The sequence below is a fragment of the Athene noctua genome, chromosome 1, assembly GCF_965140245.1.
Source record: "Athene noctua chromosome 1, bAthNoc1.hap1.1, whole genome shotgun sequence".
Lineage (NCBI taxonomy): Eukaryota > Metazoa > Chordata > Aves > Strigiformes > Strigidae > Athene > Athene noctua.
This window is the reverse complement of record NC_134037.1, coordinates 51,920,477-52,064,274: the sequence shown is the minus strand read 5'-3', so window position 1 is coordinate 52,064,274 and position 143,798 is coordinate 51,920,477. Positions and strand designations below refer to the sequence as shown.

The following is a 143,798-nucleotide window of genomic DNA, read 5'->3' as shown; positions in this document are numbered from 1 at the left end:
TTTGGTTTATTATGCATGCAAATATTGGTATAAAAGGTGTTTCAATTATTTTCTAAGGCAGGGACCTATGCATTCTCTGCAGTCACAAAGAGTTTAAATGGAGTTATTTTTCCCTGCCTGTAATCGTTCTCCCTTTTAAGTACCCAGGCAGAAAAAGTAAGTTTACTGCTCCTAGCACAATGGCTCTCTTCACTTTTAGGTTTGGGAGACCTGGGTGACCTACGAAAGTTAATTAGAAGGTTAACAAAGACTAAGGCAGAGTAGAATACAGCGCCTCTCCTCCAGCCAAAGATGTCATCCATTAATTAGGGAAATCGTTAAGGTGGCCTTTATTGAATCCATAGAAAATCGGCAGTTGGCGGTCGACAGTTTTGATCAGATTTTCCTCTCCCCAGTAATACTACCCTTAATCGTAGGAGATGCAGAGGGTTCGGGGTGGGATGGGAGGGGTAAGGGGGAAAGTGTGTGTGCGTGTAGGGGGAGTATGTGTTTCAGCGACATTACAGTTAAACAGCCGCCAATTGTGACGGCTTTGATTCTCAGGCTTACATGGCATACTTCTTCCATGATGTAATCTTTATTGAACCTGGAAGCTTGGGGGTGGGGGGCAGGGGGCAAGTGAAACTTGCTGCTGCTGCTGCCGCTGCTGCCTCTCAGCCGCAGGAAGCCCTGGGAGTTAATATTGCAGTCATCATAGGCAGAGCTTGCTGCTTTTGCATGGTAATACGCTATCTGACTCCCCTTCCCTCCTAACCGAAGACTGTCTGCTTCTAGCAATGAGAGCAAACAGCCATCTGCACAACAGTCCCTTCATTTCTCCACAAATACATTCACTTTAAAGTTGAAGGGCCTTTTTGAAGACTTAGATGGGTTTTTTTATACTCTTTTTTTTCCCACTACAGTACCAAAGTGGTGTTGCTATGGAGAATTTCAAGTGAAACGTTAGACAGTCCTGGCATTTTAACATGTATATTTTTTAACCTAATGTGAGAATTGGCTGTGTGGAGGTCTTTACTGGTTTAGTTTTGACATTTTTCTCTGCACGTTGAATACACCGTGTCAAGGACAGTGATTACAGCAAGTCCAGCCTGTTCAGTGTTGTAACGAAGAAAGTGACCTAGCATTGAAGAAGTGTTTTGTTTGAACATGGGAAGCCATCACCTTCCAGGGGAGACACGCAAAGACAAGGGTGACTGCAGTCTAGAATGTTTATGTTAAAGCAATTCTGTCCCAGGTCTGACATCCTGGAACCTATTGCCTAGAGCCATTGGTTTGAGGGTTTCAAAAAATGTGGAATCAAGAGCTGTTCGGCTATCCAGAGGACTATATCACACGCAACACATGGTACAAAATGTCTTAGAATGACTAAAAAAATAAAACAACTCGATGAATAATACTTTGATTGACTGGTATTCTTCAGGATAAATTATACACGGTTCCAGGCCATTAAAGACTGACAAGCTACTAAAAAATTTTGTACTTATTCTTGCACCTCATATTCTAGTAAAAAGCTTCTTCACATTAGCGTGAATTTCTCTACCAAAAAGAATTCAAATGTGAAATACCAGGAAAAAATTACTACATTTTAGAGATAAGTTTTAATAAGTGCAGGGCATACATCTGCCTTATTGCCTATATCTCTCTGTACACTGCAGTAGATAGTACTTTATTAAGTATATAGTTTATAATTGAAGCTCTCCCATAAGATAATTTTACTTAGTATTTTTAACATGCAAAATATGTCATATTAAAAGCAAATATCAGCACAGAAACAGTAGCAAAGAAATGCCAAGCTGCTTCTAACATGTTCCATGCGATCCTCAGCTTTTCTGCATTCTTCTTCTTGTGTCAAAAGGGAGATGGAGCAAAGTATACTCCATGAGTAAGGCTTTCTCCATGCTTTGAAGAGCTCCTAGAGAATTGTGATTTGACCTGGAGAGGCGTTGTGTTCCCACAGCTCTGTTTTGGACCTTTTTCTCTTTTAGGCTAAGAGACAAACTAACTCACCCATTGTGTAGCCACTGAGATCCCCAGATAAAGTGCTATAAGAGGGCCACACACTATTATTCTTTTATTATGGAGCAGTAGTGGCTGTTCAAGAGTTACTGTGGATTTTTATATGTTTTCCTACTGCCTTTTGTCTTCTAGTAGCAGTCCTGTGGCTTTGAGAGCTTTGGTCTCCGACTAGAGGAGGGTTCCTAAATTTAAGGTGGCATCTTTGGGAAGTTTAGGAAATCATTCCGGGAAGGTGAACACAGGGTCTCTGTTGCTTAGACATGTTTTTGTAACACTGCAGCTTCCATATTAAAATGCTTGTGAGGGTGCAGAGCTGGTGTCAGTGTTAACTTCAGCACTCCTGCAATGAATTTCCTGTCAGTATTGAACAGCATTTGTACAAAGCCACTGGTAAGCAGTACATTATTAATTGAGATGTTGTTGAGAGTATGGACAGGATGAAATCTCAAGGGTGGTAGAAGATTCTTGTAGCTGTATCTATAAGAAGCATATGAAGGATGAGAAGGGGACTTACAGATGCTTTTTCCTCAGCTGATGCTCCTGGAGTTGCAGCCCAAATTTGTATCCTTATTATGGCACTTTACTGGATTTGTCATGTGATTTTTTTTTTCCCCTTGGTGGCTGTGACTGGGAGCAAAGCAAACAAATCATTGCAAACACATTTTTACAGGGATTTCACAGTTAATGCAGCTTTGAGAAGTCTGGCAAAAGGTGCACTACTACTATAACTTTTTAACCATGTTCAATGTAACAGCACTCATAAGTGACTTTGAAGGGGGAAAAATTCCTAAAATGGCACAGGAAGGAATCAGTACAGGAGACAAGTCAAAAGAATCCAGTCAAAACTGCAGGAAGTTCTCTGAATGTCCACAAACCTGTTTTTGGCTGTTTGTGCAGTTTCTCTCCCTGCCATTTTCTCTAAAAGCATCATGGAAGGAATTTCTGGGAAAGTCCAGGTATCTAGAGAGTAGATAATTCCACCTAACTTTAGGCATCTGCTCCTGTTCTGTGTCACAAGTGTCTTTTACTACTTAAGCAGGGCAAAGGAACACTTGTAAAGCTTATGCTTTTGACCTGTTTCAGACTCCTGTGTCAAGACAAGATGAACTGTGCCCTCCACATGCCTACTCCCCTCCTTGGAGTTAAAGGTGGTCTGGACAACAGTGTCATCTGAATTAAGCTCAACCTTGAAACTGAGTGCTGGAGCTAAATCAGAAGCATTTTCTAGTGAAGAGACTCCAACATGTAACACCTGTGGGTGGAATGAAGAGTCACTGGAGAGCTATGAGGTGGAAAAGAAGCTGTTTAGAGAAGAGGAGACAGTTGACTACACTGAAACAGGAGCTATGAGATGACAGAAAATCACTCCTGGAGTTTCTCAAGAAGGTTTATATTTTTAAGATATATCTGGGTGTAAAACAGCAGCATCAAGTATACAGAGAAAGACAGGAATATCCAACAGGAAGAGCTGATGACCTATACAAATAGGATCAAAATGATTTGAATTATGTAAAATGCCCTTAAGGATGAATTGGAAGGATTTCTGCTTGAAGCCAGAAGTTCATTACGTAGAAAAGCAAAAGGGAAAAAAAAAAAAGACCCCCTTCTATTGCTGACCACACTCTGACCATGAAACACTAAAGTTATAGGGTTGCCAAGTAGGCAAATGCAATTCTAGGTTATATCAAATGAGCTGTTTCCAGTAGAGAAAGGAAAAGAGGAATGCTGTGCTCTGCCATGCACTGAGACTTCCTGTGGAATTCTGTGAACAAAACCTGCAGAAATGGAGGCTATCACAAGTGACTAAAATGAGGTCTAAAGACCCAAGAAAAGAGCATGAGACCTTGCAGAAGGGATTAAAGCAACATCTGAAGGCTTTGCTGAAAGGCTTGGGAGATGGCCTGAGACTGGAGGTAAAATTTTTTGGGGGCAGCAGAAGCTGGAACAAGTTCAAAATAGATGAATAAGGAACCAGTAACCAGATGGCTGAGGACCAGCAGCTTTTCCGGGGACAGAGGAGGCCAAGGAATCTTTGGCAAGCTTGGAGGTTACTAACTGAGCAGGACAGCAGTGAGGATTAAAAAAGCTAAAAATACCAACAGCACAAGGAAATCAGAAAGTTGCAAAAGTCAGAAACCTGATGTGGAATTAAGGTTGTCAAAGGACTTCTATTGCCTACCCTTACCTAACACTGTCACAACTGCAGAAACCAAAAGGGAAGAAGTCAAACAACCTGTCCCAATATATAAGAAGTTGCCAAAAAAAGAATTGCAATGAATGATCTGAGGAGGTATGCCCAGAACCTTTACGTCAGAGAAGATAGACAGCAACAGTGTTTCCCAGGAAATAAATGGGTCTGAAACATTACCTGCAACAAAAAAAGACTCAGTTGTCCACTCCATTTCCAAACCAGGGCACAGTACAAAGCCAGAAACCAGCCTCGTAGGCTGAGGCTCAGCAAGGATCTTGGAGAAGAGATGGGGAGAATCTACCTAAGATGAGGGGGAACCTGAGGATCCTACCCTCCTGGCACTCCTCCAGCAAGGGCTGCCAAGATGCTTTGGCAATGGACCAGTTTAGAGGGACTCAGCTGGACTTGGCCTGGCCTGCAAAGATCAGCGAAAGGAGGCCAGAGCCATTCTGAGAGGTGCTGGAATTTGCCGTGGGGCTTGGGTGCAGCTGTATGCTGAAAGGCGACATCGCTGTGGGAGAGAGACAGGACCTCAGCACTGCAGACATGGTGAGTGTGGGCAAGAGGCTGATAACACAGGATGGGAATCCTCCTGATGGCACTTCTGAGTGGTTAGAAGGAATGATACAATCGATTTGTGTGATGAGGAAAATGGTTGCTAAGGTAAGCAGCCCTGTTAATTAGTCATTTAAGGGAGGCAGGTAGGGAAATACCACATTAAGGATAGGCTGGAGTGTGGCCAAAATGAAGTAACTGGTGGTGCCCAGTGAAAGCTCTTGCCCAGCTTTGAAGGGAAAAGGTGAGCTAACTGACCTGAAAGTTGAAGTATGGAAGTACAAGGATCAGAGCTGCTGACCTAGGCATCTTAGGCAGGTGGATTGGCTGTGGCCAAGTATGTGAGGCATTACCAGCTCTGTGGACAGTGAGCACTAGCTAAGCATACAGGTCACTGGGTGGGCATGGGTTGAAGTGAAAAGAGACCATGGCGGGGACCATGCAGCCTGCTCCACGGCTTGTTGTGAAAGGCCATTTCTCCAAACAGTGGGATCTAGACTGCCACCCTTGCAGATGTTGCATGGATGAAGTAGATGAGCTGAAAGTATCTAATCTGTAGGGCATGAGTGACCTTGCTTATAGGAGAAGAAGGTGTCATAACAAAGTCTGTGCTCTGCTAGTAAAAGAAACCTGAGGAGGATCCAAGATGTGCCTTGAGATCTGGGAAACCTTGGCAGTGAATGCTGCTGTGCATCAGGGGCGGCACCTGAGTAAGCAGGTTGCTTTGGAGCAGCAGTGCAGCTTTGAAGCTAATCCCGTGATGACCCGCACTGGCTGGAAGGTTGGCTCAGTGACAGAGCGGCTGTAGTGTGTATGAGCTCATCTCCTCTCACAGAACACTACTTGGGAAGCTCAGATGCTCTCTGAACATGCTTTAAGCATCCCATACGCTTGTGTGATGGGGTGTTTGGTCCAGAGAAGCTGACTAAATGTTATATGAAAGAAACTACCCTGGCTGCATACAGTGTAGATTTGGAGGCCAATAATTGTTTCATTTCTCTGTTGAGCCAAAGTTCTTGCTAATACGGACATGGCCAGAGGATATGGTAACTGTGCAGTTGTGAGTTATGGGTAGCAGACAGGGAAAAGGTGAGTGCTGGGTCAGGACATCTTTTAATGGCTCTAGTTAATGCAAAAGACTATGAAGCTGTGTCTCTGGTAAAGGTTCAAGGATGGTTCTGAGTCCTGAAGTCACTGGTTTTACTTCATAATGAAGACTCAAGGTTCATCTTTAGAGGCACTGACACATTAAACTGCCCCATACTGTCTGGAGAGAAGGCATTGTACAGACCACTGAAGACCTAAAGGCGTCTTCAGCAGTAACTTGGATGTCATCCACAGGTCTGGTTAAGGGAGATGACAGTGCATGCCTCAGTACAAAGTAGAACATGATGAAAGAAATAATGCCATAGTAGGTGAGGTCGCTGTTGTGAAGGGATAGCACCTTGGATATTGCAGTGTTTCAGTCTGGTTTCCACACTTGGTTTTAAGAAGAATTGGCAAGTGGCAGTGGAAGCAAAGAGCAGGGGTGAAGGGCAGGAGACAGCATTTCTACTGTGTCAGTAAGCAGCACTTGAAAGTGCCGGCTTCTGGCTGACACTGAGTGATCTTGGAAGCAGTCACTGCAAAATAGGTCCCTCTCAGCCTGTCTGCTGTGCCGAGATGGCTCTGGGCACACTCAGAGACTGCTGGTAAGAAAGACTGCATTTACAACCAGCCTGGGATCAGATTAAGGCTGCCACTGAACTTGAGCTTCCTGAAATGAGAGTTGATCTGAAAAGAGGCACCTTCTCTCATGGACACAGAACCCAATGAGAGAGAGTTTTCTCTAACAAAAAGAAAAATATGGCTGTGCACAGGACTGGGCAATTTCCCAGGCAGTCACAGATGTGCAGAGTTTGGTGGGGCTCTGAATTTACTACGAAGGACTTATCTGTGAATATGCCAATATTGCAGAGCCACTACATAAACTGGGTGAGAAAGAGACACCAACAGCAGTGGCATGTGAGACAACCACTTTCAGAATTATGGTTGCTTTTGTCTTAAAACCCTTTAGGGAGTTTATAGCTCCTATAGGCCCAGATGCTAGTCCCTGCAAACAGGAGGTTGCTCTGAAACAAACCCACAAAGGATATGTAAATTTGAACATTTAATATTTCATTTATTAAGTTGAAGATCTAATATCAATAATGGTCTAAGTAATACAGAGATTTTGTAAACAGGAGTTCAGAGAGGCAGTTTGCCTGGAAATGGGAGAAGTTCTGATGTTTTGTAGTCACACCCACAACTTGGAATAAGAAAGGCACTACAGACACCTTACCTTGTCCCAGCTGCCTGGTGGAAGTCAGTTGCAAATGTTGCCCTGAGCCAGACTGCTCGAGAGAGGTACTCTAGAAGAGAAGATTATCCCTCCACTTCCATAACACGTTCAGGTTCAAAGGTTTCTGGTGCATGTCCTAAATACTACTAGACACAGAATCAGATAAGGTGGACTAATGTAGATCCTTCCCAAAGACTCCACCTTGGATGTAACATGTCAGGTAACTAAAAAATCCATTGACAAATGTACTCATCCATGAGTACTGGAGAACTGTCATTGTGACAGAGATTAAAGAAAAAAATATGTAGAATGTGGGAAAACTTATCCAGTGATGGTTCTGGTACAAGCTGATGATCCTAAATACCTCATAGCTCAATCCTGAGCTATACAAGACTTTTGAAACTGCCAGATATGTGGAGAATGCAAAAAATCTTAGGCAAGCCATTAGAGGATTTGTGCTGAGTAAAGCACCAGAAAAAAAGCGTAGGAAATTTGGCAAGAGGTAAGATCTCTGCAGTAATAAAGCTGTTGGGATAGAATAGACAGGGAGTAAAGAAGCAGCTGGTTAAGGATTTATTAGACAAAGGATGTAGAAAGGAAGCCCAAGACTTTCTTTCAGTCCTCTGAACTCCTCCTGAAAGCAGGAACATACCTGATGAGGGAGTCTACTGCATGGTTGTACATGGCACAGATATACTTGTATTACACAGCTAAGGACTGTAGGTCACATCATGAGCTGGGAGAAAGCGGCACAGCTTCATTTACTTTAATGGAACATCACCCTTTCCCCCCAGCTGCAGATTTGACTCCTCTATGCTCTTCTGCTCTGCTAAGTGAGCATTTTTCCTGGCACCGTGGTTTTTCTGGGTGTTACTTTTTGCTGTAGGGGTTAGGAGAAGAGCAAGACACATTCTCCAAGAGCAGACCTTAGAAATGGGAAGACAGCTCCTTACACAGCCACCCTTTCCCACCTTCTCCTGCACCTGAGGTCAATCCAGCATGTGGTGGTTAGGGCAGTTCTCTTATATTCTGATGCAGAGAAGAAGCTGCCTTCCTGACTCCTGCCAGGTCTGTGGTGTGTGTAAGACCTTAAACTCAGTTTCAGGAAGAAAAATTTTGTTTAATTTTCCAGAAAGGGAGAAAAAAATGCTGATATGGATTCTCAGAGATTACCTTGTTCTGATCAACATAAGTCCCCATCTACCTCCCCAGAACACACAGCCGAAAGTTATAGTTATGTTAGAGTGAATAAAAGTAATCCCCCCCTGCTGCAGTGAGAATGGATGAGGGGAAAGACTGGGAGGGGATAGAATAAACTAAGGGCATGACCTAGGAGACAATGTAGGGCAGAGACCAGTTTTCCCCCTCCATCCTGTACAGCTCCTCACCCAGTAACTCTGACTGCCAAGAGACTGTGAGGCTTTTCTATTGCATCCAGAACTGAGGAGAGGGGTTTTGGTAGGATCAAAAATGTGTCCCATGAACTGGGGGATCTGGGAGGGGCAGAGGCACCCACAGGGGAGGGAACAGAGTTTGGCAGGTACAGACTGAGGCAGGGTGGGAGGTATGAAGGAGATGGGGGTATGTCAGGTTTGCAGCTCTGAGAGACCATGCTGGGGACAGCAGGGGCCCAGCAGGTGTGGAAATGAGAAATCTCTGCATGGAAGGAACATCTGAAAGTCAGTGTGTCTCCACTCTGTGTCTGTTCAGCAATGCCTTCTGGCACATCAGGATGAGGGGGGAGGTGTCCCTGGGGTACCTCCTCCTTACCTAGCCCTCTAGGAGTCACTGCCTCAGTTCCTAGTCCTTGCACCGGCAGTGCCTGAAGGTCCCAGGGTTGCTGAGAGGCCTTCTGGGTTTAGCACCCTCACATGCAGCGGGAAAGAGGGGAGAGTGCTGTGTGCCTGGGCGGGGGCTCTCCTGTTCCAGGCAGACCCAACAGAGATACAAGCCAGCAATGAGAACATGCTGCTTCTTAATCAACAGACCTTACTCTAACAGTCCATGGAACAAATGTCGCTTCCTACCATGCCATGTTGCTCACAAAATCGCCACAAAGCAAACAAACTGAAAAACCAAACTCCGCAGGTTGTGAACTCCAGGCTGTCACAGGCTGTGCCAGCTCACACCAAAGCCATCCCTCCTCCCAGCGCCAGCGATCACACCCCAGCCCACTGCCCTGCCGAGAGCCCGCAGCCTGCAAAGGCAGCTCAGTGCTCCCTCCGCCGGGGCCGTTATCCAGGGAAACTGGGGAGGATCTGTTCTTTAACTCCGGTGGGCTTGGGATCAGGTTTATATTCCTTTTGAAACCCATGCCACATGTGCAAACAAGTTGCGCTGGTTGGTGTAATTTGAGAGCGAAGTTAAATGAAGAGGTGACACGCCAACGGCGTACACAAAACAAGGGAAGCATTTCCAGATCACAAGCTGCCACAAAGTGTGAAGTTTTTACATAGCAGCAAACTTAGGGTTTGGATGACTGGTATTTTTCAACAGACTTCTCAGAAATATTTGCTGGAGCAAACCCAAAGAGAGAATCCTCATTTACCCTATTCCTTTCAGAAGTAATTGAATTCACTTGTTTAGGGTTTCTGCCTCCTCCACCTTTCATTCAACAGTGATGTGAATTCTGCTAATCTCTCTACAAAACAGTCAATCTCCTCTAGTCTCACTAACCATCATTCAGCCACCCAGTAATGAAAAATTGCTTTGATCCCCTCCATTTACTTCATCTCCAAAAAATACCTCCATTAAAAGCAAAAATAAAAATTAAAAATCTTTAATAAGCTCTGCCACGAAAAGGAATGTGTATGATTAGTTCAGTAGAACTTTTTTTCCCCTGCAGTGGGTTGTCTGAGAAATCCTGGGAGTTAAGAAGACTGCAAAAGTGGCTCATAGCTTTGGGAATGGGTATACATGTTAACACGAGTGTCCAAATGGTTATGCAAGCTGTGGAAAATTACATAGAGGACAAGAGGGAAAATGCAAGGAGCGGATTAGTAGGTAATCTTTTTGGATACTGCATTTATGACTAAATCTCAGTTACAGATTTTTTCAGACTACAGCTGTCCTGCTACATGCAGCTACCCAGCACTGTATTCATACCCTGTTAACCTGGGTGAGCAGGACTGTGCTTTTGACATCTATTCGAGAGGAGATCTGAAAACCATCTCCCCGGGAGATTACATTACTTGCCAATCACCTACCTACTAGCCAGAACACTCTCCCCACCTTTTTGGGGGGCAGATTACTGCAGCCCGTCCGCCTTCATTGAGTGTATACTTTTTTGCTGGTCCATTTTCAAAGATGAATTTTCACAGCAATCAGGAAAAATTAGAACCTGTTCTGAGAAAGCAAACCCACACTCCTCTGTTCTCCTTAAGAAAAGTTCAGAATTGCAGGAAGTGTAAAAAATTCTGTACTCATATCTGAGAGGGGATACATAAAAATGAATCCTTCCGGGTCCTAATTTTCTCCAGTTCTGTGGATGCCACAAACACAGTAATTTCTTCACCGGTAAAAGTGGATGCCTTTTCTCATTCCTCTACATCCCTTGCAAGAGAGTACGGCCAGTCTGATACGGCGCAAATCTCCACTAATTTCTGTGATGAATTTACAGGCTAATTTCCTCCTGCCTACTATTCCGAGTTGTCAGATCGTGGAGATCAGCTGCTGTAAAATATCCTGTAACACCTGGAAAAAAGTTACCGTGCTTTGAAGTCATGTAGCACTCTTCAGGCAAGAATCGCAAGGCGCACTGCAAACACTTGGAGCCAGATCAAGGGAATGCTGTGAGTGAGTCATTTTACTTGAATGAAACACACTTCCATTCCCCACACAAATATGTGTCTATATGTGTGCTTTTATTTTCCTAGACACATTAGTTTTAGTTATTTACCCATTTGTGCTCCAGATAATTACATGCTGTGGATTCAATTGGATGCAGATTTATTCTTCACTTCCTGTCCTAAATTCTCTGCAATTAAACAGCTGCTGTGTGCTTGGTGTAATAAATTTACACAAAATCTGGGATGGTTTGGCATAGCAGAAAGGTTGTTTGGCACAGGCTTAGGACGGCTACATTACGTACAACTGGCAACCCCTGTGTGGGTTATTGCTTTCTCTCCCAAATGAGAATCGCCCTACCGCTATGCAACCAGAACAGGCTGTTTGCATGGCAGAAATGTTTACAAATTTATAACTTGTTTTACTTGGCTGTTTTGAATATTCTCTCCCAAGCGGAAAAAGAGGATTTCCTTAGCTTTCCCAGGCTAAGTATTTTGGGAAGTTCTAGTTGGAAAGGAACAGCAAGAAATTCTTCAGGAAGCCTCTGTCTGTGGAAATATTAATACCTCAAACTCATTTTACCAGGTGGAGCTTTCTCCCCCCTGCTGCTGAGAAGGGTAGGAAATAGAGGAGAGGGCTCTTTTATATATTTCTGTGTGTAGTACCATAGTATTTGGCAGCATTTTGCATTGTTACAAATCAAATGCAGGTCAGACGGTGATCTTATCCCTTGCAAAGGGCGCGCAGTGTGTGGCATCTCTTGGTCCACGCTGATCTGCCTCCCTCGCGAGCAGGTTTCACATCCCTGAGTCAGCCAGCTCCCCTTTGGAATCTGCCTGTCATCCATGCAGCATCCCCATCTCCCGTGGCATTTGCGGCCTCAAATGACTGCGGTCTGTGTGCCAGCATGAGCGGCACACAGTCCTTTTGGGGGAGCAGATGTAAAGTCTGCTCTAGTGGGGCCTGCAGACTGGAATTAGTGATGTACTTCTGTTTATGAGTTAGCACACGTGTCTTTTTGTTTCCTGATACCTTCTGCATAATGAAGTCAATGAGAGTTAAACTCCTCAGCTGTGATTCACATATTCATTAATCTCCTGCAGTAACAAGTACAAATTTTACAGCGCATACAGTACGCTTATTACCAGTGTAAATAACTTGCTGCATCCAAAAAAAGTGTTGCAGGAATTAGGTCCCATTGTATTGAACTGAAGCGAAGAAGAGTTAGAGAAATTTGCTATGCGCTGCTGCCTAGGCCCAGACGGCTGCGATCTGCTTATTGCACGGCAGTAATTCTGGATCTTTGAGAGAGAGCTAGCCCCATCGTTTCTGCAAGTGCCATCAGGGTTTGCTGAGACCCTGAGGAATTAACAGGGATTTAGCAAACCCTGGGAGTCGCTAAAAAATCCCTAGAGAAACAGTGCATCTGAAAGCAAGACAGATTATTTATTTAATTTATCAATTCAGGGGTGAAATGATGCTCAGGCAAAAGTGGAGAGCAGATCACACTGGGTTTCTTCAGCAGGAGCTCCAGAGGTATCTCCCTTCACAGAGATCGCCCCACAGGCTGGCTTTTTGGGTCGCGTGCTAAGGCATACCCCTCTCCCAAAGGGCTCTGAAGGCATTTTGGTGTCGTATCTGCTCCCACCCTGTCATGACAGAGTTGCACTATTGTGGTTCCCTTCAGAAACCTGCACGTGATACTCGTGCAGCTGCAGGACCGCAGATGCCTCTGGGATTAAAGAGAATGTGACGTGCCCAGGATAATCTTCATAGGAAAGGCTGAAGGAACTCACTTCTTTCTGAGAAGAAATGTCCCTCTCTTCCTGCTCTTGCCACAGCCCGTAACCACCTGCCCCTTCCCTGGGAATATCCAGGTTGCTTTGACTTAAAGAACAAGCTCAGCACCCCTTTGGCCCTTGGGCATTTGGAGAAGGATCATTTTTCATTCCCAAATCCCTCTGACTCAGTTCCTCTTCAGGTTATAGAGGATTTACCTCTTTTTTTTTTTTCCCTCCACTGAGCTGAAGAGGAACAGGCCCATGATACTACGTTTTTTCTTGTGCTTTCTGCTCCTCAAAGGTTCAACACTAATCCACGTTTTCTTCCTCCTGTGAAACGAAGTCAGAATTATCAAGGCTTCTGGATCAGCTGTGAGGAAGCGCTGGGTCAGATAAAAATACTGCATGGATGGGAGCAGTTAGCAGGTTATCAGCTGAAGGCTGCCTATAAAGATGTACGGAGAGGAGCATCTCTGCAAAGGAGGCTGACATGTTTAGTGACATAAAGTGGCTTGACTGTTAGCTTCTTTTTTTTTTTTTTTTCTTTCTAAATGACAAGACAAAGCCACCTCTGCTCTCCTCCAACTCCCCTCACCCTCCCAGCCCTCCCCTTCCCCCTAGATGCTCAGTGTTTCTTCTTTTTAGAGGGGGGAAAAAAAAAAAAAAAAGAAAGGGAGAGAGACATTTTCTTTCACACAAGCCCTCAGAATTACAGTTCATGAACTATTCAGTAAACTGACCGGCATGAACCTCCCTTCAACGGCCTAATCTAAGGGGTGGATCTATGTGTTTTGTTGCTTGTCAAAAACAATCACTGCTCGGCCCATTACATTTACAGCACGTCGTCCTTTAATTGGTGTAACACACTGAGGGCTGAAAGGAAGAAAGTCCTACAAAAGCCCCCGAGTGAATGAACCCTGACTCACACAAAAATACTCTTCAGAAGTTCAGAGCTGGGCACTAACAAGGGAGGTAGGGAGTTAGTTTGAAAAGGGGTTAAGTTCAGAAATGTGCCACCTTGAAGACCCTCCCATCAAAGCCATGATAGCATTGACAAGATGCAGGGGGAAAAAAGTTAATATTCTGGCCTTGCGGGTTTGAAGGGAAGGCGGGGAAGGGCTGGAGATTCCTCCCGGCTCCCCTTCCCGGTCTAACCCTTTTCACTTCGGGGCTGTTCTCATTGTGTCCTTCGACCGCTTCAGAAAAATACGAGAGGAGAAAAAAAAAAAAAAAGAAAAAAAAGAAAAAAAAAAGGAAAAAGAAAGAAAAAAAGCCCCAGGAAAGGCGAAGTGCGGCCCAGCCCAGGCCGGCGGAGCGCTCACCCAGGCCGGACAAAGCCTTCCCTCCCCGCCGAAAGCCGCCTCCCGCCCGGCCCCCGCCCCGGGCCGCTCTCCCCGGCCCTTAATGATTAGACTAATTAACAAAATCGATGTTTAAACGCCCGAAGACACACTTCGGGGGGAGGGCGCGGCGAAGGTGCCGGACCCCGCGCCCCGCCACCGCTGCCCAGCGCCCCGCGGCGGGACCGGCCCCGCGCCCCGCCCGCCCCGGGACTGCGGCGGCGGCAGCAGCGGGGGCCGCGGCGCTCGGCGGGGCCGGGATGGGGCCGCCGCGCCCCTGCCCCTTCCCGCCGGCCCTGCACCGCCGCTGACACCTCCTCCTCATTCTCCTCTCTTCTTCCTCTCCTCCTTCCTCTCCTCCTCCCTTCGTCTTTTCTCTTTTCTTTTCCTTTCTTTTCTTTTCTTTTCTTTTCTTTTCTTTTCTTTTCTTTTCTTTTCTTTTCTTTTCTTTTCTTTTCTTTTCTTTTCTTCTCTTTTCTTTTCTTTTCTTCTCTTTTCTTTTCTTTTCTTTTCTTTTCCTTTTTTCTGTTTGTTTCTTTTCCTCTTTCACCTCTTTTTCTTTTCCTCGTTTTCTTTTCCTTTTCCTCTTTTCCCTTTCCTCGTTTTCTTTTCCTTTTCCTCTTTTCCCTTTCCTCGTTTTTTCTTTTTCTTTTTCTTTTTCTTTTTCTTTTTCTTTTTCTTTTTCTTTTTCTTTTTCTTTTTCTTTTTCTTTTTCTTTTTCTTTTTCTTTTTCTTTTTTTCCTTTCCTTTTTCTTTTTCCTTTTTCTTTTTCCTTTTCTTTTTCCTTTTCTTTTTTCTTTTTCTTTTTCTTTTCCTTTTCCTTTTTTCTCTCTCCTGTCCTCCACCTCTTAAACGGACTGTTGCTGCTGCGGGATTTTTTTTTTTTTCTCTCTCTCTCGATACAATAACTATTTTGATGTAAATGGCGAGCCTTGGGTGGGTCCCTGGGGTAGAGAGTTAATGATTCTTCTTACACCGGGCTGTTTTTTCACTTTTCCTGCGCGCACCATGTTAATAAATTAATGCACCTTTCATTACTCCTACACGCATCAAACCTCAGCTTTGTATTTTGCGGCCTGACCCTCGTTCCTACACTTTTGTGAGCAAGTTGCCCCCATGCTAAGGCTGGGGCACTTTTAAATGCAGCCCCATAGTCCTACCCAGGTTTGTAATCCGTCAAAAAGCCGTTGATTGCTGCAAGCGTTACTTTTCATTAAGAAAACTTAGAAGCAATTTGGAAGAACCCTTCTCAATGAATACATTTACCCCCAAATGCTTTTTATTCTTTGCCTATACTTGATGAGTTTCTCTGGCACAAATCAGTTCTTACAGGCACAGAATGGGCAATCCCCTGATCCCCATCAATTGTCATCCAGAGTTTGGGCCACTTTGACCGCCAATAGTGGGGAAGTCAGAGCTAATCCTCAGAAGGAATCACGGGAAAAGAAAAGCAACAATAACCAAGTCAAGCGTAAAAAATGAAAGAGAAATCTCTATTATCACTCACTACATTTCCCAGCGATGTACTGAAAAAATCAGCTCGTTTGTCATTCGAGTCAGACACCCAGAGAAGAATATGGGGTCGTGGTGGGTTGGTAGACTCACACGACGTAAGGAACAATATTTTAGAGCAAAAGGCCTCTTCATTTGCCAAATCCTCCTCACATCCGCCATAACCATTAAATACAGACTGACTTTATTCTCTATGGGAAGAACAAGGGGAAAGGAGCCTTCAGCCACATAGCCAGACAAAAGTCCAAAGAGCCAGGGACGGGGCGGCGAGGCAGGAGGAGACCCACCACCCTCCTCCGCACCCGGCCTGGGCCCTGGCTCCGGGGGTGTGCGGGGGGATGAGGGGTGTCAGGGTGTGGGTGGGGTGGTGGGTTTGTGAAGCGGGGTGTCTGTCTGTCTGTCTGTCTGAGGGCATGTGAGAAGGTGAGCTTGTAGGGACGGTGTGAATGCGCTGGGGCGTGCAAAGGGGTGTACGCCTGCAAGAAGGGGCACGCGAGGGGCTTTGCGGGCGTGAGGAATCTGTGCCACGCGTGTGTGTGCGTGCACTGGTGAGTGTGCAAGAAACGGAGGGGAGAGGGGTGTCTGCCGCAAACCCGTGAGCGTGGGTCGTGCGCGTGGGCAGGAGATGGGCACACCGCGGGCAGTGGGTGGGAGAGGACACGTGTGGCGGGAGAAAGGCGGGAACAACACGGGAGTGAGAGGTGGCAGTGAGGGTGCGTGTAAGCCAGGGGCACCCGGTCCTACATGTGCGTGCAGGGCAGTGTGTGGCAGGGCTGACCGCGGAGCTGCTGGGGGCGAGGGAGACAGTGAGACTTTTGAGAGGCGGCGAACACTGCCGCTTTCCACGCTGACACCTACGATTAGGCAAAAGAAGGCCGTGAATCCTTTACTCCCCGGCCAAGCGAGGGGCAAAGTTAGCCCTAATAGCCAGCTGCCAAGCCTCCTGCGGCTGGTGCCTTTCGGGCAAGTAAACAACTTTATAGCTACCAGCCTGCTGCTGTGCTCCCCCTCCCCGCCTCCCCCCGACTTTCGCGGGGAGCTTCCCCAAAGCCCCACGGGTGCCCTCCCGCCCCGGAGGGCTGCCAGAAGCTGAGGGGCTTTGCTCGGGTTTGGGCCTCTCTGTGCGGGTAGAGAGGGGGCAAGACCAGAGGGGGGACAAGGGGGCAGACGGTAGCCACGGTGAAAGAAGGGGCGCTGGCCCCACTCGTGCTCCGTGGGGAAGGAGGGGTCCGTGTGCCCGCAGGCGGCGGGAGGGAGAGGCGGGTCTCAAGCCCGTCCCGCCACGGCGAGGCCCCCCCAGGCTCCCGCGGCTGTCCCGGGCGGCGGGGGCTCCCGGCTGCCCGCGGAGGTGCGGGCTCAGCTCGCAGGCTGTAGGGAAGCGCTTTCCCTAGTTTTTAGCACCTCGTACCTGCCCGCAGGCTCACGGGTACCTTAGTGCAGGCTTTTTTTTTTTTCATTGGTACGAGGCTTCTTTTTCACTCTATTTTTTTTTTTTTTCTTTAACCCGACGAATAAACCTTTGAGCAAAGCTGCGGGGTTGTTTTTTTCTCCTCTTTTTTGCTTCTTCTCGTGTGTGCCAACCCCCCCGCCCCAGATTTCGGGACAAGCCCGGCACTTGCTGCTGCGGCCGCGTTCCCCCGGGGTGCCCGGGCTGCTCGGGACAGCCGGTGCCCCGCGGGCTCGGGGCGGCGGCGGCCCCGCACACCGAGGCCCGGTCCGGCCCGGCCGCCAGCCCCGGAGCCGGCCCGGCCCCTCTCGACAATCCTTGCCGGGGAGCAGCACCCCGGTCGCGGTGTCCTGCCCTGGATTTACATAAAAGTGCGGTCTCTTTGCATCATCCCTCATCTCGAAAGGGTGCTTGAAGAACTCGAGACACTCTGCAGTCCTAATTAGTGATTTTTGTCCTCTTGTTACGGGGCTCAGCATCTCATGCAAATGAACTCTTCATCGCCGGCACCATTACCCCTGCGCCAGAATTAACTGACTCTTATCTTTAATGATATGCCGCTGAACTTCTCGGAGCCCGGCTAGCTTTTTATCTTGATTACTCTAATCAATAAGAAATGATAGAGTAGAATTATAAACTCTATTGGCTTTTGAATGTTGCCGACAAGCCCTCTAGATGCGCTCCCCTTTCATTGTTATTTATTAAAATGATCTTCAGCTAGCAGCGGATGCAAATAGGGAAATGAACCAGCGAGGGGGCCCGGCACGGAGGGATCCCCCCGCCTCCCCTCCTTTGGGGAGCCCTGCCGGGGGTGGGCTCAGATGGAGGCAGTGGGACTCTGTAAACAAATGTCTGTTTTTTTACGAGAAGCGCGAGTTAAAAAACCCCCAAACAGCCCAGCAACAACAAACCAAACCACGAACCCACAAGCACTTCACAACAAATTAGGACATAACCTTCTCCCTCCTCCCCGAGGTCCGACGCCCCCGGGCCGTGCCCCGGGGCGGGGAGGGCAGAAACGGGGGTGCTGCCCCTGGCTCGCTTCCCGTGGGGGAAGCACCCAAAGGCGCCCATCCTGGCCGGGCTCCCCACACCCCAAAGGAGCCAGGGGTACGGGATCCGGCCCGACCTTCCCCCCCAACCCCCCGCAAGGCAAGCAAACACCCGCTCCCCGCCGGCGGCAATAGGGGATCAATATTAAACCAGCGGCAGCCCAAGTCGCCGTGGCGGAGACTTTTCCCCAGCCGAAATCTGTGCAGGGCGAGCCGGGAATGCGCCCCGCACTCCGCCGCCCCGCTCCAGCCCCCCTCGGTCCGCACGAAAACGTCTTTTCTTATCTGTCAGCAGTAATTAGATATCCTTGCGGTGACAGAGAGATGCACAGCACCAGCACTTTGTCTCGGGGGGAAGGAGTACGTGGCTATGTGCGCACACACACGCACAAACAGCGCCAGTTTGGCCGCTGCCTTTCCCCCCCCCTTTTTTTTTTTTTTTTTTTTTTTTCCTTTTTAACCTAGAAGAGTGGCCCTGAAGGGGCCGGCCGGGTGCCCGTCGGTGCCGGGGCAGCTCCGGCGAGGGACAGGGGGCAGGTCCTGGGCTGGCAGCGCGGGCCGCTGCCCGCAGCCTCTCCCCGGGGCCGCCCCGCTCCTTCCCTTCCAGGCAGGAGCCCGTTTGCTGGCAGCGCTCGAGATTTTAGCTAAATTGATAGGTGGGTGCGAGGAGCCGTTTTTAGATGCAAATTTTCAAGGCTGTCGAAGAGAAAAGGATATATTTGGTTATCTGCATGAAAATGAAACCTTTCTTAAACGAATTTCTAGGGAAGAAGCACGCTGGCTAACATAGCAGTGGTCTGGGGGCCATCATTTCGTCCCTCTGTAAGAGGGGAATTTCACAACGTTTCCGAACCGCGGGGCTGAAGTTTTTTTCAAATCCCCGGCTCTTTGCGATCACTCATCGGAGAAACTCTCCATATTTATTTCCCACCCGTAGTCTTTAAGCCTGTCCGCAGCATCCCAACTTCTGTTCCATATATTTTCATTTCCCCCTCCCCCCTAACAGTTTAATTACTTTTAATACTTTCAGTATAAACCTGTGCTTATCTCTTAGGGAGGTAATTAATCAGAGCAGAGAAACAGCCGCAAGATTCAAGATGAATTGGAGGGGAAAAATAAAATTAGAAATCCGTGAGGGACAAAATTGTTTTTCTATCCTTGTATCGGGCACGCAGTTTTTTATATTCAGACGACACACAGACACATAAAATATGTAATTGGCGTATAATGGAGCAGTATACAGGCTAAGACTAACAAAGTAGTCGTAGGCATGAAAATTGAAGTTGTGTGCCACAAAGGCAGACCCTTTCATGGGGGAAGGGCTGAATGTGGCAAAATCATGTAAAATCTCCGTTCTCAGTAACATCTCGTTATTAGGAATGATGACTAAACCTCCAGGATTATTCTGGACTGTAAGTTATCAAGAGCCCACTAATTTCACATTAAAACCCATTGACTGCAACAGCGTGATTGAAGGGTTTTTAACAATTAACATAATCAGAAAATGAGCGGAGATAATTTTTATTCAACTCATTACTTTTTAATCATGTATTTCTTTTAATTAATATCTGCTCGGTGAAAATAACAAAAAGCCGAGTCCCAGCGCGGCCCCGGGCAGGGGAAGCGACCCCGGCGGCGGGGCGGGCTGGGCCGGGGGCGGCGGGGCCGGGGGGGCCGGGGAGGGTCGGGGGGGGAGAGGTCGGCATCGCTCCCAAAGCTACCGCCGGGGCTGCAAGCACGGCCGCTCCTAAAAAAAAGTCCCCCCCCCCCATGCCAAAAAGCCCCCCACCCTCCCCCGGGGGCTGACCGGGTGGGACACGACTTGTGCCCGTCTCTCAGCCCCCCGGCCCCCCCCAGCCCCGCTCCCCGAGGGGCGCAGGACAGCCTGAGCACATCCAGGACCCCTGGACGGCACCGAGCGAGCCCTCCCCAGCCCCTGACTGCGGCCCTGCCCTCCCCAGGAGAAAGGGGGGGTAAGTTATTTGGGGGGGGGGAGTGGGAAGCCCCCCCCAGCCCCGGGAAGGCTGCCTGGGCAGCTGCCGGCGCCAGCAGGTTGCTGCTGCCTCGATTTTTTGGCTGCCGGTGACTGAATCCCTCTCTCCTCGGCGCCAGCCTCACCTGTGACTCGGGCAGTTGTGCCCGGCTCCCGTGTGCGGAACGCTCTGAGCTCCCCACCCGTGTGCGTGGGGGCGCGTGGGAGTGCGAGTGTACCCTTGGGGGTGCTGGCTTTCATCGGCTCTTGTCCTGTCCTCTTCTGAGTTGTCTAAGCCTCCCCTGGGACAAGTTCAGAGCTTGCGGCGAGGAGAGGAATACCTGGCTTGGAAAAACCCCAAAACTGCCCCAGATCTGGTCTCCAGATTTCCGCGCTCCGAGGCAAAAAAAAAAAAAAAAAAAAAATCACCGCAGCTCTCCAGAGGTCTGCGGGGGAGTGAGCCCCAGGACTGTCCTCGTCGAGACAGAGCCGTGAGTGAGAGGAAGGGCACACCTGAAGTCTGTCCATCCATCTGGCTGGCCGGCCGGGCACTCACCCACCCTCACCATCCCGCCTGTTCCCCCCCCGCCCCGGCTCCATGTCCCCCAGGTGCACGGGAGGGCTGCGGGAGGAGAGCTCGCACGGGTGGGGGCCCCCACGCATGACCCTGGGCTTGGCACTTCACAACCTGGCACTGGAGGGGGAGGTTTCTTACAGCTCGTGTGCGTTGTCCACGGGGACTGGCTCCAGTCAGTGCTGGGTACTCGCCAGGTCTCCATCCCTTTCCCCCCCCAGCTTTCAACCAGAGCGAAGATGTTGAAAACCCCGTGGGAAATTCCCGGGATCACCCGTTCCTTATTCTTTTTTATCACTTGTGGACAAAGATACACAGGCTCTGAATAGCTGGAAGATGGTGGGACATCAGTTCACGTCAGACAGTCGAAGACAATCACAAACCCGTTACTTTGGTGCTGAGAAAAGCTTACCCGAGCTGCTAAAGAATTCACAGGTTCGTGTTGAATGAGTAACTCCCCTCTCTCAAACACTTCAATTAATACAGTCTAGGAAGAGTAGGAAAATTAAATTTTATTCTTTTCCAGACTCCCACAGCCTGACCTCTCCTCTGCCACTGAAACTTCCCTTCTTGAGAGGATGATTTGCCTGTGGGAAGCAGTATGGCTGTCCCCCTGAATATGGAATAGGGCTAAATCCTGACAGCCAGAGATTTCAGGGCCGTGCTGTGGCCAGGACGGCCAGGCTGCCTGTGCTGGCGCTGCAGGTAGACCTGTACAGTTCCTCCCAGCAGAGAAAGATCCAGTACACAGTATTAGATCAGTTTTAAGACTGGGAGTGGGTTATGTGTTTGGTTTTTGGTTTGTTGTGGTGGTGGTCGTGTTTGTTTTGGTTTTTTGTTTTCGTGGGTTTTTTTTTTGCTTCTACCTTTTGGTTTTTTGTGTGTGGGGAAACTAACATGTTTTTTGTAAATGAAGATACTTGTGATGGGAAAAAGAATTTTAAAAAGAAGCTATCAAGAAAACATCTGTAGATATCATCCCAGCAGAGTAAGATGCATTCACTACCTGTGATATTTACATCAGAGATACTATTTGTAGGGTTTTTTTAATAAATTCCATGTGAACTCTTGGAAGAGGGGAAGTGACTTTCAGGTCACAGCAGCAGGCCGGGACTGAAACACAGCAATGAATACTGAGAGGTGTGATGGCAACTTCTTACAAAATTTCATCAGTCTTCAGCTGCCTGTAGCCTTTGGCTGTTGGCTCTTGCTAGCATAAGGAAAGCCATCTGGTATTCAATATTGTGTTTATAGCCTCTTGACCAGAGCGTGCTCCCTTTCTTGCACGTATGCAACCTCAGTGAACTCTGCGGAGTAGACTTGCAAATTCACAGCTGAGAAAGTTTGGCCCTTTGTGGAAGCCGCAATGGACTACTGCTGGTGACATACCCTGAGCAGTCACAGCCCTTGGCTCTTCCCAAGTCCCTCACAGCTCCCAACAGCCCCAGCCTGGCCAGCCCACAGCTTTCCTGTGGCATGGGGCTCAGAGCCCCTGGCCCATTTTGGGGCATTGGCTATGGCTGGCTGAAGACGGGTGAGAAGCAGCTGTGGAGAACTTCACCCACCGCACCTCAGGCTGTGTCCCCCCGCCCCTGGTGGTGTCTCTGCTAACTCCTCACCATAATAACCTGAAATTGTGCCAGAGACTCTTTTTTTGCCTTTTTCCCCCCAGAATCAACATAGATAGGGAGTACTGCAGGTAAGATTGAAACTCTGTAGGATAATCAGTCTTTAAATTTTGATACCTTTACTGAAATAACCTGTCATGTTTATCTTATCATCTGTTATGGCTCATCTTGCTGTGATCCTCTACCCAGAGGGGAAAGGAAAAACTTTTACTAGGGAATTATATTTGTAAATAGATCATTTTATACTACTTGGGGTCAAAGGAAGTATCTAGGTACAATGCAAAGAAGAGACATAAAGCAAAGAACTCACCAGGACAGATGTATTTGAAGTGAAGACACCTGTCAGAACGTTCTCCCTTAGCTCAGGTAGTTAGTTCAGATGTTCACATCAGCTCCTGCACCATCATTCCATCATCATGTGTGTGCAGGAGGGAAGGACTCCTGCTTCTGTGGGATTGCTGGGGGGTGTCCTCCACTGATCCGTCTGGGGGGGGGCTGCAATACAAGGAGTGAAACTTGATAGGTGGTACACAAGCAGATCCAATGTCTGCTGAAGCCTGGCCATTCTCTTCCCTTATGAGCAGTGTTTTAGGCCGTGCTTTGGGAACTCGATAAAATTCCGTGGCAAGACAAGTAGCAAGAAACAATCTGTACAAAAGAGAACAGGTTTGGGTTGCTTCATTCTGAAGAGGAGACCAGGACAATACCACACTGACACGAGGGTAACTAAAAGCAGAATTTGGCTCACTGGGTACTTCTGAGCATGGACAGTCATCCACACTCCAGAGAGCTAGAATGTACCTTTCAAACTATTTGTGTTGACCAAGAAGTTATTTGTGGTAATCTCACTATTATTCTGCTTTTAATGTTTCTGCTGTGTTTTAAACATCATTATCTTCAAAAGTCCTTTTTTCTCCACTGCATACTTTTGTTCTTTTTCTATACATTAACTATTTCAATCAGTCTCATCCTGTTTTACTGTCATGAAAGATACCCAGTCTAACAGCTCTTCTTTCATTTCATAACGAATGGCACAATTAAGACTTAATTAGATGCATATGAGTAAGGAAATGGCATGCCACCCAGGACCTTAAATGTGGTATCATTCAATTGCTCAAGTGCAGCATTCTGAAAAAAAAAAACCCCAAACAGAAAAAATCCCCTAAACTTATCTCAAGCTGGATCTTTTCAGACTGGCATGATTGCCTGCTGTCAATTAATTGTTTTCTAGTCATGATTCTAAAAAGATAATGTACCTTTTTTTTTTTTTTCCTTTCCACAGCAAAAATTCTGACAGGTGCACTGAATAAACATTTCTCTGTGCATTGGATGCATAGAGAGTATTATATGCAAACATTCAATATCTAAGCAAAGATCATATGGCATTATCTATGATTTCTCAGGCTATTACACTGTTATACGCTTCCAGAAAATAAAAACCCGTGTATGAAGATGCGAGGTTGTTTTCCATTTTCACAAATGAAATGGTGCTAAACAGAGAAGAGCGCTAGCTGATGGATGGCCTGTCTCGGTGTTCTCTTTATATCTGTTTGGAAACAGGAAAATGATTGCTGGCTTTCTGGCTCACCATCACAGGTCACTTTAGTTCCTTCTGATACCTTAGCCCCAGGGACAGGGCAGTATCCAGGACTCCTCCACCCAGCTCCTTCCGGCTGAAGGTGTCCTGAGTATCCACCAAAGGCTGCAACAACTGTTGGAGTGGGTGGCTATGGAAAAATGCAGATGAGTCCTCGCCAGGTCTCTGGGGACAGTGGTGGTCAGAAAAGTAACCTTTGATCCCTTGAGGATGTTGGGTGGAGGTTCAGCCCCCACTCCAGTGAACCAGCTAGCCATAAGGAGGAGCTGGATGTAGTAGATGGCATCTAACTCTGATTAAACCTTACCGTGACACGGAGGATGTTCACGAATCTCCAAAATGAGAACGTGACTGTTTGGATTGGATGAGCAAATCATCTGCTTCACAATTTGACACATAACTGACCAAGATGAACACATTGCAGATCCTGGTCGAGTTGGCCAGTCAGGCACAGTAAATTCAGTCAACAGCTTTTTGGAAAACTTTGATGCTATTAGTCCTTCCTTGTTGAATAAACCCTGAACTAGCAGAGTGTTTCTGAAAAGGCATTCTGTATGAGGCACTGACAGCCATTTTCTGTAAGTCTAAAATTCCTGAAGTTTTAGTTATTGATAGCAAGTTTCTTGTGCTTATCCAGAGAATGATGTTCCTGAGTTTATCTTCACATTTCAAGTGTCTGACCTTCCTTGATTCCCAAGTAGCCAGTGCAGCATTATTGCTCCCAAGGGCTTGAGGCTGAAGAATGGGATTTGGCATCTGATTGCAAAGCCGCTGATAAATCTTGGGGTTCTTCTGAATTAAAGACTGAAATGATTGTAAATCAACTGCGCTTTTTTTTTTTTTTTTTTTTTCCCCTGACTTGCTATTTTTGCTATTTTGCTCATTCTTTTTGGTTTAGAGCAGATGTAATTCTGTCTTCTTGACCTGAGTGAAAAGGTTTTCATATTCTTTACTATGCACATAGAAAAACAGTGCTGCAATGGGACAGTGCTAAAAGGCACAGTGTCTCAGGCTGGTCAGAAATAGTGCAGCTAGACAAGTGTTTTTCAATCATTTTTAAACAAAGCTCACATAATCTTCTGAAAATAAGAATTGGCTCAGACTGTTGTACAGGATGATTTTCACTTGCAACTAACCAAAAGTGCGTCAACATGTTGATAACTTATTTAACATATTTATTTCCTCACAAGTTCATTTTCTTGGGTGTGATGGGGATGTGTGCATGCCCTTAATTAATTATTGGTGTGCAACTGTCTTCTGGACTGCTTTCTGATGATCTGTGGAGTCTGGAAAACAGTCATTGAATTGGGTAACCCACTGTTAGGCTTTGACATCAGCCATGACCAGCACAGTAAGGAGCCAGTACTGGCCCTTTGAATTAATAGGGACACACAGGACTGTGATGGAGATGGGGAAGAAAAGCTTTCCATAGGCAGGGGATGGTTGTGCAAGGAAGACATAATATGCTGATCCTTTGCTCATGTTGAGCTTTTGCCATCTTTGCAATGAAATTAGTCAAGATTAAAAAATGATTGCCATTTCCACAACCCTAGAGACACCTCTCCGTGGACAACCTTCACATCTCCCTGCTCCTGCTGGCCCCTATTGCAGATGATGAGCAGTCTGTCTCTTGGGCAGCAGTTTCGGCTTGGGAGGAAGAGCCCCTTCTCCTCTTTCCTCCTGCCCTCTGAGGTGCTGTCTGCCTCAGAGTCCCTTCCTGAGGCCATCCCACTCCCCAAGCATCCAGCCTTCCAGACATCCCTGACTCCTTTTCTTCTTTATTCCTCACATTCAGGTTATCACTTCATTTTCTGGCACTGCCTTGACATTTACAGTCTGTCTCTCCTTTTCCAGCCCTTTGGTTGGGCTCCTGAATGGATGACATTATCCAAGACATCATCCTTGGAAGATAACAAGCAAACTTGAGAAAAAGGGTTCAGTTCTTAGCTCACAGTGGTATGAATCAGGAGAAAGAGCACTAAAGGCAACAGGGAGACAAACAGAGGGGAGAATCAGCTTTAAACTGCTCATTTTCCCTGGTTTGTACTGCCATCTCCACAAATCCAATGAGATGGCAGAGGAAATCAATATTCATTTGCTGTGTTCTGTTTCTACACTGTTAAGGTAAAACTCTTCCTTCTGCTGAGTGATACACATTTTTTCCTGTAGTCAGGGCAGGCATTGAAATTCTTGAATGTGTTTTCAGGAATAATTAGGACTATATAACCACACAAGACTTCTGCTATTCTAAGACTTATTTCTAAGATTTGCTGGTCAAGGCCAAATTGTGCTTGCTTTAGTCGTGAGTACAACCCCTTTGATGAGGTTGAGCAAAGAAGGTAATGGCACCACTCATATAAAGAAAACTAACCAAGTTTGCCTGACGGCTGAGTTGTCAGTTAGGGTAAATGCTGTTTTCTGCCTGGTAACAAAATTCATCTGTTATCAGAGAAGAGGCCCATGCCTTCTTCAGGCCCTGTTTCTGAACTACAGCTGAAAAAGTTAGTGACTTTCTAATTTTGCTTTGATTATTGTTTATTATTGATAAAAAGAAGTACTTCATGACATCTTCCTTAGACGTCTGCAGCAATGTGTTTATTAATGCCAGAAATGTTTATATTCCAGTTATGCCTCAGAGATTTTTCTGAAACTCTTAAGCTTTTTAATTTTAACTTTATTTTTTTAACTTTTTATTTTTATATTTATTTTCATTTTTCTTATATTTTTATCTTCCCCCTCTTTTTAAAATTTTCCTTTTTCCTCCCCCCCCCCCCCCCCCCCCCTTCTTTTTCCTTCCCTCCCTTTCCCCAAAACTCGTTTTCCAGACGCAGGAAAAACACATTCTCTCTCAGGAGCATATTTAACTCTCTCAGGACGTGGGAAAATGCGTCCCCCTTGACCCTCGAAGATGAAGACGCAGCTCTGCCCCCGCAGCCGGTCCCTCCCGGTGCCCGTGCAGGCCCACGGGAGGGAGAGCCCCGATGGGGAGGGCTAGCGACTGCTCTGGGACGTCTATTCCACCGCTCCCCGGGGATGCAGATGCTGTCGGGGCGGTGTGGGACACGCCGAGGGCCCTTTCCAGCCCCCCGCGCATCGCCCCTCGGCGGGGCTGTACGCGGGAGCGCTGCTGCCCTCTCCTGGGGGGATGCGGCCAGGCTGTGCCGCCCCTGCCCGCCCGCCGTCCAGCCCCGGGCCGGTGGTGCTGCAGTGCGGGGCCCGCCCCGTGCTCTTGCGCCGGGCAAACGAGGAGGTATGGCCTTGTTCGAGGGTCGCTTCGGGGCGGAAAGTGGCCCCCGTCCCCGTCTCGGGGCCGCGGCTGACGGCGTGGTGCTGCCCAAAAGTTTCTCGGTGTTTAGGCTGCACCCCCGCTAGTGAACTAAACGAGGGGGGGGCATCCTCTGGCCCTGGAGTCACCTGGCCACACGGGTCCAGCTAAGCAGCTTCAGGCGTCCAAGGGTGGTGGCCTTGCCAGATGCGGTCCCCGAACCAGCAGGCGCTGTGTGTGGGGTGTGTGTGTGGATATTGCCGGGCCTCGGCCAAAATCTCTATGAGACCTGCTTGGAGATAAGGCAGCGGGGCTCAGGGAAGGTCTGGCACCCAAACCAGGGCCCTCACTCCTATCATCTTGCAAGTACAAGCGATCTGGTACATTTTTGACCACACTCCATCATTTCTCTGTGTCATACCTGTGACACGGTTTTCATTTGTTTTCATCCATTGTTCTGAAAGCCATTCCTTCAGAGCTGAGGTGTTCAGCCCACTCAGAGCAGTCAGACACTCTCTGTTGGGCGCGCTTTGCCTGCCTGATGGCATCTTTATCATCACCTTTGCTGTCGTGTTTTCACCTGAGAGCACAAATCCATCCCGGACATTGCCATGCTGTGGCATTTACTGCACGAGTGGCACCAGCTAATGCCAGGTGGGCCAGGTGACACGGAGCTGGTGGGCTGGGTACAGCTGGGTGCATGGGGAGCTGCTTCAGGCAGCACTGAACTCCCAGCAGCTGCCACAACCGTCACGCCACTGTCAGCCAGCACTGCCTCCTGCCACCGGTGCCACATACACGTACTGAATCAGCCACAAGAAGCGGATGGGGCCATTCCTGCTTGGCTCTGTTATTCCCAAAGGCACCATGGCAGGGAGTTGCAGGGCTCTGCTCTGCTTCTCTGATGCATGTCTGACCAGAGCACTAAGACACTCAGACTGGGTCAAAAGCCCATTGAAATGGCTGGAAAGGGCCTTAGACGAACAGGACAGGCACGGGGTCAAGGTCCTGCCAGACAGAGGAGGTGTTAGACAGCCTGGCACTGCAGCCCCCCCTGAGGGGGTTACCTGCTGCTGTACTCACTCCTCCTGCTCCAGGAAGAGTTTTCCTTTGGTGACTGGGCCCTTATGCAGAAGCGGCCATGGGAAAGTTTGGGGCCAGGCACCAATAAAGGGCTCCAGCTTGAGATGAAATATGGGGAATACTTTGTCTGCAGAAAGATGTGGTTTGTTCCTCCCTCATCAACTTTTTCCTCTGGTTTGGGGATTTTTTTTCCAATTGTTGCTGTATTTTCAGCATATTTCAAAGTCACAGATACTTTCAAGTCCTCTTTTCGGATGAAGAGAGTGTTACCCGGCTGAAATACACGGCACAGAAACCGCGCTCCCCGAGGAGCGGAGCGGGATGTGTTCCGACTTAGGTACACCCCCCGGGCAGTACAGCCCCCCTGCCCACACCAGGACCCGGGAAGATGTCACGCCACCCCCGCCGCCATCGCTGCCCCCCCGCCGCCGCCGACCCCCCCCCACAGCGCCCCCCGCTTAGGCCACGCCTCCCGCGCCAAGGCCACGCCCCTTTCCCCTCCCCTCCCCGGCCAATGGGCGGCGGTTCCCCGCGGCGGAGGCGGGCCGGTTCCTCGGCGCGGCGCTTCCGGTTCCTCGGCGCGGCCGCCATGGCGCCGCTGGGCTGCCTCCTGCCGCTGCTGCCCGCCCTGGCGCTCGCCCTCCGCCCCGCCGCCGGCGAGATGCGCCGGCCCCTGGCGCTGGAGGCGCTGGGCGAGGCGGAGGAGCTGGCGGAGGAGCTGTGGGGCGCGGGGCTGCCCGGCGACCTGCCCGAGCTGGAGCCCGAGTGCCGCCGCCTCCTGGCCGCCTTCGCGGAGGGCAGCGCGGCGCTGACGGGCTGCCTGGGCCGCCGCGCCCGCCCGGTGCGGCTCTGCCAGGCCTGCCACCGCCACTACCGCCACCTCCTCGCACAGTACGGCAACATCGCCCGCGCCGTCGGGGTGCGTCCGCGGGGCCGGGCGGGCGGGAGAGCGAGGGGGGCTGCGAGGCTGCCCGGGGCGGGGGCCAGCCTGCGGCCCTGCCCGCACCGGTGCCGTGTTGGGGGAACCTGGGCTTTTTCCTTGAGGCTTCCAGTCACATAAGTTCTGTATCAGAACGTAGCTGGGCTGTACGCGGGTGGGTGTGGGGTCCTCGGGAAGGCAGGCGGGTCCCACCTGCTTCGCCCTTCCCTGTGGCGTGACGGCCGGTGTCTCGCCCGGCTCCGCACCTCGGTCCTGCGTGGAGGGTGAGGAGAGGCGGCGTGTGTTAGGCTGGGCCTGGGTGTGGCTGGTGCTGTGACCTGTGACACTAACGTGTTCAGCGGGGCACAGTGTTTTGGGTAAGCGGATCTCGCCTGCGAAGGTCAGTTCCCAGGCAGTAAGCCCCACCAGGCGTGTAAGGTGGTTTAGCAGAGGTTGAGAGTGTTTGTTGGCTGCCTGCTTCTGCCTGGTGTTGTGGCGTGGTCCGTGCAGCCAGCTCCTGGCATGGTTTGGGGCAAGTAGCTCCACCTGCAGAAAAAAGCTTTGCTCCTCGGTGCAGGTGGAAAAACTTGAGTTGTTCTTGCTGATGTAGCAATGGTTAAAGTAGCATTCTGGCTCGCAGGTTGTTGTATAGCACTAATGAGGAACATGGCCAGAGCTTAGTCACGTGGCCCTTCTTGGAAAATTGGTGGTCTCTGAAGCAGTGTCAAGTGATGTATGTCATCTGCAGGGAGTCCTGTCACAGTGTTTGTGGCTCTAAAACTGATGGGAGTGTGTGGCAGCCAACTAAAGTCCTGAGTGTTGGCTGGAGTCTCTGGACCCCACCAGTGGGAAACCTTGACTGAAGCTGGGTCTTCTGTTTACATCCTCCAGACTCTTGATCGTCTTTTTTTTTCATTTTGTAGCGTTAGAGGTGGTTTGTGACTAGTTTTGCATGTCTCATCCAGTTCATCTGTTTGTAATTAGTCCCTGGGATGATATGAGGATGGCAATAGCAGATCTGACCAGAGGACCTTTGTTCTCTGATGATGGCTAGAAGTGGGTGCCCTGGTAAGAGTACAAGCACAGAGCAAATTTTTGGCAGTGTGTCCCCTGGATTGCGCTTCAGTTTTGGGATTTCTGAATCTATTTAGAATTGCCATTGACAAGAAAAATCTGTTGCTCTTGAAGCCCAGGTAAACTTCTGGTGCCACAGTGTCCTGCTGCCAGCCACTTCATAGCTTAGCTATCTGTCATGTGAAGAAGTATTTCTGATTTTGTTTTGTTGTCTGCCTGTTTCCCCTCACCACCCCAGGACTTGTATTGCAAAAACACATGGGTTCTCATTTGATATTTGTCCTCACCAGGGCCATTGGTATTGTGTTTTAGTTTGCAAACCTGTGGTCTGTTTCTCATAGGGAAGCTGTTTCACACCAGTGACTAGGTAATGTGGAAGTGAGAAATTGTGTATGTAATTCTCTTGGGTGTTTTCAGCATGTTGTTTTGGCTAGGATTAGGTTGCCAAACATATCCCAGTACCTAGAATATGTATGAATTCATTGCAGCTGCTGTGCTTATGTACTGGCAGCCTGGGAGGACTGGTCCACTGTGTGGTCTGGAAGAAACATCTGCATTAGTGTTTGGTTTTCCTTCTGTGCATGGATTAACTAGCCAAATAAATAAAGGAGGTGACCTCTTGCAACCTCAGTCAGTGATCACAAGTAATCAGATATTTGATGTTTTTATCTTCGCCATCCTACAATAGTATAGTGCCATGTGAAAGAAGCAGCCAAGTTAAGTTTTGGACATCTCTGAAATGTAAAATCCTCCTCACTAGGCTAATTAAAGAATAAATTAGTCAAACATATTTAAGGGAAAGATAAAGGTTTACTTGATTCAGTTTTAGATTGAAAGTGCTTTTTTGCACTCTTAAGTCCAGCTAGTAAGGAGGTTTCACAGTTAAAGGCTGTCATGAAGCAACCAGAGAGTTTCCTGCATAAAAAACTTTCTTGCGTATCTGTTTGTAAGTTAGTAGAAATGAACGTGGGTGAATATAGGAGTTACCAGATGTGGCAATATTCAACTTCTGCAGTTGAATCTCCAAGGGAAACTTCTTATTTAAAAAATAAACCTGTTTTAACAAAGAGAGGCGGAAGCTGAATCTCTCATAAAGCTCTAAGGAACATGTTTCTCATTAAAGAGATTATTTTCTCGTCTGTCCCACGTCACTTATCAAAGAGGCTTTTGGCAGCTTTGGCAATTTTGAGAAGTGCTTAAGTCAATTTAGCAGCCAGAAACCAGGAGCTAGAGCACAGGAGTCAGCTGACTGGAGGTCATGGTTTTGTATCAGTGATTTTAGGGAGAAAATAAAGCTTTGAAGGAGAAAAACATTCTGAATTCTGATAGGGATACTTCCTGTTTATTCTGTAACTGCTTTCGTAGTTGCTCTGTATTTTTTTTTATGAGCATGGTCCACAGAATAAGCTGCTGTAAGAGTTGGGCCAGTGCCTGCTTTGAGGATGGGGTGTGTTGGGTGGCTTGCTGAGATAGATGAGCTTAGTACCTGTGGCTTGGGGGGACGAGAGCCCAGCCTGGTCGTAGGCTTGGGAGAGTGGCTGCAGGCACTGCTTTGCAGAGGACTGTGTTCCTGGTATTGCTGCAACCGGGGGGCAAGTTTGCTGCTGATAGAGTAGGCTGGTACAGTGTGTTTGGAGGTTTTCTCCTGTTTGTGTTTGTTTTGAGGCCAGTCCACTGGTTCATCTTCAAATATTCCTTCAGTCTAATGAGAATGACCCTGTCTGCCTCTCTGGCTGCAGATGCCTTGGGCTGGCTCCTGGGGCAGCGGCCCAGAAATGGATGACTATGAGCTACCTGGCAGAGAGGGCCCTGTGTCTCTGCCTTTTTTTTTTTTTTTTTTTCATTGGCAGTCATGTATTTTTGACTGCCTTGCATGCAGTCCTAGTAGGTCTTCAGAGGTCATGTGCTCATAGTATGATTTGGAAGATCAAAAGATTTTTATTGTTCTGTCAGTTCTGCTCTGCCTATTCTAGAAATATCGACGTGATGTGTTGTGATTGTTTAGCTGTGCTTGTTTAAAATAGGTTTCAGAATTTTCCCTTTGTATTTTTAACACTTGATTGGGTCTTTTTGTTGTTTCCTCTTTCTTCTAGAATTCTTCTGAGAGCCACAATTGTGCCAAAAGCATCTTGACCTCAGACAGGCTGCAGATAGTTGTGACCCTTTCGGAGTTCTTTAATGAAACCTGGGAGGCAGCCAATTGTGCAAGTATGTGACTTGTTCTGCAGCTTTCATGCTACTACTATGACTTAGCCCCTAAAATTTGCACAGATCAGAACTGTATGTATGTGTTTAAATACAGTCAGTAGATAACACACAAATCCTAAATTAGAGCCACTCCACTGAAGGATACAAGAGCTTTTTGTTCTGTAAGGGATACTGCCAAAATCCGAGGGCACTAGTCTGTCAGAAAACTTAGTTGTTATATAAGTATTTCTTTTAGACTGTTCTTTCAAACTATAGTCTTGCTAGTTTTCTTTGGGTTCTACAGACCTTGCTGGAGAATTTCCTTAGCTTCATTGCGGTTTCTTCTGTTTTTCTCCATCTTCCCATTTTAAAATAAAACTTAGATAAGAAACTTTTCCTTGTTAATGAAGTTGCTAACTCTGGGATGCTTACATGTTGAACAGTATCTGCCTCCACAGCCATGCTTTTGATTTCACTTGATGGGTGGAGGGTGTCCAAGTCTCTGTATCTCACTGACCCCATGCTGATGCTGCTGTGACACGCTTACAGCTCAACTGTGGCTTTTTGCCGTTGCCCTGGTGTGGGAAGTGGGACCCTACACTAATAGGTGTACTACAGCGCAGTGGGAATAGCACCATGGAGTTGAGTGTTAAAGATGCTGGGTTTGCTGCAGAGCCCCTTGAGGGCCCGAAAGAGTTTGTTTTCATTTGTGAGGGATGGAAAGGCAGTACAGGAGGAGCTCTGTGGACTGTGCTTTCCTGCCGTGCTTAGCGTGTGACCTGTGTGCTGCCTGCCCGGTGTCCATCTGAATGCTTGCCCTCAACACTGACAGTGCTTGCTTCTTTCAGGAGATTTTTCTGGGATGTTGACTTGCTCTCACTGTGCTGTTGCTGAAAATCTGAAGTCCCAAACCGCTGTTGTTTTCCAGGGTCTGTCTGGTTAGAGCACCTGAAGTGGGGTGGAATGGATGGAAGCTATAACATGGTAGGGTTAAGCCTATGACAGGGAAGAAAGCCCCACATCTCCCCTCAAAGCTGGTGAAATGGTCAGCTCTTTTCTTAAACAGTGATAACCTACATTCTGATTCTGCTGTTGTGTTCGTGGTCTAGCTGTTTCCTGGATGCTCTCTGTTTCATCTCCACTGCTAGTGCTTCTGCTTTCCCATAATGGCTGTTACTGTTGCTGGGCAAAGCCAGATTTGCAGGGTAGGAAATAAAAGTAATGTCTTGTTTTATCTTAAAGTCCAAAGGTAATTCAGACCCCCTCTTCAGAAAGCTCTTGATGATAGTCTTCATCTTTCACTTAATCAAGGCAAATTAATTCTGAAATATGTTCTCGATGAAGAGTTAGGTCAGCAGGTCTAAGACATCAGTGGCAGGCAGATAAGGAAACCACAGTGTTGACTAGACCTGTCTTTTATAGTCGAGAGCTCTTTTTGCAGGAGTGGAGTGTCTGGGTGGCTTGTCGGCTATGGAAATATTAGAAATTACAATATCCTGATACTTTTCTTTCTTTTTGACAGATTGTTTAAAGAACAGCAGTGAGGGATTATCAAATTCTACTGTAGAGTTCCTGGATTTATTCAATAAATCTCTGACATGTTTTGAACATAACCTTCAGGTATTTATGCTGTGTGTTTAAGAGAAGCACTAAATCCTCTAATTGCTAGCAAAATCTTATTTATGCTGTATAAACCTCAGATACCTGTTAGGCAAATAAACTGCTGGTGAATTTGTGAATTTTAGGCAGATAACGCAATGATCTGTAAAATGCAGATATTTACAGATTGAGAGCTTAAAATTAATTCCAATTGATAGTCACCTTGACTTCATTTTGTATATAATTGCAGTGATACTTCACATCAAAATTTCTGAGTTCACAATAATTGATAATTATATAGTAAGAAACAGCATGTCTGCATGCTGCAGGTCTCTTTTTCTGCCTCTTTGGAGAACTGTTGTCTTTTGACTTAACAATTCAATCTTTAAACACCCTTGTGATAATATAGACTAGTTCAGAAGAACCTGTACCTTAAATCATTGTAACAGTTGTTTTGACTAGTAAAATTATGGATAGACACAGTTTGTCCATATTGAAAAGGCAATGAAATTCACATAGTGAAATAAATGTGGTAATTGTCCTCAAAGAAAGTGCCCTAAATAATCTAAGAAACTGCATGTATTCCATTTTAATCAGAAACTGACCAAGTTCTGGGTTCAATCAGTGGTAAAAATAGAAATGTTGGGTATGAGACAATATCTGAAGAAACTGCCTGCTTTTTAAAATTATTATTAATGATTTATAGGAAATGTGCCTTTATAGGCCTTGGCCAGGAGCAGTGTGGACTGGCCTATTGATCAGTTCAAGTGTCTGAGCTAGAACTTAACCCCGTGGTCGGTGGGTAGCTGATACAGCCATTACTGGGTGGGAATATAGAGAATTTAGAGATTGTACTTTTACTTTCAAGTGTGTTGTCCTGCATTCAGGGGTGGTGAAGGCCACAAATGAAAATGATTACTTACTGTGGCAAAGTCTGTCCCCGTCAGTACAGCTCAGCAGTTACAAAGTTATGTGTTAGGTACAGGCAAATGAACACCAAAACACAGCGTTAAGGAACTTGATCTCTGGCTCCAGAATAACAGTTAATTACTAGTAATTTTTTTTTCTCCTTCTGGCAACTTGTACTTTAAAAATAAGTGTGTTTTTTTTTTTAAAAAAAAGCTGCTAGTTCAGGAAGCAGTTTGAGGTACATAATCTGTGGGAAATTAATCCTGTCCTTAGTGAATTAGAGTTGGTCCCTTTTCCTTCTGCATTCTCATGTGAGTTGTGTGTCTGGGCCTTTACTCAATCTAGGATGCTAGAAATCTGGGTTTTGGCTCAAACTTGAGTCTAGTTTTCAAGGTTTTTTTATAATGCCCTAAAACTCTATGTGAATGCTGTTTTATAACCCTAGGGACAAACCATCTATTTATCACCAAATAACTACACAGAAGTATGTAAAAACTGCAACGAAACCTACAAAAAGTTGAGTGACCTGTATAACAACTTGCAAAGGATGAACAGGCAAGGTGGTGAGTCTGGGCACTCCGCCCACTTGTGTATCGATGTGGAAGATGCAGTAAGTATTTATTAATACTCAACAGGGAAGTCTTTATTAATCTGAGCTATTTGCACTTGCCTTGCTAGGGATTGCCTTTTCCCTTTGTGTGGGGCAGTACAAGTGGCAATGCCTCTGGCAGGCTGATGTCCCGTGGGGGGAAGTTAGCTTGGTGGGGCTGTCCTCTCCTCAGTCAGTGCAGTAGGAGCGTGACTGAAGCTCCCGGTCACCTGAGTGCATTCCAGTTTGAGTAGCTGCACTTTAATTTCTTGTTCTTGTGAAGGGGATGGATTTTTAAAAAAAACTCCACCAACTCTTAATCTTTTGGCTTTTAATGCGAAGCTTTACTGCTATTGTTCTAGCCAGTGTAATAATTGATTCCTTATTACAGCAGCTGTTTCTAGGAGTCCTCAGCATTGGCGACATATGTTTGGAAAAAGCTTTGTTATATTGTGGGTTTTTAAGTGGTTGGGCAAAAGGAGTGCTGTTGAAAGTATGGGATTAGCCCTGTCCCCACAGGCTGTCAGTGAGTTTTCTGGGAAATAGGCATGTGGCAATGTCTACAGTGTATCTGAGTGTGTTTTTGAAACTTGTGAAAATTTTGATGTGAAATCTTGGCTCTGTTTCAATTGTCTGTTTGTATATTTCCAGGGATTTGCTGGCTTTTGGGGGGAGATCTGTTAAAGTGTTGTTTTCTGAGGTCATGTTTGAACACTTGAATGTCTTGAGGCCTGAGTGTGCCATGCTGCACAGCAGAAATGGATGTGCTCACTTTCACGGCTTGCTTATGTTTCTCTTTTAGATGAACATCACTCGGAAGCTTTGGAGCAGGACTTTCAACTGCTCAGTTCCCTGCAGTGATACAGTCCCGGTGATTGCAGTTTCATCCTTTATTCTCTTCCTACCTATTGTTTTTTATCTTAGTAGCTTCCTTCACTCAAAGCAGAAGAAACGGATACTCATTTTGCGTAAGTGATGGTGCTGGCATTTCACTGTTAGAGTTGGGTGGTGCCAGGGACTCGCTTGGCTCTTGTGGGAGAAGGGGCCCAGCCAGATCTGCCTGCAGCTGTGCTGACGGCGCTAATAGCGACTATTAGTCTGCTGCTGTCCCCTCAAGAAGGGTAGTAAAGAGCTTCAGCCATATCTTTTCATTAAAGTTTCTGGACGTGAACAGAAAGCTGTTTGCAAGTCTGTGTCGGATAAATAGAGGGAGTGGAGAGACTAGTTTTGTGGAATTCTTTGTGTTTAATTTTCATATAATTTTTCCCTTTCTAGCCAAGCGCATCCAGTCAAATGCCAGTCTTGTGAACATCCAAGAAAAATACAGCTGAGCTACAAAACAAAACCTGAGAACTGCTGCTGGTATACAGTGGGTACAATTGTGTTGGAATGAGGCCGGCACAAAAGAGGAGTTAATTATGGTTTAGTGTAATGATACAGAGAAACACAAGTTAAACAAAATGCTGTCTGACTTCTAAGCAAGGATATTAACAAACATGACAAGGCAGGGCTGTGTGACACTGTATGGACTCTGGTTTTGAAAAATCTGTGGTGTTTTGTTTTTTTTTTATAATCTCGAGCTAAAGCTGGTGTTTTTCTGTTTCTAAGCTTTTGTACTTTTCATCAATAGAATAACTGCGCTTTCCTTGCATGGTATTTTTTCATATTTATCGTATTTGTTTCACAGAAACCTGAGATTCTGAATCTTTTTGAGGTGGTTTTCATAGACAAAACTTGAAATAGTATTAGATGTTCCTTCTTGAAATGTTATGTTTAATTCCACATAATACTCAGTGTTGCCATACTTGAGATGGACAGGAAACCTTTAAAAAAGAAAAAGTTCTCATCTTTCCTATGCTACTCCAAAGTCAGGATATCTGTTGGGGAAAAAAAAAAAGAATAAGGCAAAGAGCATGAAATATTCAGAGAAAGTGCTAATATATAATGTCCAAAGCCAGCAACAAATGCAACAGAACTGCCAGTACTAGACTTAAACAGTAATCATTGATGACTACAGTATTCAGTTCTCAGAAACAGGCAATGTATTTAGTCATTTGCACACTCTAACCACTAAAATAATTGCTTTTCAAATGTTACATTTTCAGAGGCTTATTTTAGAAGTCTACTTGGGTAATTGGATGCTTCACTGTTTGTCTACTGTGTTATTTCCTTTCTGTTTTAATTATAAAGATGGCTGTTTTTTTGGTTTTTTTGTGGGTAAGTGGGGTAAAGTCAAGTCACTGGAGGTGCTGAATTTCCTGGTCTAGAGCTTGCTATGGCTTAATATGCAGGAACTTTGTTGGGGAAAAGTTACCTTTACCAGATAATGTGTTTTACTGGTAAATGAACCAGAGGGGTCTCTAACTTAAGAACTGTCCTGAAGGACAGTGAAGATACTGTGTTTGGGATTGATGACTTTCAAGAAATAGTATTAAAAAATTGGGCCTGTAAAATAGATGTATAGAAACAAATTCAAGCTTGCAGGATTCCAAAGCTGATGGAGAAGTTAATACAATAACTGTGGGACTGGATAGCGCTACTTCAGGTTGTGGGCACAATTCAACGGCTGCGGCGGTACCGGCAGTTCAGTTTGGTTATGCTAGTCCTGATTCGGGAGAGTGGTGGGGTTGAAATGATTTATAGCTGTACTTGAGGTTAATGAATGCCAGAGTCTTTGCTCCCATTTTAAAATTTCTTTTCTAACCTTGAGGTGAAAATGAATGACCATTACAGCTGAAAAATGAAATTTCTCTTGCAGTTTGTGTGTCTGATGTCTGTCAAAAAACTCCATGAAGCAGTTTTATGTATTCGACTTGCTTTGGAGCCTACAATGTTAAATTTTCCCTCTGCACTAAGGCTCAAATAAATATATCACAGTGTCACAAAACAGTCTTAAAGCTCTTCAAGTCATTGGTTTTTCTTGTTTTTTTTTGTGGGTATTTTTGAGTTAGGACATACTGTTGGTTCTAAAGTCAAGGTGACAGTATGTTTAATAGTAAGTAAAATATGTTAGCAGTTGGTCCCACCCATATGATTGCCTCTTTGTGTTTTATCAGTAAGAAGTATTTATCTCCCTCTGTTAAACATGTGAATTACTAGGTCAACAGTTTGTTCTAGATAGTTTACAACCATAACGTAAAACTCTGTTTTTCTTGCTTATTACATAAAGTTACCTTTTTTGCGGCTGGGAAAGGCGTGCTGCCTTTAAAAAAAAAAAAATTATTTTTTTATATCTATTATTCTTAAACTTCAACTTTCTGGGACTTATTTAGCTGCCTGCTCTAATAGCATTACATTGATTTGGGACATCATATGATTGAGAGCTGTTCAAAGCAATCTTTCATTTGTGCAGATAAAGCCAGTTTGTATGCGCAGCATTTCAGAATGACAGCTTTTATACTGTAAGCAGTGGCTTTTTGAGCACATTCATGTTAAGTAGGTCTGAAAGTCATTACTTTTGGATATGGTGGTTAAGCACTTTAAAAAAAAAAAAAAAAAAATCAGCTTTTCTTATTTTCCTGGCTGCTAAGCCAAACGGAAATACTCATGTGACTTTTGTTGGGTTTTATTTTAAAGCAGCAGTAAAGTTTACACTTGAGATTTTTAATATTGCATCTACTATTTTCTCCTTTTTTTTCCCACCAAAATTTGTACTACTAACTTTCTTTACACAGTGTTATATTTTTGGTAGGATATTTCATGTATAAATTGATGGAATTCTCTTTATACTCTGTTTCCTAGAGAAATGTGGAAGCACATAGATTGTGTTGAAGGAGAACTAGAATTCTTTTTGCTGCTAGTCTTTCATTTTGGTTTATTTTTTGCCTTTTTGGTATTATATGTACTAAATAGGATGAACTTTGAAATACTAGTTGTTTGTATCTTTTTGTGCAAATAAAGATTTCTTACTGTGGGGTAGCACTTTGATTTGTGTTTATACTTCCTAGGAAACCTCTAAACACGGAAAGTCAGCTCTAATAAAGATTGTCAATAAACAAGGAACAGTGTGGTTACTTAATTGCTTCATTTGTAGTAGTTTTATACTCCTGCTGTTCTGGGTTTATGTTCAGAAGCACCTGCTTATTATTCCTCATTATGCCATTTGCAGGAAAACAGCATTGGAAGGATGTTTCCAGAGCAGTGCTGTACTGAATTACAGAACAAATGAACTGCAACTGCTGAGAGAAGGTGGAGTTTCAGCTCACTCAGAGCCTACTGAAGTATAGGCAGAGGCTCCTGTTTAGTTGCAATGGAGTTTCCTGGATGGGTGTGTGTGAGTAAGGCTAGTGAGGAATAACTTGCAGTCTTTGTGGAGAGGCTTTTAGTTGCCTGCACTGGCCACTCTTTCAGCTTCAGCAGGCACTGTGTTGGATTGCTGTTGAGCTGGATGATTTCTTTAAAAATGGCAGTGCGGTGCCTCACCATGGAGAGAGCTGGGTGTCTGACCTGATGGTAGTAGCCTTGTACGCTAGTGGTTGGATGTGGATATCTCAATGGTGAGTTTAAATCTCAGGGCATCACTTGCAAGGGGCTTCCGGGAAGGCTGGGAGAGTTATAATGCCAGTGTGTGAGGTGCGGCTTCAGCTGGGAAACTGGGAATGGTTCTGCTTGCCTGATTGTGCTGGAGAGGGACTTGAATGGGAGTAAGCACAGGAGAAAGGCAAGTGAGGAGAGCAGGGGATTTACCCAGTGAGTGGAGTAGAGGCTAAGAGAGTAATTGAGGGTGGAAATGGGGGTCTGTAAGCACACTGGGAACAAAGTGTTTTGGAGGGAGAGGCTGCTAAAGTTCACAGGTGATTGAAAGGCTGTGAGTAAAGAGGGTACAAACGGGGCCTTGATTGCAGCTGAACTGGGAAGGGGAGGCTCTGGCTTCTTGGTGGAGGTGAGGTTGGGGACTGGTAGCAGGGAGACGGAGCAGCTGAGCCCAGGTCCCCTTCTGGTGTGTGATGGGACTCACGTGGGCTGACTGCGCAGGTTGGGAATGAGAGCAGGTAGTGGGGTGGCAACAGGGACTTGCTTCCGAGTTACTTAAAAGCAACAGTTTTCTTCTGGGAGGACACCTGAATTGGGTGGTGCTGTGGGTGGTGTTGAAGTAATCCTGGGTCAAAGGCTCTTTACAAAACTCCCAAGTTGAGTGAGGACTCCCGTTTAGCACTAAACAAGGTACTTTTTCTTGAAAACAAACCAAAAATAGTAGGGGTTTTTGTGCAATGGCTACTTTTTTCCATCTTTATTAAATGCCTGCTACAATCACAAAATGGCTTCAGTTTCCTACTGTTTTGTTTCTGGTGCTTACTGTCCAGTTAATCAAGTACCATCAAATCTTCTTGCAGTTCTGCTAATTTATATGTTAGTTTTCATGCCCTGAATGTAGAGTTTCTCTGGAATGAGAAGCTGTGTGATTAGCAAAGTCACTGCACTCCTAATCAGAATGTATGGGTAACTTACCAATTTTTGTTCATGTTTTATTGTGAATTTTCCTTCTGGGACTGGTGTAAGCATTTTTAGCTTGATCTTGATGCCCTTTCTATTATTTTTTCTAGTGTAAAAAGTTATACATTGGAAGAGTGGAGCCAATAAATTCTGCAGCTGGGAGCTTGCTTCCCCTCGCATTGTGATCAGTGTCTCTTGCTACCTGTGCAACTAGTAGCCTTGTGTTTCGCTGAGAGTTGAAATGTGGTTGCTGTCTTCGAGACCCTGGTTTAATCTAAGGCAAAAATAACATGTAGAGGATGAAAACAGGAGGTGATGTGGTTAATGACCAGAGTTGGTTGTGTGATAAGCTTTTCCAAGCGCAGGTGTTGAATACAGAGATACCAGCATCTCTGCTGGCCATAAGGAGGGTTTCTGCAATGATTTGTGCCTGGGATTGGCTGTGAGTTTAGGGAGCTGTCAGACCAGTGTCTTCTGCTATGGCACACAGCTTCAGCTCTTCGCATCTTCTCTGCTTGAAAGATGGTGCTGGTCCAAACTGGTTGTCCCCAGCATCTGCTCTGGGGCCAGAGGAGCTGCCTGGGGCGCTTCTGACTTGTGGTGGCTAACGTGAGCTTGTGGGAGCGCTCACGCACACACACACTTCTCCAGAGGCGCAGTGGGTGCAGACGGACCTTCATACCTTGCATAGATTAGAGGTGAGGGAAGAGGGAGGTTTTTGTTACTTTCAGCCTTATACACAGAAGAAACAGCTGCATTTCCCCCCCCAAATAAAACAAGTTAGCCACCCCTGTTGCCTGCTGAATCCTTGCTTCGATGTGGTGTATGGCGTGCAGGATGGGAGCTTGCTTACTGCAAATGTCATCAGTGGACATGGACAAGTTGCTTAGGGGAGGCCATTTGACATGGGGGAGCACTTTGCTCTTTCACCTAAGCTTTAACTGTGTTTCTTCCATCACTCCTACATTGAGAACTTTGGAGGTCATCTAGTCTAAGTCTCTGCTCAAGCAGGGCCACCTCTAAAGTTGGATCAAGTCACTCCTACTCCTTTCTTTGAGCTGTGGCAAGGATAGTGCCAGGGAACTAGTGCTATGGGGAAGGAATATGGGAATACTCTATAGGATAGTAATAGTATAGGTTTGAAAGGAGCCTGCTGCTTGAAGTGTGAACTGGGTTTGGGCTTTTTCACTCCTGTGCATCTTCCTTGCAAACGGGACTAGGTAGAATAGGGCCAACTGGGTGGCAGGATGGCAGGGACACTATTGCAATGTTTTGTGGTGTCAGAGACACAATGTGTCAAGTAAACTGCTAATTCTTTTTTAAAAATAATGTGTTAAATAGTGAAATGAATTCTGAAATCTTCCCCTTGTCCCATCTGAGGTGAAAAAGTTGGAAAGATCTTTCAAATATTTAATAAAAGAGAGATACTCGCTAGTAGCTTGGTTGAAGTTTTAACTTTTAATACTGAAAATTCCCCTCTGGTGCCAACACAGCAAGTATCATGGATTGCTGCAATTAAACCAGTGCCTTAAGTTATTCATAATACTCTTTCTGGGCAGCATTCCCACCTGCTTAATCTGTGCTGTACAAGTGTTTATTAGAACTGACTGTTGAAAAACGCCAAGCTAAATTGGACACTAAAAAAAAAAAAAAAAAATCAATATGATGCCCTAAACTGGTTTAATATGTCTTTCCTCTTCAATAATCCTACATGTTACTGATTTATTTGCTGTAATGAACATGCCATTCAACCGAAACAAGATTAGCTGCTTAAACCGCAGCATTAAGCACGGAGCAACTTTAATGCTGCTTTATGTTTCATTGTAATGCTCAGCACTTACAGTGGTGTCTCTTTCTCTCCTCTGCAATAAAGAGTTTGTGTGAGGATCACAAAGGGCTCCAGAGTGGTGTTTTGTTAAAGCATTCGAAGCAGTAAATTTGAGTCGGGTTTGCAATGCGGCACCTCCTTCATCCAAACCTAAGTGGAACCAAACTGGTGAGCAGGATTAATGCATGAATTTATATTCCCTGCAGGATTTTTCCGGGGTTAACCATGAAGTAAATGGCTTATGTCAAACTGATCTAGGTTAAGACAGAGAGAACAGCCACTGGCAATCAGAATATTCCTTTGGACTTAAATCAAAACTTTTTTCCAAGCATTTGAAACAGTAGCAGCTTACTGTGCTGCAAGAGAAACAGACTGCAAGGAGCAGGTGTCTTGGTTTTGCAAGGAAGAGTCCTAAGATAGATGTGGCAAAGACTGAAGATTTTTCAAAGGAATCTCTAGGAGGAGGCAGGAAAATAAGACTGATGCCGGTATTTTATACCTGTCTGGTATTGTATAATGTATAATAGAAAGTCCGTTCTATTGTATAATACTGAACAGGTCTGAAAAGTTTAAGCTCTTCAGTCTCCAGGTAAAACTGTGTGTTGTTCTCTTCCTACTACAGGAGCAAGCCTCAACTGGGAGTCTCTAAAGTCAGTGGGTTTTGGTTACTGTTTTGTTCTTTCCCTCTGTCATGAAAAGACTGCCTTAGATAATTACCTTCCCTTCTTGTTCATTAAGAAGCAAGTTGTAAGGGCATCCATATATATTCTCCATAGTTGTAAAAACTGCAGAGGATTTTCTGTTTGCAGTGCAGTGCTGTATTTCTTTATCTTTGGAAAACTATGACGAGTTGCCAGTATATATTTCAGCAGTTTTTTAGGGTCTTGTAGTCAAACTTAGACTAGTAAAACAAGAGAGATGAGCTTCATAGTATTACAGAAGTGGTCTAAATTGAGAGCAATTACTCAAAGCTGGAGAAATGAGAAAAAATGTCAAAAGTAGTGTTTGTACTGTCCTGGAGTAGATTTTCCAATGGAGGTTGTGGTTCTGACTCAAAAGTGCATGTTTCTTCTGATGAATGCTGCTTTTCTCCAGGTGATCAGAACAGAGAATCAGAAGTGATCTGGTAAAGGGAAAGCTGAAGGATTGAAGGCAGCTATTTCTGGAGGAGGAAATGCACTCTGGAAGTCTGTTAGAAGGAGCAGCCTTACTTTACATTGCTGCACTGGGGAAAAAAAAAAAAAAAAAAGCCTGAAGATGTTTTCATCTGCCTGAAGGGTGAAGGCTGGGATGCAAAGAGAGGGCTGGTCAGTGTTGGCAAAGATATTAGTTCACCACTGATATGACACTTCTTCATGGAAAAGCAGAATCTCAAGGTGAATGGGATGGACTGCCCTGAGAGGTGCATGCATGCTTCAAGAGGCAAAGTGTCCTCAACAGCTGGTTTAGAGTTGATCAGAGGACGAATAGTAACAGTCATGCTATTTCTATGAAACTGTACATGAGGTGCACTTTTTCTCAATTATCAGGAGTCCACTCAGCTCTGTTTGCTGTTGTTGTCCAGACTGTACAGGTCTAAGCGATGCTTGCATCCAGCCCCTGGGTCTGATGGCTCTGCATTGTAGCAGGCTCTGTCCCTAGTGCCTAATACGGGGTTTTTGTTAGTTACCCAGATAAGCAGCATGACTTTTGCAGTCACTCATATGAGTTACTTTAGGTCCACTCATAAGCTCCCACACTCGTATTTTATTTAAAGACCGAAGGATTTGCGTAGTCTCCTAAATGGAGATGGCAGCACTTGGACTGACCTGTTTGATGTCCAACCAAGCATCAGGAGAAGGGACAGTGTGAAGGAAGGAATGAGGGAGCAACAGTAAAACTGAGTAAGAGAAAGCAGGATTGAATAGTCCTGGGAAAGGCTCCTGCCCTGCCTTGGCTTGTATAACGGGGGCTTATACAACACGTAACCCAATCTGACCCTGACCCTGCCAGTGCTCAGGGACTATATTTTTACTAAGATTAAGCTTTTATTTTCTTTCTTTTTCCTGGAGCAATTTCCTTGGCTTTTAGCTTGCCTGTTGGCTGGCATAGCCAAGGCAACCTCGCCTGTTTATTATATTTAGCCAGCTGCACTCTTCAAAAGGCATGCATCCAGCTTCCCCTGTGTAGTCCCACAGCAGCATCTTACCAGAGGAGGACATTGGCAGGATAAATGATGTCTGTTACCTGCTGGTAACATTGCTGTTAGGAGAAGGAATAAAAAATGTAGTAAATATAACAATACCCTTCAGTTTAGCAAAGCAACTGTAAGCTCTCTAAACAAAATCGGTCTACAGGACCTGCCAGAGCTTAGTTTCTCTGGGTGGCATGGGGCTTCCTGCCTTTTGGATTTTTATTCATGGTAATGTGAGGGACTGAAGCCTCTGATTTCAGCCTGCTGTCAGCAGTGCTTCTGCATCTTTGCACACTGGGCAGCTGCTGGAGTCTGTCTTGCTGACGGGCCATGCCAAAGCCCAGCAGCCTGGTTTTACACTTGCAACTTCAAAGCATCTTACCCTGTGACAGCTCTCCCCATATCTATTGCATCCGTGAGGCAACAGCTAGGAAGTCTGAGTCCCCATTAGTGACTTGGGAGTCCAAATCCAGCCTTCAGAAGTGTGGTCAAACCCACTGGCCCACAGTAGAGTGTAGTATCCCAATAGCCAAGCTACTTTGAATGCAGGACTTGGGCTCCTGTGAGACTTACTATTTCTGAATAATGTTCCTTCTTTTTCAACTGTAAGGTATTTTTGAAAATACTTGGTCAAGTTCAGCATCCAGGTGGTCTTTAGTTCATGTTTGTCAACCTTATTTCAATTGATAGTCTCCTTTTTTTCACTAGTGGGTCTTTGAACTTGCTTTATTTGAGGTGTGCTGTACAGGGTATGTGAACTTGCTTTTCCTGGTCACCTCTCATGGACCCCTTGATGCAATGTGTGGCACTCCTGAGGTTGAAAACCACAGCTGCAACGCAACCACAGGCTGTTAGGGTCAACGCAAGGGTGAGCATCCTGACATCCCTGACCGGTGCTCTGCACCAGACCATCCTCAGCTTCTCTGACTGTTTCTTTGGGCTCTAAAATTTACAGTCAACACCTTTCAGGTTCTCCTGTTCTCCCAGGCCTTGGTGTCATGTCCCCCAGCTCTAAAGCCTGTGATGTTTACTGGTGCTTCTAGATCTGTACTACTGCAATGTGATGGAGTAACATTTGCCATCTCGGAAATGGTTTCTATACCCTGTAGTTGCTGCTTTATCTTTAACGCTCACAATCGTGATTCAAGCAGGGTGGGTGCAGCCTTCTGCAGTTTCACCAGATGAGAGAGCTGCATTCTCACGATAATGCAAATGACTATGGCAGCTTTCCCTGAGGAAGTGTTATTCAGCTGACTGTGAGGAACAGCAGAGATTCATGATCACTAGTGTCAGAAAGCAGAGAAGTCCATAGCCTTAGAGAACAAAAGAGACTGTTGGAGATGAAAGCAAGTTTGCTCAGCGCTTTGGGAGACAGTCTATGTAAAGCCAATCTTGCAGCAGAATCACTTTAACACTTGCTATTTTGCAGCACAAGCAGATTGCAGCTTTTTATTAGGAAGCATTGTTTATCTCTCACTGGTACTCAGATGCTCCAAAAAGAGCTTTATACCTAAACACTGAGATTTTCTTCCCAGTAACATTCATCCTTGAGCTTCGCAGAGAGCTGCAGGGTACTGGAGCCATTAGCGAGCAGAGGCTGGTCCTACACACCTGTGGGGCACAGGGCTGAAACAAAAGCTGCCCACAAAGCTAGTAAGCAAACTTCAACATTTCCCACCTGGTGTCAGTTTAGAGGTTGAAGAAGTACTGACAGGTTTGATTTGCTCTGCAGAAGCACCTGGCCTCCCTTTGCAGTTTGCTCGGCCATAGGCTCCTTTCCCCATATGGCTGCTCTCAGGGACCCGCAGCCTCGCTGCTCTTGGGGCTGCTAGAAACACTCCTGCTGCCTGTCCGGGAGGGAGGGTCACAGGCACCAGGTGTTTGTCATGGGTTGTGCAGTACATAGCATAATGAGGTTCTGGTCTGTAAGTAGACATCCAGGGCACTAATGATAACAGTAATCATTGGCTTTACATCTCTGAGTAGAGGCTTAGAGAGTCCTGAGGAGCAATGCCATCAGCATGCAGAGAGAGCTGTGTAGCAGGGACTGCTTTGACCCAGTGCCCTGCATGTGCCAGACTTGCTGGGGAGCACACAGCTGTCTCATACAACAGCTGGATAGTGAGGAACCGCTCCAAAAATGAAGCCAGTGCAGGGGCTTTCCATGCCCAGTTCCTTTACAACAGCTTCTCTATTGCTTTCTGTGGCAGATTGTGTATGAAAGTTGGCCCCCAGTGACTGGTAACAGGAGTAAATTTCTGCTTCTTGTGCACACACATGTTGACTTACTTTAGTTCAAGTGAAAACAGCCTCCATAATAAGAGGTAAGAAGTAAAAACACAAGTTCTTCACGATGATGCAGAGGGACTACAGCTCTGGGACAGGGACCAGGCTTCTCCCTTGGACTCGGGGTTTATCCCTAGGCAGGGTGACCTCTCCACAGAACCTTGCTGTACAGCAGCCAGCTGTTTTGCGTATAGGTAGGTAACCTCGAGAAAAAAAGCAAAGCGTATACAGATGTGCCCTGCCTCTGCCTGATCTCTTGCCTTCTCAAGGTTTTTGCTGTTACCTAGAAGTCTGTAAGTAAAATGGCCATGTCACGGGGATTCAAATGCATGGTCATCCTGCATGAGGATGCCAGGATGTGACCCACGTGCTCTGCATTTGAACTAACTATTCTGAATCAGTATAAGATCTTGAAGGTACTTACACTGGAAAAAACATGTTTTCTTCTCTGCTATGGTCTATATTTATGAACATTTCAATTCAAGATCTGCATGGTTTTTTTCCCAAAAATTTGTTGACTGAGCTGCAAGTGCTGAGTAAAGGAACAGCACTATCCTTTATGTGACTGGGGCAGAAATTAAGCTGCATGTTATCTTAATGGTCTGATACTACAAAAGTCTCATCTTTTACACTGGAAACTCATTCCAAAGGGACAATAAGCATAAGACAACATGCACAGATATAGAAGTGACAGATAAAAGTGCCTAAAATAGATTTTTTAATATATATATATATGCATTTCTTTTTCTGCTAAGTGCATCTTCTTGATTTCAGAGCACATTATGTCTTAGGTCCTGTATGCTTTAGTCAGATAATCTGTGAAATGGGGGTGCACAGACTGTCTACTGTACTCGTTTCTAGCATCTGAGGGGGAAGATGAGGGAAAAGGGATAAAAAAAAGTAGAGATTGTTAGACCTAAGATTAAGAGACTCCATCTTACTCACTGGTAGAAAAAAAAAATGTGTATGCTGCTAAAAGGGGATAAAAAGAGCATAAATTCCAGTCAGATGTGCCTCTTGTGAAAAATGACTAATTAAATGACATTGGTAGCTTAAAAATAGACCTTGCTTTAATGGGAAAATATTTCAGAGGTCATTTAAAAAGAAATCAAAAACCTAGGAAAGATGAAGAGAGTATGATTGCCTGCCTGGGTTTTATTATTTCTTAGAAGTAAATCTCATTTTGGGGGCAGCTTTCAAGAGCAGCAGTAAAGCCTGGCACACGTACAATAGCCGTGCTTGTACAAACAAGTGCCATCCAAGGCTCACAAAGGGGCTGCAGAGGTCTGAAAACAAGTGCTGAGTGGTAGGTAAGTGAATTCAGCCTCTCCTGACCTTGGGGCAAACTCTCCTGCGCCCACCAGTTTCAGAGAGACCCACCCAAGATTCGCCCCCGTGGAAGCAGAGGCCTTTCTGCCCTCGTCCCCTCTGGGAGGGATGCTCGGGGGGAGGAAAGCTGCCAGCTCCCTGTGCACAAGGGCAAACCCACGCCTGCCCGCGCCCAGGAGCAGGCAGGCTGAGTCCCAGGCGGGCAGAGCAGCCTGGCACTGCTTGTACACTAGTGAAATGGGGCTGCTTTGATACATGTCTTGTGTCATTGATGCACGTACCCTGGGCATTTGTAGCTTTGGGTAACTTGCATAAGAGCAATGCTGACTGAGGAGAATAAGAGCTGCCCCGTGGGTCATCTCTAGTCCAGGAGTCTGTCTCCCCCGTGCCTGCCAGTTCTGGCACGATGGATAGGACTCAACATTTTTGGTTCACATTCATCTTGATTTCCTAAACTTTTGCTCTTTCTCCTCTGCAGTTGCCCCAGTAGCACATATGCCCCAAATAACTATTTCTCAAAGCATGTTCCTGAACACCTGCAGGATGAGGTTTTTTTTAAAATTAGTTTATATACTGAAAACATGAAAAGGATTAATGCAAAGGGGAAACGTTTGATCTCTTTCACCAAATAACCATATCAAAAGCTCTTTTCAATGCCCTTTGTCAAAACATATAAAAGTCATGAACTCCTCGGCTTCTAGCCAAATACATCAGAGCATATGGGCCAGAGTGTGGCCCAGTGTAAGCTAATGTCTCTCTTCTGATTTCCAGGGAAGTGAACTGACTTTTGCCATCCTTGGATTCAGCCTCTAGGGATTAACAAGATGTTTATATGACTGGTAATGTTGTACATTCTGCAAGGAAATAGGATAAATGTGTTTGAAAACCTGTGAATGTCTTTGAGAAGAAAAGCTAGCTCCTGAAATACAACAGATACCATCTCCAAGAGAAAGAGACCGACAGATGATCTTTGAGATGATTAATAGGACACCCCCACCCCATATCTTTTCTAAAAATTTGGGAATTTTTATTCAAAACCTCACTTTGCTCCGAACACTCCAATTTTCACTTCCTGGTGTTTGCCAGGGAAGACTGCTCCCCAATAAAGGAGAAGTTCCCTTCAGGTCTTCTTATAATAAAATCAAAGCTTGATTCTATGAAATTCTCCCTCTCCTTGCCTGAGCCAATGGTACAAAGAGAAAGGAAGAGGTTTCCTACTTGAATTTTTCACCCCATATTTTACTTCAGAGCTTTTCTAGCTGATTTGGAGGGGTATTGAAAGTGTCAAAGTTAAAATTATGAGGGTGCTTTGCAGTGGCTGTGAAGTTTATTACCAGTAGCAGAGCCAGCATGAATGCTTGGTGAACACCAAGCAAGCCAAGGAAGCTCTGGGATGCATCCAGGAGGAGCTGGTGGGAGAGGTTAATGTTGGTGGTTTTATAGGTCCTGGAACAACCACAGCCACTTACCATGGCCATGTGCCACCAGCCTGGGGGCTTACTGACCAGGAACCAGGAGAGCCCAGGGAACTTTGATGCTGAGGAAATCTCTGCCGAAACAGGCAGGCACGTGGAGGGAGAGCAGAAGCTCAGAACAGTGCATGGGTTGCTCAGGGTTGGGTGTCCCAGCAGTGGTCCACCTCTTCACAGATGTGTGCCCATGGCAGGACAGCTGGCACATCTCCTGGAGTCCGCACGGTGGAAGAAAGTCCTCACTGTGTGCTGTGAGCGACTGCTTCTGCCTGCTTTTCATCCAAGTCCTTGGCTCTTCCCTCAAGTGCTTTCTTGCAGCATTTCAGCCATTCAGCCCTCCATTTGCTGCTGCTATGTGAGCCCACAGGATGGCTTTGAAGATTCATCCATCATCGCTCCAATGGTAGTTTGATTCCAGAATTATGGCATTTACTTCATGCAAGCTACGAAATGAATTCACATGTCAGTGTTGTTATATACATCAAATATGTGCTGGTCCTCCTCACAGTACCACAGAATTGTTGAGGGCAGAAGGGACCTCTGGGGGTCATCTGGTCCAACCCCCCCTGCTCAAGCAGGGCCATCTAGAGACAGTTGCCTCAAGGTGAGTCTATGCTTCTCAGTTACCTGGTTTTGCAGGGCCACCCCTGAAAGTGAACCCTGCACCTCCAGGAAGGTGCTGAGAAGGGACTGCTGAGTGTCAGATCCTGTGCCCAGCTCCTTGCTGGGGCAGGATGGTGTCCAACATCATCCTACAAAAATATCTTTTTGGCCACCCTGTGTCCTCCAGGGGCTGTGGCTCCTCCTGATGCTGTGTCTGTCCTGTGCTGTATTTCTAGTGGCACCTGGCTCCAGAAGGGACATTGTGTGGGTTTGGTGTTGAAGCTCCTGCTGTGATCCTTGGAGGTCTGGGCAGTCCACTGCGCAGCAGCTGGGAGCCCTGTGTCTGCTTCAGGGAGAGCTAAAATGCTCCTTAAATGCTTGCTGACCCCAATCCAGGGTGAGCATGGAGGTACCTGCATGGCAACACTCCTCCGTTTTGGGGCCAGCCCTAACACAGGTCCCTTTTCTTAACCATGAGAGAAACTGATGCTATTGCTGCTGCTGCTATGGTTGCTGCTGCTGCTGCTGCATGACACCCAGTGTAAACATGGAATGGTTAAAAGTGTGTTCTCAACATGGTATTTCAACAAAGTAAGTCCTCAGTGAATAACAGGGCAAGCACATTTCTGAGCTTGGCTTACTGGGTAAAGCAAGCTTGTGTGCTTACGGGGTATGATTGCAGATTATGCCCTCCTAGCTTTTGAGTCTCTTGGCAAACTTAATCAAACTGGACTCAGAGGAGAAGATGAAGAGAGAAATGAGTTTCAAGTTTCATGATAAGGGCAGCTGAGAAGAGGAAAGAAATTACCTGTCAGAAAAGTTGCAGCCTGACCTCACTGTTACACATGACAAAATCCCACACGACAGAGCCTGTACAAGACCCAGCTGCAGGAAAAGATTTGGTCAGACTTTGCATCTTCTAGGGCACCACAATCAGTTGATCAAACTGTGGTTTTGTTAGTTCCAGTCCTCGGGGGCTACCTAGGCCAGCCTGTTGGTTCTGGTTTACCCTTCTGGTCTTTCTGTGCCACACTGGCAGCGTTGGGGCCCTCCTGGCCCTGGTGCAGCTGTCAGACTGGTGCAGGTGTGAAACAACCATCCTAAGGCAGTGGGGGAACCACCATCTTCAGTCAGATCTTGGAAAAGTGTAGTCTGTCAGAAATGTATGTGCCCACAGTGCTGACTACTGTTGGGTTTTTCGAATACAAGAGGATTTTCTTTCCCCTTGGTACCAAGGAGTTTTATGCTGAGTTGACTGAATAAGACTTACCAGCAGAATCATTTCCCTGAAAGATTAGGAAAGTCAAATATTTCTTAGGATCTCTATCATGTCTGAAATCTCTTTATCCTGCATATGAATTACTTTTTTCCTTTTAAACCAACACACACACTAAAGCTGAAACCATTGCTTTTCCTCTCAGCTGTTGCTGTTTAACTGCTCCCCTCTCTGCTTAAAAATTTTTCTTTTTTTTTTTTTTTTTTTTTTAAAGGCAAGAGCCTGAGAGAGGTCAGCTGGAGCATAAGTGCTTTGCTTTTCCCTTTCATTAGCACAAGTGATGGCTACCCACGGATTTCAGATTTGTTTCAGCTCTTACTGGGAGTTCTTTGCAACCTGAAGCAGGGATTGATTGTCGGTGAAGAGGCTCTGCGATAACAAAGGCAGAAGTCAGGCAGGGAAGGTCTGACATGTGAGCTGTCAGAGGTGGTGTCACCGCCAGCTGACCCATCATAAGACCGCTGGGGAAAGCCAACGGGCGCCCTGCTCGGGAGGTTCTAGTGCCCTGCTCCCTGCTAGCTTGTGCTTGGAAACAGATTGACTAACATAATAGAGTGATTTTGTAATCTGTCATAATACCATAAGCTACAGATCCACAGACTTTGACCCCTCACAGGTATAATGAGCTCCTTTATTCAGCTGCACATGCTCTCTCGATGGGGGAGAGAGAGGGGGGCTTTTTCTAATTATATATCCAAAGCATATGTTTTGCCCAGAAACAAAGCATTATATTCATTAGTAAAATCCTATAAGCTAGGCTCTTTTTATTAGCCAGTTAACTAATTGACAGTTAAGAACGTGTATTAATATCATGGTGTAACCACGTAGTCACTTAATCTGACAGCTTTATTAAAATCATAGCATTGCTCCTCTAAGTTGCTACAGTGAAAGGCTGTAGCATTTGCATTAGAAACCCTGGTGTTTGGAAATATATAGCTCAGCTGTGAAAAAAATCAATATAACGTCATACAAAGTCTCAGCCTAGTGGCGGTCTGTCTCTGCTAATCCTTTGACAGAGTTGGAGAAGAGTGCTAAAGGTCCTTGCATTTGTCTTTAAACGTCTGCTCAATCAATTTTAAGTAGGTTTTAGGAGCACACAAAAACATATGTTGGTACATTTTCCTTTTCCCTTACTAATTCAGAAAATGATCTCATTGTAGCAAAATGCAGAGCATTACACATCTGAAAGAATAATGTGAAACACTTGGTGGAGTTCAGGCAGGGGGTGTATGCTCTGTTGGGGAGAAGGGGGAGCCCAAATACAGCTGTGGATGTGGCACTGAACACAGCCCTTCCATTTGTTATGGTAGTTTAAAAAGGTAAATGACCTGTATATGGAAAAGCTTAGCAAATAAATACTGGTAATGGAATCAATGTCATCACAGTATGATGACATTGTACAAATCAATCTTACACACTCACCTCACCTAAGTAATAACTCTATAGTAGCCCATGTTTGAAAAGGTGGTCGCAGATTTATGTCATGAAGTACAGTGCTTTCATGCGAAATGATAATAAAAGCTCTACAGAATTACATTATTCCCTTCATTATGCTTGCACAGCCTCTGTATTTGGTGTACAGATCTTTATCACCTGGTGCCTGACATATAAGATGGAGAACACAATACAGCTTTGGGTTTGTCAGCCTGATAGGTAGAGGAAAAAAAAAAAGGCAAACTGGAAATCAGTGAAGGAAAAATAAATATGAAAACACATTATAGTATTCTTACAGATCTTTACTTCATCTAGATTGGCAGACATCAAGGTTAAAAAAAAAAAAAAGCAGCTTTAAAATACACCTCCACTGAGCAGCTGCCTGTTGTCATGGGCATGCCATCTCCACTGTAGCTGTGACAGTTGTGTTTAGCTGGGCTGAAGCTATTGTGTATTCGCTGGCCTGATGTGAATCACTAGGTGGTTAGGACCTCCTGGAGTGGTGGCCTGGCCCTATCCATAGCAAAGATGTGCATGTCCCCATGCCCCCTAGGTTAGGCTAAATTCCTCTGACTCAAACGTTTACCTGCACGCCCTTTCTTCTGTGCCTGAATCTCCCATGATCATTATTTTAGCTCACCAAGCAGAAGATGAGAGTCTGGCACCAAAGGCCATCTTACTCCTGACACCCTGGGCACACAATTCAGGCAGGCACTCAGTGTACCCAGAGGTGTGCAGCTATAAGTTGCTGATGTTCTGTTCTGTCATGAGCTGTCCCAGCTCCTCGCCAGTAAATCTCACTGCTGCAGCTGCCCCATCCTGAGAGTGTCACGGGCTGGGCTGCTGCTGTGATGTACCAGGACAGTTTCAGAGCACTCCCTGGCTCCACCTCTTACAAAAGAGACTTCAGCCCTGTCTTCGTTTATTGCAGACTTCCCATATCTCACTTTGGGCAGCATTGAAATACATGTCACGGAGTTGTGTGGCCAGACTGATCCCACAGCCAGTGCTTGTTGCATGAAAGATCTCATGTGGGATGGTTGGGAAATCACCTTGGCTGAGGAAGATGAATTTGGGCTGGACATTTCTGATGCAGAAGCAGAAAAGTCAGTGTCTTCAAGGGATGGTTGATTACACTGTAGACAAGAAGGCTGTTCATGAAAAAAAAAAGTTTTTTTGAAGCAAAGAAACCTCTATCAGAAGAAGTGGGCTGAAGTCAGTGGGTATGCATGAACACATGTTGCAGCTTTGACTGGGCAGAGGAAACAGGAGAGGCTAATAAGAGAGCAGATGAGCCTAGCCACCTCCTGTAGCCTATTGCCCCCTTTCTCTGCTGTATCTAGCACTGCTGTGCTGGGGATGTTCAGGGGTGTGTCCTGGCCTAGTCCTTCTAGTATTCACTCATGGACCTATTGTCCCTCTAACCCCTTTTCAACCTGCTGATACTGTCTGACTCCCCCAGCCTTGTGTAGTTGTCAGCAACAGAAGTTCATGACTGTCTGTATAAAGAATGTATCTTTTAAACCTACCAGTTTCCTCCAGTTTCTCCCATGCCGATATTGCAATACTTGCGAACAGCTCTTCTGCTTGGATGATGTTGCCGCAGCTTTGTAAATCTCCAACACGTCCTTTCTTGGCCACCTCCTCTGCAGAGTCCCAGCCTCCCTCCTTTTTTCCTGTAAGATGACCTTAAGATGATCACCTTGATCATTTCAGTTACCCTTCCCTGTGCTTCCTCTAGCTCTGCTCTCCATATCAAGGGTATATACCAACAAGCGTCTGCTTTAGCCTCAAATGTGAGGTGTAGATCAGTTAAGCCAGTAGGTACTGGTTTTAGAGTCCCTTTTATTTTTGTCATGACTTCTCTTTGATATTTGCTTTTTAATCTTAATGAAAAACAATCTTTATCCTTTGCCTTCCGACACTTTAATCTAAACACAGATGTTCTCACCCCTGAAAAATAAGCAGAGGGCAGAGTAAAACAGGGAACTGTAATTAATTATCAATTGTTCATGAAAGCTCATAAAAAGGCTCTGGAAGCCAGCACAAGCCCTTGTGCCTAACATTGCATTCATGGTTTTGCAACTATTTCTTGGGCGAATCTTGCATCGGTAGCAGCCAGGCAATGGTGTCAATGAGAATTTCACCCGATCACTAGCAGCATGGTTGAGACTATTGAGGAATAAATAAAATGTCAGGGAAAGCCCTTCTTAAACATTCAAACAACATTCGTTAACAAAGCCCAGCCGTGGTGAACAGATGGCAATGTTATGCTGTGCTAAGCTGCTGTATCTTGGAGCTTGTGGGGTGGACCATAATATCACACTTCCTGAGCATTTTCTGAGCAGCAGAGGAGTAAACAACACCTCTAATGCGAAATCAGAGGTAAAACGAATTATGTGGTGATAACCCTTCAAAAAGAAAAGCTATTTTGTGAGTTTCTGTGTAAAGACCATTTGAGCTCTAAGCTTCATAATCAGCTTGGAAAATAGTTTAACCCACAGGAATCTTTGTGACTTACTTCTATCTTCCCCAGTTTGCAAGGTCAACTATCAAAACAGGTATTGTTTGAAGAGCTCTGAATGCCAAGTAGTGAGCATAATTTACAAATTATTTCCTGTTTCTAAAGGCAGTGCTATTGCATCATTTTTAGGTCATGTTTAAAAATATGGCATAAAATAGTTAATTTAAACAAAAATGGGAAACTCAGAGGAAAAAGTGGGGGTGAGGACTTTTCAGATAATCCACTTACTGCATCTTTGTTGTGCCTATCCTCATAATACCCCTGAGTCCCAGTTGCTGGATTTAACGGCAACACTTACTAATTTCTAGAGAAGCAACAGCCGCGCTCCAGCTTCCATTATTAATATTCCCAACCTTAGTGTCCTGTTCTGATGGCTGTGAAGCCTGAGGCAAAGCTTCCACCTCCTCAAGGGCAAAACCCCCACGGCTGCTCCCTGTGTGAGGCTGGGGAAAAGGTAGAAAAAAGGAGAGAGAGAAAGAAGAGAAAGAGAGAAAGAAAGAGAGGAAGGTGAGAAAAGACAAAGAAGAAAGAAGATAAGGGTCAGCATTTTGTACCTAGGTCAGTGGAAACCCTCAATCCCTAAATCACTGCTCAGCTTCAGTACTGCAGTCCCACAATTACTCCCTCACACCCAACAGGAAAGAAGAAAGTAGGCCAAAATGCCAACCAGTTTGATTCCTGATGTAACTCAATCATTGGATTTTCAGCTAAGCATAAGACTCCAGGGAATCACAGCCCAAAGGTCACAGGTAAGCTTACGAGGTGCATAAATTCTCACCTTCCCACACTCCTGGCTCTTCTGGCACCACACTGTGTTCAGGAGCAGTGTGGGGTTTGGGGCTGCCATTAACCTCTACACAACTGAGATACAAGCTGCCAGCAACTTGCTCTAGTATCATACCTTTTTCCTGAATTTGTCATGTCTCAGCAGGAAACCCCCTAGTTGCTGTCATCTGTAACTACCTACCCCATGAAGTTCTGCAGCACTTAGTGCACTGCCCAGGAAAGCTCCATTTCCCCATCCTACAGGTTTCCACACCACTACCCTTCAGCATTTCTCCCCCACCTCCCCCATCCCATTGCTATTGGTCTGGCCCAATCCTTGTGCCTAGTCAGGAGTGGATCTGGGGACGTTTTAGTGGAAATCACACCAAAATGTTAGGAAGCATGCCAAGGAAAATATGATACATATCTTTTCTCACCCCTGTTTGGAAACAAATAGGACATTGGGGGATGCAACAACGTGGTAATCCCAGCCAGAGGGAGATACACTCTTGTGGGCATCCCAAGAAGAGGTTAAAACATGGGACCTTTCTGCCTTATATAGTCATGTTAGATGTGTTGTACAGCTCAACTCCTCTACAGTCTTGGGCAAATGTTAATTTTATTTCCATCAAAGCCAACATGAAAATCTGACAAAGACAGATCCACTGTGGTGCCAGGGTAGATCACTGAGCCATCAGTTTGAATTTGGCTTCTCTGCCAGAAAGAAATAAAAGAGCAGAAATAAAAAGTGCCAGTGAGAAGGGCAGTGGTGTTTGCAGGGAAGTGGGTGCAGGTGTCCTAGTGGAACTAGGCGCAGGCACCTTCCCTCCCATAGTGTATTTCTCTTCGTGAGAATCATTTTTTGGTTCATGGTTCTTCAGGTTGATCACACGCAACTTTTGCTGACTAGAACTAATTGAATGGACCATCTTGTGTCACAAGACAGACACAAAGGAAGAACATTTCTAAAACAGCTGGGTCAAACACAAAGGCTCCTGTGTGACCCTGCCTGCAGAATGGACCAGGAGCAGAACCAAGGCAGGGACCTGCCTGGCCACCCAACACCACTGGGCAGCCTGAAGTGGGTCCCAGCTACACATCCAGTGCAGACCCTGCTGCCTTGCTCATGCCTGTAGCTTTTCCATGGCTACAGGTGCTTCTGAAGCTCTTACAAAGAGCTACTTTTTTTAGTAATGCCCATTTCAATAAAATATGCCATGCAAACCTGTTATCTTCCCTCTTTCTCACCTAGACACACTAAGAGCCTTCTTCCTTTGTTGGTTTAATGACCCAGATATGGAAGACTTACATAATGCCACACTGTATTTTCCTGGAAACTAAGGTACCTATAAAACAGGCAAATCTTTGGAAATCCATCACCTTCTTATAAGACTTGTTTGGCAATGGTGTGAGCTGGAGAACTTCCCAGTGCTGTGTTGGATTGCCGTTGTTGTAGAAGAAGTTAGTCAAAACTTAGCACTAGCAGCTTAAACACTAATAGCTAGAGTAGACGAAGCCTACAGATTGTGGTATACAGACTGTAACAACTGTATTAGAACATGTCGAATAGCTAACTACAGAATCAGGCAAATTTGAACTAAAAGGATGTGAAAAAACATATAGAACCACTGTACAGTGTATAAGAAGATGACCACTTAGCAACCACTTAGTAACAAAACAGCAAGTAAGCCAAACCAATAAAAAGTAAGAAGACCCCAGACCTTACTATTACTATTGGTCTGAACTGTCACATAAGGGGTGGCGAACTTAGACTGTAAGGGTATAATTGCTCAGGGATTTCTTTCTTTGGAGGCACCCAGCTCAAGCTGTAGCGCTATTAATAAGAAGGAATTTATAGAAAAATCTCTTTTTGACTTATTGATTCAGTGGAAACCTAGAGTCAGACCCTGCTATAGTGGCTGGCATGCATAATTTCCATAACAGTTTAGTGACCCAGATGGATTCTTGGCAACCACTGTTGGACACCGGACCCTCTTGTCTCCAAATGTCCACCTGCTGACACTAGGTGAGTTCACCTGGGAACTCTGGGGATGCAAGGCACTGCCTAGTGAGTATTAAAGTTCTGAATATTCTGGGTTTGAGTGGGTTCAAGTCCCAGCTCAGAAGTGTGCTAGGAGAGGTGTGTGCAGCTTGATCAGCATAAAGCACATGAATCTGGTGTAGAGATATGGGGAACATGCCCAGCATAGAGAAGGGGACACCCTTAGTCGAGGTACTAGAATACTGGAGGAAAATAGATGGCATTGCAAGCCTATAAAAGAACCTGAGCAATAGCATTGTGCCATGAGGAATGACCAGTGATGACTGGACTGAGGCGCGGGGGCTGGCCCTGTGAAGGATCCTTTGACCAAAGGAAATGAACTTTACTACAATATATTCTGGAAGATGAAAATCCTTATCAAATAGTTTTTTGATATGTATGAGACAACTGGGTATATGGCCACCATAAAGAAGGTGGTCAGAAAAGTTCACAGAGAACTCAGGTTATGATGATAGCTGCAGCAGTAGTAAGTGATCTGACAGATATGCTTGTGGAATCTGTTCCATCCTATGCACCCCTCTCTCCGCTTTCTTCTAACCCATCTTTTGCTACTGCTTCTGCCACTTCTCCGGCTACTGCTTCTGCTAATGTTCTTCCAAATCCAGCTGTGATGCAGCCTGCAGCAGGGAGAGATAATGCTCCTCCTCCAGTATTGCATGTATTTACTAATCAGCCCTGGAATCCAGAAGATTTAGTGGTGTGGGGGAGTAAAGTGCCTGGATGGAGGGAAGATGCAGATCGTTGTGCCCAATTATTTTCAAACATTTGTACTGTATGTAACCCATCATGAGGGGATACTCAAATACTGTTGAAGGAATTATTTTGATATGATGAAAGGGATAAAATAATTGAAAAGGATGAAGAATTGACATGATGGGCTGGGCCAAATAGGTATCCTTGGCCAGCAAATGATCCAAATTGGGATTATAATAATGCAGGAGACAGAGCCAACTGTCAGACAGCGATTTGGGATTTAGTGAAAGCTATTAGAGCTTGTGGAGAATTGGGAGTGAACTGGATGAAAGTACAGGAATGTAGGCAGAGGGCAGATGAACAACCTAGTGTGACTACTGGGGATGATTATGGTGAGCTTTAGTAAAATATAGAGGAAACGACTATGCAGAACTTTAATAAGCTAGCAGCAAGTATATTTGTTGATCAAGCTGTCCCAGATAGATGGAAATATTTTAAAGAACATATGCCTGGGTGGCAAGGGGAGACATGTGTGTCAAGTGTGGCAGTGTTTATGTTTGATGGGTGGAAGGAAAAACGTAGAACTGAACTTGCAAAGGAAAAAGAACAGGAAAAGCAACAAGAAGCTAGTCTTTTAGTGGCAGCACTGGCACAGGGTTTACCACTAAGGTGGTGAGGCAGCGGATTTCCCCCTTAAATAAACAAAACAGGGAAGAGGTAGATCAGACCAGAGATTTGAAAGAGGAATGAGAAAACTTGGAAATAACTGGGAGGAAAAGTGTTATTACTGTGGGAAACTTGGTTGCTGGCAAAGAGAATGCCTGCTTCATCCGAGGGATCCTCAAAGGGAACTGGACATGGGAGGTGTAAAACAGAAATCACAAAGTAATCCACAATGACTGGAGGCAGGGGACTCAGAAAATTCTGTGGAAATTGGAGTCTGTGGGATGTGGAAAGCTTGTCTGAATCATAAGAGACATATAACGGGGAAAACAGAAGGAAAGGAATTTGAATTTTTAGTTGATACAGGAGCAACACTTAAATTTTGTACTGAAGGGATCTGTATCACAGGACAACGTATTAATTCATGCGGTAACAGGAAAAGAAGAACCTGTTTTAAGTAAACTGTGTCTATTAACAATAGGAAATAAAGGTGTGTGTGGAAGATTTATCAGAGCACAAGAATCCCCAGACTGTTTATTAGGAAAAGATCTCCTCCAAACCCTGGATGTACAATTACATCTATCACCCAGGGGTACTGATTTGACAATCACAGAGGTATGCGTAATATCTGAACTCCAGGATCCCCACCTAGAGATACCAAAAACCCTGGAAGCAGTGCCCAGGGAATGGTGGAATAAATCGGGAGCTGACATGGGACTGCTGAAATCGGCATAACCGATACCCGCAAAAACCAAGGGAGGCGCGCCCTCTGCTGTAAAGCAGTATCCTATCCCCGGGAAGCAGAGGAAAATGTTCAAATACCTTGAGTATCAGTACCTTGCTCGAGGAATCTTGAAAGTGTGTGAATCCCCATATAATACCCCAATGTTACCAGTAAAAAAACCCAGATTGGATAAACATGGGGATCCTGAGTTTCGATTTGTTCAAGCTTCAAGAGCAATTAACCAGTATGTTATTGTCCCACACCCCATAGCGCCAGATCCCTCTACTGTACACTTGCAAATACTGCATTGGGCTATGTGTTCTACTGTGACTGATTTGACCGGAGCATTCTTCAATATTCCTGCAGCTGAAGAAAGCCAACCCTGCTTGCGTTCACTTGGAAGGGACAACGGTTGACATGGACTCGCCTTCTACAGTGATTTACTGGGTCACTCACCATATTTTTGTGGATGTTTAAGAAGATTGAAAGGATATCGAGTTACCTGATGGATCAGTTTTAGTGCAATATGTAGATGATTTAGATGATAGCTAGTAGAAATTGAAATGTCTAAAAGATACTATACACTTACATACTGCATTAGCAACCAAGGGACATTGCACATCTCCATTCAAGCTCAAACTCAAGGAAGTAAAATATCTGGGATACATTATAAAGGAAGGACAGCGGGTAACAGATCCAGAAAGAGTAAAAGCTGTAATTGAAATTCCTCTGCCAGTTACGAAAAAATAGCTATGAGGGTTTTTAGGTGCAGTTGGATTTTGCCAACTGTGGATATCAGGATTAGGAAAACTAAACAAACCTCTGACAAAGGCCACAGAAAATGAAGAAAGAGCACCCATTACAAGGGGAGCAGAATTGGAAAATGCCTTTAGAGCTGTAAAAGGGGCCTAGGCTTCGGCTCTAGCTTTAGGACTTCCAGACTACTCAAAACCTTTTGATCTATATATACATGAATGAAAAGGGGTGGCTAGTGGAGTGTTAATGCTGAAATCAGGACTTTATCAAAGACTTATGGCATATATTCTGTTCAACTGGATCCAGTGGCAGCTGGAGCTCCAACATGCATTAGACCAGTGGCAGCTGCAGCTACAATGGTGGAAAAGAGTCAATCTTTAGTATTAGGGCACCTATTACAATCTCTGTGCCACAGGAAGTTGAATTACTTCTCAAGCAATACACAACACAAGCATTGTCTCCTCAACATGTACAAATAAATACGAACTAACTCTTTTAAATGCAGATAATGTGACTCTAAAGAGCTGTAATACATTGAACCCGGCAACACTACTAACAATACCTGGAGAAGGGAAAGAGCATCACCGATGTGATGTGGTAATCCAGACTATTAGTAGGCCATGAGCAGATCTCATAGATCTCCCCTTATAAAACCCAGATCTTGTTTTATTCACAGATGAATTGTCCTACTATTTACATGGGCAATGAAAGACTGTCTAGGCAACTACCAAGGAGAGAATAGCTAAAATATTCACACATATGGGTTAAAATGGCCAGAAGCATTAAATTGAGCCTTACGGGACATTTGGAATGCCCCAAGGCAACCCTTAGGAAGATCACCAGCCAAAGTTCTTTTTGGGAGACATTCAGCTATACCAGGAACTTACATCCCAACCAAAACCAGCCTTTTGAATGGAGATGAGATTTTAACACATTATGTTTGAAATTTACAAGAAAGCTTCAAAATTAAAGGGGAGAATGCTCAGGGGAACCAACTCACCCCTCCAGAGATACAGGTACATGATTTGCAGCCTGGGGGTACATTTTTAATAAAAGTATTTTCCCATAAGTCTAAACTGGAACCCAGTTCGGGGGTGGGAGGGTGGGGGCACCACATACTGTCTTATTAAGTTCTTACTTTGCTGTAAAGGTTCCAGGGAAGGAAGCCTGGATCCACCACTCACATGTTAAACTGCTACCTGAGGATCATTTAGTAAATGAACAATGACCAGCAACAGAGGAATCTATCACGATTGCTACTTTGGAGACTGAAAACATTTGAATTTCCAAAGGATGAAGGAGTTCAGAATTCATGTTATTTTTGTTTCTTTTCCAGAGCTACTTGGACATGGGACTTCCCAGACACCTGGTCAAGTGGACCATCTGAGTGTTAATAAGGGTCTTTACTCATCTTGGTATATATAACACCCTTATAGGAGAGATTATGGAGACTTTATGGGTAAAGTTACTAACATTTGCCATACTTATTACACAGGTAGAGGGAATATCTAAGTCCGTACAGCCCCATTATGAGTGGAGAGAAAACCTCTATTTTAACTTATCACAAGCCATAGTCCCAATTACTAAGAATACTGTTTGGATACATATGTACCCACCTCCCAGATCACTCAGCTTCAAGAATTCCCCTGTTAGGGATCCCTCTACCAAATAACTACTTTCCGTCAAGACCCCATTGATTCACAACAATAGGAGGTGGCAATCCCAGGACCAAAGAGCAAATATCCAACACGTGTAAAACATCAGGCTCTCCTCAGTCAATTTAAGATCCTATAAGATGCTACTACCCTTATGGGCAACTTTAATGATAGTAAACAATGAAAATAGGAATAGTGGGAATACCTGGGGACTTTTCCAATACACCCTGGCCTGTACCTGAGGGAAAAGAGTGGGTTTTGGATATGTGGTAAGAGAGCTCACAAAACATTACCGAGAGATAGGTCAGGAACTTGTTGTACCTTGTACTCCTAATATTTCTGTTCTCAAATTTGACTGTTGAATCAGGACCATGGTTACAAACAATTGTTCATAGGACCAAATGTAGTAATCTACTAATTGAAAGGCTGACCACATCCCCATCCCTTTCCTAGATGGTTTCTTCCCTAGTTTGGAGTGAGTGAATTATAAAAGGTCTTAGTTAACATATAAGTGGAAGTAGAAATTCTTGGCAATAATACTGCTGATGCAATTACAGCATTACAAGAAGAGGTTTCACAACTCTTCAAAATTAAACTGCAAAATAAAATGGCATTAGATACTTTGTTAGCTTCACAAGGGGGAGTCATACCAGTTGTTGCATGTACATTGACCAGAGTGGAAGGATTTCAGCTGATGTCCAGAAGTTGTGGGAACAAGTTAAATTAATGCATAAAAGTACAACTGGACAACACTTTAGCAGGATTCCAAAAAGTATGGTCTTGGCTCACCTCCTAGGCACCAGATTTAAGAGCTTGGTCAAAACAAATTCTTTATGGGTTAGTAATTTTTATAATGATCTTTTCAATACTGTCTGTTTGTATTCAGTATTGTAACATTTGCTGTACTCAACTGTGCTCACACCTTAGAGACTATACACATTCTGCTCCCATATGATAACAGGAATGTTAATAAAAGCAAAGTGAGGACTGTTGTAGAAAAAGTTAGTCAAAACTTAGCACTAGCATCTTAAACATTAATAGCTAGAGTAGACAAAGCCTATAGGTTGTGGTATATGAACTGTAACAACTATATTAGAACATGCCGAATAGCTAACTACAGAACTGGCCAAAATGGAACTAAAAGGATGCGAAGCAGCATACAGAACCACTGTATAATGTATAAGAAGACTACTTAGCAACTGCTTAGTAACAAAGCAGCAAATCAGACCAACAAAAAGCAAGAAGATCCCAGACCCTACTATTACTGTTGGTCTGAACTGTCACGCGAAGGGTAAGAAACTGAGATTCTAATTGCCCAGGGATTTCTTTGCTTGGAGGCACCCAGCTTGAGCTGTAGCACTATTAATAAGAACTTTATAGAAGAATCTCTTCTTGACTTACTGATTCAGTGGAAACCTGGAGTCAAACCCCATTATGGTGGCTGGCATGTGTAATTTCCATAACACCATCCGCCAGCCAGTCACTACCTCTGGAAATGCCTGCTCTCCTGCTTCTGTTGGCTGTGGGAGGTCAGCCCAGCACCTCACAGAAGATAACCAAGGTCATATCTGGGACACAAGTTCCCACAGCTGTAGCCATATCTGCTAGATTGTAATTTCCATTTCACCATCATAGAATCTTCCCTTCCTTTTGGAAACTATGTATCTGTTATAGGTGAAATGTTCTGAATGTCACCATCCCTACCTGCTAAACCAGTCTGACATGTCATTTTTGGTACCTCACTAGGTCTGCTGCTTTCTTTCCACAGAGATTATGGGATCTTGTCAAAGCACTCTTGCTCCTGCCAGTAATTTGGGTCTCTGGCTTGTGCAGTTAGGAATTAAGGTAGGATTGAACTCAGTAGGCTGCATTTTTGTAACATTCCCTCCATAAAAGCCTGAAGGTGCACACTTGTTAGAGGCAGTCAGCAGCTGACAACCTCCCACGAGATCAGAAACATCACGGTGGATGTTCAAGAGATGCTGGTGACTGTGAAACCATGGCATGGATGACAACACGCATAACGCCGAGCAACTTGAACCTGGTGCAGAGTGCTGAAGGGGAGGCAGGCAGACGGCAGCAGTGTGCTGCGAGATGCAGGAGGCAGCCCCCATGGCTGAAGTGACCTGTTGGCACAGACCCTGCCCATGTGCAAGAGCCTGCTACAACTGCTGGTATCATGCCAGTGCTGTGTTGTGAAACAGAGTGCTTTTGTGAGTTGATACAATGGGTGCTTTAAGCATTTTGAAAGCATTTTGGAAAGAACAAATTTCTCTGGTTTAGAAAAGCTATCTACTAGGGAGTTCCCATAATGCCATCTTCACCTCCAGCGGACCGAGCTGCCTCTGAAATCCAAGCAGATGGTTGAGTTTTTTTCACCCAGATGACCTTCCAGACAGGCTGTGGGTGGAAAAAGTGACATTGCTTCTCCCTTTCCCCTGGGAAGCAAGGGGATTACCATCACTGTTTATGGGGAAATCATGTACGCAATGAGTGGCACTCAGACTGTTGGGGTCTAGGCTGGAATGGCCTCTGCTCACTGCTATGCAGTTGCTGGGCGTCCCACCTCCTGGCCAGGGAGCCCTGCACTACCACAGCCGGACAGCAGGAATTATTTTTCTCAGGCCCTCCTTTCCAGTGGCTCCTGGCTAATAGCTGGAATAGGCTGGCAGGGAGAAGGCAGAGACAGGATGAGGCTGAGAGCAGCCCCTGAGGAGTCCCTCACTAGGTCAGTTAATGCCACAGGCAACCCCTTCACAGGCCAACAGGGCAAAGGGGTGATGTTCACGACGACTGACAGAAAATCCACAATTGGGCTCCAAAACAATGGCATTAAGAAGTGATCTCATCACCTGCAACATGAGCGATGTCTGCTTTCCCCCGACCTGGCTCCTGTGATCAGCTGAATGCATCGATTTTCTACAGGGCACTTACCCACACTGTCTCCCACGTGCATTTTACACCGTCTAGCAAGATCTTAGCTCGCCCACTGCTAGTCCTTCAAGCTGGTGCACCCACAAGCGTTCCTCACTTAACTTTCACAAAACCTGCAGGAACTTAATTGCCTTTGGGAGCTCTGCCCCTTTATGTCTCTGAAGTAACAGACTCAGCAGAGGAACACAGTTGCAGAAAGAGTATTTCCTCTGCTTACAAAACTAGGCTAGAGTACACGTGCAGGTTTTTACCTGTCTTGCATGTTTTTTACTGTATAGCTTTTCACTGCCTCACTGTGAAACATTAAGGACTAGAAACCCACAGAGGGAGACGGGTTTCATGCATCTTCCAAAACAGCTACTGCAAGAGCTGTCGTCACTGCAGAGTGTGTTCAGTACTCAAAGGCAGTGGATACAGCAAAAGACATAGAAGGAAATATCTTAAACTTTGCCTATGAACTCTACAAGGATTAACTGGGAACAAAGAGTATCAATGAAAAACATATATTAAAAAACCCCCAACTTTTAAATGAATTTAAAATCCTTTCTCAGAAAATTTAAAGTGATTTCTTCCATCTATGGATTACTACATCGTGGAACTAGGACATCTGGTGCCACTCATTGGTTATTACCTTTCTCTTACAACCTTTCTCCCCACTTTCCAAATCAGAGTCTTCCTTAACTTTGGGACAGCACTTCATTCCTTCCCTTTTAAGGTATGGCTAATGCCTCCCTTGCATGTGATGCCATCACAACTTCTGTGTCACACTCTGAACTTATGAGTACTGAAACTGAGATAATTTCTGAGATCACATTTATGAGTGGCCATACACTTGACTGTGAAGCTGTAGAGACAGGCATATTCTCATGAATGGGCATGATCAGCAACCTCTTCTACTTCAAACAGGCAACTTGCCATTAATGGTGTGGTGAATGCCAGCATCTGCCTTTTGATTTCACACCTTTGGGGTCACATCCTCTTGCGGACTATGATCATTCCTGAAACTAAATTCAGAATTAGACACATTTTAAGTGTTTGCCCAGACATGGCTGCTCAGGGTCCACCCTCCAAATCCTGAGGGCTTCGTATGTCTGAACGACTTTCCTAATCCAGGTTCTTATACAACTTAAGAACACTGTGACTTCTGGTCGCTTATTTACCCCCTGAAGGCTGCTTCCCGTCCAAGTTCTTACACGTCTTAAGAACACTGTGCCTTCTGGTCCCTTATTTACTCCCTGAATGCTGCTTCCCGGCTTCTACCTTCATCACCTCGCCCTCTCTCAGCCTTCCCTCCTCCCCGTCCCTGTTGCCGACCTCTCAGCCCCGTGGCCAGCGCAAAGCCCCGTCGCGCAGCCCATCTCCTCTGCGAGCCGCCCAACGCCCCTCAAAGCCCCAGCAATTCCCTGGGACACAGCAGGGACTGGGGCAGGGGAAACCAGGAGGCGGCCGGGGCGCTACCCCGGGGCAGGGGCGCCATCTTGCGGGGAAGATGCTGCGGCCTGCGGGCAAGGCGGGAGGCAGCACCGCGCTCCCCGCAGGCCATCGCTTTGGGCCACCCGCCCGCGGGAGCAGGGCGGGGTCACGGCGCTCCTCGGGACGGGGACGGCGACGTGACCGGGACCTGGACCGCACTGCCCTCCTCGCGCCCCCCCGGGGTAGCGAGGGCGGGCTGGCGCGGCGGAAGGCGGAGGGCGGGGCTTCCGGGGAGCCAATCAGCGGCCGGGCGGGGGCGGGGGGTGACGCCACGATGGCTATGGTGGCTGCACAGTGACACGTCTCCTTCCGCGGTGGCGCCCGGGAGGGGGAGCGCCCGTTCTCGCGGGATCCCGGAGCGGCAGGCTGGGCCCCGCGCGAGCCGGGACGGCGAGACCGGGCCGCCGGGGGGGACGCCAGCGGCGGGGTCGGTCGGTGGGTCGGTAGGTGCGGTGCTGAACTGAGCTGAGCTGAGCGGCCATGGCGGGGCAGCAGTTCCAGTACGACGACAGCGGCAACACCTTCTTCTACTTCCTCACTAGCTTCGTGGGGCTCATCGTCATCCCCGCCACCTACTACCTGTGGCCGCGGGACCAGCACGCCGGTAAGCGGCCCTGCCCCGGGCTCGGCCTGCGCCTCCGCCTGCCGCCACAGGCGTCCCCTCCCCCCTCCGGCGGCGGCGGCGCGCGCCCCCCGCGCGCCCCCGCAGAGCGGGGCCGGGTCTGGGCCTTCCCCCGGGCCGGGCCGTACCGGGCCCGCGGCGGCGCCGCTCCGCCCCGCCCCGCCCGGGGTGCTCGGCCGGCCCTGCGGGGAGCACGGCGGAGCGAGAGCCCGGGGGCTGCCGCTTCTGGAGGGCAGCGGGCTGGTGCTGTAGTGGCCGTCAGCCATTTAGCGGTGCCCGGGGCAGACGGCGAACGGGAAGGTCCGAGCCCGCCTCCCCGAAAGAGCGGTCTGCTCCGCGCCTCCGCTCCTGCAGAGTCATTGCTGCGCCGGGGTCTGATGCTTTGCTTTGTTTTGGTTTGGTTCTTCTTGTCTTCCCGGGGTGTTTCAGGGCGGATGACCTAAATTTTCATCGTGGGAAAAGAAAAAACTATTGAGTTGAGGCCAAAGAGGAAAAGTTACCAGGCTCTGCTTTTGTATGCTGTAAGGTCACAGGGAGTGTGAAAATGAGACTTTAATTTTTCCCCATGGCAAGTCACGGTTTAAATGTTCGAAGTGCTAGATTTCTCTTCTGCCCCTCGGGATGATGTTTTGTGGCCCCAAGCAACGTTAGAAAGTTTCTCTGAACACTTTTAGATTTCATTTCCACTGTCATTTTGCTGTTTGTCTTTCCTTCATCGATCTAGTCTCGGAAGGAGAAGGCATTTTGGTATATAGGCTGCACAGGAATACATTTTTAACTACAGTTTTGAGGTGAAAAAGGCGGTAGAAATTGTGTTTAAACGCAGGATATTAACTGCTCAGTAGAACAGGGATGCCTGATGCTGATTTCCATTGCTGAAGCGACTGACCTTTTAAGAACACTTGTGCTTTGCAATCTGAGAAGAATCCCTTTTGTTCACTGCATCTTTTTTATGTTCAATATCTGGTGGTTATTTAGTGGTTTTGTATGCCTTCTTAAATGGCTTGTGTGGTTCTGTTTAACTTAGTTTGATATGTAAAAGAAATAAAAATGAAATCTTACTCCTATACCTTCTAGTAAGGAGTAAGTAGAAAAAGAACGAATGCTCTTTTGGTGCTAAATCATAGCTGTTTACGATCTTGGTTGCTGACAAACATGCCTGTGGCTTCTGACAGGTCACTGGCTAGAGAAGCTCTTTGGAGGATTGATCTCTGCCCTCCAGTTAGTTACTACCTGTTGTATGGCTGAGGAGTTAGTTCTTTCTGTTGGAAAGAGAGGTTTCTCTGGCTTGTCTTTCTGAGTCCTGACTGTTGCAAGAGGGAGGCGTTACTGTTGCTGAAGACATTTTGTAATCTTTGGGTTGTTTTTAAGGAGCGGGGGATCAGAGAGAGAAGATAACTTTACTTCTCTAACCTTTCTCTAAAACTCAAGATTTTTGTTTTATTTTTGGTCTGGTGAAGGGTGGGAGGCAGTGGGGGAGAAAATCGCTCTTTCTCTTGAATAATGTTTTACTTCCTCCGTAGTTCTTAGCAGCTGCTTCTTGGGAAAACTGATGTGACTTAATTGAGATGCTGTGCAGAATGGTATGGACAGCAGTGATACCCAGTGCTGTTAACTTCAGTGTTGAGGGTCTGACAGAAGCAGGAAAAGCTGTAGAAATGCTGTCAAATTTGGAAATGCTTTACTAGCCTTATATTTGATCTTCAGATAGCCTTACAGAATGGCAGAAAATGAAAACCTAACTTTGGAATATGACTATATGGATTGTACCCAGTTTCCAAATAGGCCTGCCATTAAACATTACTCACTTCTTTCCCTCTAGCCAGCCTCGTCAAGTGTGTGGAGCGCCTGCTGCGTATTGTTCTGCAATTAGTGCTAGATTCTTACAAAGCTGTATCAAACCATGCTTTCTAAAACACAAGGTAAATTTTATCACGCTGTTGGTACAAAAATGAGTCAACCAAGGAGAAATTGCCAGCCATGGCAATGAGTGGAAAAGAAAGAATGATTGTCATAATTGTCTTAATGGATTTTAAAATGTTGAGTATAGTCCAGTCTTTAGCATACGGTTTAACAGTGTGCCTGCAGTCTCTGGTTGAGTTCTGTTCAGCAGGCACTTTTTGACTGTAGAGTTGTGCATTTCCCATTCAGGACTATGGGAGCTCTCATGTGTTTCTTTGTGGTGGTCTAGTTTTTTAAGTGTATGGCTCTTGTGTGACTAGTTTCCAGCAAAATCCTCTGAATAGTCTTCACACAACTTTGTATGTATTCAGCTGTACCTGTTCCAGCATTTGAAATCCAGAATTTGGGTTTCAGAAATAAATTAAAACCTTGTGATGATGCAAAGTACGGATTGTTTAGCCATGACTTCTTGTTTTCAGAATAGTTAATTCAAAACCACCAAACCAAAACACGTGTGATTTCAGAAGCTAAGGGAGGACCTGTGTCTTTGGAAGAGAAATTTTCCAGCACTGCTAGCTTCTGATTCCTGTAATGAGCTGTAATATCTAGACTTTGATAAGAGATGTTTATTTTGATACTGATTTAGAGCAGGTTTTCCAACCAGTGAGGCATAGTACAGGGCCAAACAGGGTCTGTCAAGACCTGAGCTCTATTTCTGTAGGACCAACTAACATTTTTGTTCTGGAATTGTGTTTTGTCCTACCTGTGCTAGAGAGTCCAGCATAACCGTTGTGACTCTGGGTAGAGTTGGTGAGGCGCAGGTGGACTAGCTAGCTGTTACAGTCTGCTGGGAGTGAGAAGACTGGATCAGAGTGAACTTTTGAAGCAGATCTCATGCCTGTTCTCCTCACTTCAAAGACCCTTTTGGGTGCTCTAGTTCACACTGCAAAAGACACAGAGCAGATTCCTTTTTTGGTAAAAACTAGGTTGGAAGATGAGCTTCAGCCACATTGTTTTGTGAGAGCAGACAGCAAGAGTGGAATGCTTATAGCAGGGAGGTCGAACCTTTGGTGCCTGCAGTTTCCTTCTACAAATATACTGCCATGGATTGTTGGTACTTGATACAGTGGAGAGCGCAGGCAGAAGGAGAGAAACAAGATTGCAAAACATTCAGAGCTCTCTGCAGGTGCGGTTTAGCACCAAAAATCTGGGCTATAAAACATCAGTGTTTGTTTTTGCTGTAGTCAAGATTGGAAAGTAACAATATATCTGTACTGTTTTACTACTTTGAAAAAACTCAATGTGTTACCTAACATCAGATTTCTAGCAGGATAGTTTTTTTGGCAAGCCACCAAAATTTTGCTGCTTTTTTTTTTTTTTTAATAGACTTTTGAAAGGTCTTTTCAATACTACTGTCTTGAACAGCATGATTTAACTTGTTGTCTCTCAAGTTTTGAGTAAAATTTGAGCTGCTTTTATTTTTTGGGTGTCTAAACCTGCTTTCTCTGGGCATTCTGAAGGAGCCCATATGAAGTGTTGTTACAGCCTGCAGCAGGGATCAATATATTTGAGAGGGTTTTGCTGTGGTGTGGTAACCAACCTGTGAACTGTCCTATAATTTCATTACCTCAGCTTTGATAAACCAAGCAAACAGGTAATTGACTTTGTAAAACGGATTTGTCCCAATGACTTTATCTCCCCGGTGTTCACTGTAGGGCTAATAAGGCTCTTGTAAAAGGTTAATTGTTCAGCTTTATGTCTTGGGCTGCAGTTTCATATCTGCTTCAATGGAACAATGCTCTAACAGAGCAAGTCTTGTATTTCTCCCCCTCCCTTGTGCCAAATGGAGCACCTAAGCAGTGTGAGAGACTGGAAGAAGAAATTCATTTGGGCTAAAACTAATTTTTGGTGGGTTTTTTTTTCCAGTGTTACCTTTAATGGGTATTAGTTTCTGGGTAGGGTTCACTTTGTGGATGCCTGGGATGGTGCAGGATGCGACTGAGCTTGGAGGAAAAACTGATGCTTTCAGTGGTGGTGATGGTGAAACTGCCATGTTGTTTATCCTTGACTTGTATCTTTAAAATGTGTTTATGTGTGTTATTAAAAAAAACCAAAACACACACCCTCATACTTTTTGTGGATTACTGGTGTTTTGGGTAAATATTGGTATAACATAATTACTGTGAGGAAGACTATTGCAAGGACTGTTTTTGATTTGGAAGAAAAAATGTGATTGCTGAAAAATTTCTTTACTAAAAGTAAATTTCTTAAGTAAATTAACTAAAAAGTATTTTCTGAAATGAGATTTTTTTTTTTTTTTAATTAATTGTTAGAGTTGAATAAAAGGTGTGTTTTCTCAGTCATTAGGGATGGATATGTACCCATGAAAGTATTTTCCTGTTGTTGGACTTGCTTTGAAGCAGTTTCACTGTAGGCTTGTGTGGATTAAACATCAGCATCTAGAAAGGAAATGGAGAACAAGAAGTGAGTGGATTTAGTTGGATAATGTGCCAGTTGTTGCACAATGCTGATGTGTGCTGAAGTTTATACTTCTTGACTTAAACCTGTGCTGCTGATTTGAGATACATAATTAGAAAGCTGTGCTGAAACAGGTGGTCATAGATTGTGATATGCTTTGTAGTTAAGCATATGTATCTGTGAAAGCTTGTCATTTTGTCCAATTTTTGAGTTGATTTAGGTCTACCTTAAATAAATTATCCTGTTTTAGGGAACTGGGTATTCATGTTACAAAGCTGTTGGAAAGCATAAAAGTCTCTATCCTGAGTCTTTTACAGTAACTTGAACAAAACAAGATGTTGAAAACAGTTCAAAAACCCCAAAGAATAATAGCTGTGAATGCAGGGATAACATTAATGAAAGTTTTTTTCTTGCAGTCTCTTCTCCGAGAGAAAAGAGGCTGTAGGATCTATTCTGCTTGGAACATAAATCTTCCTTCTTGAAGTGTAAGAACAGAAAAACCTACTGTAGGAATGGAAAAAAAAAAATATGAGCTGCTGCATTTTTGTATCTAGCAAAAACTATTCATATGAAATGGATAAAAGCTGTTCAATTTGTTTTCATTGTGATAGAAATCCATATAAAGTGTGTGTTCGTTTTTTTTGTCGTTGGTTCCCATCCCTCCCCGCAGCTATATGTTGTCCTTTTGCTCACTAAGTTTTTTTCCTTGCACTGTCCCTTATCAAATGTTTCTGTTTCTGAGATGTAGATAAAATTTTCTTGAAGAACACTGAGCTAACCCAAAGAAAAACTTAAAGAAAAACAATCTGGTTAAAGGAGGCTGTTCCCTGCTAATCTGTGATGATGCTGTGCTACTAGGAAGTAGGATAGGCAGTTTGAGAACCCCCGTTCTGGTCCAGCCTTTTTGCATTGAGACTGGGCAAAGTACAGAAATAGTTAAAAAATATAGCTTACTAGGTGACAATTAAAAGGGAGAATAGAATAGAATGGTGGTAATTAATACTATTTTGTTACTTTTTCACTGTATTGCTATTTTGAAGCAGTAGTGGTTTTTTGCATACTACTATAGATAGGGAGTACTTGGCACCCATGTTCAAAACCTTGAATAGAAGTCCTGAGAAAGTCCTTCTGTAAAGGTTTGCTGTATTAGGAACTGTATTTCTCTGTATATCTGCCCACTATACTGGATATCCTTATGTAGTGGTGTAAATAGGAAGGTTTATTTTTTTCTGTGTATTTTTTCATCGTAGATCTTGAGGCTGTCCTAAGAGATCTGTATTAATACCCTGCTTTAAGATGGAAGTAGAGGAACTGAGGCTATAAGTTTACTTGGCTCCTTAAGGACAAACAGTGAGTCTGCAACTTGGATGTGACTCAAGCCAACGTGGGGAACGCAGGCAGCATGTCTTCTGTTTTATCTGTAGTGGAGTGATGAGCACTTGTACCTTACAGCAGCTGGTGAAAAGGAAGGGCATCTTGGTACTACCTAATACTGCTGCTCCCACTCTGGGATAAAATTCTTCTGTGCTGCTTCAGATCCTCTGGTGAGATAAGACTGGTTGGAGTGGGTTAACTATGAGCCTTGTCCTTGCTCACAGCTCATTGAAATTTCATTAACCTTACCTCAAAAGTATTTCACAAGCGTTTTGGTATTTGGTAGTAGAGGATAAAAGTACAGGATGCTGTTAAAGGACAGGATAAAAGGACGGGATAAAAACACAGGATACCATGTTCATTGCTAATGCTAATGTGGTGGATGAGCATGGGTGTGAAAACTTGATATCTGTGAATATAAGCATTTTGTGTCCATATGTGCGAGTGCTTATCCTTTCCTGTTAATACAGTCTTTGAGCATTGTGTCAGGATGTGAGAGGAGAGTCAGTGAAACTGTTATGCATTTAAGGACTGTTATTACATCTAAACTGATTTTTTTTGAGGTATTGAGAGATTGAGTGGACTACGGTTAACTTAAACCATTTCAAGTTCAGAAAAATACAGCTTACTGGGTGACTATTAAAAGGAAGAATAGACTATAAGTGATACCTAATACTATTTTGTTAACTTTTACTATATTGCTGTTTTGAAGCAGTAGGGTTTTTTGCAGAAACATTTGAAGAAAGGGCAAACAACATGAGATGTCATTAGTAATGCCTAGCAATTACCCTTTAAAATACTTTTTGAAACAAAGCATTTGGACAGAGCTATCCAAACTGCTCTGTTATTTGGAAAAAAGGCATGTCTTTTCATGGGTCTTTTTTTGGTAAGTATTGTAATCTTATTATAAGCATTGTAGCCTCCTAGCAGTGAAATAAAATTAATAATCCTTTATTAGAGATTAGTTGAGTAGCTTCAAGACTGTCCAGAACACTTAATTCTGAAAAGCTTTTTGTTGCAAGATAAAGATCAAGCTATTACAAGAACTTCATCTCTCATTACATGTACATGAAAATAAAGCTGTTTCTGTTTTTTAAAAATTCAGCCTTTGTTATGGAAGCTTATTAAAACAGCATTGTGAAAGTTTTATTATATTCCTTGTTGTTAATTTTCTGTTTGCTGCGAGGATATTTTGACTACTCATGTAGATGACATTGAACTACCAAGATGTACAGACTACATACTAGAGAATTCAAGTTAGTGCTGTTTAACCTGATATATTCAAGGTTAAAGTGTGGTGGTTCAGTTGTGGTTTTGTGAGCAGCTAAGCCATTCTTGCAGGAGGAGCAGGAATTTGAGAGATGATCAAGGTAAATGACAAGGAATGAGATCAACAGCAATTCTAAAGTGAGGATTTTGGGGTGTTTTTTTGGGGGGTGGCTTTTTTTAATTCCTTCAAATTCATACCTGTGAAGAAGGGTGCAGATCTGCAGCAATTTAAACAAGTCTAGACTAGGGCTGCTGCTGTGTCCTTTCACCCTGCAGTGCTGCCTTCTCCCACTGAGGGATTTTTGTAGTCCTTTCCCTCAGTTGACACACATGTGCCTCCATTTTATGGTGAGGGAGGTCGTGCTGGCTGGACAATAGCAAGAGTAGGGAGAAGCCCAAAATAGGTACCTCATTTCTTTATTGAGCAGAAAGACTTGTGTCTGCACTGGTTTTTAAATAAGTGTACAATTGAGAAGAGTGAAGAGGCGTTTTCAGATTTTCACTTAGTATTTCCTTTGTACAGAAAATTACTTGCATTCTAACCATATGTCTGCTGGAGGTGATGCATTTTAGATTCAAAAGATGCCTTTTTCTTGTTTGTCTTGTTGAACTATTTGAAACTAGGATATCTGCTAGCATTGTGACTTCTACAAAATCTTACCAATAAAGTTTGAAATACTTTTGTTGTTGTTGTTTTTTTTCAGAAACAAAAGCTGGGTCAGGTCAGATGTCTTCTTTACATGATATTACAAAAGTGTATGCCTTAGGCAATAACAGGACAAGCATAAATGGTGCTTCCTTTTCATACTCCCAGTTTCCAGTGGTTTTCAGTTCAGTTACTCTTTCAGCATAGCGTTCATACCATCCTATGGCAAGGAGTTCACCCGCTCTGCTGCCCACACTGCAAGTAATTGCCTTTGTTTTGCATCTGCTTCTGATTTTATTTGACAATCCTTATTTGCTCTACTGAAAGAGGCAGTAAACATTCAATCCTGGCTGTCACTTAGGTTTTTTACAGCCTTCTGTTACCTTTCCTTGCACTTTTCTCTCTCCTAGATGAAATATGTGCAGCTTATATTTCGGACATAAATCTTCTTATATCTTTGGCCCTTGTTCACCTTAATTGAATGTTTTCTAGTTGCCCTCTTTGAAAGGTGGTGACTAGGACTGTGCATCATACTCAAGGTTGTACATACCTTAAGCTTATGTGGTGGAATAACGTTCTCTTCCTTTCCTCACAGGAATGCTTTAAACATTTGGTTTGCTTTTTAAACTAATATGCATTCAGCTGAGGTTTTTGTGGAACAGTTTGTCACAACACCAAGATCACATTCCTGAAAAGTAATGGTCAGCCCCAAAGTCATTCTTACATATATAAAATTAGAATAGCCCCTATTGTTATTTACATTTTCATACTCTGAATTCCTTGTGCCATTCTGTAGTCCACTTACTTGATCTTTACAGTTCTTCAGGATGCCCTTGCTACCCAGAATAAGTTAATACTGTCCAGAAGCTTTATTTTACTGATCATCCCTTTACCAAGGTTGCTACTTAGTGAAATGGGAGTATCATCCTGCAGCGATTCCTGCAGAACTCGTGGTGATTTCCTTCTGCTGTGAGAATTGGCCATTCACGCTGTCTTCTAGTCACATTTATTTCTGCAATAGTTAAATGGTTGTCATGAAAGACTTTTAATGGGAATCTTTCAAAAGCCTTTTGAAAACCACAGACTGTATCAGTAGGACCTCTTCTTCCATACATTTATTTCCTTTAGAGGACTCAAGTTTGTAAAGTTCAATTTCACTTTACAAAATTCCCACTGATGATAAATGAATGTATGGCACTTACCCCTGTGCCCACCAGTTCTGTCCTTTATTATAGTTTCTTCAAGGTGTGCATCGGAACAATACTGAATACAGGCATTTTTAGTGATTGGTGGTATGCTAAGTGACTGTTGTATACATTTGTTTTGGACTGAATGTGTTCTGGTTTCCTCCCCACACCAAATTGATAAAATAAAGGTAATAATCAAGGATGTGTAAGTTTTGGAGACCATCTCTGTTACTGATTTCATGTAAATGTCTATGTTCAAGTGGGTTCAGAGGAGGGCCATGAGGATGACCAGGGGGCTGGAAGACAGGCTGAGAGAGTTGGGGTGGTTCAGCCTGGAGAAGAGAAGGCTCCAGGTAGATCTTATAGCAGCCTTCCTACAGGAAAGATGGGGAGGGACTCTTTATCAGGGAGTGTAGGGATAGGAGAGGAGTAATAGTTTTAAAGTGAAAGAGGGTAGACTTAGATTAGATATAAGGAAGAAATTTCTTACTGTGAAGGTGGTGAGACATGGAACAGGTTGCCCAGAGAAGCTGTGGCTGCCCCCTCCCTGGAGTGTTCGAGGCCAGGTTGGATAAGGCTTTGAGCAACCTGATCTAGTGGAAGGTGTCCCTGCCCGTGGCAAGGGAGTTGGAACTAGGTGATCTTTAAGGTCCCTTCCAATCCAAACTGTTCTGTGGCTAAAATTGTTAGCCTTGACTCATTCCATATTAAAATGGCCAGTTTTCTATTCTGTTCAGATTCCATTACAGTTTTGCTGATGTACTCGTAGGTCCAGCCCTACTATAAAGTTGATAATTTAGGTGATGTAGCTTAAAAGTTAGTATAGTTAGTCCCACTGACAGTTTTGTCAGCACAAATGAGACTATACTGATAGGAAGGAGAATGACTTGATTAGGACTAATGTAATGTGAAACCATGCCCTGAGACCAGCAAGGCTGACTGTAAACAGAAAGTCTAAGTAAACTCTGAAAAGATATTAACTCTCAAGATGTTGAATCATCTTGTGTTACTATTTATTAAAGTCATTAGAAACAAAAGCTGTCTTTTGGTCAGCAAATGTGTGGAACAGTGTGAATGAAAAGTTAGGTTACTTTTTGTCCTTTTATGCTTAATCTATTTGCTGCAAAACATGCTCTAGGAAAGGAGAGCTTTGCTATTAAGGTCTTTCACAAGACTTTCTGTAGTTCATGAAATGCTTGGAGTTTTAATAGTTAACAACAACATATTACTCAAAACACCTGATGTTTTCTATCTAGTAAATATTCATGGAAATATTAAAAAAAAAATAATCTCTGTAAACAACTAGGGTCCGATTATTCAGATATAAACATTTTAGTGAAGAGGCTAACTTGGACATGACATCTTTAAAGATAAGCTCGGGGTAACGAGGGCAATTCTTACAATAATAGACATTAAAATTAGAAAGCATCTATTCAGATCATGTAGTTCTTCACTGATATGGTCAGTTCAAAGTCCTAAAACATGCTTTTCAGTATGTGGGGTTTTTTGGGTGTGTTTTTTTTTTTTTTTAAGTAATCTTAACTAAACAGTAGTGGTCATGTGAAGGCTTTTGGATTTAAGCAGCTGCATTTTAGAACGCTTTTAAATCAATTCTGTTTGCTTCATGCCTCATAATTTGGGGTTTTATACTAGAAGTCAATCCTATTATAATAAGGTTTGAAATGATTTAGTACTTCAGAGGAGATGCTGACTTTGAGTTTCTGTGAGTTTGAATCCTGCCTCTTAGTTGCTGGGGTAGATGGATTACTGCTTTAAAACAGCATTATCAGTGTTTGTCAGTGACTGCTTCTAGAAGTAAGTGTAGGGTTTTTCCTAATCCTGTGATTTTTAAAATATTCCTGGATACCATACTATATCCATATGGAGTCTGCTTTACAAGAATTATCAAGGAAAATGTCAATAGAGTTCAGCAAAAATGGCGCGGTGAGTCAATAGGGTGGTGTTTTCATACTTGTGTTCATCACCTGTTATCCAAGAAATGATTCTGTGTTTAAAAAAGTAAATTTGTTCAGAGAGCCCCAGTTCAAGACCTCGATAAATAAATTGTCTGTATCATTGCTTAATTTCTGTATTGTTGAAGTGGGAAAAAGTCAGCTTTTTCATATGTATGTGTATACGTTGCATGTGTGTACACATACACATAGCTGTTGAAAGGAAACAGGAACCTATTTAGTACACAGTTTAGAAGATTAAAACTGTAGAACTCTGAATAAAATTCAGCAAAATCAGAAACTCACAAAAGCAGTGTTTCAGCTGAGCCTGTTCCCCTCAGTTTTAACAAAACAGGTTTAACTGCTTAGAGACACAGTACCCTTGAGTCATAACCTTTACTCAAGACTTGCGTGCTATGTGTATTACTTGCATCTCTTGATGCATTCACAGGAACACATTTCCAAGACAGGGGTGGAGAGAGGATGACATACTGCACATAAGTTTTGTGAAAGTCTGTCTTTAAAGTGATCTTGGCATTTCCTAGGTTGCAGAACTGTCACTGTGTTGCTTGCTGAAAGAAGTCCTTTTCTTTTGAAACGAAGCAGCATTCTCCTTTGGGTGAATTGTTCGCATCTGGTGGGCAGAATGTTTCATATGCACCTCCTCATATTTCTTTTTCTGACAGAGTCCACTGGAGCTGTACTTTAGACTTGCTGCCTTTGCTTTTCTTAGCAGACTGAAGGAAGAAAGGACACAGGAGGCTAGGACTTAATTCTGTTCTTCCTGCTGTTTGAAGTAGAATGATGGAAAACCGGTGGCTTCCATTTATTCTGGAAATTAGGTTTTTTGATAATTTTTCATTGTCCTACAGATTGGCTCTATGATATTTTTAAATTTTTAGATGCTTTAGATATGAGTACTGATGCAAATAGTCTTATTTTGTGGTATTTTTTTTTCCTAAAATTGCCCTGTGTGTCTTGCAGCTAAAGCAAGGTTCTGGTGATTAAAACTTTTCTATATAATTTCAGGTATACTACTTTTCCTCTCTTTCAGAGTTGCCCATCTCCAATAAATGTGTCATCTTGTCTCTTTCCTCAGGAGGATCTAAAAAAAAGAAAATCATCTCCCTCAGGTTTTCTTTTGGAGCACTTGCTGGAGCCTCTAGAACCTGAAACAAAAAGGTTAGGTCTAGGTAGGGATCATTTGTGAAGCATTCTTAGGGATAAAATGTATTCTTCTGTTTCTTTAGAAACAAATATGTAAGACTTCTCAAGCACTTTCAGTAGTAGAACAGTGAAGACTGCTTCTGCTTTGCTGTCACAAAGGAGTAGGGCAGAAGTAATTTCTGAAGTAACAGCTAGGTTAGGTTACCCTGCACAGGTTACTAAAAATGAAACAAAACTCATGCGGTGCTGTCGTATTTGTATTGCTTTATGGTGTCACCCCAAAGTGACTGGTATCCCAGATTTTTCTTTTGATGTCTTGGCATAGCCCAATTGTCTGGTGCTCTTCTCATTGCCCATAGAAGTGGTTCATTCTTTCTGTGGTACTGTTTTTAACATGTTTTGTGAAGTCGTGCCAGCATGTGTGTCTCAGATACTTCTAGCCACAGAAATGCTTGTGTTCCTGAGCTGCCTGGCAGTGCCCATATTGCCAGCATCTTGTGTTTCTCATGTGCTGATAGAATCATGTCTGCTCTACTAGTCATCAGTAGTACTGCTGAGGTGGTGATCAGAGTGTGGTAAACCAGTATGCAGTTGCTGCATTTTACAAAGGCATTTGTTTTTGAAGACAACGTTTATATGAGAAGCCAAGGACTTTGTGTTCTTATGATGCAGGGGCAGGGGAGAAATGCAGAAAGGCGGTGTGTGTGCACCAGTAAATAAGGTATGGGTGAACATGAAAACCAAACTTAAGTTGGGCATGGCTGAGCTGTAGGCCACAGGTTCTACACAGTGTGTGGAAAAGCAAATCCAACCTGTGATCAGCTTCCTTCTGTGTGTGCCCTATGTTCCTCACCCATTGTGTGGTGGGTGAATGAACGATGTTGAGACAGATGTGAGAAATTTTTTGCCTGATGAGGGTCATCAAATGCTAGAACAGGTTGCTCAGAGAGACTGGGGTCTCCATCCTTGCAGATATTCAGTCCTACAGCCAGAGCCTTGAGCAACTTGCTTTGTGATGCTCCTCTGAGCAGCAGGGTTGGATTTGATGATCTCCAGAGTCTCTTCCAACCTCAAATGTTCAACTGTTATGTGATACCCAAGAACTGTATGTTCTGGGTTACACACACAGAAAAATCAGATGCTTCTGGTGTAGTGACTCTAAAATCACTCTCTAAAGACCTGGATATTCAAGTGGCATAACGTAAAAAACCGAAACCTTTAGTCACCAAATAAATGAACTAAAGGTCAAAAATGGTCTTTTTGTTTTCTCCATTTTTAAATAATTGCTTTGAGCTTGTCATTTTGATGTTGAATATATCTTTGGATTCAACATAAAGTTGATTGTGTCTCAAACTTACAGATGAATCGGTGATCTGTAGTCATTTTCTAGTTCTCTAGTTAAGGTATGTAGCTAAATGAACAGCTACTTTTAAGGAAGCAAAAGTCTAAAATACTTTTTAATTACTTTATTTTCATCCAAAAGTAGCAATCAGATTAGTATACAAATGAACTTTTTTTCTCGGTTATTAATAGCTTATCTGTGCTAGGGTTACATCAAAGGATGGTGTCTGAAGTTCTCTTATGCTTTAATGGGGAACCATGATCTGGAGTGAGAAGAAACAGAGAACTCTTAACTGAATTTTCAGACTCAGAACCTCTTTCCCTGACAGAGTAAGGATTCCAGAGCTAAAACCCAAAGGGAAGTACAATTCCTATTGCACTGGAAAGCTTTACCCTGAGAGGCATGTGATGTATTTACTCCTGTATGTTCTGGGGTCTGCAGGGTATTGCAGGGACAGTGTGCCAGTTCTGTGGCATGGCAAATCCACTTGTGTGAAAGGAAGCTCCTTGGGAGAGGAAGGGAAAGCAAAAAAGGACCTGATTTATCCACAACTTGCTCATTAGGAATACATTGCTGCTTTTGTTAAGCACAGTAATTATCTAGTGTTCTGGCTCTTGCAAGCCCCCCCCCCCCCCCATCTTTTTTCCCCAAGACCAATTTCTTCCTAACAAGATAAGTATTTTCTTTGGTGCAATCACATACATTGTCTGTAAATAAACAGGAAGCCTGTTTTTCCTGGATACAGCAGGAATACATCTTCCTTACTCTGGGTGATATTTTGCCAGTGGCTTTCTGCCTAAACTGGGAGTGATGCTGTTTGTATTCCTTCTTTCTCCCAAGTAGCTGCCTGTTTTTGAATTCCACAAGTTAATATGCGTTAATGATAACATGTGACAGGGGAAGTGCCTCAGGATAGCTCTGAATAATTTGAATAGTCTGGACTTTAGCCTCAATTTGGGAAGGATTTGATTCTCTCTTTATGTTCCGGATAGATAACTATAAACAATCATTCATCTTTAGTGCCCTGTTTCCTTTTGGGGTTGTTAATCAAATTAACCATCCCAAGATCAGAAATAAATTAATGAGGTGCTTTTGCTTTGGTATGGCTTAATCAACTGTAATTAGATTTCATCTAGAGTAGTTCAGATGTGTGTGTGTAAAAAAAAAAAAAAAAAAAAAAGTGATGGCTGCTTAGCATCATGCTTTAATTTGGTATTTGTCTGAAGATGTCCCCCCATGCAGCATAGCTGTTCGAGGACATAATTTTCAGGGACTCTTTAACTGTCTTAGGTGTGTGCTGTTTGCCTATCAAAAGCGGTTAATATTTGCTCACACCACTTTGCCTCGTTTTGGTGTTGGTTTGCTTTTTATTTTTTTTCCCTTTTATTGTCTGGTCACAATGTGACTCCTGCAGCTGTTACTGGAAGTCTGTTCCAAAACCTCTGTTCTCTGGTTATTATAAGTCACCTTTAGTTTCTAGCCTCGTTTTCCCCTATGGGCATAAGGTCAAATAAAAACTGACAACTCTTTAGTTTACCTTGCGCAACTATTTTTCTTTACACTGCCTTCCCCTAAGGCCTTTGGGAAGCTTTTTGGCATGATAAGGTGAAGCATTGTTGGCAGTTCTTTCAGGGAGGATGCAGAGGGGGGGAAAGGCTAGGGTCGTCTGGTATTTGCAGGGCTGGACAGTAGGCAGGTCTGAGAACTGGGGCATCGTGTCACAGGGTGGCACAGATTTTTGAAGACAAGGCACAGCAGCTTGTTAAAAACATCCATCAAAACCACTGAAAGGAGTCATATCCTGTTAGGCTTAGTTTTACAGGCTTAAGTCAACAAAGTTATCTTAGTCACCTTCTTTTCTCCAAGAGCACTGGTAATCCATTTTCATGTTAGTTTTAGGTATTTCTGCAAGCAGCGCAGTCTATTAAGACAGTTGTTACCAAACAGCACTGCCTCTTGGTTGTGCTGCAGAGGTGTCTGTAGGGCTGTGATACAGATTGGATCAGGTAGCTGATTTGGGTCAGTGTGGTTGAACCAAACAGTTGGCTTCATCTTGCTTCAGCACTGCATAACTGAATTTGTGGACAATATTTGAAATGAGCGATCTATGCTTAGCATAAGCACATGTGTCTCCTGTGGGGTTTGTGATACCTGATTTGATGAAGTATCATTGGTGACTTTTTCATGAAAGCTTCATGCTATGGCTCATAATTGTCCAGTGTCCATTTAAAACCCCCAGAAAAATTTCCTCCCAATTTCTGTAGCAGAGCTTTTTAGTCCTCATAATTTAATTGTCTGTGTCTTTAATGCCATCATCTTCTTTTGAAATGCCAGTTCTGTGTGCTGGTAATGTCTCTAGTTTTGCATTAAAAATTTTAGTTTAACTAGCAATTAGCTCACTTCTAGTTGTGGTTGGTCCAGTTCTGAACTGATAGAGATCTTCCATAACTTTTTTCTTCAGAGAAAAAAAAAAATTGCAAAGAGAAAGCACCAAATTAATTTGCATTTTACCAGTAAGGAGTTAGTGTTGCATTTTGACCCTGTTTTCATTGTCTTCTGAACTTTTCTTTCACAGTCCTTTCTAAAGTCTTAGACAAGTGAAACTAAGTGGGCAGTTGCTTCGTATTAGTCATATATATTTTTTGTTTAGAAAGTTTCATGTTTAGTGCCTGTTTTAAGTATATGAACACTTTGCAGATCAGGAGAACAGCAAAATACTTATGTAGTTTCTGTTGCACAAAATTGTGAGACAAGCTCGGAAACTTATTTTGAAACCCTGTAAGAGTTGGATCAGACACAAGGGAACTGTCCTCCCTTATCTCCATGTCTCCTTCTTTAGGGGGAGACTAATTTAATCTTCTCAAGGAATCCTATCAAGCTGTTTAGTGAGTTTTGGAGAAGATATACTTTATAGAATTGAGTTTTTCAGAATAAACCAATGTATTTTTTCTGGTTCTGCTACATTGTCTCTGCAAGCTTTAATGTATGTCTGCTAGTTTGTGGGTGGCCATGTGTCATCTGTGTTCCCACTCTATTTCTGCCAAATCAGACAGAATTTAAAATACCGTCCTGTGCTCTCATCTGATCTGGGTTAAATCTGAACTTGTGGTTGATCTGGCTCACAGTATTGGCATTTATGGTCATGTGTCTCTGGACTCAGATGGTTTGGTGACTGCAAATTGAAGATCTGGATGTTCTGTCTGAATTGCTTGCTTGCTTAGGAATTCAAGTAGATCACTGAGCTCCGTACCCTGCCTCTCAATATCTTCAGAGGTTGTCACCGTCTTCCACAATCACCTTTTGGAAATTTACTAAAGAAAATTGTTTCCATGTATTGTAACTGCTGTTTTAGTTAAGATGAGGGCATTGCCATGTTAGAAGTGCAAAGTTGAGATTTCAGACTTTAGGATCTGATTGACATATGCTTTGGATAAAAGTTGTTAAGATAATTCCTGCAATTAGATAAATCACAAACTTCTTTTAAATTGGCAAGTTTAGTCACTTTGTTCACGAGCAGCATCTAAAAGCATTGAGACAAGATAACTTTTTTCCTCTGAGTTCTTTCTCTGTTGGTCTGAAAAGGGCCAAGTGGCCTTATTCTTTTGCAGGAAAGGTAATTAGTGACCTCACTTCAGAAGTGTTGCAGGTCAGACTGCATAGTGTATGGATAGGCAAGTTACTTAAAAGATAAACAGGATTGAAGTCACTTTATAATACAGCATTTAAGTGCTTACAGAAATTCTGTACAAGCTATTTGCTTTCCACCATAGTTTTCTTAGCATAAAGGAATTCTTTGACCAAGGGTAAGTTGGTCTTGATTAACTTCTGAAGTACAACTATGAGAGAGCTTCTGTGCCCTGTCATGGTAATGTTGACAGTATAAATACAATTTCCTTCCAGCCCCATCCTGTCCTGAAAGGACATGGGAGGAAATCTTGTTGGCTAGTTTGTTGTTAATGCATATATGGTCTTGCCAAGGGCCCACATTACTGAGCTACATGACTTACAAATAACTATGAACTTAGTCTTCCTTCCTTTTCCCCTTCAACAGGAAAATCCTAAATGAAGGCAATTTATAAAAGGCAGATGTCGCAAAGAGGAGGAAAATGCATCATGTTTTGAGTTGAGGAATTAGCTGTTGCTCTAGCTGCACTCTTTAGTTGTATACAAACACTGTTTTGCATGTGGACTAGTTTTTTGGGGTTTGTTTGTTTTTCCTGCATGCAGTAGATGACATACTGAAATGGGAGACAGCTTGGAGTTGGAGTATAAAATGGCAGAAGTAAAATTTACAGGTGCACATTAGCCAGACAAAAGCTGAGTTCATAAGTGATAGTTACTTACGTGACATGTGGAAACCAGAATGGATTCTTATGTTAATGTATGTGCAGTGTCACATAAATGGGTAAAAATCATTCTTTCCTCCTATGTTGCTGGATGTTTTGTTAGTCTACCAGCTGACCTTGTACAACCTACTCCAGGATGAAGTGAGCATGTTTGTCATTATGTTTTTTTGTCAGATTGGTTAATCACAATCTTTCTCTTTATTTTTATAGAGCAAATTCGACTAAAGAATATAAGAAATGTATATGGAAGATGCTTGTGGTATCGTTTGCGACTGTTAAAACCACAACAAAACATAATTCCTACAGTAAAGTATGTTTCATTTGCATGACTTTCCATTAAAAAGATTCCTACATTTTTATTTTCATTAAAAAAATATTTTTTTTGTAATCAGTGACTGGAATTTGTTATGTAATAATGGCTTTTGTGTCACAGAAGAGATGTTTGCAATATGCTATATTTGAATAATTAATAGTTAATCATTATTATCTAGTGGGGCTTGAAATCAAGATGGACTCTGTTTGTCCTTTATGAAATACCTGCTAAATGAAACTGGTGAACCTCAGCATTAATAAATAAGTAAACAATGCATTTATTTGTTCCAAAAAATAATCCTCCCTCACTGAAATTAGTGGTGCTAGTGATGTCTTTTGATTTAAATATTTAATGTTTACACATACATATCCAAATATACAACAGTAATTTGTATGTTCAAAGTTGATGGTTTTATATACTTCAGTTCTCTTGTTTATTACTCCCACCCTCGAAATATTTTGCTGTCTGTTATGCATCTGTTCCAGCTTTTTTTTTTAACATGGACTTTGTCTAGGATCAGGTTAACGTCATCCTTTAAAAATAGGAAATACTCTTGTGTACATGCTGAGGACAGACAGTTAAAGAGTGGAAAGAGTCTTTATTGAAGATAAAAAATTAATTAGAAGTCAGAACATCTGTCTCATCTGTGTTTAAGGTGGTGTTATAACTGAAATACTCATACCTGCTTCAAAATCACTTTAATATTTATTGCTATTTTAGTACTGGTTCTTGAAGACTGATATCAGATGGCTTCTTATGTTATCTGTAGAATTATGCTAGAGCTAGTGGATTAAAAAAATTCTTTCTTCCAAACAGGAAAATAGTCCTCCTTGCTGGCTGGGCATTATTTTTGTTTCTTGCATACAAAGTTTCCAAAACGGACCGAGAATATCAAGAATATAACCCTTATGAGGTTTTACATTTGGATCCTGTAAGTAATAGCATCTTTCGCTAGTCTGTATTACTTACAACTGTATATTCTATGTCTAGATGTCAAACTTAAGGCTTGTTTTTTTAAACAAAATAAGTTAACTATAGTGAATGTGTTTAGTGGTTTTCTGGCATCTGAAAGTTGCTGCTGTATATTGTAAAGTCAGTTGGTAGATATTCTCTGCCTATATCTGTACTAATTTATAATGTTTATATCTAACTCCTTCAAAATTCTAATGACATTTTTAGTCCAGTGAGATGTGGCTTTTTAATCTGTTTTGATTCTTGCTCTGATGTTGTTTTCCTTGCTAGGTACAGAAAAACAAAAAAGCAATTCTGCTCTGTATGCCCTGTGAAAATCTTCTCAATAGCCATTTTAAAGGATGTGCTGAATAAACTGCATAAACAAGAATGTGGATTCATTTGCTTTACAGTTCTGGTGCAGCCATATTTCTCTTGTAAATGAGATGTTTCACTAAAGGGTGTTAGTGATGCATATTTTGATGTAGTGAAGGTTACCTTGAATCGCAGTTGTATCTGTGAAGGCAAACAACAAATACTAAATAGTGATACCAGCCAGTTGGTTTGTTAAACTGGGAAAAAGTTGTAGTGTTTATCTAGAAAACGGATGCAGTGCTTTATTTATATTGAATATCTGATTCAAAATGTATGTAAAATGTTATATATCCCAAGGAGACAAACAGACCTCATCTTTTCAGTTCTGAAATCTGAGGTATGTTTTACTGTCCGGTGTGAGGAAGTACACTGTGGATACAGTTCAGCACAAGAACATGGAAGAACTTTGAATATACTTGTTTTGATTAAACTTAAGGTATGTTGTTAGTGTAGGAGAGCTTCATATGTATGTGAATGTTAACAAATACATTTCTTGCCATTAGTGATGTGGCTTGTCAGCGTAAGGATAGGCATCACTGGTACTCCTTTTCTATGCTAAGAAAGCCATTATAGCAGATAAGTAGACTTTGGCCTGTTTCTAGCTAGACAGGTAGAAAAAGACCTGCCTGTTGTGTGTGGAGACAAGTAATTTAAATTCAGCCTCTGCTCAGTTCCTCTGTGAATGTCTGATTGCTGACTTGTGTTCTCTCACTGTCGCACAGGAACAAGATAAAGTTTTACTATTGAATGGTATCTGTTGGAACTGGGCAGTTTAAATATTCATATATCTGAGCTAAACAAATCAGGCTTAGGGATTAGGTCATCAGAGGATTTTCTTCTGTCGTCTCTGGCAAATTTCTGCAAGTAACAACCCTGAAAAAAAGGGGTTTTAGACATGTGCAGCTTATCCAGGCAAAGAAACCAATACTGAAATGCTCCAAGAACTGATAGAGGGATGAAACATGCTGTCGTAAGGACAAGCTGAATTAAAGCAGAGATGTTACAGAGAGGAGTGTGAAGATAGATCCACTGAAGTAGGGCTCAAAATAGAGTCCAAGATTCCAGAGTTTGGTATTTCTGTGCTATCAGATTGTGTGTTAAATCCCCTTGAAAAACTTCTAGTTCAGACTACATGAAAGTTAACAGCTTTCTTCTGTTACCATTCAAGTGGAACCTTTAGAGTTGTTGCCAGCCCTGCTGATGTTGAAGTGATGCAGATGTTGAAGCGTTCTTAGATAATAAAACTGTTGTTGCTGTTAAAAAAACCCCAAAAACCTCAAAACTTTTTTTTTTTTTAAAGTTGCAGATGTAAGCACTTGAAAGTTTTGGTACACAATAATTCATTTGCTTCTTTGCATTTACACTGTGACAGAGACTATTTTATCATCTTATGTTATTGTATCAACTTATAACAAGAGGCTTTTTTCTCCAGAGGAGAACCATAACATGGACAAAGTCCAGATAATGTACATGCACCTTATTTTATATATAATATGAGCACTTTGTTTTGAATGTAGAATAGCTCGTTTTGAAGCACATGACTTGAATTCACTAATGCATAAGGCACTCGGGTATTATTACTGATTCATTGAGTAAGTATTCTTACTGCCATTTTAGAGGTGGAATCCAAGGCATAAAGATGAAGCTCAAAACTGATTATAATTTTGGATTCTTAAAGACAGACAGTCAGGACCTTAATTTTTTTCTGTAAGTACTTAATATAAGGAAGCTCTGTGTTCCAAATAGTGCTAAGTGACGCCACACACTAGGCTACTAAGCATTTCTGTAAGTCAGACCTAACCTCTGTAGGCTAGCTTTTGAAAAGCAATTAATGATAGATAGAAAGTTTGTCATCAGCTTGTCAGGGATCACATGCACCCTTTATGGCAGAGAGAAAAAAATAGTATTTTTTTTTATGGGCTGCATTCCTGTGAGCCATGAAAACCCATCTCTTCTCCAGCAACCTGATATTTTTTTTTTTCTTCTCTCCCCACCCCCTTTCCAGCTTCTGCGCCTCATCTGGCATTCTTCATCTAGTCTTGAAATAGCTGTTTTTACTTGAAGTCTAGTTTATTACAGAGTAAATTCATCCTGTGCATTAAATGAGGCAGGCATGCTGTTGAAAAATAGTATTGGAAAATGATGGACACATTGTATAAAGAGAGATAAAGTTAACAGCAAATGAGGCCTCAGGGTAGTTCAATTTCTGGTTTAAATTTACTGAAACAGTACCATAATCTTTAAATAACTTCTTGTGTGTTTGCTATGCTGACATATAACTTCTAACTTATACAACTGACTTTAACAAGTCAACATGCTAGACCTTTCTATCACAAAATGCTGAAAAGTCCCGTGGTAATGGTTCTGTGAAACTTAGCAGATAGCTTACTAGAAAAACTTTATTTGCACTTACTATAAAGTTTTGTGGGTTTTCTTGAGTAGTGAAGTTCACAGTCCAACCTGAAAGTTAATGCACAGGAGGTTGTGTTGGTGGCATTTCATGGCATGTTATAGTAGAATAAAAATTGGTCTCTTCTCAGATACAGGTAATGTATTCCTTTTTTCAAGAAGTTTGAAATAATTTATGGGTAGGATGATTCTAGTCAAAGGCATTCTTAAGCAGCAGGGCAAATTCGCTGTTCCCAGTGACTGACAGATTTATTTCTGCCTACAAGCTGCAAGTGAACTATCATACTTGAAGTATGAACTCTTGCTTAAATAGAAGAATACTGCAAGTGAGAATTCTTTGTATTCATGAATATGTTTAGGAAAAGATAAGATTTGTCGGATAAGAAGGCCTTACTTTTTTTTTTTCTATGGATGGATTAACAAAGTAATCCACAAAAAAGCAATACCGAGTCATCTGAATGTCTTTTTGTTAGACTATGACTTCTAACTTGATTTAAAAATATAATGGCTATAAAAATGTTATTAGAAAAATAATCATGTTTCCATGTGTATAGAAATACATATGTAATGTCATGATTATATATTAGAACATAATTCTTCAGTGAATGGTTCAGAGAAATATTGCACAGTGTACATTAGAATATATATATGATTGGATCTGATTTAAGGTGTTTATTAATAAACTCAAAACTTTTCTTTCTCAGGGAGCAAGTATATCTGAAATTAAGAAACAGTACCGTGCACTATCGCTAAAGTATCATCCAGATAAAGGAGGAGATGAAGTTATGTTCATGAGGATTGCTAAGGCTTATGCAGCGTAAGTTTCTTTTTTGCCTATAAAAAATGGGAATTTGATATTATGGGGAGGGAAACCTTTAAGATAATAGGGATTACCTAATCAGCCAGGAAACTGTGTTTGGATATGTAATGAAAGTCAAAACATTGGTTCAGTGTATATTTGCTCTGTACAAGTTAGGAAGTATTATTGTTTACTGTCTGTCAGAATACTTTAAGGTGTTAGGTCTTTGTGTTAAACTTCCATATCAGCTAGGAAAAGTGTTTCCAGTATGATACATATTAAATCTTAAAGGTGACAAAGAACAAAATGAATGTTGTAGTTTTTAACCAACCAACTTGTGTCATGGCAATTCTGAAGTGTTGATAAGAAAATAAATATACTGTTTGTTTCACCTGGTAATAAAGCCAAAGAGACAGTATTTTAACTCTGTTCCCATCTAGTGACAAAGATATTTCAGTTTGGTTCTGACTCAGTTTTCTCTTGGTTTCCTCATGTCCCTTTTCATTTTTGCTTGCCTTGCAGTCCTGACTCGACTCGGTAACTGTTTAATATTATCTATGTAGTTCTTAAAAGCTGAATCCTTGAATCGTCTTTTCCTTCAGAGTATTTTTTGGCCTTACCTCTTCTTATAATTGCCTTTTTTGATCTGAGAGATGATGTCTAATACTACAATTTGTAGCAACAATTCCTTTTTGTTGAATTTTCCCATAATCAAGGTGGGGGTGTGGGTTTTGTAATGCTGTTCATACACAGAATGTTAATACAACTTTATATTCTTTTCTACTCTAAATGATCATCTTTCAGAGTCTGGTACTCTGACTAGGTTCTTTAAGATATTCCACGTGTGGAGGATGTAATGTTTAATACAAAATTTGCTTATCTGAAAACAGCTGATGTTACACACGATTTGTGTTTTAGTGGAGGGATACATTTATATTGGGTTTTTAGTATATTTTGTAAGTTAGACTTAGAAAAAATACAGGAATTTCAATACACAGTTCAATCACAATACCAATGTGATTCCCATTACTGGTCTCTAATACACTCACTGTCATGGCATTGGATGTCCCCAGGTGCCACAAAGGCATGCGTGTGTTGAGCCAGCTCAGACCTGTTGTGCTCTTCCAAATTCTTTTGCTAGTTGTGTAGTTCTTATACTGTATGTTGGGCCGAGCCAGGTATCCACTTCCACCATGCTGGTCTCGCAAACTTAAGACATTCATACTTTTTTAATGCACTTGAGGATAAGCTGCTTACACCACCAGTTGATCTGCTCAACTGTTGATAGGTGTTTAAAACAAAGACGGAGTCAGCTTCTTTGCAGCAGCTGTGCTGAGTCACTGTGGTCAGTCTGAGCCTCATAGCACATGGCCCTTTCCTATCTCCTCTGAGCCTTCTTCTGTTGTTGGGATTTATTGGGTCAGTCACGTCATCAGAGAACCTAGCAAGTTGGTGATTTCTCCTTTTAAGTCAATTGTCTCTGTGGTTGACCTTACTGGCTGAGAGTCCTGTTTGGGGTGAAGTGAGGAGGAGAACCATCACCATGCTCACTTGAGCAGATTTGAAATTTTACTTTTTGCTTAAACACATCTGCATCACTGTGAAAGTCTCTTCATTAAGACATTCTGGTATTGCTTTCTGAACTCCTGAAACATCTCACTTCTTTATTTGCAAGCTAGCACTCAAATGCTTGATGATACAGTTTGATACTCCAAATGCTAGTGCAAGGGCTGTGGCAGACGCATATCCTGAAGTAAATGATGGTGAAGTTCCTTAAGTATGCTGTCTTGGAAGAATATAAAAGTCACCCATTCAGTGAGTCTGCTTGTTAACAAATGTGAGACTTCTGAGAGGTAGGGAGGCACCCATCTGCTGACCTGACGCACTCTCAAGAGATGTGCTGCTTAGTGGGGACTCATATCAGGGATATTGCTGAGAGACAGTCTGCTGACTATTACCTGCTGCTGTTGTTTCATGTGTGCACAAATGATAGAGCCAGGAGCAGTCTGAGGAGTATCAAGAAGGATTACAGAGCCTTGGGAGTGGTGGTAAGGAATTCTGGAGCGCAGGTGGTTTTTACATCAATCATCCTGGCCAAAGGGAAGGGATTTGAAAGGGCCTGTTGAATCTGGCAGATTGAGTTGCTTGTGGAACTGTGCCACAGCCAGGGGTTCAGCTACTTATACCATGGGAATTGTTTTGAGAAACCTGATCTACTGGGAGCTGATGGAGTCCATCTTTCAGAGAAGGGGAAGAGCATCTTTGGTCATAGGCTTGTCAAGCTGGTGAAGAGGGCTTTAAACTAAAGTTGATGGAGGAAGAGAACATCAATCCATTCCATTCCTACCAGCTTGATGCCAGTGCCAGTAATAAATGTCCAGAGCCTGGAGAGGGATCATAGGTCAGCAAGAGAGCACCTGAAGAGCAGCACAAAGGAATTCCAGCCAGTGAGTCAGCTTCATCAGGGGCCTTTAATGCCTCTATGCAAACACATGCAGCATGGGGAATAAACAAGAGGTGCTGGAGATGTGTGTATGCCTGCAGGGCTACGATCTTCTTGGTATCACAGAGACATGGTGGGATGACTCCTATGACTGGAGTGTTGGAATGGAAGGATACAGGCTCTTTAGGAAGGATGGGCAGGGGAGATGAGGAGGGGGTGTTGCCCTCTATGTCAGTGACCAACTAGAGTGCATGGAGCTCTGCCTGGAGGTGGATGGGGAACTGACCGAGAGCTTATGGGTCAGGACTAAAGGGAAGGCAGGGACAGGAGATGTTATAGTGGGGGTCTGCTACAGGCCACCTGACCTGGAAGACCGAGTGGATGAGTCCTTCTATAGACAGATAGGAGCAGCCTCATGTTCACAAGACCTGGTCCTCAGGGAGGACTTCAGCCATACTGATATCTGTTGGAGGGACAACGCAGTAGGGCATAAGCAATCCATGAAGTTCTGGAAGGTGCTCGTGATAACTTCCTTCAAGTGATAGAGGAGCCAATGAGGAGAGGTGCTATGCTGGACCTTGTTCTCACCAACAAGGAGGTGCTGGTGAAAAGTGTGATGCTTAAGGGCAGCCTTGGCTGCAGTGACCATGAAATGGTGGAGATCCTTAGGTCAGCAAGGAGGGCACACAGCAAGCTCGCTACCCTGGACTTCAGGAGAGCAGACTTGGGTCTCTTCAGGGATCCACTTGGCAGAGTAGCATGGGATAAAGCCCTGGAGGGAAGAGGGGCCAAGAAAGCTGGTTAATATTCAAGGATCGCTGCCTCCAAGCTCAGGAGTGATGTGTCCTGACAAAGAGGAAGTGATGTAAAAATGCCAGGAGTCCTGCATGGATGAACAGGTTGCTCCTGGACAAGCTCAAACACAAAAAGGAAGCCTACAGAGGGTGGAAGCAATGACAGGTAGCCTGAGATAAATACAGAGAAACTGTCTGAGCAGCCAGGAATCAGCTTAGGAAGGCCAAAGCCCTGATAGAATTAAATCTGGCCAGGGACATCAAGGGCAACAAGGAAAGCTTCTATAGGTATGTTGGTGATAAAAGGAGGAATAGAGAAAATATGGGCCCTCTCCGTAAGGAAACGGGAGACCTTATGGGGAGGCTGAGGTACTCAACAACTGTTTTGGCTCAGTCTTCACTGGCAAGGGCTCCAGCCACACTGCCTGAGATGCAGCAGACAAAGGGGGCTAGGAGAATGAAGAACTGTAGGATAAGATCAGGTTCAAGACCATCTAAGGAATTTGAAGGAACACAAATCCATGGGACCTGATGAGATGCATTTGTGGGAACTGGTGGATGAAGTGGCTAAGCCACTGTCCATCATATCTGAGAAGCTGTGGCAGTCTGGTGAAGTTCCTGCTGACTAGAAAAGGGGAAGCATAACCCCCATTTTTAAAAAGGGGGAAAAAAAAGAAGACTTGGGGAACTACAGGTGAGTCAGTCTTACCTCTGTGCCTGGCAAGATCATAAAGTGGATCTTTCTGGAAACATGGAAAATAAGTAGGTGATTGGTGACAGCCAACATGGTTTCACTAAGGACAAATTGTGCCTGATGAATTTGGTGGTTTTCTATGATGGAGTTAAGGGTGTTGGTGGATAAGGGAAGAGCAACTGATGTCATCTACCTGGACTTGTGCAAAGCACTTGACACTGACCCACCCTCTAAATTGAAGAGACATGGATTTGACAGGTGGATCACTTGGTGGATAAGGAATTGACTCAATGGTCCCACTCAAAGAGTTGTGGTCAACAGCTCGACGTCTGATTGGAGAGCAGTGACAAGTGGCGGTCTTCAGGGGTCGGTATTGGGACCAGCACGGTTCAACATCTTTGTTGGAGACATGGACAGTGGGATTGAGTGCACCCTCAGCAACTTTGCCAACCACACCAAGCTGTGTGGTGCGGTTGACACACTGGAGGGAAGGGAGATGCCATCCAGAGGGATCTGTAGAGGCTGGAGAGGTGGGCCTGTGCAAACCTCATGAAGTTCAACAAGGCCAAGTGCGAGGTCCTGCACACAGGTCAGGGCAGTCCCAAGCACAAATACAGGCTGGGCAATGAGTGGATTGAGAGCAGCCCTGGGGAGAAGGACTTGGGGGTATTAGTGGATGGAAGACTGACTGTGAGCCAGCAGTGTGCACTCACACCTCAGAAAGCCAACTGTGTCCTGGGCTGCATTAAGAGAAGCATAGACAGCAGTTTGAGGGTGGTGATTCTCCCCCTCTACTCCACTCTTACGAGACCCGACCGGGAATTCTGTGTCCAGCTGTGGGGCCCCCATCATAAGAAGGACATGAACCTGTTAGAGTGAGTCCAGAGGCCACAAGGATGATCAGGGAGCTGGAGCACCCCCCTTATGAGTTGGGGTCGTTCAGCCTGGAGAAGAGAAAGCTCTGGGGAGACCTTATAGCAGCCTTCCAGTACTTTAAGGGGGCCTACAGGAAAGGTGGGGAGGTATGTTTTCTGAAGGAGTGTAGTGGTAGGATGAGGGGTAATGGCTTTAAACTGAGAAAGGGTACATTTTGGTAGATTTAGATTAGATGTTAGGAAGAAATTCTTTACTGTGAGGGTAGTGAGACACTGGAACAAGTTGCACCCTCTCCCTGGAAATGTTCAAGACCAAGTTGGATGGGGATTTGAGCAACCTTGAGTGGAAGGTGTTCTGGCCTCTGCAGGGAGTTGGAACTAGGTCCCTTCCAACCCAAACCGCTCTGAGACTTAAAAATGATCAGGAGATGTCTGACTCATTCACAGAGCTTCTTCAGTGAGACAAAATCTGTATAGTGAATGCCTGGTGGTCTGTTTCCTAAAGCAGTATTATTTTTTCTAGTTAGAGGGATTCTGTTTGAGGTGGTATATTATTGTCATGAAACTGTCATTATGGAAGGGGCTTAGAGACTGTAAAATTTAGGAGGTTGTGTCTTAATTTATTTCTCACTTAAATATGAAACTGGGGAGTTCCAAGAAAAAAAACCCCAACCACACTCCATCAAAGGCTAAAAGTCTTGAATAAAAGAATTGAAAACTCATATGGATAACCTCTGTATCAACTCATCTTGCATATTCACCTTCCTTCCAAAAAAAGACAATGTTTTCAACCTTTTCTGTCTTTCAAAATTTGCTGTACTGTAACCTGGCATTGAAAAGTGATTTTTGATGATGGGTACGCAGTCACTTTCATGAAAGGGAGATGTGATTGTTCCATCTCTTATAAGAGGGTGCATATTCTGTGTCGTGATTTCTTTTGCTGTTACAGTGCTAAAAGAATTTGCCTGTGTATCTATCATGAAGGAATACATCAGTATTGTTTCATATCAGATGTCATAGAAACAATAGCAGAAGGTGTTTAGCTTGCCAGATCATCTCTGAAGAATAGTATAAATGCCATGTTTTAAAGTTTGTGTATGTTAATGTTTTAAATTTCTTTACTTCTCTATTAACTTAATATCTCTTCTTGAAACTAGCCTAACTGATGAAGAATCACGAAAAAATTGGGAAGAATTTGGTAATCCAGATGGACCACAAGGTAACAATTATAAATGACAAGTCTAGCGATTTCTGTATATTGAGCTGTGTAATATCTGATTATTTGAGAAAGACTCAGGTCTTAATATATATATATATATATAAAATAACTTTTTTTTGTATGATTTGAAGCAATGCATCCAATCAATTCTTTGTGAAACTGGCTTTGAGGTAGTGTTGGAGGGAAAGGCATGACAGTTTGCTTTCACATTTCCCAAAGTTCTTACTAGGGCAAAAAGAGAGGGGTATTTTTTAAATTAGTCAGCTTCAGTAAGTATCTAGGGAGACTTGCCAATATTAAAAGGAGATACAAACAAAAACCAGAATAATAATCAGAAAGATACTATAAATGTATATAGAAAAATTAACAGCTAGCCATAATGAAATACACCCACTTCGAAGGGATGTACATGAGGGTACGTATATATTTAAATAAATACTGTATACACATCTGCCTTACATTTGCTGGAAGTAGTACTGTTTGAGTGTAGCTCTATGCCACCTTCATTTTGTGGAGTCCTGGTGATTATCCCTGTGCTGGTAGATTGTTCCTGAGCAGGTAGCTACATGAAAATACTCCTGATGTTTGTGTATTAAAGTTTTACAGGAGGTGATCCAAAATAAAGACTGAAAGTTAATAGATTTTCCCCCTGCCCCCGTTTGCAGTTGCATGACTTGCTTGTAAAAAATCTTTGCAGCCATTTGTGAGGAAGAATATTGTATAGTTGTAGCTGCTTTTGACATTCATTACAAGCAAAAAGATAACCTGCCCTCTGTTGGGACAGGCCTCCGTAGATCTCTTCTTGTTGATGCCCTGCAGTTTGAGGGATGAAGTTATACTACATATTTACATGGAATTAGTTAAGGCCAGCTTGGAAGTAATAAATGGAATTCACTTAATTATGAAGTTACAGGATGATGTGAGAGAAGTCTGTGCTGGAAATTCTTCCTCTGAATTATATCCATCCAAGATGGGAAATTAATTTAAAAGGGGAAAAAAAACCCCAAACCCCAGGCCCCAAACCAGTCTTTCAAAGAAACAATCTTCCCTCTCCCTTCAAAAAAAACCCCAACTGTGCCAACTGAATCATAGTCTGACAAAGGCATTTCTGATAGACTAAGGTTCAGTCTCTTTAACCACTGCATTTTATAGCATAGCAAACTTCTTTCAGCTCCTGTCTTCTCTTGGTTTCCTAGCCAGGCAAAGCTCTGTCCCTCTTGCTGCAAAGTACAAATAAGATCTTGGTTCAGAAATGCTGTCACAATATCAGCAAAATGGTACTGTAAATCTTAGTCTGATATATGCACAAATAGCTTTCCTAGGACCTTTGCTGATGCTAAACTGTTTTTTTTGCATCCACAAGCTACTAACATAGTGTTGCCAAGGCATAGGATTTCAAGTTAGGCAGTATGTCAGTGTCCTTGAACAGACCTGAAGCTCTGACTTAAAAAGAAAGCTCAGCCAAAAGCTGAGAATTTAAAGGCTTGGAGATCCTTGTGCAGTTGGCTTGGAGATCGCTTTCACAAACTTAAGGGACTCTGGATTCCCAAAGGGCAAAATGAAATGATTCTTTGGTAGGGCAAGCAATTAGTACTGTAAATGCAAAGCCTCCTGCTCTTCTGAAACCCTAACTCAGACTATGGTGGAATTGGAGTTCCTTGATTTGCTTCTAGTTCTCTCATCGTCACTTTATCTGAAAGGTGGGAAGAAGCCTGAAACTTGCCCTCTCCCATCCTGTAGTCTGTAACCTTGTTCCACATTGAAGTTTGAGGAGCTTTCTAATTTAGTGAAATTAATCTTATCTTCATTTTATACACCTGTAGTGTAAAAATTTGTATCCAAGCTATGCACTCTAGTTTTTGTTCTGTATAAAGAATGGAGACAGTCCCTTACAGAGGTATATTCTGGAATGAGATGTAGCACATGTCTAACCAAGTTAGATGAGGTACATCCTGCTTTCTGTGCCCAGCACAAAGGAATAGCAAGCAGTATTACTCTCTGTCCAACTAAAGCATCATGGAGGTTAGAGGCAGAGAGACAAGGTTTTCCTGTCTTTGGCATGACTTGGTCCTTTATGAAAAGTAAAATACTGAATGTGCAAAATCATTTAAAGTGTTTTTAAAAGCAGGTGAGGGACCTGGAGAGTAAAAAGATACGCTTTTAATAATGTAAGGCAGTTTCAATAGACTATTTTCCCTTGGTATTTGCTAGTGCTTCAGCTCACCAAGCATGGATGAGGACAAGGAGACTCTCAGACCAGAAGAGAAAGAGCTTTGTACTGAACTACTTCTGTTCTGGAACAATTTGAAGCTACAATCCTTAAGGTCAAAAATATTGTGGGAAACTGAAATTGATACCACCAGTAAAAGACACATTACATTTTTAGAGATTCTTTTAAAAATCTATAACCATTGACATACAGGGAAGCGTCTCTGTAGTGGGGCATTTACTATAACTTAATGTGATAAATTCACTGGGTGTTGTTGCATTGAACTCTTAAGCTTGAAGTGTGGTCAGATGTTTGAGTTTCAACAAATACTAGTTTTGAACTTAACTACATAGAAGTCACATTAGGCTTGTGCATAACAATTGGTTGTCTGAATTGATGGCTGTCACAGTGTTGGAGACAATATCAGAACAGTATTGTAAGTATTTAGGGAATCCTAGTGTGTCCTTATTTAAGGCAGTACTCCTCATTGATACCTGCTAGTACTGAGGAAACAATGTTTTTGGGTGTTTTTGGTTTTTTTTCAAGCAGGCTCTAGAAATTTGTAAAGTCTCTTTTTTTCTTGGTTTCCTAGTACTTTTAGTGTTGGAATAGGTAGTGTTTGCAAAGTTCAGTTTATTACTGCTAAAACGTCTGAAGACAAGCTGTTTTATGCTATTCTGAATTCCGATCTGTGTATTGTTGATGTTACTGTTAGAGAATCGTGTCTTCTCTTTTCTGCAGCCTAACTCCTTTTGAATTGTAAAGTGTTCCTTTCTGTTTCTTACCAATCACATAGAAATTTGAACTGGCAGAGGGTTTTGTTTTTACAATTTACAGCTTAAAACACTTTCCTTGTTATTGTACATTACAAACTAGGAAAACTTTTCCCATAGAATTCATTTGCTCAAACAGTTTTCTTGCAGTTTATGTATTTGCTGAACTATATGTATTTAAACTGCTGAAAACTCTGCAAGGCAAAGCTCATAAATCTCTTCATCTGTGAAATCTTTCTCTTTTTGTATATTAATAAATCTTATGTGTCTATTTCACTGCAATATGTTAAGCTAAAATCTTTGGTATTTCAGATGTTGCTTTTAAGCCTTGTTATTTTATTGCATACCTGAGTGTATTTCTAATTTGGTTTTTGTTTTTGCTAAATTTTTTAGAATTTTGCTTATTGAAGTGATAAACATGAGGAGTTTTTTGTGGGTTGGTGTTTTTGTTGTTTTTTTTTGTTTGTTAGACTTAATGTGACTTTAAAATGATTATTTAATATTTTATAGTGAATTTCTTTTCTTTCATCCGACAGCTACAAGCTTCGGTATAGCTTTGCCAGCTTGGATTGTGGATCAGAAAAATTCAATTTTGGTGAGTCAGTTCAAGATTTCAAGATGAACTTTCAAGTGTTCACCTTAAAACATTTGTGCTTAATACTGTGCATTTTAGTCAAAACACGTAGTTAATAATAGCTTAGTCCAAATGCACATCTTGAAGCAAACTACAGGAGTCAAAAGTGTTAGAATAGCTTAAATCTAACCTTTGAGAGTAAAGTATTCATAAGCATGGAAGGATCTTATTGCAGTGATAATGAGGTGGTACTGTGGTTACCCCTGTGACAAAGTGTGTGTTTGCTGTTGCAAGGAAACACATAGTTTGCTGGATTTCTGTAGTTCCATTTGGTTTGCTAGTGATGCTGTAATTGTACAGTGTTCAAATGTTCTTTGTTGCACTTGTTGCTGCAAGGTATTTGGCTTACCCACTTGATTTCTTTTAATGTAATCATCTCTGTCCACTGCATCACAGTTTAGCTGCCAACTCTTTAATTATTAAAGAAACCCACCTGAGACAATGCATGGATGGTTTAAAAGATTACTTACACTAAACTGATACTCCTTATTTAAACCCTACCCAACTGATTATATTACTTGTAAGTTATTCAGAAATAATGACAGGTATTATGCAATGAGCTTACATTAATTTGTAGTAGGCTTGTGGTAATACTACTTGGTTGTATTTTAGAATAAAGATTAAACAAGAGTGGTATTAAGTAACTGAAGTATTTAATGCTGTATGTTTCATAATTTTTCTCTAGGTTTTGCTTGTATATGGATTAGCATTTATGGTTATTCTTCCAGTTGTTGTGGTAAGTATTATCTAATTAATAATCTAACCTCTGTAACCAAGCTGTAAACAAAGCTGTCTTGGACATAGAGTTGCTCATTCTTGCCTTTCACAGAGAGAGCAAGCAAGCGAGTTTTTTTAATGTGGGTGTTTTCTTTATTATGGAAAGAGTGTAGCTGCTGTAGGGTTTCCAAAAAAATGCAGTGCTATGATAGAGGGCTATAGGGAAAATATTAGATATCACAAGAGTTAGACTAAGTTCTGTAATTTGTCTTGTACCTTCTGTCATTCGTCACGTGAAAATTAATACAATGTGTTGAACTCGAGTATATTTAGTGATGTTACTGTAGAGCCAAGACTGAGATGTCTGTAGGTGATGGTACTAGGATTCCTGTGTGTGGAACACGTTGTTGGTTTGGTTTCTCCTGACTGCCTTTGTTTTTATAACTTCAATTTTTATTGATTTTCTGTACACCATGAGATTCTCCCCTTGAGATTTTTTTTTGTGTGAGGAATCAGTTGCTAGGTGAGTGGTATTTCAGGCCTCAGGTTTGTGCTACAGATTTGCTTTTGAACAATGTCCCTTATCCAGTGATTGTGCATTTGGGGTATGACATGAAGAAAGACTCAGAAAATTGACACCCAGAAACCTTCATGCTCTTGGGAAGAAGAATTGCATTTGAGAAGGTCTCCTGTGGTCTTGGCAACTGCTTGCATCTCTGTGTGCAGAGGCTAGCTGGGCATTATCCCTTCTCTTTCAGAGTCTTTCTGCATAATTGAAGATTTAGTGTAGAAAATTAGATGTGGCGATTGCAAGTTTTTGAGTAAGAAGTCTAAAATCCAGGGTACAATATCTACATGTTTTTCCTGTCTTTCCTTTTAAGTTTTAGTTGGTGTCTGTTGATGCTTCTCTGTATATATGTACTTTTAGTGATTTATACCAGATTTATCATAGCTCAAGTAGAAGTAAACATCCTTTCTGTTGTTAGGAAGAAATGTCCTGAGCAGAGAAAAAACCCAATCTGTCTCTTCTTGCCCCTATACCAGAGGTAGACTACTGCACTCAGACTTGTCGCTGTAAATTTCTTTTATAGTCAGTGAAGAGGAATAGTCATTTTTATGGAGCAAGTTATTTTATCATTTCATTCTAAAGGAGAAATACAAGGTGATTCATGCCTTTAATGGGCCTGTTTCTCTTTTATGAATCAATATAGAAGCTGAAGTTAACTATAGTGTAGTGAGCCTATTTCTGAGATAGGCATCTAAAATAAAGTGAGACTGGTTCCACCCTTTGAATCCAGATTAACAAAAAACGAAAATACTGATACATACCTCTACTGACCTAAATAAAGTTCCGTACATGAGGCAAGAGAGACAAGCTGTATCTGCAAAAGCAGTTAGGGCAGCCTCTCTCATGTAGATTTGGACTGGCTATAGTTATATTTTTCTTCCGGTACCTATACTTATACAAAAATTTGATAGGTATAGGATTACATTCTAAATTTTTCTACAGAAAAAACTTGAAAAAAAGTTGTGTACTATTTTGTGTCAGGGTTTATCTATTCATAGAAGAATCAAACCTGATTTAAAAAAAAAAAAAAAAAGTTTTGGAAGCCAGTCCTAGAGCATTTCCCAAATAATTAATTAAATTGCAGAGTTCTTGCTGTAGCAGGGGAATTTATACTACTGCCCATGAAATTAATAGTAGTAAATGTCACTTACTACTTTACTGCTTGTTATTTTTCATTTGTGATAAACTTTCCAATAAATTGAGATGTATTTTGGATGGGTTTTTTTCCCTCATGTTAGTGACCTTTGCTTACAAGGAGGAGTTTAATGAACAGGCTGTAGTTTATAACCCTGCACACCATTTCTCTTAACATATATTACACAGTACAATCACTGTACAGTGAGTTTCATAATTTGAAGTCACTGGTGTAATGATAATGAGGGAATTAGTGGAGTGTTTCCGAAGGTTTGGAAAACTTTTTCTGTCAACCTTAAGGCATATGGCTTGATTCTGAAAATTTGCAGCAAGGGTGCTGGATCATCTCCAGGTTCCCCTTCTGAAAAGCAGTTTCTGATTAGGTGACTTAGGAAAATTTGCAAAAAATAATTTATAATGAAAGAAATATCTTATTTTGTTCTTGTTTTGCCTAAACTGAATTTGATTTAATGCTGTATTGCACAGTAAGGAGTAAACATACATATAGGAAGTGGTAAATCCAGCAGATTTACTGTTTAGTGGATTCATTAAAACAACAACAAAAATAAATGAAACGGTGTGTGTGTGCTTGTGTTGGGGGGAATTCTCTAGGCTAGATATAATTTAAAAACTTCCAGCATCAGATTCTCTCTGATGAATATATTGGTGTGCTTTTTTAAAATTTGTCGGCAAATATTTTTTGTTTCCCTCTCCTTTCTGAAATTCAATTAACTTCAACAATAGGTAAAATCAGTTGCACTGAGTTACTTGGTTGTGAACAGACATGAGGTGATCCAGCATAGCTCTTTCGGTGCTTCATCATAGCTGATGTCAGTTTGTTCTTGTTAAATGTCTCAGGGTTCCTGGTGGTACCGGTCAATACGATACAGCGGAGATCAGATTCTCATTCGGACAACTCAAATATATACATATTTTGTCTATAAAACACGTAACATGGACATGAAACGTAAGTAAAAGGCATCTTGAAATGTTAATGTGTTCATCTGGAAATGTCAATCTACTGATGTTAAAATGCTTCTGCTTTATAAGCCTTTGTTAGGTTAAAATAACATTTCTGTTCTTTTAGAGTGTTTTTAAAAACTACATTTTGTTGCAGGTGGAGAGTACTCTGTAAGAAGATTTAAGCATTTGGAAGAGGCTGTTATATAGCTCTAAATTTGTCTGTCTATACATTAAAAAAACCCCACACTTGTATGTTGGGAAAAACATGCTGACCTACCTCTAGTTCTGAGTTACCATGTGGCCACTAGGAGCACAGTCTCTATCTGTGTGTTTTCTTCTGTTAGTGTAACAAAATAGGCTTTGGGAATTTTCTAGGGGCTGTCATAAAATTTTTATGTTGCTGAAGAATGAAATAGCATTTCTGGTTTTATATTATTCTGTTATGTTATAGCTAAATTTGTTATATCTAGAACTTACGTATAGTTATGTTATAGCTAAATTTCTGTTTAAAAAATTTGCTCCCTATCAATTTCATGTTACTTTGTTACTAGTTTATATTTTACTGTACTTATTTTCTTGTGCTTACTTTTAAACCCCCTTTTTTTCTGGGGAAATCGGTAGATGCATTATCTTGGTGCAGAATTGGATTTTTCACTTTAGAGGCTGGCATGGACCTGAAGAATTAGCATGGTACTAGTTAGTTCTAGACTTGATTTTTACTAGACTGCATGCTCAGAGTGATTGAAAAGCAGAGTAAATGGGGAAAAAAAGACCTCTGAAAAGGATTCATAATTATATTCTCTTCCTCCTTGGAACTGCACTGTTCAGATTTAGATTTTCTGGAAGATTGCTGAAAGTATCTGCTCTTGATACATCCCTTTCCTACTCAACAGAAGTCCTTTGCAGATAATCCAAGAGGTCTAGGAGTTAAGAGTATGGAAATACATTCACTTTCTAGTCACAACATACATGGATTTATGTGTGCGGGGTTGATTCAGACCAGTTTGTGCTTTCTATGTTGTCATGCTCGTATGCTTTTTCCTCTTTCTCAAGAAGTAGGTGAGAAAGGAGGAGTGGTAGCGTAGGTGAGAGACTTCTTTAGAAGTTCAGGGAGATCACTGCAAACCTGGTCTCTTCTTTCTCCAAACTTCTTGTCAACAGTAGATTATTACACACTGAACCTTGCTCAGACCCATAGCTTTGAGGCTTGCTCTGTCTCTCCTACAGATTGGTTAAAAAGTTAACCCTAATTTTAAGTGGCCTTATTTAAGGACTTAACACAGGGAGTCCTGGAGTCAGAGACAGATAAATTTTTTCTATGGAGGTGTGTTGTGCAATCTGAATGAAAAATGAGGTGCAGCTGAGGTGGCTTAGACAAACCAGACAGTGATCATGTATGTTTTTTCCCTGGTTGTGAATTCCACAGTGGTGAGGTACCAGTGGCAAAACTTAAGGCTTAAACCTGAGCGAATGTAATCAAACTGGGCTGGGGAAACGGTGAGACAAATCTGCACGAGTTGCCTTGGTTTAGATGTGTTTTTAGGCTTCAGAACAAATGAGATTTTTAAACTTCCTGTCCTGAAGATCCACAGTTGTTAGCCTTAAATAATAGGGAAGTATTTATAGTTGTCGGAAACTGTTTGATATCTTGTGCTCAGGAAGTAAATACGTAATTGAGAACAGAAATTAAAATTGATGCTCAGGGAACTTGACTAATTGTTAGTATGTGGAATTCACTGGGCACTGCAAGTAGGCAAAAATAACTTTGACTTGCTCAGAAGAGAACTTGCTCAAAACTTAAGAGTGAAGCTTGAGTAACTATTGCTGAAAGTTATTTTTAACTGGAGCAAATGATGGGATGAGCTTTCTTTTGGTGGCTGAGGGCTCTGTTATGTTCATGAGCAGAAAGCTCATAATGGGGCTAAAATACTGTGTTGTGTACCTCTCTTCTTAACTACACAACAGGATATTTTGAGGTAGTATGGATTTTCCCAATCACATTAGGAAAAGAGCAGCCCATTATCTTCATGGGATTTCTTTGCAGGGGTATTTACTGAACTGTTTTTCTGATAACTAAAAGAATGTTTTTGGGGTGAATTTTCAGTGCTGATTGAACAAAAAATTGAGTTGAAATTTTATCCTTCCTGCCTCCCACTTCAGTATACACATGCTGCTGCAGGAACATGAATTGACAAGAGGATGTTTTTGTGAGCATGCAGATGTAGTCAAACTGCTGTGGAGTGATGTCTGCCAGTCCTAAAGAAGCCTTACTATGTTTCTGTGAAGACACTGCATCAAATGCTGGACTTGATGCCATGCGAAATGGATCACTGAGTGATCTATTTTGGGCCAGGCATTGGTTCTTGCCTCCTTTGCCCTATGGCAGAAGTAACTGATCCACTAAATAGAGAACATGGATGTTTGTGGTTGTTGGGAGAAGAGTGGGAATAAGTTTTATGGCTGAGGGTTCTCAAGAAATCACTCAGTGGAACAAGATGTTATTGATATTTTCTCTGCCTCCAATTGTCTTTGCAGGGCTTATCATGGTTTTAGCAGGGGCATCTGAATTTGATCCTCAGTACAATAAAGATGCTACAAGCAGACCAGCAGACAACATTCAGATACCACAGGTTAGTTTTATCAAGAGTTGTTTTATAAATAACTGACCCCTTCAAGAGAAGAGGTCAGTGGTGCTTCTAGGTGACCAACTGATAGAATTCAAGTTCAAGGCATTCATTTTGTTGAGATGCAACTGTGTCTCCTCAGAAATAGAAATTAGAAGCTAGACGATTTATTTTTTTAAAAAAGAAAAGATAACCTTAATTGGTGATAATGCTTAGCTTAAATGGAATCAGTTTAGTATATAGCCTGCTGAGTTGGCTGAGTTTTTGGGAAGGGGGGTGAACTGAATAGGGAATTAGAGTGTCAGTCCTTATAAATTTTGAGTATTGATATAAGGAGGTGATTGCCATAGAATAAAGCTCTTTTAAATAATTAACAGAGATCTGGTTAAATATGTTAATACAGAAATAAAATTATCTGATGTCTGAATTGATAATCTCTTTAAATATTATAAAGATTCCTCCGTGAATGTCAGTTCCCCTCTGATTGCCTTTATTTTCATTTCCATTTAGTCTTCCCAACAGAAACGCCATAATTCATACTGTGGCAAATAATTATTGGTAGCAGAGTTTTAGGAAGTCTTATTTGTGAGAAACTAACACTTTGGTTTTAAGAAGTTTAAAACACAGTATACAAAATGCTCCAATGAAAATGTTTTGAGTTTGCAAAACAAGGGGGGATAATCTCAAAGATTTAACCTTTGTATGCACACAAGTGAATTTTCAAGTCATAAACACATTTTCCATGTCCTAAAATACAAAGAAAATTGATGGAGATACCCCCTTACTTAATTGTCTTTGTCTCTTTTACAAATTCTTTATTATCTTGTGGACTTTGAAGAGAAGGAGCTGGATCTGTGGTTAGGTGAGGTTTTTCAGAAGGCATTGTGCTTGGGACCACATCACTGGGAAAGATCACCTTGATCATCAGTTGTTCTCTGATGCTGTTGCAGGCGTTGACATTCTGCAATCCCTTTATGTTTACATTGCCTTCTTTATTTAAAAGGCGTTCAAACCTCCTGTAACCATTATCCTACTGAGAAGCTGTTCCAGAACTTGCTGTTCTAGTGGGTTAGGAATCTTGTTTGTGATCAACTTATATCCATGGCTTTTGCCATCATTATTCTTGAGTCTAAATGGTTCTTGCTGTGTGTATCCTTAATGCATGTACAGACAGAAGCAACAGCCCATTTCTTCTCTTTTTGTCATCTTCTTGCTAAAGTAGAAAAGCTGCTGTCTTTTAATCCCCTCATCCTATATGTTGAATAGGGTCCCCAGTTGATGTATTTCTAAATTTTACATTATTTTTTTTGTCTGCTCAGAATTGTGCACAGTATTCCATGTCAAGTCTTAGCAGTAACTTAGTTGATGGCACTGCTATTCCTTTATTTCTGCAGCGAATAACTTTCAGCATACTGTTTTCCACAGCTGTTTCATATGGTAGTTTAATGCAACTAGTGTGGGATTGCCGTTTTCTGGATTTCTTTTGTCTTGTATTCCCATTTTCTAGCTAACAAGCTCCCATCTTTGAGCTGCAGTTCTTGTTAGTATGCAAGTGCATGACCTTGCATTTCATACTATTGGATTTTGTTCCATTTCTAAAGCTGCAGTTATCAGTGTCATCTGTGTTCTTTTTTTCTTAGTATATGGCAGTAGAAGTCTCAAAAGCATTGGTACAGCAGGATAATGTTTATAACTTTTGTTAGTGTGTCCTGCTTTTTGAGCCATGATAATTGTTCCCATTTTTCACTGTTTTATCATTAAAAGTATTGATACTTTTCTAAAAGTTTTCTTATCAAATTTTTTTTGATAAGATGTGTTTATAAGGAACTTCTTGCTAGAAAATGTTTTTTTTTTTTTCAAAGTGTAGGGAAAGGCTGGTCAAATGTCAGTGTTGGTTGGCTGGCTGTTGATATCCTAACTTCCCTTTGTGTCTAGAGATTTTGGAACCTCAGTCTGTCCTCAGGTGACTCGCTGACCTAAAAAGGGCCATGTATTGATTCTTAGAAACTGTGAACTTCTGTTAGCTTTGCAGCCTCTCCCTCCAGGCTCTTCAGCAAATTCAAGTGAGAGACACCTGTTTGAATTGTACATCTTGGTCTAGTCAGGGTCAAGATGGGTCATCCTGAATATGTCTTATGAGGAGTGGCTGAGGGAACTGGGATGTTTAGTCTAGAGAAGAGGAGGCTGAGGGGAGACCTCATCACCCTCTACAGCTCCCTGAAAGGAGGTTGCAGAGAGCTGGGGATGAGTCTCTTTAATCAAGTAACAAGCGATAGGACAAGAGGTAATGGCCTCAAACTGTGTCAGGGAAGGTTTAGACTGGATATTAGGAAGTATTTTTTTACAGAACAGGTTGTTAGGTGTTAGAAAGGGCTGCCCAGGGCAGTGATGGAGTCCCCATCCCTGGAGGTGTTTAAGAGTCGAGTTGATGTAGCGCTGAGGGATATGGTGTAGTTGAGAACGGTCAGTGTTAGATTAATGGTTGGACTAGATGATCTTCAAGGTCTTTTCCACCCTAGATGATTCTGTGATTCTGAATAAAGAATATCACTCTTTTTTTCAAGTTAGTGCTTTGTATAAGTAATACTTTATCTTCAGCCTACCAGGGAGTTCAGGCTTATAACCCTCCTTCCTGTGATACTTGAGACTATTTCCGAGTAAATTGACTAGGTCTTAGATGGCTGAAAGGTCTCAAGATAATGCTGCTGTTAGTGCATATTGAGCTTAATATAAATACTTTAGAACTATGTTTGATTGTAGTAAACCTTGGCCATAAATCAGATTTTAAAAATATTTATCAATAAAAATTTACTAATGCTATTCAAGGAAAGTGTCTTGTATGCAAATCTTTACTTCCCCCCCTCACCCCCACATTGAAACAAGGCATTTAGAGATACTTTTTGAATTCTTGGAGCTGGGTTGTGAATAAAAATGGCTAATGTTCATCTCTACAGAACTTTACAGGGAAATGTTACTTAAAGGCTGTTCTGTTCCTGTATTTGTTTTTCTTTAGCATCGAAATAGCTATTTGAATTTAACTATTTTATTTTAGCTAATCAGAGAAATTGGTGGCATAAATTTAAAGAAGAATGAGCCTCCACTCACCTGCCCTTACAGCCTGAAAGCCAGAGTTCTGCTATTGACTCATCTTGCCAGGATGAAAGTTCCTGAGGTCCTTGAAGAAGGTAATGGCTTCTTCCTTAATTGGATATTGTTGGAAATAGAGCATCATATTGCATGCTACACTACTTAGAAACATATTTTTTGTCCATTAAAGAGTTGCATGGATCTCTGCTCAATAGCAGTGTACTTAGTTTTTCAACTTTAATGATTCTCTAAAACATTTACTTACCATTTTCTCATTCTCTTCATAGCCCTGTAATACTAATATCCTAGTTTTCAGTGCTCTTTGGCTGCAAATGTGACTTTCATTAATTTTTTTCTTTGTTGTAGAATATAAAGTTAAACATGTGAAGTGTATTTGCTTTTCAGAGTAAAGAAATCCAAGATAAGCATAATATTTTTCTCTCTAACATTTCCACTGATGGTTGTTTTTGGAGGTTATTTGCCCCCCACTATGTAAAGCAAGGGTGACAAGATTAGAACTTTAAAATTGTGTTTTTCAATTTTTCATACTTGTAAATACACAAACTGAAATGTTTCTAAATGCAGTTCTTAAGTTTCAGCCTTGAAACTCCTGGTTTCTTAGGCTGACCAGCAAACTTCGGATGTTCTATATTTTAATACAAATGAAAAAAAAACCAAACCAGCTAAGCAAACAGCGAATATGCTTTGGTTCAAATTTTCGAGTTTGTTTCAAAACAAAAATGATGAGTTTTAAATAGCCACTAAAAATAACTCCTCTTCCTTGCCACTTAGTTACTGTTTGTACTTACAACTTTACAGATCTGTATTCAAAAGTAGATAGTACTTTACAATAATGTTTTTCCCAAAATTGGGGTTTCACTTAAAAATCCTTCTTTTAACCTGTTACTACCTGAAAAATTGATGCTATTTTAATAAGACTGGTAAATAGTCTGTGCCATCCTGTTGCTTTTTTCAGATGGATCTAGGAAGCACCTCTTCATTTGGTATGGAAGCTGTTTGTCTGGTACACAAAATTTGTGTTCCCTCTTAGTATTTGCTTTTTCCTGTTTTGTTAGGGAATGGATGTGTCAATGTGAATAAAGAGGTATTTTCAATAATACAAGAATAAATACAAATGAAGACTGCACCATTAAATGTCCAGTTCATGTAAACTGCCCTTTTTTTTCCTAATAGAAGTGCAGCATAATTATAGCCAGTTATATCTTGCAGATCAGCAGTTTATCCTGAAAAAGAGTCCTGCACTGCTTCAAGAAATGATTAATGTGATCTGCCAACTAATAGTAATGGCTCGAAGCCGAGAAGGTAAGAAAAGAAACTGTATAATTAAAATTAATAAATATGATTCTTCATTGCAGTATTTCATAAAGTCTTTGGTTCTTGTGGGAAACTTAACCTGTGATATTTAGAAATGCCTAAATGTGATTTTACTCTCTTTACTGTAATGAGAGAGCTCTCAGTTTTGAAGATTGAAATGCTGCTGCTTCTGCCAAGCTCTACTCTGAAATCTTGAGTATCTGCGTTCAGCTTTTAATTTTTGCAAGTAAGAGTTTCTCCTTAAATGCAATTGAAACCCTTTTTTTAGAGATCTGGTCCATTTCTGGTAGCAAAGCACTTAGTATAAGACACATTGATATCTGTCTTTTAATTTGCGCTTTCACAGTTCTTCCTCTTCTGTTAGGAGTGTAATCTGTGTTTTGACTCACTTCTTTGCTGTCATTTCTTTCTGTTGCTTATTTCTGTTTTTTGGTTCCTATGCTGTTAAGCAGGGTTTTTTTCCTGAATTTGTAGTGGCAGGTGCTTTACCGTAATTGCTATAGAAATTACAATTTAATTGAAATGCAATATTTAAGCTTTTTTATTTTTACTGTAAAAAGGCAATTACGCCAAAGATGGTTGCTTGCAGTGTAAAGAACCAAATGCTTGGATCTCGTTCTGTTATTGCAACAAATACTGGCAATGGGCAAGGCATTTTTTTTATGCCAAACTGGGGACCATTTTACTTGCAGTCAAATAGTACTCATTGGTTCATTTTGACTAGACCAAAACTCCTTTAACAAGCAGTGGTAGCCTACTAACAGAAATGGTTTTGGGGAACGTTTTCCCAGCACTATTTCAAGTGGTGCTTAAAACTGTGCTCCATAACCAAATAAAGTACGAGAAAGGGGATGTGACCAAATAAAGCTGTTGCATGCTGGCTTACATGTCCTATTTTAGAAAGGCGTATTGGTTAAGTATGTTTCTATTTCTCTTTTAAACCCTGTCTTTACTAGTCTTCAAGACTGCTGGGAAGAAAACTTGAAATCTGGAAAAAAAACAGTAGTCATATTTTTCATTGTAAAAGTAATCTTCACCTAACATTAGATTATATTTATTAATGAGTACCATGTTAAGAGCTCAACTGTGGATAGATTCTGGATACATTTTTGTGAATATTCTCCAGACTATCACTGTAACTAAATTGCAAAGTTATCTCCAGTATAGATTTAAGGTGAGGAAACTAACGCTGTGAAACTTTTAAATAGTTTAATAATTCATTTCATAACTAGACAGGTAGCAGTTTAAGAAGTGTTGGGGGTGGTGGTGTTTCTTTTGTTGTTGTCTTTGTTTGTTTGTTTTTAAGTTTTGATGGCTCAGCAGGACCAAGTCCACATATTATAGCTAATTATGAAAAGTGCTTGAGTGAAGACATCTTTTTACTTCTTTATAAGCCCTTGCATATGCCAAATATAGGGGTGTCTATTTGTTTAGTCTGCATAGGATTTTTTTTATAAAAATACTTCAGACCTGTAGAAGATGTTCTTTAAGATGGCCTATGTATATATTAGTCAACTAGCAAATACTTGTTTTCACTTGTGCAAAATGAAACCAAAATCATACAACCAGAAGCTTTTTTTTATGCAACAGAACTGGAAGTCTTTGGAAAATGAAAAGCGCCTATAGCTCTTCTTGTGAAAGCTGAAATAAGATATTTACAGTACATGATATAGTTTACGACTTGAATGACCTCCATGTAGCTGTATTCTCCTCTAATTCTGTATGTACATGGAGATACCTTTTTTAATTTGACAGTAAGATGATTACTTATAGTTGCGGTGTACTTAAACTGCTTTTGAAGTTTCAGAAAATGTAGGCTTTAGCTTAAATTAAAAAACTCAAACAGTATTTTGGAAGACAATAGTGTTAACTAATTTTGCATTTGCATGTGAAATAGAAGTGATGGTTATTAAAAAACCAAACCTAAATAACCTTCGCTACTAACAATTTCTGGATGTTTTCATGATCTCTGCCAACCTCAATGAGTGTGTGAAAGTGAATGAGAAATTGTAGTTGTCATTATGTATGATAGAATTTACTTCTATAGATTTAGAAAAACTCATAAAGTAGAAGTGTATCACAAGTATAGTTAGGGATTTGTTTGGTATTTCTTTAGCAGGTTTTCTCAAAATTATTTCCAAAGTTTTAAAATGCCAGTATTCAGTAATTTGTACCAAACATTTCCTCTCACTTCCATGCCAGTGCTCTCAGCACACGCATTAAAGGGACTGAACAGCTGCCTATCAAGCCAACAATAATGAGTTTGAGGAGTTGAAAGTAAACCATTTCAGAATTTTGGTCTTTGATCTAAAGGAAAATCACCATTTTTGCTATTTATCATTTAGCAACTTTAAAATTTGCCCTATTTTTGACGACTGTGTATGTAGAGACAATTTTGCCCCCCCTATTGACTATTGGTGGGAAACAACTGGAAACTGAAAAGGTGTCGTTGTTTTTGTTTGGGTTTTTTTTTGACATTAAAGTTAGATATTGACATTTTTGAGACTTTTAAGTTTGTGTGTTTGTCATCATGACATAATTTTAAGTAGCTTAAAACTTAACTACAGATGTTTCTGGGGATAGTTGTAATTTTTGCTCAGATCAGCCTTGGCATGGTACATAAAACTACCACATGCTATGATTAGCAGAAGATGTTCAGCAGTCCTGATCTGTGAAAACACAATGATGATGGCATGTGTTAATATTATCTAAAGAAATATTTTGGTGATGAATCTTTTGTGAAACCTAAACTGATGATGGGATGAGGAGTCTAATTTTGCACTGCACTCATTTATGTCTTTCAAATATCCCAAATTATTATTAGCTTAAAAAATATCTGTAACCATACAAACATACTTTGTAGATGAATCTTTAGAATCTTGGCACTTTGTTTTCCTATTTAATTTTAAAAATGCCAATATAGCGTTCAAGTATTGATCCAGTAAAGCTGTCCTTGAAGGAGATGCAGGAAAGACTGCAAAATGCTAAGGACAGCACATCACAGAATGAGATTTATGAAGTTCTGCTGTCTGAGCCTTTACAGGGACAAGCATCCTGCCTTCCTGGACAGCAGAAAGTGGTACCTCAGGCTGCTTATGTATCCCCATAGAAGCCATGGACCTGTCTGTCTTATCAAGCCCCGTTAGAAACAGGATGTCATGAAAGAATGTAGGTTTGGCATAAAAATAGTTTAATCATGGTTGCTTCTTAGTTTTTAACAGAGCTATCATTCTTTTCAGATGAGTTTAGATTTGTTAGTGCTTGGATTTGCTATTTGCAAGGAACAGTTTTGCTTTCATAAAAGCAAAATTGATACTATTAATTTTGGTCTGGTCAGTTTTTAGTTCCTGCTAAGCTTTTTCCAGCCTGGTGGAAAATGTGGCAATTGTGAGCTATCTTTGGATAAAATATCTTTTATTCTCTTGCCTGATTTCCACATAGTCTGTGAGACTTTCTTTTTACAAGCAGCTCTTTTGAAAATATGCTTTGCTCTGTGGCATCCCTTGCTTTAATACATTGTTTTGTGACTATTAACTGGTAGCTGGTAATCAGTGGGTCTAAATTATCTTGATAGCTTCTTTGACATCATCCTTAAGTATCATAAGTAGATAGCTGCCCTGCCAAGCAGGAATGCTTGCTGCCAAAAACATGGAATGTGCTCTTGTAACTGTCTGCAGAAAGGTTAGGCATCAGTTCAGCTGTCCAGTCAAAGGGCATTTCTTAATTCAGGTTGGAAGCTGCAGTGTAATGTAGAGATTGTGGTTTGACCCAGGTGTATACCATTCCTTCACAAGCAACAATGATTTGCATTTAAATGGGTGATTGACTACTTTAATGTCGTATGTTTTGAATCACTTTATGACCTTAGATTAAAGGTCATCTTGTCTTGTGCACTTTGACAAGCTGAAGCTGTCAAAATATGTGCAGTAATGATATTCATTTTATGGCGAGGGCAGTTGGGTGGTGTTGAAAGCTGTACTGTCTCTTCTCAAATCTCCTCTTGGGGAATATAAAGTCCTGTGTTACTGTCAGGAAACCAAAATAATATTCTCTAACTTTGTTAAAATACTTTTCTACTGTCATATGGTTGATGAGTCAATGCTTTAAGGAAGAGAAGAATTTCTACTCTGACTAGTACCCTGTGTTCTTGAAACTCTAGGTGAATTTCCTGCAAAAGCTGGTTTGTCAGAGAGCATTTAGGATTCTTTTATTAACTTAGTTTGCAGTGTGGTTTGGTTTTTTAATTTAAAAAATTCTTTGACTGACTTTAGCAGCAGCCAGAAAAATTAAAAGGGGAGGTGGGAGATAGCATAAAATTTACTTTTCATTTTACCTACTTCGCTGGGAGATTAGTCTTTCCATTACTTTTTATTTTTTTGAAAGGTAGAAGTTACATCTTTGTTACTTACCAATATGTCTAGCTGTATAGTTTCATTCATGTTGTATTTTTCTCTTTGCATTGTGTATAATCTTCACAGTATTTATTAATATACTGGCTTAAAAAAAAAAAGTCCTGCCATGTAATTTGATTTAGTAGTTGATTATGTTTATAGCTTGATGTAATTAATGAAGAAACAGGCCATTTAAAGGGAAGGGGCAGGTGGAGCAGAGGTGACAGTGATCTTTCATGTGCATTTAACATGCCCTAGTAGCTGCTTATAAATTTGCAGCAAGGTAATGGCACAAAGAAAGGAGAAAACATACTGAAGACACCAAATTTAGGGATTAATGGGTCAGATTTATTACCTTTTCGTATTTCCTCTGTAAAAAGTTTTCAAATTAAACTTGCTTTTTAACAAAATATGTGGCCATTGACACTTAAAATAAACATCCAGCAGTATTGGCTTTGATATGCTTTTGATCAGGTGCAGGTGACAGCCTTTCTGCCTTCTCAGACAGGTGTAAGTAAAGCTGCTTTTATCCAGATCTCTAACAGCCTTGATAGTGTGATAAGCTTGATCAGAGCCCTAGCAGAGTGGGCATATTCCTTCTGGCCATCTCTCTAATCAGTCTGGAAGATGCCTCTGTGCCCCTGTTGTAGTGTCCCAAATATACCAATACCAGCCGAATATGTGCACACCAAATACATGTATTTGTATTCATATATATTTGTGTATATACACATAGAGATATTTGTATTCATACTTATTTTTATGTTTATATGCAGAATATACCTGTAACAGTCAAGGTAATCAAAGGTTGATTGTTTCTCAGAAAAGGTTTTAAAGTCTAGGAAAATACATATACTGGTTCTTAAATAGAATGACAGGCAGCATAAATTACAGGTGCCTTTTGTAATACATCTTTAAAATTGCCTTCCGTTCTTTCATATGCCACATGTGAGTTCAGAAAAAGATTTGAGCAGCTTAAATTCCTCTTGGATCTCTGAAGAGATTCTAACTTATTTTTCTGTTTCACGGTAAAGTCTATATAGAGCGACCCAAACATTGCCAATTCTGGACTTGCAGCAACACTTGAGCTGCAGGGGATTTCTGAAATGAGTTTTCTAAACATGGTTTTGAGAAGTCTTATTTATGAATGGATGGTTGTCTAACAAAGTTAAACCACAATATGTGGAAACCTGTCTGCTTTGCTTTTTCATTTGATTGCAGATGTGATGAAGAGTATTAAATGACTGTTTCTTTTTTTAAAAAAATTTGCTCTGTGTGGTTAAGACTTTCTCCTTGTCTGTCTTATAATTGTTTTAATTAGGTAGAGTGTATACCTTTTCTTACTTTAAAATACTAAAGAAATTATAGGTAATTTTTTTTCCTAAAAGTCAAATAGGTGTTTGCCTAGACACCCTTTAGCTTTACTTACAAAAGCCATGCCTTTGATATTTTTATAGCTGTTCTTACTGCCTTCTAACATAATATACATGCTCTGCATAGCTTCAGTTATGCCTACAGTTTTTTCTTGGATGTAATAGGCTGCTATCTTTATGTTCATCTCTGAAGATTAAAATCTTATAAATAATGTGTTGTAAAAGATTGTTTAATGCTAAACTATAATGATATGCTTACAAAGTAAACATGTTATACACATATATATAAAATATACAAACTTAAACAAGTTGGTTTTGATGTTGCTTTTTAAAAAACCTTAAATGGTGGAGTTTTTGTCTATAATAATTGCATAGTTACATTGTGCTGTTGTTCCCTGAGACAATGTTAGATGGAAGTCTTTCCCTTTCTTAGTGTTCAGCTGGGGTAGCCTAAACAGAGGGAAGAAAATGTCTGCTGAGCTATGTGACTGCAGTGAGAGTAAAAAGGCTGCTTCGTTAATTATGCTGAATATTTTAAGATGCCTCTTTCTTTTGCTTGCTTGACTGAAAACAAGGTTTTCTGTAGTCTGTAATACAAGTATACATTGTAAAAGTGTAAGAAGGAAAGAAACTAAAGATTATGTGTGTCTTTCATTCTCCCCAAGAAAGGGAGTTCCGTGCTCCATCTTTGGGATCTTTGGAAAATTGCATGAAGCTTTCCCAGATGACTGTCCAGGGACTTCAGCAGTTCAAGTCTCCCCTTTTGCAGCTGCCTCACATCGAAGAGGACAATCTTAGGCGAGTCTCCAATCATAAAAAGGTATAGAACTACAAATGGTACTTGGTAACTTCTTAAAACACTTTCTCTTACTGCTTTTACCTATTTGCCTACAAGGAAGCAAGGTTATGAATTAACTAATTGAATAAAAATATCTGGAATTCAGCACAATACTTCCTAGATGACCTGTGAGCTTTTTGTTTCTTTAAAGTCCATTGCAGTTAGAAGGTGAGAATTAAGATCAGAGATCTGGTAAGTGTAAAAGAGTGTAAAAGATCAGTCTACGTTAACCTCATATATGGAAGAAACAGTTTCTTTCTTATTACTAGGACTAGTACTATCTCCTATTTAATATATTTTCAGAATGTGGCTGGAATATCCTGCTGGGACTTTTTACTTTTTTGACTTTCTATCATTCTTAATCTAGTTTGATAGAAAATATATTTGGAAGGTAGCACAGAGGAGTTGATAAAAGGAAACAAAAATTTATTACTGTGGGAGGTATTTCAGGTTTTGTGATCCCTTATGTAAAAGCTCTTGCTATGTAGTTGTAGCTGGATAAGTGTTGGTGTTTGTAGAGTTTAAGGACAAAAAAGAGTAGTCTTTTTTTGAATACCTGCATACGTTTCTTCACGCTGTTTCATTCGCTGTCTCTGTATTCAAACCTGCTTGCTTGTTTAACGGCAGTATATCTTCTGGGAATGCCTGGTTAGAAACAAGCAGTTATCTTCCAGTAGAAGCTGTTGACTTTTCACATAGTCTTATTACAATGGTTAATTTAGCTCAATCTTAAAAATATCCTTTTTATTTAGTGGAAGTTTAGCTTTAACTATAGCTTTAGGGGGTGTTTAAATGCTTTGGTGTTAGTGTGAAGATAAAAATACTGCATTTTTCTAATCCCCTTTGAAGATGCTTGTTCATCAAATGGTCAAGTAGTCTTTTCCTTTGGATGAAGTAAAGAATCATTCTCTTACAGGTATCATCAAACGCTTCCTTTTCTTAATCCAGGCCTAAACTACAGGGAGCATACAAAAAAATACATAGTTTTAGATGTATTTTTTTGACATGTGCAGTGTAACTGAGTACAAAAATCAAGAGTTTGGCTATCTCATAGTCCCACCTGTCCCTCTTCTGAAAGAGGGAAGAGACCAATTTATGAGGCTTGTTCGTACAGGATTCCTATGCATTGAGGTCTTGAAAAACACAGTCCCCTAGACTGAAAGAATGATGGCTCTACCTGGTACATGAAACTGGTTTTAATAAAATATGTACATTTATAATAGTGAGGTAATCAGGTATTCAGACAAATCTCTGTGTGTTTTATCCTTTTAGCTCCGCTCTGCAGACCTTAAAATGAGTGGGTTTTAGATTTGTTTGCAGTTCAGTATGGAAAAAAAAAAGTAACTTGTACTTGATTGTTCTTGCTAATATAAATTTCAAAGCACTGAAGTACTCTTATCTAAAGAACTCGATTAGTAAGGTTTCTTGGCTCAGCTTTCTGAAAAAGGTGGATTAAATAATAGTTTTATAAGAAATGTATCCAGTGGTGACATACTAGGGAAGCACTGATGTTCAAAGCAGTACTATTTAGAAGGTTTGAATGCAACCTCTTTGTTTTATTGTTTCTCATCACATATGCTTGCTAGTTTCCTGAAGTATGCTTTTTTTAAAAAAGAACAAATCAAATGGTGTGTATTATCAAGAATTTGTGGACTGTGTTCTCTGCTACCATGTGACTTAATTTTTAATTATTATTTTTTAAAATTCAGTATAAAATCAAAAGTATTCAGGATTTGGTGAGTTTGAAAGGTTCTGATCGTCGCAATTTACTGCACTTCCTAGAAGATAAGAAATATGATGAAGTTATGGCTGTCCTTGGCAGCTTTCCGCATGTCACTATGGATATAAAACCACAGGGTGAGTGGGAGGTCTTTTTGTTTTGTATATGTTGCTCTTCTGACATTTTGATAGTCTGTTGGCAGTAAGATTTTGGAGGACGCTGAAAAATGACTCTCTGTTATTTATGTGGCCTGGAAATGACATACTTTTTTGAGTGGCGGGCTTTTGTACATGAGATTTATAGTCTGAGGAGATAAAGTACATTGAAACATTTCACAGATTCCCAAGCCAGCAGTAGTTTCTCCTACAAGAATTTATCTGATATTTCATCTGTTGATTTAATATTTCATGAGCAATGTGGAATTCTGGTGAAATACCACTTTTATTAGCTATCTTAAAAAGTTGTGCTTATTCCAGAATTTATGTTTGACTTACTTCAGCATGGAGAGTCCTTTGTGAGATTTTGAGTTGGAGACCCTGATGACTAAATATTCATGGGTTCCTTTGTGATAGTTCTTGTATAGTTTTTATATCTGGCAGAATTTGTCCATGCTATGCTTAGCTACCTTTTGTGTATACTGCTTCAATGAATGTATAATGCTCTTCCTCTCTGAAGATTAGGTATATTGTTAAGCAGTTCCTGTTAGGCAGCCTTTCAGTGGAAAGTGAATTGGTTCTGTGGGCTTCTTTCCTTTGTAGAGAAATCTGTGCTAGTAAATGTGAGATATTTGAAAGGTTATTCTAATACTTGTTTCTAATTTATATTGTTAGTTACTGTGGTTACAATGATCAAATTCAGCATGCGGTGTGTTATGTTTGGGTAGCCTAATTTGTAATTTGGCTATGCATAGTCCTTTGAGAGAAGCAAATATTTAATAGTACCTGTTAAGGAAGCAAATGTCTGTTACTCTTGGTGTTTCTAAATGTTGTTTATGTGTGTTTTTAAAAAACAAACAAACTAAAGACTTGTTGTAGCACAGGATTGTACACAGTCCTGTTAATCTGTTTAAGATTCAGTCTTGGAGTATCTTCCTGCATTTTGGCAAGCAACCCTTTTCTGCTTATAGTTTCGTTTGTCACACAGCTGTACTCAGGTGTGGTATGGAGGATTACACAATGCATATACTTTTCTGTTTAGCTCAGTATTACCATTATATAAAATATATATGTAAAACTAGTGAATAGTAAAATAGTAAAACTGCTTTTTTGGGGGGTGGTGGGAGAAACCGTAAATTTCCTACACTGGGATAACTCTATTCCCCCCCAACCTGGGACATTCTCCAGTTTGTAGATTTGACATATAAACTCCTCAGTGGCTTTCCTATGGGTTTTGTTTGATGTTTTAGTTAAAATAATCATTGCTGTTCTTTTATTTTCCTTTGCCTTCTACTTTAAAAAAAAAAAAAATAAAATTAAATGCATGATTGTTAATGTGGCATTGAAATTGAGTTGTTAATCATATGAAAGTCAGGAAAATCAAAGTTATGATTCCCAGAACAAATATAACAGGGTCCCTTTGGTCACGTGTGATATTTCATGTTTCTGAAGTTTTATTCTTTAATATATAATGCACCATATTACAGAGTTATTGTTCCCACAGCAGCTATAACTTTGAATTTTCTAAATTTCATGCAATTAAAATTTCAAACTCAATGTTGCTGTTTTATAGTTTGCTGAATTACCAGCCCTCATAATGATAGTGTATTTGAGGTTGTAAGAGACTTATTTAATAATATTTTGAAATCATTTTTTGTTTAAAATTATGGAATTTTTATGCTTGTATTTAGAAATAGCAGAAACAATGTTTAATGGAAACAAAGGCTTTAAAGAAGTTTAATAAATGTGTTGCTTTTCTTTTCACACTAGTTTTGGATGATGAAGATAGCAACAATATTACAGTAGGTTCTCTTGTCACTGTTCTGGTTACACTAACAAGACAGACCATGGCAGTAAGTATTAAGAATACTTGTTCTTTCAGGGTAACTGCAAGTATGTGCTAATAAACGGGAATTTCTTCTTTGCAAGCTAATATAGTATATTGTAAATATATCTGTAAAATTAAGATTTGAAATTGAGAACTTGTGCTCTTAATCCTCCCTTATGTTTTTGTTTCTGAATGAGAAAGTTTTCCTGGAATCAAACCAAAGTTCAGTCTGACCCATTACAGTTGTCTAGGGAACAGTAAAAGAATATGGCAAGCGATACTGCCCTGAGGTTTGTATGTCAGGAAAAGACACATTCAGAAACTTACTTCTTGAACTAGAATAAAGTATTCACTCAAGTCCTTGGGACAGTGTTTGATTTCACTTTATATGGGCTCATAATGTTACAAATCTCTTGGGTGTTTTAGATGCTTTTATGAAAGAAACTCAGTCCAACAGAATGCAGAATATACATAATATAAAGGAAGTAGACCAGTGCCACATGAAGAAAATGGACTGCTGAATGGGTAGCCATGTGGCATAACCAAAATAATACTATACCCTAGTAGTTAAAACTGTGCTTGTTTTTTAGCTTAAAAACCAGTAATGACTTTCTTTGAACCAAAAAATTTATGCACAGAAACTAAACAAACTAAACCTGACAAAGTCTACAGTGTTATTTTTTGCATCTGTATTATTCAGGTAATTGTCTGTGTAAACAGAAAGTCTGAGCTATGCGTCTAAGGCAAGGCATACAAGCATGAGTACTACAACTGAGCATCTGAGTAGCCATTGTGTAGCCAGTTCATCAGAAAGCAGTCTGTATAAGTACTGTGTGTTCATGCTATGGAATTTCAGAATGCATCATCTCAACAGCTGAGGATGCAGTAGGTAGAAAGTAAAAGCACTGTATTACTATGCTGGATCTTAAAAATGAAGCAAACTGAAAATTGTGAGTATATTGAACTGTACTTGGAAATTAAAACATCTGACAGCATATAGAAAATTCATTTAAGATGCTTTCTATGTGAACTCCACTAGGCAGTCTGGCATTGAAATACATGACCTAAAAACTAGAACTGGCCTTTTATATGATGCCTTTTTTGTGGCGGTAGCTCGTATTTGCTATCTTTATATAAAGACAGCTCCTTATGACTGATTTTTAAATGGTCTACAGTAAGTTTTGAAGAAAGAAATGCATGAACAAATCCCATCTGCATAGAGATGTTCTAGTCTACATAATACTGACATTGTGTTTTGTCTTAACGTTTCATATTTCTGCTTTGATTTGTTGTCCTGTGTCCCTGAGTAGCAGTGCAGCTGTTGAAGTTTTTAATACTCTGGCAACTGGAGCAGAATTTGTACTTTACTACTGCCTGCTTTTGTGATACAGGATTTCTATGCTTTATAAAAGTGGATTATTTGGAACAAGATGACATGTTGTTACTAAATTTCTTTATAATGCTAGTGATGGAAAAAAATACGAGACCAAACGTTTGAAATGGTTTTTAATTTTGATCTGTTAATCCCCTGTAGTGTTTGTCACTGATAAAAGAATTTGCCGTAATGAGTAAAACCTTCAGACCTGATTAAGGTGATTTAGTTTAAGTTCAAATATAAAATAATGATTTGTTCTTTCGGTACAGAGAGGCATTAATAGTTTTCATACCTTTCTCTAACCAGGAAGTGTTTGAAAAGGAACAGTCTATATGTGCAGCAGAAGAGCAACCAACAGAAGATGGGGTAAGCGAAGAATGACTGTTCCTCTTGTTAGCTAAAGAGAACTTTCTTTCAGATCTTGAGTTGCTAATTGTGTACTTCTCAAGCATTTTTTTCAGAAATGCCTATTGAAGTGTCTCTTGAGCTATGCTTTCTAACTGTGGTTCTGTGCTTAAAATGCTTAAAGTACAGTGAATGCCTGAAATTTAATGAACAGAAACAATATTTTAAATACTGCTTTCTTACAGCAAGGAGATGTCAACAAAGTTAAGAGCAAAGGATGGCAGCAAAAGAATAAAGGAACCAAGAAAGCTTCAAAATCAAAGAAAAAGAAGCCACTGAAAAAGAAACCTGTGCCACCTTCATTGCAGCCACCAAAACAGCAGAAGCAAAAACAAGCTAATGGGGTAGCTCATAGATTCATTGATATTTTAGTATTTTGTTGAGTTTATCAGTCCTAATCTGATAGGTTTTTTATATGTCTGTTGCATTCATTCTATGCTTTTCTAAAACATATCTCTTGAAAGAGATTTTTTTTCTTTAGATTTAAAAATTACTGGTAAAATAATCAGGGAACCACCATAGTAATAATGTTTCCACAGTGGCCTGCTGAAAGTTGTGCCCAACTGCTTTAGAAGTCTGACTTCATAGTCCTTTTGTATTAGTTTTTGGTGAATTGTTCTGTACCTTCTAATTTTCCTTTAAAGGAAAAAAAAAATGAAATGAGTCTTTCTTGTGGTAAATTAAGTAGCTTTACTACCTTTATGCTCCCACTGCATGGTGTTTTTTCCACCTCATGGGCTATGTTGTAGGTACTTTTTTATATTTTCTCTAATTTTCTTAGGATTTTTTGAAATGCGACTCCAGAATCAAATACTGTTTTCTCCTATTCATGTTATGGGTGTCATATGGAGAAGGAAAATTGCTTCCTTGCTCCTCTTAGCACATGAGGTGAAAAGGATTAATCTTCACTGTAGGTGTACTGTGTGACACAAGAAGAGTGTAGATCAAAATAGGAAATAGGGGCTATGACCTTAAGGCAGGTGCTGTGAGTGCTGCATACTACAATAATGCAAACAAACTAAGTTAGAACTTTTGGGGTTTTTTTTTCTTTCCCATTAGGAGGTAGTTGCAAAGGAAGAAGAGGAGGACATCTCTGATAAAGGAAGTGAATCTGAAGAAGAAGAAACAAACAGGGACTCTCAGAGTGAAAAAGATGATGGAAGTGACAGAGACTCTGACAGAGAACAAGATGAGAAGCAAAACAAAGATGATGAAGCTGTAAGCCTTACTCTTTCTTGAAGGGTAACGTTGCCTCTGGGGTTGAGAGAAAATGCATTTTAATCCTCTAGCATCCCCTCAGGCTAGGCAACACTAGGATGAAGGAGTAATATCAGTTCTCCAGGGGTTTTCAGTCCTAGTTCCAGCATAAGATCTTTGTCACTGCAAGTCTGTTTCAGAGAGAGCAGTGAAGGATCTTTGCAGCATAGACAGAAAATTCAAAAATGACGAGAAAAACAGCTTAACTTCAGTGAAAGATTGTAATGCTTCTTTCAGCTGAATTTGATTACTAGCTGCTGCAGATTTTGTGAGACAAAGTCTCTCCTTTGAACTTTGTTCTTTATATGCAGTGGCTGTTGCGTACTGCATAATGCATACTGTAAGCATGCAGTAGTTGAATGAACTTGTACACGTGCTCACTAAACTCTAGTAACTTAATTATTAAGTTAGTTGTTTGAAACTGTATTTGTAATTGAGAATTAAGCCTTGTGGTGGTAGATGATTTCTGCCCCACAGGTCTTATAGTGGAGGACTTGAGAGTGACAGCTGGAAGCCCTTTACAGGGTGAGAATAAGCTTCTGATGGGAAATGAATCATGAAGCTTGTGATCAGGACTCTTACAGCTCAGGTAGTGAGTGATTATAGGCAGTGCTGTAGAAGGGAGTTTTGAAGGATGTGTGCAAGCCCCATAGATCTGTGTTGGGTTTTTTGTGGTTTTTTAAATATTTATGTGAATGGTCTCTAGTTTTACTGTTGCTTGATTATTTTTTTTTTTCTTTTAATCATACTGTATAACTTAATCTCTACTGCCTTTTCCTTTTATAATGTGTAGTGTAGCACAACAACTTGTCATACGTATCATTTCTATGGACTAAAATAGTGCTTTTATTGCAAAAGATGGCTAATGCACAGTAACTCTTTAAACTTGTCTTTGGCAGGAGTGGCAAGAATTACAGCAAAGTATACAGAGAAAGGAACGAGCCCTTCTTGAAACAAAGTCAAAGATAACACATCCTGTTTACAGTCTTTTTTTTCCTGAGGTCAGTAATAGAAAACATTACAGTTGTGAAACATGAGAATTAATATAATTCAAATTAATTGCTTTTTTGTATTTTTACTGGGTTTATAAAAAACATCTAACACTTTAAAAAATTGCTAATGTTCATTTTAAAAAGTCTTAATTTATAAAATCCTCTTAAACGCCTTCAGATACTTTCCTAAAAACTTAATGTATTATTCTGACTTGTAAACTATAGAATTTAAGGTTCTTTTTTGATGGCAATAATGCTGAAGGTGCTTTTTGCTGATCTGCTACATATAGATTCCAGAATGAAACCTTTCAGATACATAGAAATCTAATTTATAGTCCTTTTTTTTTTTTTTTTTTTTTTTTGCTATCAAATGTGAAAGCACATCAGTGGCTCTAAATTAGACTTAAGGGTAGAGAGTTACTTGTTCTTTATCTAACTGCAAGTGTCTGTGAGAAGTGGAGGTCCCAATCGCTCTTGTGTTAACAGTAATGACAGGAGACTTTGGGGGTCATTTGGATCAGCTGATTGTTTTGGCTTGCTGCTTGACTTCAAGTCTCAATGCAACAGTGTAGTGGCAACACTGTGTGCAGCTGTGGAAGTTGGAGAGGGTTGGCAAAGCTGTCTTTCTACCAGTGTAGTCTGGAAGTGGTTGAAGCAATTGTGGAACAATCTTTCCTATAGAGCCCAAAAATAGAAGATCAGCTGTGGATGGGTATCAGAGAAAGGGATGTATTTGAGTGGTGACTCAATATAGTAGAGAGGCTGAGGTGTCTCTACAGCAGCCTTTGCTGTTGAAAGTATGTTCCAATATATCAATTGTTACTTACACAAACAACTAACCACTCAACAGGTGTCTGAAAACCCATTACAGCAGTGAAACCTTGAAAAAGATGGGATTTTTCAAAGTGTGTGTGTTTTGTGTTCTGAGCAAGTAAGTTAGGTCTGTGGGAGGCAACCACATTGGAACCAGGAGGAAAGACTATTCGGCCCTGCTTTCTTCCCAGGCCGGTGATTCAGAGGGTTCCTTTGCTTCCCTGCTGTTTGACAAGGCAACTAATCTAGGATCTCTTCTCTCTTGTGCTATCTCCAGTAACAGGGAGGTGGGATGCAAGGCTTATGCTTCCCCTTGTGGTTTAAAGGAGACAACTGAGACAAGGAACAACAGGAAAACATGAGAAAAAAGGAAGACACTGTATATTTGCTACCTCTTTTCAGTTCCCAAGGCTCTTTATGTCTATGCCCTGTAGAGCTTGTTATGTCTATGCCTTTAGAGTGTGTGCAAAATATATTCTGTTGTTCCCATGCTTGTCATCATACTGTTCCTGCTCTTTTTACCTAGTTCTGCCATCATTAGAAAGCAAAGTGTGGGAAGTAAGACCTGTTGCTAAGGAGCCAGACAAGATACACAAGTAAACCAAAGAAATTGTTTTCCTGAAGGCTGGAGCTGAGATTTGTGTGGCCTCATGACATCTAGTTTTGCAATGGCTGATTTTGTTGTGTTTTCCTGACACTGTTAGGTACCTTCCCATCTCTCATTACAGCTTCCAGCAGAACACCAGTGTAATAGAAAAAGGTGTACTGGCATTCTGCTCTTCCAGCTGCCTTAGATCATGTCAAATATGCAGCAGTGTCTTAATACCTTCTTGCTGCAAAGGCAGCTGGCTTTGGTCATCAGTCTAAGCTCAGCCAGTGAGTATGTGCTATGCCCAGTACCACAGGGGTGCCAACTATTTGTTCTTTTTTTACTGTGCTGAGGTTCCTTCAGAGACTTTGCTTGTACAGAGCTGCTTAAGCTGCTGGTGGGTTTTTATCATAAATACACTACTGTGCTAAAAAGAAATAATCTAGGGCTGAGCTGAATGCTTGAACTTGAAAAGATACACGTATTCTCTCATGGTACTGCAGTTGTAAATTTTCCAACCTCACTGATTTCCTGAAAGTTGAATGCAGCTGTACTTGGTGCTGTCTCTGCAGTTGTAAATCAGCTCTATCTGAACATGCTCCAACTTCTGAAGAACAAAATCCATCGTACTCTCTGGGTGGTGTTTTCATCTGTGATTTAGGAGTATTGTGGTCATGGCCAGTGCAGAGATGCAGAGTTAAGGATAAAATGTTGTAGTTGTGTTAATCTCTGTATTTCCAGAATTTATGGATGTTTTGAGTGTAGCTGAGACTAATATACTTGTTCTCAGTAGGTAGCCTTAACACTGTTTCATCTTAAGTTTTTGGGCAGTTGATTACTCTGCCAGAGATGCATCTTTAATCTGTGCAGGTTCCTAAATAATTATCTTCTGCTCCTGCATCCATGGATCCAGAAACTGCACAGATTGTAGTTTTGACATTTTTAGGTAGAAACTGGCCCTGGTGTTCCAATTTCATGAACATACTGGTTCCCTGGCATGCCAAAGCTTGCACCCATCTGTTAAAGGGCATTTTGCCCGCTTGCCTGTTAGCTTGCCAGATTCTCACAGGCATAAACTTTAAATTCCACCCAATAAGAGAGAGGAAAATGACACTCCTGCACAGTTGTCCTTTCTATAAAAAAAGCAGTGGCACTTCAGGGTCAGGAGCTTTACTTCCAAAGAGTTTACTTCTATAGATTCCTTTGAGCATTAGATCGATGAATGTTATTTGTTCTGGTATTTCTTTCCCCTCTTGGCTGTTATTTTTACTAGTTTTTGTGAAAATCTACTTGACAGTTTTGAACTTTGTTCTAAAAAAAAAAAAATTCCTTGCTATTGAGAGTGATGGAAACATACACAATGTATAGTAAGTCAGCACAGTGTTTTGCTAACATCAAAAATAACATATTGATGCAAATGCAGATCCTTTTTTCTGTGGTCAGAGTCCTTATAGGCCCAAAATGGTGAGTAGCCATTTCTGTAAAGGATCTAGCTTCTGTAGTTCTTGTTCATCTGTACTATTTATACTGTTTATCCTTCTATTCCTAGAGGCTCCTTGGCTAGGAAATAAACACTTAGACTACATAAGATACTTCTTTGCTACAACTGTCAAGCAGATTGACAATATATTTATTGTTGAAACTTACAGATAAAATAACATGCCTTGTAATCACATGGGATGGTTTTTCATAAAGAAAGTTACTTGGAATAGTTGTAGAAAGGACTTCATATAGTTCTACAAATTCTGGTCTTAAATAGTGTATTGAATAGGTTTTTGTCCTGTTCTCAGTGCTTGGTGTTCTAAATACATGAAGGAATGCTGTTGCTTTACTGTGATGCAGTTGCTTTTACTTTTATACACTGTAAAATGTCCATTAGCATATTAAGTTAATTTTACACTCCTCTGCTCTGGGACTCAACAGTGCTAATCAGGGTGTTCAGTTGCTGGTGTGAGTGTCTTGCTGTTGTAAATCTGTAGTTTTCTAGTTGAATATTTTAGTGAGATGGTGATAATTATTACTAGCATAACAATTAGGCATTTCAAAAGAGAAAAGGGGTTAATTTAGCTTCTGTAATTTTTCAACCTGCATTATTTAAATTTCAGGTTGCCAAACCAAACCACACACCAAAACTCCTGAACTTTTGACTCTTTCAGTAGAGACACAAAATCTTCAAATTCTTCATATTAAAAGCATTTGCTTTCCACCTGTGGAATTTGGAAGGGGCTCTGTATTGGTACTAAAGTCCACTGTATCCTTTCATTCAGTCCTCCTAATGCTGTTAAAAAAATGAAAGAAAACAAAAGAACCATTTTTATATGTCACTGAAGCAACTACCTGGTTGTTGTTGTTGGTGCAAATACATAAACATTGGCCTCCTGTTTTGGAGCTTGACTTGTAGCTGTCATAAAATGCACCACAGTCTTAAAAATCTGACTCCAACTGAGGGTTAAACTGTGTTTTTGTGCAGTGTTGCTGTTCTTTATGAAGCACTGCACTTCTTTAATTTCATTTAGTTTGGGAGCTCTGCTTTAGTGCCTACAGTGGCAAGACCTTTGAGACCTGTAGTTATTTTGAAAGCTGTGTGTGATGGTAGCAGTTGTACGGTGTCCTTTACAAATATCAATATTGCCTGTAGTTCATACTTCCTTGTAGTGAAATCTTGGTATGTCTAAATTCCAACTCTGAGCAGATTCCCGCTTTTTGGACTGGGAGAGAAGTAGTGGGGCAAAGGATGCTTTCCTAAAAAAGATTGTTTACGGGGACAAGTACTTTATCAGTCCTTTGGTATGCCTTGCTTTATATGCTGACCTCTTTATCCAGGCTGGATTTCTGTTGAAGGACCTAAGGTAGTACTATATTGCATGAAGTTGCTTGTTAATCATCAGTGGACGCAATTCTTCAGAATGATTCCATGTCTCACATGAATATATGGAATGAAGGCTTTGGAGACCAGCAGTTACTTGTGAGAACCTGTTTGCTTACAGCGTGCAATATATTTTATTCATACATATCCAAGAGTTTAAAAAAAAAAAAAAAATCCAAAAAAACACACCCCCACCCCCCCACCCCCCCAAAAAAAAAACCCACCAAACACAAACCACCTCCTTTCTTTCTGTATTCTAAGAAGCAGTGAACCATAATTACCTGTTATAAAGTGTAGGGGCATCATTTTATATAACTTCAATAATCCTGTGGTGGTGATGTTGGGTTTTTTGTTGTTTGTTTTATGAAAGGAAAAACAAGAATGGTGGTGGCTATATATTGCAGATCGGAAGGAGCAGATGCTAATATGTATGCCATACCACGTTTGTACACTAAAAGATAAAGAAGAGGTAAAGTATGTGAAGAATTTTCTTTTGGGGTATTACAAAAATGTACTGAAGTGTCTTCTGGTATGCAAATAAATTTAATTTTAATTTTTTCATACTTATCTCTTAAGATGGAAGACAAATTTTACTCTCCTGATAAAAGTAGAGAAGAGCCTTTTAACTGTGAAAATGGATAATGGAGAAAGAAAAGATAATTTATGAAGACTTTCAAGTTTCTTTGCAGAAATTTTTTTTTTCCTGATATCAAAAGCTAATGAAAACCAGTATTCATACACAATGAACATTCTTAAAGCAAGTTATTCAAATGTGTGAGAAGGACTAAGTGTTCTTTTCCTGTAAAGCAGAGGCTATGACAAATTAATTAGCCTCAGTTCATATGAACCTTTCTCAGACTGTAACCTTTGGATGTGTTCTTTACTTTTCTGAGAAATGGAGATTTGATGTATTTTGTTCTTTCAAACTAGATTTTATGTTCAATTTCATATAACAGTAGAGTTAATACTTTCAGCAGACTAAATATTTTAACCTGTTTGAGGTTTGAGATTTAGGGAGCATATAACGCTGAAATTTTGTACTTAAGGTATAATTACTTGGTCTAATTCAGAAAACTATGACTCGATTATTCAGCTTTCTTAGAAGGTATTGTGCTTGGGAATTCTGTCTCTTTTCTGTGGGTATTTTATTATGTAGAGATTTTTCAAAGAAGTGTCACTTGTAGGAAACTAAAACTTTTTAAGAAAAAATATTATTCTGTAGTAGTGTTTATTGATTATTCAGGTACTTGTTCTAACGTGTCACTTGAAAGCACTAAGAACTTACGGCATAGATTCTGTTTTGTAGGTAGAGCTGAAGTTCCCAGCACCAGGCAAGCCTGGAAACTATCAGTACACAGTTTATTTAAGATCGGATTCATATATGGGATTGGACCAGACTAAACCATTGAAGGTGATGATTAATTTTCTTACATATTTGTATTATATTGAAAGCTATTTCATATGGCTATCAAACCCCCCAAAGTCCTGTTATCTTTAAGAATTCAGGCTGTTCTAATTTTCACACATTGGCAAAGAGGGATTTACAAGTGGTTTCTGTCTGATGCCAGTAGTGGCAATTATATGATGGATTAAATGAGACCAAAGTTTGTGATGCTTTCTAGTGCCTGCATATTTTAATACACGTTTTCTCACATTTATTCAGTTTCTGCAGTATGGTTGTCTCTGACTTTACACCATGCCATTTCCCTACCCTTAGTCCAGTTAATGAGAAAAATCTGGTGTACCTTATTTCTGCAAGCAGTTGTTGGTTTGGTTTTGGGGGGGGGCGGAGTAGGGGTCAGGGGTCAGTGTTAAACTGTCAATTTGGTGTGGTGTGGTGTTTTGTTTTGTTTTCCCCAACTGGTGTGTACTGCTTGTAACCCTTTTTCCCTTGTCTTTTCTTTCTTTATCAAATTATAGCTGGAAGTTCATGAAGCAAAACCAGTGCCAGAAAATCATCCACAGTGGGATACAGCAATAGAAGGTGATGAGGACCAGGAAGACAGTGAGGGCTTTGAAGACAGTTTTGAGGAGGAAGAGGAGGAGGAGGAAGATGATGATTAAACAGTACTATGATTGACTACAGTATCTGCACACACTGCAAACTCTTGGTCTGACTGTGGAACTGTACAATAACCAAGAAACACAATACAGAAGCTTTGAGAAGGCTGAGTTTAATTTTTCTTTACCAATTAAGAGTGCATTATGTAACTTCTCGGTGGAGGTGAAACAAATCTGTTGCCATTGATACACCTTGGAATATGCTTATGGCTCATTATAGCCTTCAAGTGCAGGATGGTGCATTTGTTTCAATTGAAAATAAAGGTTTTTTATTATAAATGTCCAAAAGTGTGGGCTATGTATTGTCTGATCAGTTTAGGGTCCAATTTAAATAAGAGGTACTATTAGCTAGGAGAAAACTTTAAATCAATTTTTCTGCATTAGGAATTTATTTTAGAAAACATTTTGGTATATTTGACATTACAAATCTGTTGATTGAAATAACATCTGCTCAAATTTCGAACTTGATTGGTTCTGTGGTACTCATTAAATATTTTGCTGTGATACTGCTCACATCATTCATGGCTTTAAAAATCTGTTTTACTTAACTTGATCATTATAAATTGACATCATACCCATTATCACATTCCATATATTCTGGAGGGCTGCTTTTCTAGGATTGTTGCCTTTTTATGCCCAAGATTATAATGGAAATCATAAACTTTCTTGACTCTGCCGTAGGATACTTATTAATGGCTTAAAACATTTTTAAGCCTTTAATTTCATCAGATCAGCAGAAGATCTGAGTCTTTTGATAAATAAAATGTCTGAAAGCAGTTTTGGGACCACGTGTTATGGAAGTTGGTGGCTTTTGTGTAATGCCTTTATGAAAGGTACATGCTGAAAGCTGAAGCATATTCTTAACTCTGAATCTACCTGATGCTGTCGGAAAGATTTTAAAGGTAAAATACAACATGCAAAGAAGGCATGTTTTGTATCAATTTTGGATTCCCATCAATAAACTGGACAATTTGATGGCTGTTTGCATTTGTAATAGTGTGTATCTCTTTGTCTGAGTTTTTTTTACCTCAGTCTCCTGCAGGGTTGTAAACAAGCCAGTGATTCTAGCCCAACTCCTGTTTTAAAAAAAAACAAAGAAGTCATAATTAGAGAATAAATTCAGGGAGGAGAGAATCAGAGCTGTTAGTGTATTCTATGATTTGACAAAAGCCACAGATAGATTCTTCTTTTTCTTCCTCTCAATAGAACAAATGAAAGTCATTAATTAAAAGTTATATTTCTGTATTTCAGAAATACCTGTGAGTGTTCTGCAAGTAGGAACAGATGTATTTCTGTTCCTATGTATTGAACTATGAAAAAGCAATGCTGTAAAACATGACAAGCTGTCATGCAGGAAAATTTCCATCCTATGAAAATTGCCCGAAGCCAGAATAGGTGCAAACTAATTTGTGACCTTGTTTGTTTATTAGAAAGGGTTGTCACTTTAAATGCAGATTTACATTGTTATATTCTTTGTAATTGCCATAGCTGCAAATAAAATTTGAAAATGTTCTAGGTGAGATTATGGTATCTTTCAAAGTACTTCTGAAGTGCATATCATGCAGGGAAAACTCTTGTAAAGCATAAGCAGTGTCAGGTATTCAAACTCGAGAATGAAGACTAGGTTTAAATTAAATGGCTTGTACACAATGCCTTTTAACTCCAGTTTTTATTTGCAAGATACAGTAGAGAAATAATGATAAAAAAGCACTAGTTGCATTCCATAGGCTTTCAAGCCAAATACTGCACTCATGAGAAAAATGCTTGGAGAAGAGTCATTAGACTTCTCATTATTAAGTAGGCAAAATGAATGCTAAACTTGCATGGTTCTACCAGAACAATTCATAGTGAGATTCTGTGGTGGTTAAAAGTTGGGAAGTGATAAAATTAATAATAGGAGGGTGGGGTGGGGTGGAAGTACTCTGACTACTGATCCCTACATTTTGCCACTAAAAGTCCAGGTATATACTTGCAAGATGTGAATGTATTGAAGTGAATTTAAAAAAAAAAAAAAAAAAAAAGAAAGAATCATGGCCCTGGTCTGAACCCTGAAGTATTTCCTCAAAGATTGAAGCTGACAGCTGGGATTACGCTGAAAGTCTGCAAACCAAGGATAATTTTATTGAGCTCACAGAGGCTAAATCTAATACTTCTTCAAAGGTGGGTCTCCTCTATAGTCAAGGTAACTTTATAGAAGATGTAAGAAAAAGAACTGCAGTGGTACTGGAAGTCTTCATGATGTGAGAAGGCATGTTGATACTTTCTCTCCTGAAAAACACCAGTTATATAGTTGTGCATCATTTTACAACACCTTTAGAGACACATGCAAAAATGTGATTGAGGAGCTTCACACAATTAAAAATACCAACTGCAGATACACAACTCTTATGAGTGTTACTACTACATTATCAAATTGTTGGTTGTTCTGTTGTCTGGTGTGTCCATTAATAACCATTTTTAAATAAGAATTTGGATTGTCATTTAAAGATGGACTGTCTCACCCATCCTGGCAAATTTGCATAAAACTTTACAGGGAGAAGCAGCATTTTGTGCTCACTCCTGTATATGCCTTTTTGATAGGATTTAGGAATGAATTCAGCCAATTTTACACTGAACTCTTCTGAAACTCTGGACTAGTAACTGAAGAGTAAATAAATTCTAGAAATAAAGTCTGCTTTGCTGCACCCCCTGTGCAATAGTGGCCTAAGCATAATTTGGAAACACCTTGTAGTGTTTCAGTGTGAATAGATTAATTTCTGCCCTTCTGTTGTCACACTCCTTTTCATAGCCTCTTGTTCTAGATCAGAGTAGGCCGTCCATCCAAGCAGAGATGCTGCAAATACCTTCAGGGTTTGCGGAAGCTGCTTCCAAGGGGAAAAAATTGGACTTTGCTAGAATAGGCAGGAGGGTGATACAACACAACTGGCCCAGCTTGTATATGGATGCAGGGAGCTGTTACTCAAAATTAGTAGAGGGAAGCGCCATGAATTAGATTTAGGCCAGATAAACACTGCTTGGTGAAGTATGGGATAAATTTGAAGTAGATATATGTAGGTAAAAAGAAGAAATTATAAAAAAGTGATTTTTTTTGTTTGTATAAAATGTTTTCACTTTCTGCCTCCCTGCCCCAAAATCTTGACAGTGGTTGATTTATGTTAAAGGAAATGTCACTTCTTTTCTAGCATGGTGCTGGGTGACTAGGAAGTTACATTTTTGCAAAAAACTGATAAACCCTCTCTAAACTGCAGATGTCTTGTGAGTGGGAAAACCCTTAAAGCTATAGAGGAAAAGAAGGTGCTTTTTCAAATGAGCAGCTGTAGTTCCAGGCCCAGCTCCAGCAGAGGGAGGCAGGGGCATGGATTTCTTCAGGAAATTGTGGGATTCTTCCCGGGGATACCTAGTGTAGTTTGACCTGTAGGTTTGGATTTGGTTTTCCCCTTTCTGGAGGGGAAAGGTGTAGATGGGGGTTTCTTTTATCTATTTTTTTTTTTTTCTTTTGAAGAAACTCTACTCTTAAAAATGTATCCCCCCCTATTTTTATATCTCTTTATCTGTGTTTTTTTTCCCCAAACTCCTTGATGACCCTTCATTTAAAAACTGTTGAATGAAACCCATTTTAAGGATAATATATTATTTAAATTATTATTTAACTATTTAAAAAAAAAAAAGGACAGAGAAAGAAAGGCAGAGCTTTTTTGTGTAGAAGGAATTGGGTTGTCAATGAGTCCATTTTGAACCTTAAATATTGCTATGCATTGTTTTTTGGAAAAGTATTTGTGTAAGGTTGACATCGTGAAGGTATCTCCAATTTCTGCTAAGTGAGATATGTCAGGTGGTTCTACTGTGAGGATATCAATACCTTGAAAAGCTGATTTACAGGGTGCCTGTGGTGCCTTGTGGCCATCTACAATGTGCTGTGGTCACTCGAATTTTACATTCTGTGCAGAGACACATTTAAAAAGGCCCCTGCAAATACTGTCTTTAAAATCCATGCAGGGCAATGGTGCTCTCTTTTTAGGGATTGTTGAAGATTTGACAGAGCACCCAAGTGCTGGATTAGACCTTAAGTGTGTGCTTAAACTCATTTCTGTTCAGTAAGGTAAGTAGGTGCGTTGTTGGCTGTGCTATGCTGGCCCCTTAGCAAGTTGGGGAACAGATAGAAGATATAACTTTGGGTGACTTGTGTTCAGTATTGAACTCTCAATGGGATAGCAAATGTGTACATGTTGTATATCTGGGTAATGTTCATGGCCTGCACTTTATTTCTTTCATGTCAGTGTTTTGTTTGAAGATGCAATTTGAGCCACACAGACATTATTTAGCTGGTGTAAATAATTTTCTGACAAAATTGCTTATATTTATCATTCAGTTAAATAACACAACTGTTATCAGCAGTGAAACCTATTAATAAATCTAGCACAATAGATTGTAAAGCTAATGATAATATTTTTACACCAAATTGCATATGCTCTATCTAGAATTTAATTTCAAATGTGTGCTGTACCAGGAAGCATTTTCAACCTTTCCCTGTGTGTAAGCCTTCCACAGGTATATGCTCTATAATGTGCTTATTATGCTCTAATAATTAACAGGGAAGATGTTACAGTTGTGTTGCAGGTGTGGAATTTAATGGCACAAAAAAGACTACATGGACCACCTTGAGCAATTGGTTTTAATTAGCCCACCTTTACTTTAAAATAAGGCCTGAGTGCTTTCCTTTTTATGCAAGTAACATAGCTAGATGCTTCATGGCACAAAGCTGGAGGCGTTCTGGGGAGAAACCCTAGAAAAGCTGAACATCTTGTGGGTATCTCCTGCAGGTCAGTCCCTGAGCTGGGAGAGTGCCAGTCCCACTGGGGCATTCCTGGTCCCACATGGGCCAGTGAGGATCACTCAGGAGTTGTTTTTGTCTTTGCTTGGGCGTGGTTATTAGATTCTCTAATGGCTAGGCTGGTATGAGGCCATCTTTAACTTAAGGTAGCTGCAGATGAAATGGTGTTTTTGCTGTGAAAGCTTGTCCTGGCTTTTAGGCATGGTTTTCCATTGCTGCAGTTGTTCACGTGTATGCCACAGACACAGCATCTTTTGTAGCTGGTGTAGCCTGTACCATCATAGCCCATGAACCCACCCTGCTCTCTCTGATGGATACACACCCCAAATGTCTGTAGGGATCAGAATGAGGCCATGCACACTAGCATGCAAGGCTTGTGTTGCCTGCAGCTGGAAAACTGGATAGCAGTGGCAGCGGGGACTTTACCTTCCTATCTCCAAGCATCTGTACTGAAATGCCTGGATTTATTTGTGTGCCATCCTCCCATCAAGGAGAAACTTCAGGAGTGTGAGGTGTGAAAGGACAGCAGCATATTGTTTTTCGGGTGTTTTATTTTTTTCCTTCCCAGTACACAATCCTTTCTCCATGCCCAGATCACAGCTATGGAATATGTGCTTTTTAATGTATGCGTGTGCTGTAAATTAAACTCAAATTGAATGACTAATTTCCTTACAGCTGAAGCTCCATTAATTACTATGTGTAAATCACATTAGCTGAAATTAGGCTATAATGGCTGTAAAATAGACAGTGTCCACGACAGGGTGACGAGATTTGGAGGCCCAGATGACAATCACTTTGGTCACTTGGAATGAACAGATGAAATGTGATAGTTCTTGCTTCATTCTGTACCCAGCTGTTCATGCACCCACGTCACCCAGCTGTGCAGGTCCCTCCAAACCAATTCAGATGCAGAAGAGCCTGCTGCTTTCTTGGTCCGATGTACAAGGCATGGGTGGCAGCTTCCCATTGCAAGGCAATTTGTGCAACTTTGTTTACATCATTAGCTTCTCTTAAAGATCATGTGGCAGAAGGGACTGCTGCGTACAGGTACTTCTTCCTAAAGTTATGAGGATTTACTCTTCTCAGTTAACTTCCTCACATAAGGTTTTATCTCGGTTGTATCTTTTTATGGTTCCCTCCTGATGTAGATTTGTTAGGAGTATTTGATCCCTTTTTTTTTTTTTTCCCTCATTCATTGCAATCGGGGCTGAATAGTTCATTCAGATGATGAAAAGCTGCCCCATTACATTTTACATTCAAATTCATATTTAATATATAGTATGTACACTAAAAGTTACTGGTGATTTAAAATATGGAGACTTCTATACAGAGGCTCTTCATTTCTTGGCAAAAACTGCCTTAAAACTATCTCTCAGCAAGCTTACAAGACTCAGAGGTGATCAGGCAGGGCAGCTGGGGCTGGTGGCCTGTGTCACCTGCTTATTGCTTACCCCATCACTCCCCGAGACCCTCTGCCCCTTGGTCCTAGTGTGGGAGTTGGGCTGTTTTAGACAAGTGAACACTCTCGGTGGTGTTTCTGCCTGGTAGCCATGGAAGTCAGGATGATGGCCTGAAGGACTGTTTTGTTTGGAATGAGGGTGTTGGTTGGAATGAGGATGGTTGGCTGCTGCTGCTCCTTGAACACTGACAGTGTCCCACCTGGGGTGACACCAGAGCTGGCTTTGCCAGGCACACAGCAACAGACAGGGTGCTGCATTGAGCACAATGGAAGCAATGAGACAAGATGAGCATTAAAGACGAGAGAGGGATGGGTGGCGAGGTCAGGGAGATCATCTTCATTGCGAGCTCAATAGTAGCAGAAAGCTTAAAAGACAATCAGGATGAAAGCAATGTAGTTTGTTCAGTCCATTGCTTCCTTGCAACATCAACGCTGAAGCTATCCCTGCCTGGCATGGCTCTAACCTTTTCCTCCAGAAGGCCATTGATGGAGATGCCTTGAGTGGTGCCTGTGAGATGTCACCGGGGCGTCGGTGCCAGGCAGCAGCTGCAGGTCAGCGTGAGCTGCCCGCACACTGCCCAGCCAGCTCTGCCCAGCGCAACACCTTCCACACTCACTGCTAAAAGCCAGTTAAGGGAAAAAATAGAGCGATATTGTTCAAACCCCGCTGTCTCTTAAAAGGGAAGCATGGCCCTCTCGGTCAAATGTGAGCTGGGGAGACTCACAGGAGTGACAGCAATTAATCACCACGCTGCTTTGAATCTTTATGTAAGTGCTCAGTATTAAATATTACGACGACAGCAACGCGAAGGCTGACACCAGCCTTTGTAATCCAGGTCTCTGTAGATGTGAGGTTGTAGGATAGGCAATCATAAAATAATTCAGCCTGTTAGACACAGGCAAGGCTTTTTGGTATGCTCATCATGCCAGCCTCAAAAACGATGAAAGTGTCAAAAGATCAGAGGAGGAAAAATACAAGGAAAACTCTAAAATAAAGCCTTTTATTTAAAAAAATATCACCACTAAAATTAAATTAGTTTTATTATAACCACAATATGATTTCTGAAGTTTATCATGTGAGCAATTCATCAACTAGCTCAGACAATGACTGGGAAGTATGTTTTGTTTCTGTGAGTTTGTTTTTTTTTTTTTCCTTTTTTCTGTTGGCAGCTATTCCACAGCTGGTAAGAAAATTTGTCCCATCTCTGGCATACAGCAGAGGCCACTTGCAAAGTTTAAACTTCCTTTGCTAGTTCAACTGATTGCTTGCCTGTGACAGGATCCAACTCTGCTGAGTTACATGTGGATGAATGACAACAGAACCTGTCCTGGGATTCTGGATTTCACACGAGTTTGGGGTGCTTTGGGGCTAAACTACACTAAAGTACTTCCTTCACTCCCCTGTAAAATAAAATCCAGATACAGATCATTCTCAGAAGTTAACTGAATGATGAAACCTTGATATATTTCTGATCTCTGCTAGTTGTTTTGGGTTTTTTTTAAAGAAAAATGATGTATGGCCAAGAAATGTAGCTGCTGTCAGTTTTGTTAGCAAGGCAAACGTGTGCGTAGGCACCACAGCTGCACAGCTGCATTTCACATCAGGAGCAGGACAGCTCTGCTCTCCAGCTCTACTCACGCACATCACACCCCTTGGCAGCATGCTGGGGCTCCCCGTGTCTCTTGCAGACATCACTGACCTCTGATGTGTTTATGGAGAGGAGTCTCTGTATTGCCTCCAGCTTGGGGATATGCATGATGTACTCTGGGAAGGAACTGACCTTTGCAACCAGTGTTGGACATAGCATTTTGATGTACTGGCAGAGGACGCATGCCTGTCCCATGTGCCCATCTGTCAAGTTTTTGGGAAGTAGAGCGCTGCATTTATGTCCCTAAATCCACACTCATCACTGAAATACCTTCTTCCACCCAGGCCCCCTTTCTCTCCTCCAAGCAAAGAGCTGTGGCATTTGAGTCCTTGGATCACAATTACTGTTCAATGGGCTCTAAACTGTACCGGGGTCTGGCTGCCAGGGAGGGTCTGCCCCTCCTCTGTTGTACAAGCAGATGTTGCGTGGGGAAGTTTCTTGACTGAGTTTGTATGCAAACAACATACAGCTCCTGACTGCTGATGGCTATCCAACTCCTCAGCTAATTAAAATCTATAAACTATTCTGGCAGATGTATTTTAAAAAATAGTTATGCTATAGTATGACTATGCATGCGTATTGACTAAAAATAGCACTTGCCAAGAGAAAAAGGAGATAATTACAGGAAATTTGGATAGTGACAGATTTTTTTTTTTCTGTTGAATTAAGGAAGAGGAGTGTGCAAACATAGCTTATACAGAGACATATATCTTTACTCCTCTTTTAGCTATGGAGAAAAATCAAATCTACTGGACTTGGACGTTTATATAAAATTTTATTATATGCAATTAATTAAAAGAAAACAGCTTTCTCTCTGACGGGTTTTGCTTGAGGGTGGCAGTCGAGCCTGCCTCAGCTAGTGAGATGCAGCGCTCCTCTCACAGGAGACAGGAGATGGCACCATCGCACCTCATCTGCCTCTTGTTTCTGGTGTGCGAGCAAGTGTTCAGTCTGGGGGAGAGAGGCTTTCCGTGTGACAGGGCCATGCAGCGGCTGCTGGGGAGGACCTGCGGTGGAAGCGTAGTTTCCTCCCTGGTGTTGTCATTAACGTTCAGAGACCAGATCTTTGGGATGGAACCCTTGGCTAGTAATGGGTTTCTTGGCCTTCATCTTTCTCCGGTGTGACATGCATCAACTATTATCACCACACTGCCTTCAGCACTGCTTCTTCCAGGGTTTCTGTGCTAACATGCTCTCAAGAGCATTGTATTTTTTGGGGTGGGAAAAAAAATCTGCTATCCTAGTGCCAGAGCAGTTTTCCAAGCCTGAGGGAGGAGAGAGGGAAGCTGCAGAGGGTGCGATCTTGCCCTGGTCCAAGGGGAAAGGGCCCACACAAGGACATGGCATGCACTGTGGCAGCTGCTGGGGAGTGAGAAGAGCCCTGTTTAATACCCCCCTCTGCCCAACAACAGCTTGCCATTGTTTCTCTTTTAATTGCATCCATGCAACAAGCCCAGCGGCTCAGGCTTTGTGTCTGCAAGGCAGGGACAGACAGGCTGGGAAGAGCAGAGCACAGGCATCTGCACCACCCGCATGCTGAATGGGGGCCAGTTAACAAAATCCAGTGGTACCTCGCACAGGAATGGGGTTTCCTGGCCCAGGTCTCCTGCTGCCGAGTGGGGAGCTGCTTGCTGCTGCTGCGCTGTAGGTGTTCAATTGGTTAAGTGCCTGGGGAAGCTCTGGGCTGGAAATGACTGTAAAAGCAGCAGAGTAATCCAAGGACAAACGCCCTCACCTGGAGGATTTTTTCTGTAATTACTGCCCACAACCAGTTATCTCTACTGCAGAAAGTTAAGCTATTTGAGCCAAGTTATTTGAGAAAGATGCTCAAAATAGGGAATGTTTAGATCACAGCTTCTGTTATCATCTCATTGAGCTATTAATTGGATTTATTATTGTACTGTGATATTATATTTGTTAAAATAGATTCCTTTTATTTTTCAGATGGAAGTACGCTTTGTGCCATGCCCTGTGCTCTGGGCATGGGAGGGAAATGGGCTGTGTCTGCTGCAAGGTCACCCTTGGGTCAACCCTGTCTGGCCCGAGAGGAGCACAGGGCTGGTTATGCCTGGTGGCAGTTGCAGTATCTGTGGTGGGGGAAAATACACCGGCTGCATCAAAATTCTCTGTCTGTATTATTGCTGTTCTTACAAGAAAAGCTAATGTTTCAGTGTGTTGCTTCATAAATAACAGTTCTGGTGTGTACTCAGCAGAGAGTTTCTAATTCAGCCTTTCAATGCCTTACCCTTGTCAGGCACTTCTCCTGCAATTAGCAGCAGAAAGTCATGCAAAAAACTAATCCTGACTTCCTTCATCTTTCCGTGGGATGAGATGCTGTAATTGCTATACATCTCAGCATTCCTAGAGCAAGCCCCTCTGCTCAGCATCTGCTGAATTAGTGCTGAATGAAGACGCTGGGCTGTGCCATGCCACGGCAGTGTGTCTGTTCTCCAGGGAAAAGCCTCCAGAGACACTGATTTGGGAGTCAGCAGAAACCCTGTCATCTGTACAGCAAAGTTTGCCATCGAAGAGGCCCAAAGCTGCCACCACGTCCCTGTGGGACCGCCCCTCTGCCATTTCTCCCCCTTACAGGAGGGTTTACAGGGTTGCTGACAGCACGGGTGAAGCCTCCAGCTGCACCCAGGTGCTGAACGGTGAGGCTGTTATCCCACAGGGTGACATGCACAGGGCTGGAAGTGGGGCCAGGGGCTGGAGGAGACAGTGGGTCTCTTTCTCCTGCACCCCACATCTTTTCCCTGTGCCAGTACCAGAGCTGAGGGATGCGGATTCTGCACCAGGGCAGCACCACATGTCTGGAGCAGTGCGCCAGGTGCAGAAGGCCTGGCCACTTCAGCTCTGTTCCAGCAGATTGCCATATGCTGAGTCTCAAGGGAGCCTCATTAGAAAATATTTGCAGCTAAGAAGTTAGTGCATTACACCCCAGCCAGCATCGACGCCACCTCCTTGCGCTGAACCTGGAGGTGCATCACCGTTGTATCATCACTGCTGATGCTGGACAGACAGAGATGGTCCATGGCCAGTCACCTCAGCTGTATAAACAAAAGTCTGAAAAATGACCATGTGTGTCAAGTGCCTTAACTAGGGGACAAAGAAGGTTCCTTTCTTAGCTGTAGCAGGTTACTTTGATGCTCCAGAGTTTTGGCTAGGGCTTATTCTACCTGCCCGCTGTGGGTATGGGGGATTTTGCCCAGACACTCAGCGTTTTGAGTGCAGTTGCTCTTGGTTGCTTGTTTGAAAGAATCTCAGAAGGGAAGGGAGAAGGCACGATTTCTGCAGCTCAAAGGATTATTTCTTTTATCACGAAGGATGCTGTGTGACTTTATTGCCTTTCTGAGCTCTTTAACACAGCAATAAACGAGCCGTTAAAATATTTTAAAATCAATAAATGTAATAAAGAACCAAGCAAATTACAAAGCTGCTCCTGATGTTTAGTGATTTGGGAAATAATCATGTCCTCAGGCAAGCAGTGAGTTGGGGTGGGGAGGTGGCTGGGTGACCTTGCAGGGGCTGCTGTGCTGTGGGATAGAGGAGGCAGAGCTGGTCCAGAGCCTGTCCCAGGGGCAAAGGGGCCTGTGGGGTGGCCAGTGCGGTGCGGGCTGGGCTGGGGAGAGGGTCTGAGTGGGATGGGAACCCTGCCCTGCCACCCCTTGCCCATCCAGGCTGCTGCCAGGCTTTGATTTGGGAGTTTCCCTTTGCCTCAGGCATGGGCTTAATTTTTAGCTCAGCCTCCTGAGCAAATCGCTGGTGCACATCAGTAAGTCTCTGCAGCTTTACTCAAATTTAACAACGTGCCTAAATGAAAGGTGACCTTCAGGGCTGGGCTGGGCAGGGGGTGACTGGCAGGCAGTGTGGGGTCCTGCCAGCCTGGGGATTTCTTGCTTGCCCAAGTGCTGCCATCCAACCTTATCTCCTCTGCCGGGCAAGCGGGAAGGAGCCGGGGTGCGAGTGGGGAGCAGCGGCAGCCAGGGCTGGAGTCACAGCCCCTCTCACCACTGTTTTCAAAGGTTCACACGTCTAAATGACTTCTCAGCAGCTGTCCTCCCTGGAGACCTAGCTTCTTGAAAGATGATGGCACTCTTGTAATTAAGGTAATTGTTTAAATTCATTCCCTTAAACTGGACCCTATCATAACTTAACCAACTGTATCTATGCAAGCATGGGGGGGTTGAAGAGGGTCAGGGCAGGTGTCACAAGATTGATTCAGCATCTGGAAAGATTTATAGGTAAAAATCTTGTTAAACTGAAATGCCTAATAAAGATTCAGGAAAAAATTGCATGCAGGGCATAACCCAGGCAGGCAGCTGCCTTTTGTGCAGTGGTGACTGAGGGGATGAATGTCACCCCCGCAGCTAGGTGTTTGCTGGTAGCAGAAAGAAGTGCTCCAAGCCCCCCCAGCCCTGCTCATCTTCTGCCCAAATAGCAAGTAGGGCTGCACACGCTTAGGCTGTTTTGGGATATTTAATTTCCTTTCTCACTTACCCTGAATGCTTTCTGA

At 42.0% G+C, this 143,798-nt stretch overlaps 2 protein-coding genes across 4 annotated transcripts; both read left to right on the top strand.

Moving 5' to 3' along the window:
- The first annotated feature begins 28,688 nt into the window (after positions 1 to 28,688).
- On the top strand, positions 28,689 to 39,314 carry OSTM1 (osteoclastogenesis associated transmembrane protein 1). The gene is made up of 6 exons (XM_074896122.1): positions 28,689 to 29,038; positions 32,206 to 32,320; positions 33,822 to 33,919; positions 35,253 to 35,417; positions 36,199 to 36,364; positions 36,672 to 39,314. The coding sequence occupies exons 1-6, from the start codon at positions 28,709 to 28,711 to the stop codon at positions 36,725 to 36,727; spliced, it is 930 nt and encodes a 309-aa protein (XP_074752223.1). The 5' UTR covers positions 28,689 to 28,708; the 3' UTR covers positions 36,728 to 39,314.
- Positions 39,315 to 67,752: 28,438 nt separating this feature from the next.
- SEC63 (SEC63 homolog, protein translocation regulator) lies at positions 67,753 to 132,318 on the top strand. Of its 3 annotated transcripts, XM_074896121.1 has the most exons (22): positions 67,753 to 68,083; positions 85,975 to 86,074; positions 86,894 to 87,008; positions 90,517 to 90,629; positions 96,575 to 96,636; positions 100,155 to 100,213; positions 100,938 to 100,988; positions 103,530 to 103,638; positions 106,170 to 106,264; positions 109,311 to 109,443; positions 110,576 to 110,668; positions 117,110 to 117,264; positions 118,992 to 119,139; positions 120,928 to 121,010; positions 122,667 to 122,726; positions 122,951 to 123,112; positions 123,742 to 123,750; positions 123,825 to 123,983; positions 124,922 to 125,023; positions 129,653 to 129,751; positions 130,589 to 130,693; positions 131,203 to 132,318. In XM_074896121.1, the coding sequence occupies exons 1-22, from the start codon at positions 67,960 to 67,962 to the stop codon at positions 131,344 to 131,346; spliced, it is 2,280 nt and encodes a 759-aa protein (XP_074752222.1). In that variant the 5' UTR covers positions 67,753 to 67,959; the 3' UTR covers positions 131,347 to 132,318. The 3 variants fall into 3 exon arrangements, with proteins under 3 accessions (XP_074752222.1, XP_074752220.1, XP_074752221.1); XM_074896119.1 differs by lacking the exon at positions 123,742 to 123,750 and having other exon boundaries at positions 122,951 to 123,109; XM_074896120.1 differs by lacking the exon at positions 123,742 to 123,750 and having other exon boundaries at positions 122,951 to 123,136; positions 123,840 to 123,983.
- Positions 132,319 to 143,798: the final 11,480 nt, after the last annotated feature.

Excerpts from the sequence above, each read along its gene's own strand:
- OSTM1 (XM_074896122.1), top strand. The coding sequence starts at position 28,709 with ATGGCGCCGCTGGGCTGCCTCCTGCCGCTGCTGCCCGCCCTGGCGCTC. Across the intron at positions 32,321-33,821 it reads GGAGGCAGCCAATTGTGCAA|ATTGTTTAAAGAACAGCAGT; the intron begins GTATGTGACTTG and ends TCTTTTTGACAG. Across the intron at positions 33,920-35,252 it reads GTTTTGAACATAACCTTCAG|GGACAAACCATCTATTTATC; the intron begins GTATTTATGCTG and ends TTATAACCCTAG.
- SEC63 (XM_074896121.1), top strand. The coding sequence starts at position 67,960 with ATGGCGGGGCAGCAGTTCCAGTACGACGACAGCGGCAACACCTTCTTC. Across the intron at positions 96,637-100,154 it reads TAATCCAGATGGACCACAAG|CTACAAGCTTCGGTATAGCT; the intron begins GTAACAATTATA and ends TTCATCCGACAG. Across the intron at positions 121,011-122,666 it reads TAACAAGACAGACCATGGCA|GAAGTGTTTGAAAAGGAACA; the intron begins GTAAGTATTAAG and ends TTCTCTAACCAG.